This window comes from Cynocephalus volans, chromosome 7, assembly GCF_027409185.1.
Source record: "Cynocephalus volans isolate mCynVol1 chromosome 7, mCynVol1.pri, whole genome shotgun sequence".
Classification (NCBI taxonomy): Eukaryota; Metazoa; Chordata; class Mammalia; order Dermoptera; family Cynocephalidae; genus Cynocephalus; species Cynocephalus volans.
In genome coordinates, this window is record NC_084466.1 from 63,218,289 (window position 1) to 63,362,467 (window position 144,179).

Here is a 144,179-nt window from a genome sequence, read left to right on the forward strand (position 1 = left end):
ATTTTGTATGTACATGAGAGTCATGCTTCTACTTTTTCCTGAGAATTATCCTTTAACAAGGGGAGGTACAGGGTGCCACAGGAGTGTATGATAGGAGGCCAGACTTCACCCCCGGTGCAGAGAAGATCTCCCTGAGAAAGATATGCAAGTGGAGAACTGTGGGACGCTTAGCCATTTGCAGCTGTATCCAAATTGCTGGACCTCAGGCCTCTCCAGGCCCAACTCTAGCTCCACAGTCTCTTCTACCACATTTAGAGATAGAACAAGATCTTATTGCCCTCTGCACCTTGCTGGAATCTCGGTAAGGGATCTTTGTGGAGCTGCCTCCAGAATTCCTCAGGCATTTCTACCGCATTGTTCACACACTACACTAGGACTTGGGAGTACTCTGGTATTTTTCTATTCTCTCCTACCATACTTAGGAAGCAGGAAATATATTTACTGTGTCCTCAGAACTTCCATGAACCACCATGCAGACAGTCGGACACCTTCTCAAAAACACTTGCAGCAAGAAACTACCTTGCTCCCCTCTGTTGACTCCCTTTCTTCCCAAAACTACCTAGTTTCCTGAGGAGGACAAAAATGGAAGATATATTTTTCCAATATGTTTTACATCTGAGTGGCTGCTTTTAACGTATAAAAGCTGTTAATTTGGGCCAAGCCTGTGACGCTCCCGCCGCGGGTTCGGATCCTATATAGGAATGGCCGGTGCACTCACTGGCTGAGTGCCGGTCACGAAAAAGACAAAAAAAAAAAAAAAAAAGCTGTTAATTTCACATGGTTGTTTCGTTTTGCTGTGACAACTCTCCCCTCAGGTGATGGGTGCTCAAGTCTAGCTCCTTAAGGTAGACAAGGAGCTATGTGTGGGTGGGAAAATTCCTTCAGCATGCTTCTGCCAGACCATCTACCTCTGTGTTCCCCTCTCAGTGAAGGACACACCCATATGTCCAAACCAGAAACAGTGATTCCTCCCTGTCCATTTTGTTAAACCTGAAGCCCTGTGGATGTTATCTTCTGGATAACTCTTCCATACATCCTCCTCTCTCCATGTCCACTGGCACTCCTGAGTTCAGGCCATCTAGAGGACTGAAGCAGCCCCCATTCTGTGTCTCTACCTCCAGACTGGCCTCCTGTCAATGCCTGTGTCATTCTGTCTGGGACCTTTCAATAGAACAAGTGTCCTCACTGCCCACTTTCCTCAGCACAGAGGATAAACTCCTTAGCATAGCACCCAGGCTTTCACAGTCTTGTCCCTGCTTACCTCTTTGTCATTATCTCTTGTCACTTTTCCACCTCCAACTCCATATTCCAGCCATATTATCAAATTTTTGTATATTCTTACAAAATGTTCTATATTCTTACTTTTAGGTCTTAGCACATGCTGTTCCCTCTGTCTTGAGAGGGTCTCTCTTTCTCTCTGTCTTATTGCTTTTCAGATCTCAGTTCATTCAAGATATATTTATTGAGCATCTACTACAAGCCAATCACTGTGCTTAGAGGGCCCTTTCTCCAGGAGACCTACCCTCATCCTGCAGGAATGGATGAGATACTTTTCTTCTGTTTTTCCTGGAATATCATTCTATGCTTCTTCACTGATACCACAACTTGTATTGTACTTTCCAGTATTTGTCTACTTTATCAGACTATAAGCTCCTTGAAGGCAGGAAATGTTCTTATTTAGTACTGACTACTCAGAGCAGCACACAACCTGGCATATAGTAGGTACAAAATAAATGTTTAATAAGTGGATGAGTGAATGAATGTGTAATTGGTAATGTTATGAGAATTCTAATGCTGTACAATGCACATACATGCATGCGCACAACAAACATATATAGGAATAATTATGATATACATACATCATTATAAATAATACATACTCATTAAAAAATATGAAAAAAAACCCTCAGAAAATACAAGTAAAATTTAAACATAATTTAAAATGACTAATAAGCCATGAAATAAATTTACCATAGTTCTATACTTAAATTGTTTCCCAACGTGATGAGCATTAGTGTACATAAAATGAAAACTTAAAAAAATTTTTTTGAGGTTATCAATTTATAAGAAAGCCCCAGAAGAGAAAGAAAAAAAAAAAAGTGAGCATTTTAAGTTGCATGATGAATATTTCCAAAGATTTATCAATATTTATTCTCATCACCAGTGTGTGATGTTTTTATTGCCTTTGTTTTAATTTTATTGCTAGCAAAGATGCAGCTCATAGCTTTTCGAGGTTGAAATCTTGAAAGGTAATTATGTCTTCCTTCAAAATATGCCTTGATTCTAAATATTGACTAAATTCTAAAGGGGGACCATTTGTCAGAGCCAGGGCAGCAATTCCTCTGTTATCATGACATAAAGCCTTAGTGACTGTTTAAATAAATTGTCAAGCTTTAAGGTGATTTATGCAGTTCACTGATGTGGAAATGAGAAACTGATAAAGTGAGTAAGAAAAGAAATAATTTGAAAAGGGAATCAGATGTTCAAACACTTGATGAAGCTGTAGAAGCCAATACCAAGAGAAGTGGTTGTGATAATGGGCTGGAGGATTGCACATAAAGAAATTCATCAATTCCAAATGAACACACTGAAAATTCAAGAGCCAGTTGTAGAACGCGGGTGTGCATAAGGGTAATTTCTTTTAAATTATTCCATCTTGTGACTTCACTGTTTTATAAGCACTGAAGGTAAAATGGAGCATGGACTGAGAAGCCTGTGAGTTCTGATGTTGATTTAGGGTTTCGGCACTTGAACTGCTACTGCCTGTAGTGAAACGGGATGCTCGGAGGCATTTCTGCAAGCCTGCAGTGCTCACCTTGGGGACTCATGCTTGCTAAAATGCCCCATTACAAAAAAATACTACCAGGTTCAAGTGTATGTCTTCGTGTCGCTCACTTCCATTCATATTAGTGTAGAGGGAAAGAGACGTTCTTGTCCGGCGTCTTGGTTCCAATGAAACCTCTGCCCTTTACTAACTGTCATCCTGAGCAGGTCACAAACCTCCAGGGGTTTGGTTTTGTCATCATTAAGTAGGGATAATAATAATAACCACTAACTTCCTCCCTAAGTTAAAGTGAAGAGCAGATGAGAGACTCTTTGGAAACTATAACATTAGCTATTCTTGCAATATTACGTCATTAAAGGGGTCCTTTGCAGTGCTCAGGTTTTAGTCATTGAGGACTGACCAGGACGAGTCTATGAAGTACCCACTGTAAGGAGGTCTTTGCATCTCTAGCTCCATCTCTTTCCTTTTCTACCCCTTCCTTGACCTGGAACACCCCTGCCCCCGTCCCTTAGGTACTTTTCCATTTCCAGGGCCTATTCTAAGACACCAGTGGGTGAAAAGCCTTAAGAAGCAAAGGCATGGCTCTGGAATGTTGAATTTCATATATGTGTTGGAGGTAACAGGGAGGTTTCACCCATGTCTATGCCTTCAGTACAGCAGGCCGTGGGATATGGTGTGGTATTTCCCAAACTAGAGTCAGCAGGCGAATTTTTTAAATGTGTTTTCATTCCAATAAACTCTTAAAATTATATTTATACATATTCTGGATCATCAACATGACTGTTTTTGTTTATGATTACCACAATTTCAGCTTCCACCCTCCTCTTTTGTGCACATAGACTATTTTAATTAAGCTACTAAAAAGGAACAGGATTGTTTTAATATGCAAATGATATGTACAAGCCAGTTAAAGGCAGAATGATATTAGGGATCTGCTCTGAGTGAAGGCTTCCTGGTGGTTCACACGCAGGGGAATTGAGTGTGTTGCTGGTGTAACACAGGCATGGCAAGCGCCAAGCCCCTCTGCTGCAGTAGTCAGTACAGTTTGTTCAATTTTGGCATATGTGTACACTGTGAGACCATCACCACATCAAGATAACATTTCTATCACTTCCAAAGGTTTCCTAATGCCCCTAGGTAACCACTGATTATGTACTGCCTTCATGTCGGCAGCAACTTAGTTTTCCAGCAAAATAACATTCCCTTATTTCATTACAGTTAATTTGAGTGCTATTGGTTCTACCTTGTTATATTTTATACTTCTGACCCCAGGGAAGAGCAGGTAGAAGCCTCCATATCTGTCATTGGCTCAGACGGGTTGGTGGTCTCTGGCCTAAGGCAGTGATTCTTTATGGGGCACGAGGGAGGGGGGATTCATCAGAATCACGCAAGGGCTTCTCAGTCCTGCCAGTTCTCTGTCTGGAGCCCTGCCGCACTGGAGAGCCATGATGAAATAAACCCCATTGTTGGTGGGACCAAATCCCTCAGTGTGGCATGAAAAAATGGTTGGAAAGCTGTTGACATTGTCTTTGGAAACCCGATGTTTGGAAGATGCCCACAGGCAGCAGTATGGCGAGTACCAAATCCTAGAAGCTCTGGAAGATCAGCCTGGAGAATTCTGGAGGAATTAAAATCTAAACAACTTGAACCTTTCTCCTTCTACCTCTTTTTCCCCCTCCTCCTTTTCTGCACCTCCTTTTCCTTTTCTTCCTCTCCCCTTCTCCCTTCTCCTTCAGATGGCTAAAATTTACTGACCACTTACCATTTGGGGTTCTAAGATCCTTACGCATATGGTCTGTGAAAGTGGATAAAATCACTATTTGTTAGACCCAGACAAAATAGAGCGGGGAAAGGCATGGAGTAGGGGGGCTTGTGCTTACTTGTCTGAGATAAGAGCTGTTTCCAACTGTTTCTTTCTAAAAACCCATCAGAAATCCCTTCACCTCTTTCACGTCCTTCACACATCTCTTTTGACAAGGTTTTTCAGTAGACATTCTTTAGAACTGCAGTAATTCAGGTCAGATGCTCCACGGCTCAGTAACAGCATCTCAACCAAAGAAATGACAGCAAATCTGACTTTGAACCTCCAAAACCAATGAACTCTGTTTCCAAGCAGCTTACGTGCACCTCTCCCTTTCTGCCAATAAAAGCTTTCTTTTACCCTTCCCTCACTAAATGCACTGGTGGCTTGCCATGGTATGCATATATTAGATTTACTTTGTCCTTTTAATGGTTGCAAAGTATTGGATCCGTGTTAGTTTAAAAATGCCTCAAGTTCTTTGCTGCTCCTCTCAGTGAGAGGTGGAGTCCATTTCCCTCCCCTTCAATCGGGACTGCCCAAAGTGGCTTGACAGAGCCGCACAAGCGACCTTCTGTGAAGGTCAGAAGAAGCCTCTGTGAACAATCTCTTCGAGCCTGGAGCCATGTTTGAAGTCCAGATACCCTGAGGGCTCCATGCTTGAGACCAGGTGGAGAGAGCAGGTGGAGAGACTCCGAGACTTCGTGAACGGGCAGAAATGTGTCCTCTCCCCCACTGTCCAGCCTGTAGCCATGTGAGTCATTCCAGCAATGGCTCCGGACATTGTGAGCTGAGACAGGTCTGTTCTGATATACCCTCTGGGAATTCCTGACCCACAAAATCGTGAAAGGTAATAATAAAATAGTGGTTATTTTAGGACATGATTTTTGAGTTAGTTTTTTAAGCAGTAATAGATAACAAGGACAAAATTATTCCCTTATTGATAAATATTTAGGTGTGTCCATTTTTTCTCCATTACAAACCACCCTGTGCTTTTTTTGGCGCATGTAAGAATTTCTCTAGGATAAATTCCCAGAGGTGCAATTGCTGGCTCCGCGGACTATCTTTTCTCTCTTTCTCTCCATTTCTCCAGCCTCTGTTCTGGTAGGTGTTGGCAAATTTCCTCTACAAAGAGCATCAATAGCCACAGGAAAAAAAAAAAGAAAAGAAAAAAAAAGTGGCCTTTTCCCTTCACCATCCCAAAAGTCTTTGACAACTTAATTTCCCTGGGTTTCATTTGCTTATTTATCTCTAAATGAAAGATAACCCCTACTCTGCTTACTCACAGGGTTATGATCAAGAGATTAAGAGTAAAATCTAGGGCCGGCCCGTGGCTCACTCGGGAGAGTGCGGTGCTGATAACACCAAGGCCCCGGGTTCAGATCCCATATACGGATGGCCGGTTCGCTCACTGGCTGAGCGTGGTGCTGACAACACCAACTCAAGGGTTAAGATCCCCTTACCGGTCATCTTTTTAAAAAAAAAAAAAAAAAAAAAGAGTAAAATCTGAATAAGATCTTACAAACAAGACGTCATCTACTATGATACAGGGACCTTAATCATTTCAGGATGAGATCCCACTGACTTCATCTTTGCTTCTTGCTCCAAGATAGCCTATGCAGTCCTGTCTTCTCACCACCCCAACACACATATATACAATATGGATACATAGGTATACCTTGTATGTATGGATATATGCAATATGAGTGTCTATTTTATCCATTTGAATGATTTTATGGGAACAATGACCAATACGTGAATTAAATAAATAAACTGTAAGAATTGTACTAGAATATTAGAATGAGAATTGTATTTGTCATGTCTTCTAGTGCTTCTGGGAATAAGCTAATCACCACCTAGAATACAGAGTATGAATATGGATTTTCCATTATAGGAAATTTGTATTTGGGGTGGAGAGTGAGGTGGGGTGTGTACTGGTGGGGGCGGGGAGTGCAGACATGTTTCTCCACACAGAAAAGAGCACTAGATTCTGAAACAGGAGAAGGATTCAGTATGTCGTATATTACACTTTCCACTATATTTTGAAAAACACTGTATTGCTTAAATGTATATACACCTATGCTACTGTTCTACAAAATTAAAACACCCTATAAAAACTGCTGTTACTCTGTTTTTTGGCTTCCCCCTTCCCCCTGCAAAACTATCTGGTAACTGCTGAATCGTCCCTGGGCTCCCCTAGTTCCTTAGTTCAAGAATAGACCAGGCATGTTGTGTTGCATAGACACCTTCCTCTGCCCTCATCTGACCTCACAGCAGCTGACTAAACCTCCAGCCATGGCCTAAATCTTTTCCATGGGCATCATGACCTGCATTGCATCCCTTTAGCATCACGAATCACCAGTTGGTGAAAATATTTTAAGGAATTAAAAACAATTTTTAGAAGAAAGTAGAGCAATCATGGATTCAGGAAAATCTGCAATAAAAACACATTTGGGAGAGAAAATGCTTATATTTGGCTCTTGAAGGATATGTTTGTTACAGGACTGTCATCACAAAATTCAACAGAATTAATTTTATTTCTGAGATCTGTGGAACTAGAGATCAGTCTGGCCCAAGAAGGGGAAATGTGTTTAGACACTTAGACAAATAGAGCCACATGTAAGTACCTATCTACAAGATGACTTTCTTTAGGAGACAGTGGTGGATTGATGTGATGGGGAACAATGCCCTCAAGCTGCGTTGAATAATTAAAAAACAACTCAATTTTTAAAATTGTATTTTGAAAAAATTACACAAAAATGTGTAACACATCAATATGCAGCTTAATGAATTAGTGTAAAGTGACCATTTGGGTAACTACAATCTATGTAAAGAAATACATTTTCAGCACCCTAAAAGTTCCCATGGGTTTCTTCTGATCATGTTTCCCTCCCACCCCTTTTTACTTTTTACTTTTTTTTTTTGTGGCTGGCCAGTATGGGAATCCGAACCTATGACCTTGAGGTCCCACCCCCATTTTATGCTTGTGCCTTTCTTGTTTTTTCTCCAACTTATTCTTAAATGCAAAACTCATTGGAAAAACAAAAAAAGAAAAGAAAAGAAAAGGAGAAGATTATCAGTAATTCCAACCACCCTCAATGTTTTGGAAGTGTTTCCTTCAGTCAATGGAATCATACACTATTTCATTTTTCTTAATAATATCACAACCATTTTCTCTGAATAGATATTTTCTACAATATGATATTTTTAACTCTTTATTTTGAGATAATTTAGCTTCAGAAAAGTTGCAGAAGTAGTACAGGGGGTTCAGGTATGCCTTTTGCCCAGCTTCCCCTAATGTGATCATTTTACCTAACCATGTACAATAATCAAAACCAGGAAATTAACATTGGTACAATACTATTTCCTAAACTACAGGCCTTATTGAAATTTCTGTATTTTATTCTATAATTTTATTCTAGATTTCTCCACAAATACCCTTTTTCTGTCCTGGGATCCAATGCAGGATCCCACAATGCAATGAGATGTTGTGGCTCTCTAATCTCCTCCAATATGTAAGTTTGTAAGTCTTGTCTTTTATGACCTTGGCACTTTTGAAGGATACTGGTCAATTGTTTGGTAGGATGTTCCTTGATTTGAGTTTGCCTGATATTTTCTCATGATTAGTATGAAGTTTTGCATTTTTGGCAAGAATACCACAGAAGTTATATTGTGTCCTTAACCATTGTGTCAGGAGTTTTGTGATGATGATGTTGACTTCAAATACTTGGTCAAGGTGGTGTCTGCCAGGTTTCTCCACTGTAAAGTTACTATTTTCCCTTGTTATTAATAAACATCTTGAGGGAATTATTTGGGACTATGTAAATTTCTGTTTCTCCTTGAACTTTCATCCACTCATTTTAGCATTCATCCCTACATCTTGCCTGCTATAATTACTACTGTGGTGTCCTAATGATGATCTTCTATTTCCCCATTTTTTCTGTACTTTTTTTTTTTTTTTAAATAAAAAATGACTGGTAAGGGGATCTTAACCCTTGACTTGGTGTTGTCAGCATCACGCTCTCCCAAGTGAGCCACAGGCTGGCCCTTTCTCTGTACTTGTTGATTGGAATTCTTTTATAAGGTAGAAGGTTGTTTCTTCTCCTGCATTTACTTATTCAATTATTTATTTATATCAGTATAGACCTGAGTATTTTATTCTATAGGTTATGATCCAGTACCATCATTTTGTTGAAACCTACAACATGATTTAAATGACAGAATAGAATTCCAATTATATGTCTGTACCACGAATTATTATTATTCTCTTTTTTTCCTATTAATTCTTTTACAACGAATTATTGATCTAATTTTTCAGTGTTGGACATTTGGGTTGTTTTTAGTTATTTGATAATATTAATGATGTCTGATATACATACCTCTTTGAATTTTTATGTCTGTCCATAACCTAGTTTTCTAACAGGGGAATTACTAGATATTGGAAAAGTTCATGGTCCTGCTTTTGATCTAAGCGGCGGAAACTGCCAACATGTCAACATGGAAATCACACACTCCACACACTCCACCCAGACTACCCAGCTGTGAGTGGAGGCGGTAGATCCGGGAGCTCACGAAGACCCCTGCCGGCTGGGTGACTTAGCGCAGTTATCAATAACCTGAACAACATGTAACAACAAAGTTATTGATGTTGAGGAAGAGACTTCCGGTAGGGGCATTTCTATTTCCGTCAGGGCCTGCATTCTTTACCCTCTCCTTCTACAGCCCGACCGGAAGCCCGTTTTAAGCCACGTCTGTCCTGGTCTCGGTCCCACCCACACACTGTGCAAGCGTTTCCGGGGTCAGGGCTTTCCGTCCCGCCCCGCTGCCGGTGCCGAGCTGGAAGCGCTGGTCCTCCCGGAAGTGGCCCGGGTCTCTCTGTCGGGGTCCCTTCCACCCCGCTGCTGCTGAGGGCCTGGGGGAGCGGCGGGGATGGCGGAGGCGGCGCTGCTGCTGCCCGAGGCGGGGGCGGAACGGGACGTTCGGGAGAAGCTGGCTCTCTGGGATCGGAGGCCGGACACCACGGTGCCGCTGACCGATAGGCAGACGGACTCGGTGCTGGAGCTGAAGGCGGCGGCGGAGAACTTGCCCGTGCCGGCCGAGGTGAGGTGACGGGCGTGAACCGGGCTGGTGCGACTAGTCTGGGATTCTCCTGGGGCGCCCCAGCGCGACTCCGGTCTCTCCAACCTCTGCCTCGGGTGTTTCCACTCCTCCCGGTGGAAAGTGGCCACGGTGGCGGATCTGGTGGGAGGGGCCCTTCACCTCCCTGGGCCGAGAGGCCTCGTACTGCCGGGGTCCCCTACTCTGCTCCTGCCCGGGCACGGTTGCGGGGGCGTCCAGTGGCTGGTGCCCGAAGGCACCCAACTCTCCCCAGCGGCGTGGGGCGGTTGGCCCGAGCCTGGTTCCGGCGTCTTGCCCCGGGTGTCTCTGGTGTCAGCCGAGGCGTAGTCCTGGTGCCGACCGTCTCCCAGAAGGAGAGGCACCAAACCCGAGGTGCTTTGGCTGCAGGACAGTCTCCACTTGGTGCTCGTTTACCACCTTAATGAGTGACCTAGTTTCCTTTTTCCATGGGGAGACATAGGGAGACCAAAACTTGATTCTGAGTGACAGTTTCATTCATCGCACACTGCGCTGGGAGCTCTCAGTCAAGTGCAAGTGATAGGAAGTGAGAGTTATTTGGCTTATAGCAAAGCAATAAAAATGAGTTTTCCTTGAAAGCTAGGTCAGTACATTATTAAATAATGCTTTTGGTTTTAGTGTCAGCGTTTTCAATCCAAGAACTATTGGGATATTATGCATATTACTGCTTCTTGTGATTCAGTTTAATTAGTTACAATAGCAAGAAATACGTTTTATGAATTGTCAGCGTTAGACAAACATTTTCTAGTTTTGAGGGCCAGGTTTAGGAGGATTATTTTACAAGCAATAATGGTTACTTTTGATGTTAGACGTATTCTTTTTGCCTGATTTGGAATTATGTCCAAATGCAAACTGAATTTAGAGTCTTCAATTTTTTCTGCCCTCAGAGTTTAGAGGTTTGATTTGAAAGTTCTCTTTACATTTACTGTTGTATGCTCTGCCACAAAATAGGTGTTCTCTCTTGGGTTTCTCTGACCACTTCTAGATATTGTGCTGGAAGCAGGTCTGTAATAAATGAGGAAGCATGTGGAAATTTCTTTGGCTCGACTATCATAAAGTCTTTTATGCTCTGGACAATAGAAGTTGTTTGCTGTATAAAATTTCCAGTCAGTTTATGATTGACTTGGCCTGTTACTGAAGCAGGATGCTTGGATTTCATAGCATGGGGTTGGGGGTGAGGCACACACATACTGTACAAGAAAATTTGTTTTTATTGTCATGGGTCATAAACTATTATTTCTTATTGTCATTGAGCATGAAGGAGAGAGTTTGGAGTAAAGTAAATGGAATCTTTTCATTTTCACCTCATTCTTCCATGTTTAGGCAATACGATACCTACCTTTAGCTATATGTAGTCATTTAACATACGTTATGTGCCTACTCTGACCTAGGCATTGGGGAGAGAAAGATAAAGAGGAAAGATGAGATCCCTAGCCTCATGGAGCTGCCCATATTGTGGGGATCATGAGCATATAACAACAACAACAACAAAAACCCACAGCAGATAAATTCAGACAATGATCCATGATATAAGGAAAATAAAATAAACAAGAAGCCAGCCTTGCAAAGACTAAAGAAATAACATTAACATTACAGCTGGAGGAAAAAGCAGTGCAAGGTCATGGATAGAGGACAAGCTTAACAAGTTCAAGAACTCAGTGAGGGTCTTCTGGTACATGCAGCCTTGGTATTGGATTCCTGTGGGAATGAAATAGTGTGTTATTTACCTATCCTGGAATCTTTGAGGGGGAGGTTCTCATTGCTTTTTAGCTCTTCTACAGCCCTGATTTCTCTTTATAAAAGTGTTTATATGTCTGGTGGGAAGACTTTGTCAACACCACGCGCAGCCAGTGAGCCAACCATCCATCCTTATATAGGATCCGAACCCATGGCCTTGGTGTTATCAGCATCGCACTCTCCCGAGTGAGCCACGGGCCAGCCCCTGGTGGGAAGACTTTGGAAATAATTTTTTTTTTTTTTTTTTTTGGCAGCTCGCTGGTGCAGGGATTGAGCGCTGGACCTTTGTGTTATCAGCACCATGCTCTAACCACCTGAGCTAACTGGCTGGCCTGAAATTAATTTTTTATCCCTGTTGCTACTCTTTTAACATTGGTGCTGGGCCGAGCCCGTGGAGCACTCGGGAGAGTGTGGCGCTGGGAGCGCGGCGACGCTCCCGCCGCGGGTTCGGATCCTATATAGGAATGGCCGGTGCACTCACTGGCTGAGTGCCGGTCACGAAAAAGCCAAAAAAAAAAAAAAAAAAAAAAAACATTGGTGCTGAAAAAGAATGCCTCAATTTTAATTTTGTCCAACCAGTATATCTGTAAAGGATTATCTGTAGTGTTTTACAATTTTCACGAGATCAGTAACTTCCTGAACAACTGGAATTGGGCAGGTTAGTAGAATAGCAAGAGGCCAACTAATTCTCAGTAAATGTCATAAAGCTGTTATCTTCTTTAGCTTTCTCTTTGTCTTATCTTAGAAAGAAGTTATACTTTTTTTTTTTTTTTTTTTTAGGAGCTGTATCTTTTTTTTTGGTGTCAGATAAAAGAATTTGCAGTAGGTTGGTTTCTTGTAGGTAGGCCAAATTTTTTTGAGAGTGAGGGCCTTTTTCTTTCTTCGGAATTTAGTAATTCCTGATAAAATGCTAAAATAATTTATCCTGAAATTTACCTGTAACTTACTGTTATAACTGTTATTTTCTTATAGGCTCTGTGACTTTAGGAATGATATTTAATTTCTTTAAGCCTCCATTTTTTTCTTTATAAAATGAGGACTTTTCTCATGGGGAGTTGTGAGAATTAAATTTAATCATGTATGTAAAGTGCACATGGCATGCTACTTTCTAGTATTATATTATTCTTATGCTTTCTTTCAAATGATTAATTTATTAAGAAAGTAGATTAGAATCCTGTGATCCTGAGCTGGTATCATTGTCACTCAGACCAAAGGTAAGAAGAAATTAGGTGCCTTGAAGAAGGTTCTGTGTCTCTTCAATGATTTGCTCCAGAGAAAGTAACATCAAATTTCATTTAGTGAATTTATTGAACAGATTGACTGTAAAAGTGATTTTTTCCAACCCAGAATTCTGCAAGAAGTAAAGCTTGATCCAAGGGAAGGGTATGTTTAGTTTTTTCCTGGACATGCTTAGCTGGTCAGGCAAAGCTCGATAGTTTAATGTAGTTGTTGTTCAATTTCTTAGTGTCCTCATTTGCATGAACTATACAGTAGCTCTCCAGCACTGCCAACCAGGAACCTAGATCTGTGCTCTTCTCTCTCTGATGGTACCTGTCTGCTCCATCTGGAAGCCAGGACAATGTGAGTTAGAGGCAGGAGACATTTAGTCACCTCCTCCTCAGAAGTGGATGAAAGATCAGAATGGGAACGTTTGTGACACCACCACACCCCTTTCTTGACTTGTCACTCTGTGCCAGGTGTTTTGAGAAAATAAAACAGCTGGGAACATGTAGCTAATGGGGCATTTTCTCATATGCTATTAAAAAGGATCTTGTTTTGCTACTTTAAAAAATTGTTTCTCTGAAGTGTTTGCATTCTTGCTTGGTTTGAGAGAAAATGGTTTTGTATTGGGGAGAACAAGGGAACATATAAAGTTCTTATGACTGACAAGCAGTTAGTATTTGTGCTTGAAGTAATCAGATAGAATGCTTTTACATAAATTCAAATTATTATATTTACTTACAATAACTAGATTACAAGATATGTCTGGAATATCAATAGCAGCTTCTTCTTCTTCTTCTTTTTTTTTTTTATGGTGGCTGGCCAGTACAGGGATCCAAACCCTTGACCTTTACAACATTGTGCTCTAACCAGTTGAGCTAACTGAATAGCGCTATAGAAGCTTCTTAAGTATACAGAATTTTTATATGTTTTTATTTTCTAAAGTAAATTAGAGGATTAGCATTTTTTTAAATTCAGGATAGCACACTGAGCACACTTGTGACACTCCTGAATCCTTTTGAAATAACAGTAATAAATATGTGGCCCACCAAATCCAAAGAAGGTATCAATGAACCTGCAATTTTGGCCAATTTATAGAAGGCAGGAAACATCTGCATGCCTTTTTAAAAAAAATCATTAAAAAAAAATAGTCTAAATACCTAATTACGGAACAAGGTGTAGATATGATAAATTTTGACGATCTGAAAAAAGGGATGGTAATAGGTGACAATTTGAGAGTATATGTGGAAGAAAATATGGGTGTTCTAATGTTTTCATCTCACGTAGTGGGGAGTCAGTAGGGCATAAAATTGAAGAATTTGAACACAAAGCTGTAAATCTGTTTTTTGAGTTATGGAGCAACCATCAAAAATACTGAAAATGGTTAAGCTGTTTAAGGTGGGAGTGAGGGAGAATGTTACTTTTCTTTTTGACTCTTCTGATATTTGGATTTAAAAAATTATGTATTTTGAATAATTTTTATAAAAGAAAGATTGATAAAAATTGGAAATTATCTCTTTGGTTCCTCTTACTTTTTTTTTTTTAAAAAAAAAGGGTAAGGGGATCTTAACCCTTGACTTGGTGTTATCAGCACCACGCTCTCCCCAGTGAGCCACAGGCCAACCCCTGGTTCCTCTTACTTTTAAAGTTCTTCATTCTACTCTCAAATTCCATACAAATATTTCTTAAATTATAAACATTGGTATTGCCTCAGAGAAGAATTGGGAGGGGAGAGAAAAGGTGAAGAAGGGAGACTTTTTACTTAAATATCATTCTGAACTCTTGCACTTTTAAAATAATGAGCCCATTAAAATTTAATGACAATTAAAGAGTTATGAATTTAAAGTAACAGAGTTAATTTCATTGAAAAGACGAATTGAAAGTGCTTTGTTGAAGAGACAATTGAAAGTGCTGCATATTAAATGGGAAAGACAAGGTGTTTAGTATACTGTTACTTGGGTTAAATAAGGATACACTTCCTTTGTATATGTGTAAGCTGTCCCAGGAAAGATACATAAGATACTAGTAGCATTAATAGCCTGCCTCTGAGGAGGAAACTGGATGGCTGAGGAATGGGTCCAGGGGAAGGAGGTTTTTCACTGAATATCCTTTGAATTTTGTGCCGTGACAATGTATTACCTATTCAAATAAATACATTTAAAGAGAGTATTCTATATATTACAAATCATTCTGGAGCAAGAGGAATTTTACTTTTTATCTGGAATATGTTGTTTATTATGAGAGTATTAGAATTACAAGGGGAGTTCAAAAAGTTCGTGAAAAATGGAATTAAAAGATAAAAATAAAAAATATAAACTGTTTCTCAACATAAGCTCTAACAAGTTCAAGACACTTTTGTTTATGATACCAGCCATTTAGTCCATCCCTAAAGAACTGGGAGTCCTGAGAATTTAACCATGTCATCCAGTCTTTTTCCATTATTAACTGAAGAAAAATGGGTGTTAAAGATTTAAAGATTTGGAAACAAATCTTTAAGATTTTTTAAGATTTGGAAAACAAAAAGAAGTCAGAAGGAGCCAAATCAGGACTGTACGGTAGATGCCTAATGATTTCCCATTGAAACTCTGGCAAAATTGCATTTGCTGAGAGGAATAAGCAGGAGCATTGTCGTGGTGGAGAAGGACGGTCTGGTGAAGCTTTCCCAGGTGTGTTCCAGCTAAAGCTTTGGCTTACTTACTCAAACCACTCTTGTAATAAGCCAGTGTTATCATTCTTTAGCCTTCCAGAAAGTCAACAAGCAAAATGCCTTGAGCATCCCCCAAAATTGTCGCCATGACTCTTGCTCTTGCCTGATCCACTTTTGCTTTGACTGGACCATTTTCACCTCTTGGTAGCCATGGCTTTGATTGTGCTTTGTCTTCAGGATCATACTGGTAAAACCATGTTTCATCTCCTGTTACAGTTCTTCTAAGAAATGCTTCAGAATCTTAATACCACTTATTTAATATTTCCAGTGAAAATTCTGCTCTTGTCTGCACCTGATCCAGCTCTTGTCTGGGTGCAACAGTTTCGCACCCATTGAGCAGAAAGTTCGCTCAGCTTTAATTTTTCAATAACAAACGCGTAAGCTGAGCCAGTTGAGAAGTCTCTGGTGTTTGCTTTTGTTTCTGCTGTTAATTCGGTCCTCTTCATTTATGGCACAAACAAGATTAATTTTTTCCTCACAAATTGATGTGAATGGTCTGCCGCTGCGGGTTTCATCTTCCACATTGTCTTGTCACTTCTTAAAATGAGTTATTTATTTGTAAACTGCTGATTTCTTTGGGGCATTGTTCCCATAAACTTTTCGTAAAGCATCACGGGTTTCCTCATTCTTCCATCCAAGCTTTGACATAAATTTGATGTTTGTTCTTGCTTCAACTTTAGCAGAATTTATGTTGTTCTGATAGGGGCTTTTTTCAAACTGATGTCTTATCCTTCTTAGTTCCTTAAACTGGATCTTGTTCAGACATGTTATAACAAGTTAGTATGAATTTATTTTGGTGAGAAAAAAATCCATGCATAGTATTTTCATAATACGTGTTTTCCATGAACTTTTTGAAGACCTCTTGTATGTGGTATATGGTCCCATAAAATCTGATAGGAGAATATTATATTAATTTTTAAATTGAAATTTTTACTGAAACAATTTGTAGATTCACATGCAATTGCAAGAATTAGTACAAAAAGATCCCCTGTTGCTGCTAATAAGTAGGAATAATAATAACAACAGCACTAGCTCAAATTTATTGAATGTTTACTATGTGGCTCCCTTGTCTCTGGTCAGTCAGTTTATTGTTGGTGCTTGGGATGGTTCACAGAGCAAGTGCAGGTGTGGTTTAACCCAGTACAGCTTCACCCAGTATAGCTTCCTCTGTCCCCTAGAACCCCTAATGGCAGCACAGAGTTGCTGGTGACACTTTAGACTCAAGATAGATTCTCACTGGATTATACTCAGGGATTATGTTACCATTCAGGAAGAGTTTACATGAACAAGTGATGCCCTTAATAAGACATGTTTACCTGGATCCAGGACCCTCCTGGCTCTGAGCCAGACTCATTTTTGGGGACAAAGCAGATCAAGGACTTTTCTGAACGCTTTTTGTCTGCAGCTTCTCAGCATTCCAAGAAGCCAATTTTCCCATGGGTGCTTTCTTCTCTACTCTTAACAATAGCCTTATGATACAGAGACTGTATATGTATCAGATAAGAGATGAAATTGAGGATTAGAAGCATTAAGTAATTTGCCCAATGTTACACAGCTTATAAGTGAGCAGGAGCAGAATTCAAACCAGGCTGCACTGTATTATACTTTTACCATGCCATGAGTATAGTTTCATTTGAACCCATACACAAAAACCCTATATTTAAAGGACTGTGTTTCCGGCCGGCCCGTGGCTCACTCGGGAGAGTGCGGTGCTGATAACACCAAGGCCACAGGTTCGGATCCCATATAGGGATGGCCGGTTAGCTCACTGGGTGAGCGTGGTGCTGACAACACCAAGTCAAGGGTTAAGATCCCCTTACCGGTCATCTTTAAAAAAAAAAATAAAAAATAAATAAAAATAAAGGACTAAATTAGTGGTGGTGCATTTTGCATCTAGCGTATTAGCTTTGAAGAGGAAATACTGTCTTCAGGCAAAACTTCTGTGTTTAGAAACATAGACAGGGAAGCAATTTCCTAGAGCTTTGGATCGTGTCTTATATGTCGGTGGACCTTAAATGTCATGAGCTAAGGACTGAAAACTGGGAATTGAACCTAAACAATGAGACTCTTTTACTTTCCCCAGTATCTACTTTCCCTTTTAGGTCTAAAAATAGCTTGTCTGTACAGCTACAGGTAAATTAACACCTGGACTACATTTAGTAATGGAGAACTAGAAAGTATTATAAGTCTAATATGTCAAAGTGAGGCCTAGTCCATGGGGCTTTTCTGAAACTGTTGGGAAACTCTGAAATTCTTCCTTTTCAGTTGTAATTTCCAAATTGGAGCAAGAACGTGTTGGTGAGGTGTGCCAGTGGGTGGAAATGGTAGGAGAAGGTAGTGTTTATTGGTAGTTAATTCTTGGGTGTGATTTGTTAATTTTGTTGGCTGGTCAGGCTTTTGTGTTAACTACTGGGGAGGGCAAGCTACTTTCAATAGCACACAAGTTTTCCTGTTGTCTGACGGTAGTTCTCAGGAGGGTCACATGAGAAAATGTGTGTGGATTAGCACAGATTCACCACCGTTATTAGAAAGCTAACTCAAAAATCAGACCTTAATAATGGCGGGACATCAATGTTGTGTCTACATTTTGAGACTAGCATTTAGCATAGAGAAAGCCTAGTTAAGTGTTAATATTATATGGAATTTATTAACCTCATATTATTTAAAGGAAAACATTTCTTTTGCTTTCAAAACAACCTAGATGGAAACCCAGTCTTGAGTTCAGAGAATTTTCAAGTTATTTAAATACCTTTGTGGCTCTCTTTTTCAAGCTCCCAATTGAGGACTTGTGCAGTTTAACATCCCAGTCACTGCCCATTGAACTGACTTCAGTGGTGCCTGAATCTACAGAAGACATTCTCTTGAAGGGTTTTACCTCCTTAGGAATGGAAGAAGAAAGAATCGAAACTGCACAGCAGGTGAATTGTAGTATCTTTTCTAAGGATGTTTGATAATTTGAGATATCTGAAGACAAGGCTAATGAAAAAGATCCTAATTAAAAGTTTTGAACATTTGACACCATAGTTAAACATCAAATGTTTCTAAAACATTCTTGATTTTGTGTTAGTTGTGGCTATTTAAGTGTTTTAAATGAATCTATTGTACAATTACATTTGCAATTTAGATAAAAATATGTGATAGATTATTTTAGTTGTTAAGGTTTCCATATTTTATGCACTTTTAACTTCCCCCAGTGTATGTCTATATTAACCTGTCCCTTCAGTGCGTGTATGTGTACATGCTTGCTGCTAGGTAATCACTTTCTCAATAACCTATTCTCCTTAGATGAACCCTTATAGTTATTTTTTGGTAATTTAGAATGTGTAATTTTCTCTTGATTTTCACTTATTCTTAATTACAGACCCAAATGTGTACCTGTTGCTTCTGCCACTTCCCTTGTCTCTTCTTTCTGTCTTGTTAAGCATAGAAGCTGAGGCATTTATCAAGTAAAGCATAAAATAAATGTACTGAATTGCATGTGTATAAGTCAGAAGAGGTGGTGCTACAAAGTGGTGAGCTCCAGCTCTTGAGTTAGGCTGACCTGCATCTGAAAGTCATCTCCATCTCTTACCGTCTTCATGAGCTTAGGCAAATTACTTACCTTCTTAGGTTTTTAGTTTCTTAATATGTAAAACAAGAGTAATTATATACCAGTCTCAGAAGGTGTTTGTGAGAATTAAATAAGATAGTGCATGTAAATGCAGCATGAGGAAAGTTCACAATAAATGCTCTATATGATAGCCAAGGTACCGAACTGGCATACCCTTGACATTGAATCCTACTTAACAATTGTGTAAGGTAATCTTGCACTGTGTCTATGAACAGGTTTGAATTTTTCGAAAAAAAACATTCTGGGTTAAATTTGCATCTACCTATCTCTCTTTAAAATTTAAGACAATCTAATACAGATTGAGTTTTAATTGACATACAATACAATGTAGTCATTTTAAGTGTCAGTTCATTGAGTTTTGACAAGTGTATGTACCTGTATAACTATCACTATGATCAAAATTCAAAACATTTCTATCATCCCAAAAAGTTTCTTCATGCTCATTTAAGGTCAAGACTCCCCTCCCCCCCACCTCTTTTTAATACTAGATATTTTCCATGACATTGGGTGTAGGGCCAGAATTCAAACTCAGATTTTGCTGATGCCAAAGTCCGTGTTCTTAAACTACTATGTAATAGTATTTATGAGTTTATACTCTCACAGTTTTTATTGGATAACGTTAATATTGATATTTACCCAAAGCCCTGTGTCACTCACTCATTTGTCAAACAAGCAGGTAGGCATTTGTCTCTTGAAAAAAATATTTATTTTTTTACATATTGTGTCTTCAATACTCTTATTACTTAACTCTGAAAATGGCTGATGTTTTTAATATCCTTTGCTTTTCCTAGCATATAAATATATATTTAATTGAATTATCTTTCCCTGGCCTTAAACTAATTATTAATGTCTAAGCCCTAAACAATGACTTAGTGTCTACTCTTTTGACTTGCTGTAGCCTCTTTTCATTTTGTCTTTTTTAGTTTTGTTGACAATATAATACTCTTTATTTTTCCAGTTTTTCTCATGGTTTGCAAAGCTGCAAACTCAGATGGATCAGGATGAAGGGACTAAATATAGGTATGTGTGGCTCTTGCATTTGTTGGATATCCTAATCTTTAGATCACAGTCAACTGAAGCATTTCATGATCTGTGTCCTTAAACAAAATTAAGGTATAAAGAAAACTCCAACAGCCACTGTTTCTTTAAGAATAGCCAGAGATAGGATTTGGGCCATTACAACTGATACTAGAAGTTATGTTATTTAAAAAAAAAAAAAAAGACATCATAATTAATAGGTTAGGAGGGACAGACATTGGTTTTTAGATGACTCCAGAAAGGATTGTGTTCAACTGGGAGTATTACAGGAATTCTAAGAGGTGTTTGTTGCCTTTCTGTAGAAGGAGAAACACCCCCAAGAGACTTTAAGGATGGCCACCTAGATTGGCTGTAATTTTGTAGCTTTGTTTGTGTACATTGATAGCATAGGGAAAATGACAGTGTACACTTAGTTTCAAGCTGATTTGTGGGCTGTGAGTTGAGCATTCACATTCATTTAACATTTATTCATGGCTGTTATTGCTAGGCAGTGTGTTAGGCTCTTTGACATATGATCCCATTTAATCTTAATAACAACTGTGTAAGGAAAGATATTACTATTCCTATTTTACAAATGAGCAAACTGAGGCCTAGAAATATTAAATAACTTGCTCAATGTCATGCTGACTTGGGCAGAGCTGGGACTTGTACCCAGGTCGTCTAATTCCAGATCCAGAATTCTTTCCACTGCATCACACCATCTTTTAAAGGTGGAAGTGACCTGAAGGATTGACCTTACTTGATGCCTTGGGATGGCTCTGGTAAAAGCTGAGCCAGTGATTCATTGCCTTACATGTGAAAAGCCAGTGACTCTTTGAAAGCTGAGCCAGTGACTCCTTGCCTTACACGTGAAAAACCAGGTTATGGCATCAAGGCTAATTCCTCTTGTTGCTTATAGTATCAGTGATTTGCTTCTTAAGTACTAAAATAGTTTATGACATAGCTTTTGGTACATCTCTGAGTATACTGTAATCAACTTTTGTGAGTAGGTCAGACTTTCTTCCTGAAATTCAAGCATTTTGGGAAAAAAGAGACTTTGCTGTTTATTGACTATGCTTATTAGGGGAAAATATTATTGCCAATCCCCTTTTGGTTCTGTTTTCTAGACAGATGAGGGATTACTTGTCTGGGTTTCAGGAGCAGTGTGATGCTATATTGAATGATGTAAACAGTGCTCTTCAGCATCTGGAGTCATTGCAGAAACAGTATCTTTTTGTGTCCAATAAGACAGGAACCCTACATGAAGCCTGTGAGCAGCTCCTAAAAGAACAGGTAATTTGGAGTAGGAGAGGGTCAGTGATTATATGTAATATTTTATTTTTAAGTATATGAGTACAATTTGATTTTAATTTTCTTAATTTCTCCAAGTAGGTGTTGAACATTGCTCTGTATGAGGCCCTGTGTGAAGCATACAGATTGTTATCTTGACAGCCTACTTTTATTTTAAATAAGTGTGTGTGAACAGGGGCAAAGGCATGTTTTGAGCTGTTAGGTTTTAGTACAATTTCAGAGTGTAGTGGATATATTTGCTCCGTTCACTCTTTATTATTGACACTTTTCAAACAAGCATAGCGATTGTACTAATGGTGGGGTTTATGAAAAGATTAGCTGATTGAAGTTACACAAACTTGTGACTTAGAGATAGATACCATATTTCAGAATTTTCTGTATATGTATTCTTCTGTGTTTTTAAAAGGCAATCAATTATTTCATAAAAAACATTGTTTGAAATTTACTATAATAATGCCTGTTTTAGTTCATGATTGTAGAAATATTTGAGCATTATTCTGAAATCTTATGTCTGATATAAATCTGTATGTCTAACAAATTGATTTGGTGCAATGGTGAGGCTGGAGTGTTGATTCCCATATTCTTATGATAATTGGTTTTTTTCTTTTAAAAAACGCAAGTCAGAACTTGTCGATCTGGCTGAAAACATTCAACAAAAGCTTTCCTATTTTAACGAGTTGGAAACCATTAACACAGTAAGTGTTTTTTTTAAAATTTATTTTTATTTTTTGTGAAGTTATTTTTATTTGTTTCCTTTTCTTAGTATAATCTTTAAACTTATAAATTCTCATGTTTAATTTGAAGAAAAGTATAGTTCTCATAACATGTACTTGTATCCCAAAGTAATAGTCTTGATAAAGGCTTCTGTGTAAATTATGTTTCTATATGTTTCTGACTTATAAATTCATCATAATAATTATATATAAATTATGTTCTTAAAATTATTAATCGTAATTATTATAGTTTACTAAAAACATGGATGTAAAACTAATAGCCAGTTAACTGTGGAATGCAAAGGAAAACAGTTTATTGCCAAGCTATTTGTATATCAAGATAAGAAATAATTGGCAGGTAATATTTTACTTTCATCTTATGACTGCCAGTTAATCCTTTAACCCTGAGAAAACTGCTGATGCTTGAAAGTGGAAAAATTATGCATATTTTAAAGTAGTCAAAAGTGGGAAATCTAGATACTTGATGTATTATTTGAATATACCATGGTACAGTGGGGTAATGTAAAATATTTGCTAATTCATGAAGAGGCCAATTAAAGCTGATTAGGAATAAAATGAATTAAATCAGTGTTCTTTTTTATTTATGCCTTCTTTATTGGTACACAGGCTACAATTGAGGATAATTTGGTGACTTTCACAGTGTATTGTAAAGACATTAGTATATTATATCCTAAAGGGAAATATGCTAATTCTATGCATAATTTTCAACTTTTACTTATATCTTTTTTTGTGAATTAACATTGATTTTCTTTTTTCTCTTAAAGAAATTGAATTCCCCTACCTTGTCTGTGAATAGTGAAGGATTTATACCTATGCTGGCCAAGTTAGATGATTGTATAACATATATCTCATCTCATGTAAGTCATGGTATTTTTGTTTGTTTTAAAGAAGACTTAACATTCCTATTATATCACTTGTGCTGTGAAGTATTCCTTCTGAAGGGAAAAATATGTATTTGTAGCATATTGAAGAAAAGCTGTAATAAAATCTTAGTTGTTGTCAGTAGTGGTATAAAAAGTAGTTTTAGCTCCTGAGGCAACCCCTGGAGTGGAAAGGGCACTGGCTGACTCAGTTTTATCACACCAGAAGGGTGAGCCATTTTTAAGTTGTTGACAGGCTGATGTGCTAGGTATTTCTTTGGAAACAGAAAGTGTTACTAGGGGGGAAATAAAGGGACAAGCTCTTTGATTTAGTCACCCTCTATTTATGTCCCTTGAGGATTTATTGTTGAATTTATTGTAGAATTTAACTTCTGTTCTTTTCCTAGTAGGGCCTTAGCCATTAGCCTTGAAGTCCGTGGGGTACTGAAAATATATTTTGTTAATAACTGCTCATGTTTATTGAGCCTCTATTTTGCACCAGGCACAGAGGATTTAGCTGTGACTAAAACAGTCACAGTATTTGTCTTCATGAAGCTTATGATCTATATTAAACTTTTAACTTTATATATTGCTTTACCTAAAATGTTACTTTTTGTCAATGTTTGTTCCTTTGTAAATCTTTCTCTTTCCTTTACAGCCTAATTTTAAAGATTATCCTGTATATTTACTGAAGTTTAAACAATGTCTTTCTAAAGCTTTGCACCTCATGAAGACATATACTGTGAGCACACTACAGACTCTCACAAATCAGTTACTAAAAAGGGTGAGTTAACTGATCTCAATGACTGTTTTTTATTTTTGATTCACTTATCTTTCATAATCTTTGTCTGAGATTAGCACTTTGTAATTCCAAACAAATTTTACATTTTGTTAAATAGGAATTTGTATTGAAGTTTTATTTATAAAAGGGAAAAATGGACATACTATGAATGTCTATTGCAGTTTTATTTTCAAATAATATTTAACAATGTGAGAAATATCTAGTATTATATGATAAATAATAAGATACAAAGTATTTGTCACTTAAAATATTTCTTTTCTATCCTTTTCATCAAACCATTGGAAGGAAATGCACCAAAATAATGAAAAGTGGTTATGTCTGAATGGTGGAATATCATGGATAATTTGAATTTTCTTCTTTACATTTTTGGTATTTTTCATACTTTTGTGTATTTAGCAAACATTTTTATCGAGCATCTCCCAATGGTTGGTATTGTATTAGGAACATGTCCGTTTTCTAATTTTTCTGTTTTGCAAAATTTTCAATAAGGTTAGGAAACCAGTATCTAATATGTACTGGTACATACTGTGTGCTAGTGCTTTAATACTGAGCTACACAAAACCTTTATGAGTATATATTAAGGTAATTTAATAGATGCACTTAACTGAGGTAAAGTAACTTGGCCATTGCCTGTGCTCAGTAAGTGACAGTATGAATCTGAATTCAAGTCTGTTTACTGCCAAAATTCAAGTAACAAAGGGTTAATTTTAGCTATAAAGAGGAGAGAGATGACAGTTTGACTCAATTTCTCATTTGTAGCAATAATAATATTTAACCTGTCTTTGAGATTTTTCTCTCTAAACTTTTGGTTGGTATGGAGGCTATGCAATAGCTATATGAAATGGTTAGTGTCACATTTTCTGAATATTTGTTTGCTAATTATCTTCCTTCCCTATCTTCCCCTATGTTTCTTTAGGATCCTTCATCTGCACCTAATGCAGACAATGCCTTCACACTATTTTATGTGAAATTTCGAGCTGCTGCCCCCAAAGTCAGAGTAAGTCTATTGGCACAAATAGGATATTGCTATCAAATTTATTTAGCTAGCCCTTTTGAAGAAATATTGTATGTTAGTGTGTTTGCTTATACCAGGGACATGGACATGAATGAAAGGTAGGCATTGCCCTTCCCCATTACAGAAGTGTATTTTAGAGCTGCATCCTAGGTGCTTGAAGTCCGCAGAGCAGGGAACACCTAGCTCTTCCTGTGATGCTTAGGGAAGGTTTCTAGATGATAGTTGGGTTTACCTCAGATACATGGAGGACTTGAGGGGATCGATAAAGGTATCTTACACAGAGAGAACAGCATGTGTAGAGAATGTTGTAGAGACATAAAAGACATACGTTTTGGGAGAACTCCATGTAATTTGTTATGACTAGGACATGAGACATTGGTGGGGTGTGATGGGAAAGAAAACAGGAAAGCGCACAAGGGATGTCACGTGCCAGGCTAATTTTGGAAAAGTAGAGAACCAGTGAAATATTTTAATCAGCAGAGTGATGTGGTTAGATTTGCTGTTTCATGAGATTAAGGTTGCAGTATAAAGAATGGATTATGGTGAAGAGAGATTTGAGACAGGTAGGCTGATTAACAAGGAAGATTTTATAGTAATTCAGGTGAGAAATAACAGTTGAATTAAGGTGTTGGTGCTATAATCCATGAGGTTCGGTATGTGCCTTATTTACTCTCCTTAGCAGTGTCTGGTATGTAAAGGAATGCACACTGTGTTTATTTTGATTAAGTGATTGGAAATGGAGGGAGCAAAAATCGATATGTGTTATATGTGTATTTTATAACATGTGAGATACAGTTAATTGACGCTGGTACTTGTATATTTATTGTTTCTATTTATTGTGAAGTTACTAGAATGAATGTATTTGCTGATTCTACTCCCTTTCTTGTTTACTTCTTGAAAGTCAGCCAGTTGAAAGGAGTTTTTTTTTTTTGGAATGGGAGAAACTTAGTTTTAGTTTTGTTTATAGAAGATATAGGGGAAGAATGGTTAATTGATGTTGTGAGATTTAGATTGTGCCTGATTGATTGCTTTTGCTTATTAGCCAAATACCAGTGATAAATATTTGATTAGAAATAAATGAAATAGATAAGAGGGCTCAGTGTGGTGGGTGATTATAAAATGATTATTTATTTATTTATTTATTTTACTATTTTTTTTTTTTTTTGTAAAAAGATGACTGGTAAGGGGATCTTAACCCTTGACTTGGTGTTGTCAGCACCATGCTCACCCAGTGAGCTAACCGGCCATCCCTATATGGGATCTGAACCTGTGGCCTTAGTGTTATCAGCACCGCACTCTCCTGCGTGAGCCACGGGCCGGCCCTAAAATGATTATTTAATTATCAGTGGCTTTCCTATGTACCATTAGTAACCAAGTAATGTATGTGATAAGGTCCCATTTATATTAGTGACAGAAAGGTTAAAATACTCATCTAGCAATAACCTTAACAGAAATAGAAGGATGAGGAAAATGACAAAACTAGACAGAAAATAGTAAAAAAATTAAATAAATGGTAAGCCTGTCTTCTTCCTGGTTGGGGAGACTTAATTATTAAAATGTCAGTTCCTCCCAATGTAGTTTATTGATTTGAATATATATACTCCTAGCAAAAATTCAAATGGAGTTTCTTTTTGTATGATCCTAACCCATATCTGGTAAATACACAAAACTAAAGAAGAAAATTTTGAAAAACACAGTGTCATTAATTCAAGAATTCATGGACAGATAATTGGAATGGAAAATTTACAACTTAGTATATGAAGAAACATCCTAAATAAAAAAGGAAGGGCTGGAGTTTTCTATATGATTCAGGTTGAGTATCCCTTATCTGAAATGCTTGGGACCAGAAGTGATTTGGATTTTAGATTTTTGGGGGATTTTGGAGTATTTACATAAATATAATGAGATATCTCAGGAATGGGACTCAAGTCTAAGCACAGAATTCATTTATGTTTTGTACACACCTTATACCCATAGCCTGAAGGTAATTTTATACAATATTTTAAGTAATTTTGTGCATGAAACAAAGTTTTGACTGTGACCCATCACATGAGGTCAGGTGTGGAATTTTCCACTTGTGGCATCATGTTGGCACTCAAAAAGTTTTGGATTATGGTGCATTTTGGATTTTTAAAAATTTGTCTATTCATTGTTACAAATCATACTTATTCTTTATGCCTCTTATTCAATCTTCCCCCTTCCCCCATCCCTTCCCCCTTCCCCAAGCATTTTGGATTTTTGAATTAGGGATGCTCAACCTGTATTGGGAAGATTTGCTAAGTATTTGGAAAAAAAAGTAGGCTTTTCACTTTATAACATTACTGAAATAAATTTTAAGTGAACTAAAGAGTTAAATACAAAAATGATAAGCAGACCCAAAAAACCCCAAAACTAGAAAAAATTACTGGAAAAAAATTACAGAGGAAAAGATTAAGGATATGAAAGTTAAATTTTCTGTATTTTAAACAGCAAAAGCAAAGGCAGAAACTGGAGAGAATGCTTGCAACAGAGAGAAGTAAGAAGGTTAATATTTTTAATATATTATGAGTACTTATAAATCAGTAGAAGAAAGATGAATTTCTAATATGAAATGACCAAATTAGTCACAAAAAATGCAGAAAATAAATGCAAATTAAGGTTACATGGTGTTTTTTTGTCAGAAATTGACACATTAAGGTATAATAGTCATTGCTTTTGAGGATTTGGTGAGACAGGCAATACTGTTGATAGGAATGCAGATAGATTCCTTTCTATAAAACATTTGAGGAGAGTAGAGAATAGATCAAAGGCTTGTAAAATATATATATATCTCTTTTGACCCAGTGTGTTGGGGTCCCCAACTGAGAGGTGGATACTCTTATTATACATATGGTAGGAAGTTTCATATGGTAGGAAGTGGAATCTCAGAGAATTGAACCAGCTTGCCAGGGTTCTAACAGCTCCTAAAGAGTGGGCACTTAAACCCTCTAGTTTCACTCCAGGCTCTTAACCAATGGACTATATTATTCTTTGGAAACAACCTGCATGTCTAACAGTACAAGGTTGACTTATGGTATATCTACCCAATGGAATATTATGTAGTCATTTAATGTAATGTTTTAAATATTTATAATGATGATTCATTGAGTGTTTACTAGATACCAGGTACTGTGCTAATAAGGCTTTCTATATGTTTTCAGCTAATATTGAATATTGTTTAATGATAGGAAAATATTTATGAAATAATGTTAATTAAAAAAGCAGATTGTAAAGCTGAATATATAGTATAATTCCAATTTTCTTTAAAAAGAAATACATAACTATGTATACAAAGAAACAAAATACACTTGAAATATTAACTGTGATTATTTTTTGGTATTATAGTGGTTTTTATGATTTTTAACTTTCTTATATTTACAGATTTTCTAAATGAACCTGTGATACTATTAAAATCAGAAAGTAATGAAAAGTACAATTAAAATAGATGGATTTTTAATGTATTTTTTCTTATTCTGCAGACTCTTATTGAACAAATAGAACAACGATCTGAAAAAATACCTGAGTGAGTGCCTAGAAATACTTTGATTTTCAAATTGCCTTCCTCTTGTAGTGTTGTTTTTTCAAATCTGGTTATGTCCCTGATATTTTCTGAGCAATTGCCTCTAAACTTGTTCTTGAAGCACATATCTTATTTTGAGGAGCAAGGTTACAGACATGACTTAGCAAATTTACACAGCAGCAATTTTTCTCATAGCAGGATTTCCTTCTTTTTTGGGCAGATGTGAGGTCCCTATTCTTGGTAGAGAAATCTTTCTTTAAAAGATAATGCGTATGGTACCATAGTTTATTATGGTTTGTTTTTCTTTTATAGCTGTATTTCTAGTATTTAATGTGGGCAAACGAGAGGCAACCGTTATAGCTTTAGAGATTTGGCAGCCTATTCTGAGGTTTAAGATCAGAGTTAATTTATATATCCGAAATCAGAAGTTTACACTTCATTTTCATTTGCTTTGCACCAGATACCAACAACTGCTAAATGATATCCATCAGTGTTATCTTGACCAGCGGGAGCTCCTTTTGGGCCCTAGTATTTCTTGTACTGTCACAGAGTTAACCAGCCAGAATAATAGAGATCATTGTGCCTTGGTAAGTTTCTCCTTGTTTTGGTTTAATGTTAAACCTTCCTCTTAGCTATTTTGATATTCTTGAAGGTGGGTAATTAAGTTTTGATTCCCATATGAATAAACTAAAAGATGTTTTTTTTCTGTTTTGACATATCTAGTTTGATAATTAGCCTATTCAACTCTGTAAAATATTCTTATTTTTACTTACTTTTAAGATATGAAAATTTAAAATTAAGTATTGTTCCTTGAAAGATAAGGTTTCAAAGTTTGTGGATTTATATTGACAGTTTAATTTTACCTTAGCTTTTGCTGCAGAAGTGCTTTTTTGTTTAGTGCTATTTTAATTCACAGTATAGGAAAAACATAAAGGTTCTTTTTTTAAATATCCCTTTTCAATTAGAAAAGTAATTTATGTTCATTATCAAAAGTTTAGAAAATAAAGCATTAAGAAGAAAATTCAAATCACCTATATTCCCATTATGCAGTAATCCATTGAAAACCAACAAGTTTCTATTCTTCAATAAGTTGTTTTATGAATATATAAGCATACTCTCTTTGCAAATATAATGTCAGCTTTATTTCGTAAACGTTGGAAATGTTGTATGTCTTTAACTGTAGGTGATGTGTGTGTTTGTTTACTGCAGATTCGCAGTGGCTGTGCCTTTATGGTCCATGTATGCCAGGATGAGCACCAACTTTACAATGAATTTTTCACAAAACCGACATCAAAATTAGAGTAGGTGGTACATGGAATCTAACTCTTGATAAGACTTAATATGTTAATGACCATAGTGGATTAGCATGTTATAGGAGTATTCTGTAATTCTGAGTGTTTTAACTTTTATGTGTGTAAACAGAATATCATTGGGTGGGACAGTGGTTATTTTAAAAATAAATGTGCAGCTTAAAAGCCAACATGCTTTCATATTGTTTGTAATATAATTATGGAGACATTACGGTATGAAAGCAAGCATTCTATACAGGGAACTACGTATTGGGATGTAGATCTCCTTTTCTCCACTAAGTACAATAACTTGGTCTAGCTAAAAAATTCTATGATTCTAACCTAATGAAAGATAACTTAAAAACACAGACACTAGTTAATAACTTTTTCTTAATTTTTATGAAATTATCTTTCAGATCTGTTGTTAGCCACTTTGGTTTCTTCGTGTTGGCTATTTTGACTCTTAGAAAGATTCCAAGATTGTGACTCATAATGTGGAGGAGAAAAGTGTATTTTTAAGGTTTTGGTTGGGGTAATCACTTTTGATGAAATAATTATACATGGATGAGTACTATTGACAACATAAGAATGTAGACAACTTAATTTTTTCTTTTTGAATGTCTAAAATTTCTCAAAGTACTTGGTGAATGTCCAAAGTACTTTGTGTTTTGTTTATCTAAATCTATAAGTATTCAAGAATTTTAAATCTTTCTTGGGGAAAAAATACCATTTGATTTACAGTGAGGTAGAATATAAAAGATAAAGTCTACTGAAATATTTTTTATTTATTATTTTGAAATATTTTTTATTATATATGAAGGACATATATAAAATTATTGCCAAAATAAATAAAAGTGGTAATAGGTTGACCTTTGGTTGGGAGTAGCTAGTTTGAATTGACTGCTGTGGATTGCTCATTGAGTCTGAGCTTTTAAAGCAAAAGCAGTTTACAGAATTACTTTCAGCCTTTCACTTCTCATTCTGTAATGTTCCCAGATACTATTTTCCAGTACATATTTATTACTTTTATTGGCTGGAAGAAATCAATGAGGACTTTTAAACTATTAGAAAATCCTGAAAAGATTACTACTAATAACCATGTTTTATTCTTTTATTTTAGTGAGCTTTTGGAGAAACTGTGTGTGTCATTGTATGATGTCTTCAGGCCATTGATCATTCATGTTATTCACTTAGAGACTTTATCGGAACTTTGTGGGATTCTTAAAAATGAGGTGCTTGAAGATCATGTACAGAACAATGGTAAATAAGTGGTACATTTTAAAGGTCTTTTTAATTATGCCTGTAGCTCAACCAATTTGAAAAAAATTAGTCTTCCTCCCACTCCTCCAATACATAAATTTAATATTTTTGAAACTTGGATTGATGCCTTCCTGGCCCATTTTTGAATCAAGATACACCTTTTACTATGACAAAAGATACAAATTAAATAGGGAAAGAATTTTTAAAATCTGGGTAAAGCTAATAATAAAATTATGGTCACTTTTATTTCTGGCATCTGGAATCCAGAGAGAACTGACCATTGCTTTGAGTTAGGCATTTCTTCAACACTTACCAGAATACATAAAAAGTAATTGACTGTACCGCATACCTTTGATTAAAAAACAGGAACTACTTTAGCATACGTACATGGAAATGATTCTTTTTTTTTTTTTTTTTTAAGTTATAAATAAAGAAAAGCAATTCTCTGGAATAGCTCTGTTTTATTCATTTGGTACATTCTTCAGTATAGTATTTGATTGTCATAGAGAACGTGATTTTCCTTTTTTATGAAAATTTATTTTATTTATTGAATCAAAATCGATTAAACATATTTTGGGGGTTGAACATTGAGATATGTTGATCAAATCAATATTACTAGCATATGGGGCCAGCCCCGTGGCTTACTCAGGAGAGTGCGGTGCTGGTAGCACTGAGGCCGCGGGTTTGGATCGTATATAGGGATGGCTGGTGTGCTCACTGGCTGAGCATGGTGCAGACCACACTGTGCCAAGGGTTGCGATCCCCTTACCGGTCAAAAAAAAAAAAAAAAAATTACTAGCATATGTATTGTTACAAATTGTAATTATTCTTTATGCCCCTTGTCCAATCTTTCCCCTGCCCCCATTATCTCCCCCTCCCCCCTCTAATTACTCTAGATTTCTTCTTTCCTTCTGAAAGAATCATGGTTACTCTGTTAATTTGTTGCCTAGGTGATCTATCTAATGCTGACAGATGTGATTGGGTCCCCCAATATTATCATAGAGCAGATGCTGCTTCTGTCACTCTGAAATGGGCTTTGTGGAAAGAGACATCCTCTTCTTTTCTTTGACTCTGCTGGTGACTCTCCTTGTGTGAACGCACTCCAGTGGTTGGTGGACCATTTGCGTGGTGCTTGTGGTGTCTAGTCGCTTTCGCGGCAGCCATGGTTATTGTGGAAGCTGCAGTGGGCCACCTACATGGAAGTGCTGTTTCTGGTATGCTCCTTGGCACTGGTGGTATGCCTGGTTGTGGAGTGTGTCTGGTCCCCTTCTCCATGTCTCTGGTCCCTGGGCAGGCCCCAAGTCGCTGGTTCCATGTGCCAGGTTGTGGGAGGTGTATCCAATCCCCTTTTCCATGCCTCAGGTCACCAGGTGAGACCCAAGGAGCTGGCTTGGTGTGCCTGGTTGGGGTGGGGGGGTCCAGTCTCTTTCTCCATGCCCCAGGTCACTGGGCAGGCCCTGAGGTGCTGGCACGGTGTGCCTGGTTGAGGGAGGGAGGTCTGGTCTCCTTCTCCATGCCCCAGGTCTCTGGGTGGGCCATGAGGCACTGGCGTGGCATGCCTGGTTGTGTGAGGAGGGTCCAGTCCCCGTCTCCATGCCCCGGGTGAGCCCTGAGGCACTGGCATGGTGTGCCTGGTGGTGGGAGGGCGGTCTGGTCCCCTTCTCCATGCCCTGGGTCCCTAGGTGGACCCCGAAGCACTGGCACAGTGTGCCTGGTTGTGGGAGAGAGATCTGGTCCCCTTCTCCATGCTTCGGGACCCCGGGTGGGCCCTGAGGCGCTGGCGTGGTGTGCTTGGTTGTGGGAGAGAGGTCTAGTCTCCTTCTCCATGGCCTGGGTCCCTGGGCAGTCCCCGAGGTGCTGGCATGGTGTGCCTGGTTGTCGGAGGAGGGTCTGGTCCCTGGCTCCATACCTCGGGTCACTGGGCAGGACCCAAGGTGCTGGCTAGGTGTGCCTGGTTGTGGGAGAGAGGTCTGGTCCTTTTCTCCATACCTTGGGTCCTCAGGCCAGCTCTGAGGTGCTGGCATGGTGTGCCTGGTTGTAGGAGAGAGGTCCGGTCCCCTTCTCCATGCCTTGGGTCCCTAAGCAGTCCTCGAGGTGCTGGCGTGGTGTGCCTGGTTGTGGGAGGAGGGTCCAGTCCCCTTCTCTGTGCCTCGGGTCCTGTGCTGTCCCCGAGGCACTGGCACAGTTTGCCTGGAAATGGGAGTGGGGTCCGGTCCCTGGATCCAAGCCTCTGGTTCTCAGGAAGGCCCCAAGGTGCTGGTGGTGTGGCTGGGCTGGAACTGATATTTTGTCCTTTGCTTCTAACATGGGGGAACTTCCTGTGGGAACCAGTACTTGAGCTGTGCAGTTGTTTAAATTGCTACTTTGCTGCTGTTTCCCTAGGGAAGACTTTTTGTGCAGCTCGGGGTTTAATGGTCGATCTTATAGGTGCTTCTGGCTCTTCAGAGACCCGGTGGATCTGTGATCTATAGAATCTCTGATCTGGGCCTGAGTTTTTTCATCAAACTGCACCCTATGTAATTCTGCATTCCTGACCAGTCTTCTCTGAGTGGTCTTGCACTGATTGGGCGGCAGGTTGTCTGTCCTTGCTGTGTCCTGGTGTTCCCATCTCCCTCACCACCCGTGCTCCAAACACTTCTCATGGGATGGACCCTGTGCTGGTCCCTTGTGATGACTCACCGGCCTCTGAATGGCTCCCTTTTTTTCAGTTGTTCTGGCTCCTCGCTCCTATGTGGGTCCACGGGAACCCTATTAGTGGTCTTGCTGTCCTGGGGGCCACCAAGACCCTCTTCTCCCCTGCAGCCTCCAAGTAACTCCATCTGAAGGGCACAGCTGCAGCTTCTGCCGGCTCCTGCTCCATGCGCTCAGCAGCTCGAGCCTTAAAGCAGCTGTGGCCCGAAATGCTCAGAGCAGCTTTTTCTTTCTCTCATCGTAGTTTCTCTCGCCTTCATGAACTCCGTAGGTCTCTCCTCCTCTTCCCCTGAGCTCCAGCGGCCCCAGCTTGGCTGATGTTACATTTTTATAGTTGTAAATTGGTTGATTTGTGGGAGAGAGTGACGCTGCAGACTGTCTATTCCACCATCTTGACTGGAACCATCAAGAACATGATTTTCCTAGTGATACCTCCTTAGGTACCTTTAAAAAATACCCTTCAAGTAATCACTTTATTGGTAGAATTTATTGTCCTTACTTTGGCTTTGATGGGGAGACCCTGTGGGTTTGTCACTCTTCCAGAGTAATTCCACTGTATTTAGTTTGTTCTAAGATGTACATTTTTCTCACATTTTAATGCTTCTGAATTTAAGATGATTTTTTAATGAATGTGAATATTTTATGTGATTATGTAGTGTCTCCAAACCGCCAATACTTGGAAAGCTGTTACTGAATTACTGTTGTGTCTTAACATTGATGGCATCTTAGAAATGAAGAAATATTATATAAACTCATATTTCATATTTTATTTTTTACCCATTTTTTTTGGCGAAAATGTTAAAAAGTCATTTAATATTTATGAGACTCAATTTATTTGTAAAATAGGGATGATAACCCAACTAATAAGCTGCCTTAGTGTTCTATTAGGATTGATCTGAAGCTATATTAAATAACTTTTAAAGAGCACAAAGCACTCTTTAAATTCAGATTTTATTGTTCATATTAGTAACAAATAATTTTATAGAGTCCCAGGAAGGAGGATTAATATTGAGGAAATTGAAAGACACATTTATTGAAGGTTTCTAAGGTCACTGAGTCACACTGAAGTTTAATACAACCACAGTCTCTGAAGCAGAAGTGGTTCATACTGTTTCTGAACAATTTAGTAATATCTTTGCTTCTTTAAAATAAAGTATTTTTCTGAATCTAAAGGAATGGTTGATTGTACTTTTTATCAGCTGAACAACTGGGGGCATTTGCAGCTGGAGTCAAGCAGATGTTGGAAGATGTACAAGAGCGGCTTGTCTACCGAACCCATATCTACATTCAGACAGACATCACAGGCTACAAACCAGCACCTGGAGATCTGGCGTATCCTGACAAGTTAGTCATGATGGAGGTAGGTTCTCCTTACTAGATCTCCTGCCTCCCCACTACACAACTTTTAGATGTTTTCGACTAGTTAAAATAGGATTTTTCCTTTTAATACTCCCACAAAATGTAAAATCAAGGTAAACTTACTATAAGTCATAGGAAATAAAATTTTAAAAACTTGAACAGAAATAATTTGTTAGGTTGACTTTAAGTTGTGTTTTAGAAACATCCTATTCAGGGGCCGAGCCCATGGCGCACTCGGGAGAGTGCGGCTCTGGGAGCGCAGTTCGGATCCTATATGGGAATGGCCGGTGCACTCACTGGCTGAGTGCCAGTCATGAAAACGACAAAAAAGGAAAAAAAAAAAAAAAAAGAAACATCCTATTCAGTTCTCTCCGCTTTGCCAGGAAATACACGTTCTCAGTCTTTAAATTGAATTAGTGCTCCCTGTGATTTCTCTTTTTTCTTTATAAGTGGCAGAGAAGAGGGTTGATAACATAGGAATCACCATAGTTGTTGGCGATGACCCAACTCTGTGTCATGCTCTCCTAAAAACCCTGGAGGCCATCTCCTCAAAATTGTACAGTACTAGTGTCTAATTTATATAGTTTGAAGACTTAGGTTTATTTTGCCGATTTTTCAGTTCCATATGTATCTTCATTTTCTTTGAGTTCTGGACAGAGTTTAAATAAGGCCAATGATAATCAGTGTTAAAACAGAATTAGAACCTAGAGCTTTTTTAATGGAAATTTTCAATTATAAGCAAAAGTAGACACAGTAAAATGATAAATCCTTACATACTATTAACCCAGCTTCAACATGGCCACCTTGCTGCATTTATACCTCCTTACTCCCCTTCTCTCTAATTGTTTTAGAGCAAATTCCAAACTTCATTACAATCAGTAAATATTTCAGGAGGTAACACTAAAAGGTAAGGGCACTTTTATTTTTAATACAACCATAATACAGTTATCACACCTAAAAATATTGTAGTTTCTTAATATCTTCACATATCCAGTGGAGTCTAGAATTTTTTTCAGATTCACCAGTTGTCAGTGTTTTGTCATGTTAACTTTACTGTAAATATGTGTGTATGTTTTGTTGCTGAACCATTGGAAAGTAAGTTGCAGATACCATGACATGTCACTCCTAAGTACTTCAGTTCTTAATCTCCTAAGAATGAAAACATTATCCACATAACCATAATACTATTTTTACATCTAGTGAAATTAACTCTAATTCAACAATATTGTTTCTACACAGTCCATATTCAAATTTTCCCAGTTTGTCGTTCAGATACCTTTTATAACCAGACCAAAAAATAAAAATAGTGGGATCCAGTTGAGGTTACTGTATTGCAGTTGATTTTCATGTCTCATTAGTCTCTTTACATCAAATTCAAACTCCTTCCCTCCTCCACCCCACCTTTTTTTTGTTTTTATGACATTGACTTTTTTGAAGGGACCAGGCCAGTTTTATTTGTAGAATGTGCCATATCATGGATTTGTCTGATCATTTTCTCAGTTTAATTTTTTTTGGGGGGGGCAAGAATACTCCATAGCTGCTGTGTACTTCTTACTTCATTAGATCAAAGGCACATAATGTCAGGTTGTTCCACTCTTGGTTAAGGTGGTGATTGCTAGCTCTCTTCATTATAAAAGTTTATTTCCCTCTTTGTAATTAATAAGTAATTATGGGATGATACTTTGAGATTATGTGAGTTTCTCAACATCTTTTCAGCCAGTGGTTCTAGCATCATTGATGATCCTTGCCTGGGAACCATTTATTATGTTGGAAATAGCAAAAAGGTGATTTTCTCGTCTGCCATTTCTTCTACCTTTATTGTTGGCATTCTGCTGTAAAGAATTAATTTCCCTTTCTCCCTCCTTTTTCTTCTTCTCCCCACCCCTGCTAAATGCAACGCTGTACACTAGTAGATTATTTTTTAAAAGGTTAATATATTATAATCTACTGCTACATTCTTTTGATGCTCAAAATTGTCCCAAATTTGGCCAGTGGAAACTGCTTTAGGCTGGCTTCTCTTTCCTTTTGACATGTCCCTATAGTCTTTGAGTACTTCCTTGTGTTTTTTTTTTTTTAAAAACTCTTTTATTGGGGTATAGTTTGTATTACCATACAAGTCAACCATTTAAAGTTTGTAATTCCGTGGTTTTTAGTATATTCACTGATATGTGCAACCATCACCACCATCAATTTTAGAACACTTCCATCATCTCAAAAAGAAACCCCATACTCTTTAGCTATCACCCTTCTACCCCAGCCCTAGGCAAATACTAATCTACTTTCTGTCTGTCTAGATTTTTTGTTCTGGATATTTCATATGAATGAATCATATAAAATGTATTATTTTGTGACTAGCCTCTTTTACTTAGCATAATATTTTCAAGGTTCATCCATGTTTAGCATGTATTAGTACTTCATTCCTTTTTATGGCTGGATAATATTGCATCGTATGGATATGTCACATTTTGTTTATCCATTCATTCATTGATGAGCATTTCAATTGCTTCCACCTGTTGGCTGTTACCTATGTTGCTGTTATAAACGTTTGTGTACGCATTTTTGTGTGTACATGTATTTTCATTTCTCTTGGGGTTATGCCTAGGAGTAGAATTGCCAGGTCATATGGTAACTCCATGTTTAATTGTTTGAAGAACTGCCAGACTGTTTTCCAAAGTGTCTACATGACTTCACATTTCCACTAGCGTATGAGGGTTTCATTCTCCACATACCTGTCAACCTTTGTTATTATCTGACTTTCTGATTCTAACCATCTTAGAGATTCTGATTTGCATTTCCCTGGTGACTAATGATGTCAAGCATCTTTTCATGTGTTTAGTGGCCATTTGCATATCTTCTTTGATGAAATGTTCATTCAGATCCATTGCTTATTTTTTTTTTTTTTAAAGATGACTGGTAAGGCGATCTTAACCCTTGACTTGGTGTTGTCAGCACCACGCTCTCCCGAGTGAGCCGCGGGCCGGCCCCCATTGCTCATTTTTTAATTGTATTATTTTTATTATTGAGTTGTAAGGGTTCTTTGTGTATTCTGGATACAAGTCTATTATCAGATATATGATTTGCAGGCATTTTCTCCCATTCTGTTTGTTATCTTTTCTCTTTCTTGGTGGTGTCCCTTGAGGTACAAAAGTTTTCAATGTTGATGATGTCTAATTTATCTAATTTTTCTTTTGTTGCTTATACTTTTGGTGTCATATACACCCCATCATTATAGCTTTTTGTTTTGTTTTCATTTTTGAGCACTTCCTTACTTCCTGGCACTACAAGATAGTTTAGGTGCATCTTTTATATTTCCTGCTTCAGTCCTAGAATCAGCCATTTCTTCAAGAAGTCCTGATTCCTTTTATTGAAGAATGGTATTAGAAAACAAGATCTGGGTGCCAGGTGTGCTCATTGCTTCTGGGGTGTTGTTGCTTCTAAGCCCTCTCAGTTGACAGAGCAAAGAAATACAAGTGTGTATACTAACCCATTCCTACTGCTCCACATCCTCACCAGCATTTTAACTTATTTCAGTATCTAGACTGATAAATGTATAATAATAGGTATGTTTGTTTTAAAGTGAACAGGCTGGAAATATGCCGGCCTGTTTAGTTTCATGAACTTACCTGTTGTTTTAAGAATGTTCTCCTAACTTTCATCCCTTCTCCTGACTTTTGTTTAAATTTACTATATTTGGGCTAGTTCTATAAATTATTTATAGGTTACCTTTTTTATAATATGTAAAATCAGCTTTGCAGAGGAAAGATGCATGATTGGTAGGGCATGTAGTATTGGGGCTGTTTGGTTTTGGTCCAGCTTTTATTATTCTTCAGGCTCATAGCAGGAATTATCTTTCTGTGTCTGGGTATTGGTAATAATAACAGGGAGTAGATGGATTGCCCATTTGCAGGAGTTGCCTAGAATCTGAAGGCCACAAAGTAGGTATGATGAAAATAGGTCTGTTTCTCAGCCTGATCTAGGGAAGGTTCTCTCTTCTTCCTCTCCCCTCCGGGACTTCATTATAAATATCAGTTTCTATATTATAGATAGAATGCCTGTTTTAATAGTTTCGTCTGATAGGATTTTAGATGATTAAATTTACTGTGTGCCCCCCTCCCAGTGTAATTTAGTGATATATTTAGTATGTGTATTCAGTTATTACATGGCTAGTATCCTGGATGCTTCCTCATATAGCAGACCTTTTGGTTTAAGAGTACCACTTGCAGTCAATAGGCTTGCTTTGTTTTTCTTTTGGTGAGAGGCTGGGGTAGAAGAAGGGTGATCTGTCTGTGCTGTCTGTGTGCATTTAAGGATTAGCTATACTTTCCAGTTTCTGCATGCAGAATGTGTGGACTGATCTGGGTAATATGGAACCTGTCTCCTAAACAGCTCTCTGGCCTTTCTTTTTGGCAGTAACTAGGTGTTCCTCATTTTTGTGTATTTCCACCTTTATAACCAGTGTAAGTTAGTGGGATATTCATATTAATTTAGTAGTTAGTGTTCTGTATATATTATATGATATTCTCTTGGCACTGAGGAAGGGTTAAATAGTCACACTCTGTAACTTCTAAAAATCTGTGTGAAAAACAGCATACTGCAGCTATTGTCACATAATGAAAAAGCTTGTTATTTGGCCAGTTACTTAACAGAAGCATTTTTGACATTCAGAATGTATCCAATCTTTTGCTTCTAAACTTTAATTTGAAAAGTATACTTCTTATATGAGCCTTTTATATTTGACCATTTTGTATTGGTTCTGAAATAAGGTGAAAAGGCAATGTATGTGTTTATGAGAATAGAGTTACCACATACTCATTTAACTATTTCATTTCCATGTATTGTTGTGCCATAGTCCTTTTAATTAGTTCATTTAATTTACTAATTAGTATTTTTTTTACTTTGTAGAAAGAACATGTTCGTATTGCAAAACACTGCTGAAAACTACATTTTAATGTTCTTTCTGATTTCTCTATGCAGCAAATTGCACAAAGTTTAAAAGATGAACAGAAGAAGGTACCTTCTGGAGCTTCGTTTTCAGATGTTCGGTTAGAAGAAGCAGAGTCTAACAGTCTAACAAAATCTGGTAGGTTGTGATGCCTTAACTTCCAAAATTTATTTATTCAGTTAATAAACCTTTATTGACAACCTGTCATGTCCCAGGCATGAAAAAAAACTTGTGCCTTTGAGAAGCTCAAACTTTATTGGAAGAGATTGACAAGCCACAGATGTAATTCAGTGGTGAATGACATGCTAACAGTATGTACAGGGTACTCTTGGACCCATGGAAATTACGAAGGGAATGAACTCTGAGTGCAGGAAGGTGGGTTCAGTGTGAGGTGTGGTGTCTGAAAGCTGGCATGTGTTTATAAAGAGCTTGAGAGAGCCAGGTGAAGTAAAATTGTTTAAGATAGACAGACTGGCTGGTTAGAGCACAGCCTTCTAATACCAAGGTCAAGGGTTCGGTTCCTCATATTGGCCAGCCACCAAAAAAAAAAAAGGATAGCATGTAGGAGGGCATCCAGGAATAGAAAACCATGGCTGCTTTGGGGAAGACAAGCAGTTGGTGTGTTTGGGCACTGGTTGTATGTGGGGAAGGATCAGGTAAGATAAGCCAAATTGTGATAGATGTCATGTGATAGTCTCATGGACTTTGAACTTCTAGCTAGTATAGTGAATCAGGATGATTGCACCATTAGTTTGCATTTTTAAAAGGATTGAGTGGCTGGGACTGGGGTAAAATATTATTGACAGAGATGTATGGGATAGTTTGGACTAGGATACATATTATACAAGGAGCAAAATTGTCTGAGATTCACCCTGGATACTCAAGAGCAACCTAGACCATAAGCTAGACGGAAAGTAAGGCATTCCCCTCCCCACCCTGCTGTAAGGGTGACACTAAGGCTCAGCTCCCCATGGGACTGACTGGTAATAAGGGTACTGTAACTCCATGGGCTTGAAAGTTTAAAGAGCCCCAACTACCCCAGGATTATTGCCAGGTTTAGGTCATCATCCCGTATTCTAAGTCAACTCTATGAACAGTACTGGTACCCCAAATCCAGATTGCCAAGCAGCCTGGGTAGTACCCATGTGACAAAGCCATTTTATCACGCTTACCCTCTAGGGAGGGAGAATCACAGAGGGTTGAATTTCCTCCTCTGCAAAAGATCCTGTGCCATGTCCTAGTATACCTCTTGGTCCTAGTAACCCTCTTTAAGAGTTATTGGAGAGAGCAGAATATATCTCTTGTCTTGCCAGCCTTGGCCTGTGCATTTTCCCTTTCCCCAGTAAAGCCTATTTTTTAACCTGTGCCTGGTGTTACAATGAAGAGTTGTTGGCAGAACTGTAAAGATTGGTTAGGAGGTTTTTGTGTTTTTTTCATTTAAAAGATAAGTGGGGGTTGAACGAGGGCATTGGTGGAGGGATTCAAGGAAGTGTAGAGATGAACAATATGGTTAGAATTTGATGACAGTACATGTGGGAGCTAAGAAATAGTTGAGTACGGTCCATGTGGAACAACTGAGAGGATCTGTATTATATGGATCTAGAACTATGCTATCCAATGTGGTAGCCACCTGCCTTTGAGCTTGTGTTATGTGGCTAGTCTGAATGTGCTGTAAGTGTGTAAAATACACACCAGATTTCAAAGACAGTGTGAAATAAAGAATGGAAAATATCTTAGTACTTTTTATATTGGTTACTGGTTAAAATGATATTTTGGATATATTAGATTAAGTAAAATATATTAAAATTAATTCCACTTGTTTCTTTTTACTTAATGTGGCATTTTAATGTGTCACGTTTATGGTTCACATATTTTTGTTGGACAGCATTGCTCTAGAGCTATAAAGAGGAGGACTGGTGTAGAAATAAAGATTGAAGAGTAGTTGGTGCTTTGGACTTGTATAAGATCACCCTAGGACAAAGTAGAGCAATTGTAGCAGAAGTCTAGGGAGAGAAACATAGCAGATGCTGATGTTAAGGAGCAAATGGGGGTAGAGGAATGTACCGAGCTGACTGCGAACAGCCAGCGAGGTCAGAGGCAAGCAAATGAGAGGGTGTGATTGAAGACAGAGAGACAGAGGAGGAGGGGTTGCTGGTGTCGATTGAGAAAACAGAGGAGAAAGATGAAATCACAAGAACACTGTGGTTAGAGTGGGGTACTAAGTTTTAATACTTGAGAGGGAGTAGTTTGGAGTAAGAAGAAAGTCTGTAGAAAGAAATAAGAAAATCTGCCTGAGGGGTAGGGGTGTGAGGATGGAAGTGAAAGTCTTTGGAGTTGAGAAGGTCAAGGATGACCATGTGGTTGTCCATACAGTTATCAGTGTTATCAGAATGGTGATAGAATTTAAGGTGGAAGGCAAGAAAGACTCCGAATCAGGTAGGAATGGGAGCAGAAAGAAAGTATAACCACTTTTCCTGGCTCCCAGGTATGTTAGAAGTGAGAACGCGAAGCCTCTGAAAGGAGGGCTTTAAAAGACATGAAGTTTATGGGCCGACCCCGTGGCGCACTCGGGTGAGTGCGGCACTGGGAGCGCAGCGACGCTCCTGCCGCGGGTTCGGATCCTATATAGGAATGGCCAGTGTGCTCCCTGGCTGAGTACCCAGGTCACGAAAAAGACAAAAAAAAAAAAAAAAGACATGAAGTTTATGGTGTAGAATGAGGTGTCAGGGCAAATTGGCAGAGGGACCATTGTGTGAAGAGACTGTTTATCAGTACCTTCAAAAAGCGTAGGCTTTATTCTCTGTGTAGAGCAAGTGAGGAGGAGGAGAAGCCCTTGGTGGATGGTAAGGAGGACATGCAGGGGGACCCTGGGAGAAGCCCTGGTTCTGGGGTTTGCTCTGCTTTTCAGAAGAGGAAGCCAGGGGGCACTTGCCTTTTGATGAGTTGCCATGGATGTCAGCTTTTTCTAGATCAACTGTCAGTTACACAGGAAAGTGAACAAAAGCTGACTTCTGGCTTTAAACACATTTGTTTCACTAAACTTTTATTTGGGGTTACTTTTTTGGCTCTTTATTTTGAAGGGAGGATACTGAAGACACCATAATCCTTAGGAAAACTATAGATGCTTAATCTCTAAATATCTTTGATAGAATTTGTTTATTCTTTTTCTTTAAGAAATTTTAAATAAAGTAGATCTTAGTGTAAAGTAAGACCTTATGGAAGAGATTTAAAAATTTGGGCTGCTGCAGGAAGTGCTCCAAGCTCTTCTGAGCAGGGGTGGTGGGGGGCCTCAGGCCTTGGCCATCCCCTCCCACCCCCCAGACACCTGCAGCCAGTCCAGCAATGACCAAGACACCGCTGGAAGCCCCCTGGTCTCCCCTGCAGGAATGAGGGGGGTGCCATGGGCCTCAACCCCACCCCTCCTCCTCTTACCCTATTTCCTTCCCCCTTCCCCCCTCCCCCCATCTGCCCTCCAGCAACATCACAGAATGTAAAAAAATATTAATAAACTTAAAAAAAATAAAATTTACTTTCATCAAATTCATAAAAAAAATAATAAAAAAAATAAAATTAAAATTTGGGCTGGCCAGTTAGCTCAGTTGGTCAGAAGGCAGCGTATAGCACCAAGGTCAAGGGTTTGAATCCTCATACTGGCCAGCTGCACACACACACACAAAATTATACAACTATTACTTGCTTTTGAAAAAATGTTTACAAAAGTATAAAGTGAAAGCACTAAGCTTCAACACTTGTTCAGTGGAGCGGGGAGCCTGCTCTGGCCACTTGGGAATTGGATGTGCTAAGTAGACCTGTAAATGAAACAACTCAGGGCATGGAAGGCAGGCTGGCAGGCTAACCAGCTTTGATTAATTTTCCTGTTTAAAATTGCTTTGTTTTCATGTCACTCCCCTACCTCCATTGGTTCCTACTTGCTTCCATATTACTACATATAGATCTGCCTCCTTTTAAATGGCTGCATTCTATGCGTATGCTGTTCATTTATTGCATAAAGATTCTTGATCACAGTTTGGGAAAAGCAATTTGGGTTGAGCATATATATGATGCTAGAATGTATATATTCATGTGTGCTCTTACTTATTGTGTTAAATCTCACCTGTCACTGATTTAGATTTCTTATGGCATTCTTGATTAAAGTGAGCCTGTAAAAATTGATACCCTCCAGCTATTGATAGCTAATGAGAATAAACAGTTTTTATCTGTCATGTAAATTATTGTAAGATAAACATCCATATGTGTGAAATGTGTCTTCTTTTCCATTTGGGTTTTAGGTTCAACAGAATTCCTCAGTCCTAGACCACAGACCACAATTTCTCCAGCGGATCTTCATGGAATGTGGTATCCTACAGTTCGAAGAACTCTTGTCTGTCTCTCCAAGTTATACAGATGCATAGATGTATGTGTGTAAATTCTTGTATTTTTACTGTGAATTGCTTGCCCTTTTCCTTGGATTCATTTTTATTTTACTTTAAGATCTTGGTATGGTGTTTTTGCTTGATATTCTTATTTATTAAAATCTTTATTTTTTGGCAGCTGGTTGGTATGGGGATCTGAACCCTTGACCTTGGTGTTACCAGCACCACACTTGAGCTAACTGGCCAGCCCTGTTTGATATTCTTAGAGTCATGATTTTTAGATATGGTGGTAACTTGAAGGTCAGTCTAATTTAGGGATTACTAATCTGAGCATTCTATAGGCCCTTAGAATCTACTAATGGGCTTCGGGTAGTCTGAATGCATTGAAATTGTGGGTAAAATTTTGTATGTGTGTTTGCGTCTGTGTCTTTCTGAGGAGGGCTATACCTTTGATTGATTCTCAGAAGAGTCCATGACTGCAAATAAGTTTAAAACTGCTAATTAATGTATCTGCCTTAGTTTGTAGATGAGAAAAAGAGAGGTAGAAAGCTCAAGTGATTCATCCAGTGTCACACAGGTGTAATATATGTTTAGTATTAAGTTTAGTATTAAATGCAACTACTGTAATGTAGTTTGGCACTCAGTTTGAATCAATGTCCTTAACTAGTATGATTACATGTGTTTCTAACCATGGACTAAGTTTAGTTTCTTGCTGAAGTTATCAGTACCCTTCTTAAAAGCACCGACTTAGACTGTGAGTTGATTTCAGGGGATAGTGTTATTTTACACACTCAGTTTAATAATATGGTTATAATTCCCTGCAACATCAGATTTGTCCACAATTATTTGCTGTCAGTGGTTTGTTGCTGAACCAAAATAGTTTATAAAATTTGATGGCTTTAATTTACTTTTTTTATTTATTAATTTGATTGCTAACAACTGCATTTAAAGAGAGAAATGATTAAATATAATAATCATGTAATGAATTGTCCAGATGTACTATTTTTTAAGAATATGGGTCAACAGGAGTATGCATATTACTCTCACACTACAGAGATATTACGTACCCCAGAGTCCTAGGACTGAACAAGGTTGCACAGTTGTTTCTTAGAGTCATAAACACAACTCTGTATCCAATTTAAATGGTATAGTTGTTGGTATTTGTGCTTGGAGATTTTGAAATGCAACCAGAAGTGCCTTTTGCCCAGTTCTGGGACTTTTAGAGGTGAAGCCAGATCACCTCTACAGAGTTAGATATCCTAGCCTTTTTGTCCCACTGAAGAGATCTCATCCAGAGGGAGGTTTGGACATTTGTCATCTCTTCTTCACCAGATTCCTCATTAGGTGTATCGAATGATGGCATTAGGCTGGGATTCAGAACCTTCTAACAGTGGAGCCTGGATCCCAAGGCAGATATGCAGGAGGCATATTCCACATCGAACCTGTTGTCCTCACAGACTCTAAGGGAGTAAAGCCTCTTAGGCCGTTTCACAGAGATTTCAGCCAAACAGTAGGTAGGCCAGAGGAGGTCACTCAGCCTTAGGCTTGCCTATTCTTGTTTCAGCTAGCTCACATCCAAATCTTAACTGTCTCAGTCTTACTGGTCAAAGGTGAGGAAAGAAAATCCAATGACAAACACATGAAGGCTGAGCAGGGGAAGAAGAGGGTCTTGGTCTAGGCTGCCCTCATCTCTCCTTCCTACAGGAGCCTCATGGGAAAGGACAAAAAGAGAATAATGTCAAGTAGGAGACCAGGGCCCTGGACTATGGCTTCTAAATAAATATCTTGCTCGGATCCATCCATATTCGTTCCATTACAGGTAGAATGAAGACAGGGAAGCAAGGGGACTGATAGGAGTCCTGGCCCAACCAACATGTCACATCTCTGGGAAGATAAAGAAAGGGCAGAATTAAACAAGAACCATACTTCACATATCATTTTGTAACCTGGGTTTTTTTTTCACTTAATTATATTTTATAAGAATTTCACCACCTCCTTCAGCATTCTTTGATTTCATGCACAGTATTCTATAATTTAGATTTACTATTATTTTATTTGTCAATTTCCCACCGTTGAACATTTAGGTGATTTCCAGTTTTTGCTGTTTAAAATAATAGTGTGATGAAGAGCCATATGCATGAATCTTAAAATACATTACTGATTAATTACTTGGGATAGATTTTCAGTTTACTGAGGTTTTGTTTCACAGTTGGCTTTAAAGCTTTTAGAAAGCAGCGCAACAACATAAGATTATGTTGGAGTGAGGGCTCCATGAGGTCAGAACCATGCCTGCCTGTTGATCACTGTACTTCCTAGCATCTAGCACAGTGCCTGGCATTCAGTAGGTTGTAGTAAATATTTATTGAAGGATCACATCAGTGAAAGTTTCCAGAGATGAGTGCACATTACAAACTGGGTCTAGAAAGGTTGCATGGGAATAGAAAATTCCAGAAGGAATAATACCGGTAATAAATTAATCCCATGATAAGGGCAAGAAAGCATTGTTTGCTGCACTCACAGCCTAGAATTTTCTTTTTTTTTTGTTTTGTGAAGTGCAACAGGCTGATGTTTCTCTTTTATTCCACCAGAGGGCAGTGTTCCAAGGATTATCACAGGAAGCATTGTCTGCCTGCATTCAGTCCTTACTTGGAGCATCAGAGTCTATCAGCAAAAACAAGGTTTGATGAAGTGTTAGGTGAAATCTTATTACCTATAATAATGTTGAGGAATATAGATAGCATTTATTTATAGGCACAGAAATTAAAGGCCGTTTAGCAGTGAGCTTTTCGTTTAATATAATTGAATTTTGAGGCCCTTTGAGAGAAGCAAGTACTAAATAAAGCCTGCACTATAAGAGAGTTCAGCTTTGCTAAGGTATCAGAAATGGCACTTAGGTTGTAAATTCTGTGGGGTGAAGGTTTCTTGTTACAGCTTTAGCAACTGGGGAAGTGGTACTGCTGGAATTCCAAGCAAGTATTTTCAAGGAAACATAGCAATTTATGATCATCCATACAATGATGTTTTAAATAGTTGAATGGCCTCACTCAACTGAAGGAAATCAGCCAGTCAGTTTGAAGACAGGAAGTTGTAGCCCTTGAGATGTGTGACTAGAAGTCATTGCCATGACTACATGGCTTACAGTTTCTAATCAAGAAGGGATCTGGAGCTGAAAGCTGCTGCATGTGCTTCTCCCATGGCCCCTGAGATTTTTTGTCAGAGAGTAGAGCATGGTCAAAAGTGTTGCTCTGCTTAACTGTCCACTTAAAATACTTGTTGCCTACAAGGAGGAATCCATGGGGGCTGTTTCCAGCCAAAATTTCATTGCTGCTTGGAGTGTTCAAAACCTGTGAATATTTCTTGACTCCCACATTTACAAACTTGATTTCTGACTTCAAGACTTTAGATAAGTTAAAAAAAAAAAAAAATCTCCCTACAAAAGAATTTGGGATCTTGTTGCTAGAAAAGCTCTCCTTTTGTTTATGACCACTGTATTCTCCCGTTCATGGAATGGAGAGTTGAAATGAAAGTTTGACGTGGGGACTAGAAGAGGATGTAAATAGAGTTATAGACAATCAGATTTAAGTTTTAAAAAGTATTTCCAAGTCTGAGCTCTCACATTTTTTACAAGAGGTGAAATTAGGAAACACATGTCTAATATTAGGGAAATGGTTAATTGTAGCATACTCCATATAGTGGAATATTACATGGCTATTAAATTTTTTAAAATGAAACAATAAAATTAAATATGTTAAGGCAGAAAGAAAAGTAGTATAAATCAGATACACATTATGGCTTTAACTATGTAAAAATGCATCGAAGGACATGTGTATCAGTGAAAGCTTTTGGGTGACTATGGATGATTTTCCCCCCTGTTCCCTACACATTTCTTTACTTTCCAGATTTTCTACAGTGAGCATGTATTTCTTAGATCATCAGGAGGAAAAAAAAACGACCTAAGTAAAAAGAGTTTATATGCTAATGTCCTCTTGTACCACTGTCCTCTCTTTAAGGGAGGAGTGAAAAGCCTTTTGCTCACTCAGTTTTTTGCCCTCATTATCTATAGTCCATCTTCTTTTATCTAATTCTGTTTCCTACATATTATAAGGGCTTTAAGTATATGTGAGGAAGCCCTCAATTTGGTAAGATTAGGTTATTTATTTTCAGGGCTGAGTATATATGTACTTTTGACTTTTTTTTTTAAACCTTTTTTTAAAGCTTTTTGAAAGTGATCAATGAAAATAGCTTAATGTGTTAGAGAGTTTTCCAAGATTTTTAAGACAGGAAATTGTTCTTACATACTTAAATTGAGCACCTGGTCTGTCAGCAAATGATTCTATTTCCTGGATTATAACAGCTTTAGTAAAGTGAATAAAATCTATATGACACTATTTTTAGCATTGGTGTTGTTAGCTCTTTTAAAACATGTAGCATTTCCTACTTATCTGATGCTCTGTGTCCCAGAATGCAAAGTGAATTTCCATCACATAAGTCATACTTACATTGATTGTGTTTATTAGGAATGGGAGAGAAACTAAGGAGGAGTCACATTGTTTAATAATCTCTTTAAAATTTATATTGCTTACTGAAGGGTAACTATCATTTTCTAATGTAGTATAAAATATTTCATTAGAAATATCTTCAAAATAAGATTCTGCCTTAAGTAGTAGCAAGAAGGAGCAAATACAGCCTTGCTCTTATTAATGTACAGACTCTTTCCTGAAATGAGAGCTATGATTATTCACTATTTGGGATTGGGTCAGAGCTAGAATCACAAGGCTCTTGTGGACAGGTCCTAAAAAGGCAAAAGGACATGTAGGACCCTCAGGGTATAGACAGTTGGTGCTCTGTTGGTGGCAGGAGAATCCAAAATGGTAACCTCAAAACATTTTACATTTGGAGGCTCCTTTTGCACTTTTTTATGAAAATGAGTATGTCTGATGTTCTGGATATTGAAATGTCTGTGACCAAATAGTGGAAGCCATTTTCCTGAAAAGAAACTGGAAAGCCAAGAGAGGTCAGCATGCTCATACTTTGAGCTTTTCTTTACCTCCTGCTCGTTTTGACATTAGGCTGTGTCATCTTGTTTGCCTCTGCATCAAGATAAAATAGATTTGGTTTCTTTTTCTGAATGTGCTGCTTTATAGCCTTTTGTCTGACTTTCTTGGATTTCCTAAGTAGAGCAGGTGACATTGTTAATGAGAGTTTGAAGTAAGATTTTTATCAGATAACTCTAACATGGGTAATATGGGGAGAGTTTATTGCGTAACACAAAAGTGTTGGCACTGTAAGATTGTAAACCTAGGTAGATTAATGTTGATTAATAACATATGTGTTTTTTATGCTCCTATTTTGATTTAATCTGTGATGATATTCATTTTTCTTTCTTACAACTTAGACTCAGATTGATGGACAACTTTTCTTAATTAAGCACCTTTTGATTCTTCGTGAACAAATTGCTCCATTTCACACTGAATTCACCATTAAGGAAATTTCCCTGGACCTCAAGAAAACTAGAGGTACTTCGTTATCCTAGTTGGCACAGTTGGGCATGTTTGACCTGTCCATATGTGTCAGCACAGGTTATAGGTTTATTTTATGTTCATCTGCAATTATTTTGCATGCTTTGCTTGCTAAATATGTTACTTGTTCATACTAAGCTGAACTGTCAACATCCTAATTACTTCTGACTTGCTGTATTTTTTTTATGAAGGGTTAGTTCAGTTTGTAATATAGTATTACCTCTCTTAGATTCTGCCACATATTACTATAACCAGTTAAAAAATGAAAAATAGTGTAAACTAAGTAAATAGTAAGTGTTAGTTAATTAGGATGATTTAAAATACTGAGTTGAATTTGTCAGTTTTTGAAAATTCAGGAAGCCATCTGAGTAAAATGGGAAGAGAACTTATCTAACAGTCTGAAAGAGTCAAGTTTTGCTTCTGGCCCATCATTTCCTAGCTCTTGTGTGATCTTGGGTGGGTGTTTTGGCTGCTGCTTCTTCACTGTCCTCCTAGGTAAAATGAGCATAACCAACTTGTCATGATACCTTCACCAGGTTATCAACATCATTGAGAATGAAAATGAATGGAAGTGTATGTTAAAATACTTTGTAAGTTTCAGGTGCTTAAATAAACTTAAGTGGTATTGTTTAAATCAGTTGGTTGTTTAGTGATCATGTAGGTAGGGTCTTTGAGTTGGTAATAGACGTTGAATCATCTTGGGAAGGATTTGTCTCTGACTGAATTAACAGTAGATGATTTCTAAAAGATCAAAGTACAATTGGCCCTCTGTATTCATGGGTTTTGCATTCGTGTATAGAAAATATTTGGGAAAAAAAAATTCCACAAAGTTCCAAAAAGCAAAACTTGAATTTGCTGTGTGCTGAATACTATGTTGAATCCATGTGAATGAAGTGATGTGCAGACATTTTATTAGGTATTACAAGTAATCTAGAGATGATTTAAAGTATATGGGAGGATGTGCATAGGTTATATGCAAATACTGCACTATTTTATGTCAGGGACTTCAGCATCCCTGGATTTTGGTATTGGGGGTAGGGGGTGTCCTGGAACCAATCCTGCACGATGCTGAGGGAAGACTGTAGTTACTTTCTAAGATGTTGATCTTAAGCAGTTAAGGATATACAATAAACATTTCTCATTTCCCTTAATTACTTACAAATTTATATAAACTTTATCTTTCTTAACCATTTCTAAGAGATATAAGCTCTGAGTAATGAATTAACTTCTGTCATGTATTGGGGCAATTGAGAAAATAGTTAAATTATTTTCTGTTTTCTGTAGTTCAGAGGAACCCCAAATATAGGATTTCCAAGGGTAGCAGCTTTTTAGTTCCTGAATTGCTGTGCTTATCTGATAGTGGACTTGATTTAACTCAACTGAGAGTCAGCATGGCCTCATGATGAGTCATATTAAAACAGTTTGCTCTTTTTCTTTTCCTAATGCTCTCTCCTGTTTACCACAGAGAATACCTTTTGGTTCTGTAAAGCCTGTTCGTTGCTCATATACTTTGTGTGTGTGTATTTTTTGATTTGTTTTGTTTAAACAGGAGTCACATTTCCTGGCTTTTGCCTTTACAGGATACATAATTTTTTTAAAGCTTATTCTCATTAGAGGATTCTGTCTTTCAACCATTCTGGTTGATTTTTTCTTTCCTTGCAGTGTGAGGTGTGGGAATGGTGCTTCTACCTTGAAGAATTCCTGGCTTCTGATAGTCCTTTACATAGTTTAAGTGATGGGATTAGAGCAGGGTTTATTTACTTTGTTTCTTTTTTTTCTAATTCATAATTTGTTGCTGCTTCCTTCTAGTGTAGATTCACTGAAGTGTCAGAAAATGAAATTTCTTAAGAGTTTGGCAAAATTTTGTTTAAAATATGTTTTCCCCCAAATATCATGAAACGTATATAACCCTATCATATGATGATTTGATTCTATTTATTGCAGACAGAATCTTTCAGGTATCTTGTAGAAAAGACTGCAGACACAAAGAGCCATTTACTAAAGCTTTACTTTGAATACTGAATCTCACAGAGGCTTTTTTTTGTTAAGACCAGGGTCAAGGCAGTAAGTATTATTTGTGGTATGTGCTTGCAAAACCAGGGTTGGAAGCATTTCACGCTTTGCTTTCTTCAGTCCAGCAAAGCAAAGCAAAGAAATGGTCTTTTCTTACTATCACTTAATAATACTTGCTATCTTTACATTTAAGCCTCTAACCTCTCACGACTAATGTTATATCTTATTGCATTTGAACATCAATGAGACCTCAGTTAATTCTTTTCATAGATTCTAGTTAGTCTGGAGGTTAAGTGGTAAATATGTCCTTTTGGTGTTTTCTTCCTGGCTGACACATTAGTTTATTCACTCTGCTTCTACCGAATAAATTTCTGTGCCAGCCAGGTGCTTAACAGAGAAGCTGGGTAAGTATGTGAATATTTCTTAAAACCCTGTTTAACATCCTAAAAGTTAAGCAGTGAAATTTTAAGGTATTGCTTACCATTTATTATTTTTCTTTTTTTCTATAAATGAATACTTGAGATTAACAGTCATTTTGCAATTCCGACATGTAGAGAGGATAACTCTGTGTGGGTAGTAGCCATCACTGGCACTCAGCTCACCCTCATCCTTCCATGGGGGTGAGTTGGTGAAGATGAAGTGGCTTTTTGCTTTGCGGTGGTAGAGAACTAGTGTATGCTACACATGGCTTCTCTGTTGAAACTGTACATGTTCACTGGATGAGTAATTTTGTTTCACAGATGCAGCATTTAAAATCCTGAACCCTATGACTGTTCCAAGATTTTTTAGGCTGAATAGCAACAATGCCTTGATAGAGTTCTTGTTGGAGGTGAGAAGGAGTCTGTTTCATTGGTGGTGGGAGATAAACGACATTCTTTACATGTCTGGTAATTTCTAGGCACACAAAAACAGGAGGAAATTGTCATCTTCTTTTTAAGGGTACTCCTGAGATAAGAGAACATTATCTTGACTCTAAAAAAGATGTAGACCGTCATCTGAAGTCGGCCTGTGAGAAGTTTATTCAGGAGCAGACCAAGCTGTTTGTAGAGCAGCTGGAGGAGTTCATGACAAAGGTATAGACCTTGGTGCCTGTTTGGTAAAGTCATTTTGCATTCTTCCCTAGATTTCCTGTTGAATTACCCTCTTGTGAAAACACTAGCAGAAAAAGATAGTAAGCCCAAGTCTTAATGATTTTATCTGGGAAATCACCATGTTTCCTATTATGGAAGCCTTTTGGTTTGCATACTTTTAGATATGCTTGCAGAATTTTTAGTTTTTAAGAAGAAGAGTGCAAATATTGTAAAGCTAGTTATAGCTGACCCCTGGGTAGTTCTGTTCTGGTTATCCACCTTGTAAGTTATCTGCATGTGGGTTGGAATTCTCACTTTCTCCTGAACCTGCATGGCAGTAATCATGGTCCTGTGTTTCAAGATTTCCTATTACTTAAAATGGGTGTTTCATTTTTCTCCTTGTTTTCCATGTTATTTCTCCCTTTTATTTTGCATGGATAATAGAGAAGTGAAGATTTTATATCATTGCGTTGTTAATAGCCAGATAGTTGGATTTATGGCAATATGTCTATTTCTCTGTCTCCCAAAGTAAAGTCTATCAATTGGCCAATGCTAGCAAAGAAAAAATCAGATTGTGGTTATTTTGACATTCTTGTTTTAAATTATTATTATTATTTTTTTGAATTTAAGTGTCAGTCTACGGCCATACCACCCTGAACGCGCCCGATCTCGTCTGAATTTAAGTGTCATTACTAAGGACTTTCTTACATAATAAAGATGTTTAAAAAGTCTTGAAATTAATTTTTACTTATTAAGCCTTTCACTATTTATCCCAGACTTGTATTAGAGGATATCATAAAAAGAATAAAAATATGACAACCTTTTCTCTCAAATTTAACTTATCTTAACCGGGGAGACAAGATATATCTATCAAATGACCAGGAGACAGATAAGCAGATTGTTCATTAGTAACTTGTTGCTGGATCTGCTAACATTAATATGCCTGAAGCCTGTGATAAAGACAGAGATATTAGTTTTAAAAAATAATGAAAAAGACCAGAAAGCCAAATATAGAAATGTTAAAACAATCTACTCTTTTATTTATCATTGGTGTGTTTTACTTGTTTATAGTCCATTAAAGGATTGTTCTAGAACAGCACTGTTTTTCTAGAAATCAAAAGAATCACAATTTACTGATATAGTCCAACTTGACTTTAGTATAAATTTGGTAAATCTGATATAACTCTGCAGTTATGTATTTTGGAAGACTCTGTATACTCTAAACATTTCAAAAGGAGATAGAGGTTTATGTAAAAAAATATTCGAAGTCGAATTATATAATGGTTCTACGTGGATGTGCTACATGTATATAGGGGAAATCCCTGTATAGCTGTTCATGACCTCTTCTTTTACTCCTTCACTGTAGGATGGGAAGGGAAGGGCTTGCCTCTCATCCTCCTGGAGAGGCCAGTTTCATCCCACCCTAATCAGTCTGTGATGCCTCTGCTCAGATCACTTGCAGTTGTCTCGTGTTTACTCTTTGAGCCCTGGACCTTCACTGCTGCTCACTGAGTTTCTAGTCACAATATTTCAAGGATACCATGGCTTTGAGGATTGAACATCCCTTTTATGTTATTCCAAATTCAGGCCCCTTCCTGTCCAGTTGGCATAGAGTGACTCAGACGAAGATACACACACCCTCTCCTGATGCCCTAGACAAATATAAGCCCTAGAGTTCACACAGATATATGAGATCATCTAAAATACTGCATCTTAGAATTTGTGGACCAAGCATTTTTCACATTCTATCTGTAACTGTTACTAGCATTCTGAATAGCAGAGAAAGAATAAAAGATTTTATAACTTTAAAATGATTTTCTTTAAAGGTAAGCCTCAGCGTTGTTACCTGTAATTGCAGAATCTCATGCCTCTTTTATTTAGTCAGCATTTTATATAAGGCAGTACTAGTGCTTGTACCTTGCCCTGATAAATGATTACAAGAAAAACAACATCCATAGGTACAGAAAGAAAACAATAATCTTTCATTTGAATGTATGTTTGTAGGTCTCAGTATTTACTATTTGTATATAAGCCTTATTAACAAAGTGTCCTCAGCTTGCTTCTAAGTTTGGTCTGATTTTTAAAAATATGTATATGAGTTGGCATAGTAAAACAAACCATGTTAATGTGTAGAGAACATTTTTAGGCTGTCGGAAAACTTGCTTTTGAACTTAAAGACTCAAGGTGTGATTCTGATCCTCTTTCACCTGCTATAAATTGACCTTTGTCTGTTTAGCTCCTTCCATGGCTCTCCTTGTTGGGCTGTTTCACTTTCATTAATTCTCACTGCATCCCTGGTACCTGGAATAAGGGGAGCATCTTCATTTCACAGGTTGAGAAACTAAAGTTTGCACAGTGACCGAATGTGCATAATATAAACATTTCTTTTTTTTCAGTTTTTTTTTGGTTGGCCAGTATGGGGATCCAAACCCTTGACCTTAGTGTTATAACACCTTGCTCTAACCAACTGAGCTAACTGGCCAGCTCCAAGACAAACATTTCTACCACATCTTCATCAACTGATTCCTTCCTGATTATTGGTAAAATTAATGGTCTTTCCTGAGAAAAATAAGTATTAGAAAAACATATATGCTCAGTTACCTCATTTCCTGCCCCTGGAAAAATAACCTTTTCTCTCAATATTTGAATGCTCTGAGGGAATGTAATACTGTTTTAAGTGTTGGGGGTAGAGGTACATAGGAAAATGTTTGGGTCAGATTATTTTCTATCAACCTTCAAAAACTGTTGATACATTTTTGTTGTTCTAGAATTCCATCATACTGAATATTGCTTGAAACGAACTCTTAGGTAGGTCTTGGAGTGGTAGTAGGTGTAGTAGAAAGAGCATAGAACTTCGCATCAGGAAAGCTGGGCCTTGGCCCCCCCGTCTGCCACCTACATCTCTGGAATTATTGGGAAATTCGTTTCTCCAAGCCTCAGTTTTCCAATCGCTGTGGCGGAGAGAGATAGTTATAGCATCCGTCCTTCCTACTTAAGGGTATTATGAAGAACAACCAAACAACATTATATGTATGAAAGCACTTTGTAACTGTAGTGCTGCAGATTTGTCATAGTTTGCCATAAATAACGTTTCTGCATGGTAAACTATGATGAATTTGAGGTGAAGACTTTGCTTTAGCAAAAAGTCTAAATAAAGGTGTTTTAAATGAAGTGTAATTTCAGATTTCTAGCTAAGCTGAAAGTGTGTTTCCTTCTGGAGAAATCAGTTTATGCTAAAAACACACATATGTAGAAAATATTTTCTTTCAAGCAACTTGATAAAGTATTATAAGTTTATTTTTAATATTCCCTCTGAAGTGTTATTAATTTCCTCGGTAACACTGTAAATTAAAATTTTTTCTTGAGGTAGTGCATATAATAGACTGTGACCTGTAAATTTAATTTCCGCTTTCAAAGAGTTATAACATAATGGAAAATCAAGATAGAAAAACAAGCATTAAAATATATACAGGGATGTCATGAGACAATGGGTCTTTGTTTATCTTGTAGGATTTTTTAAAAAGGTAGGGCTAATTGGGGAAAACTTTTGAAGAAAATGTTCCTTGAGGTTTGACTTAAAGATGAATAAGTTATCTGGATAGTAAATAGAGATGAATATACAAGTATGTATTTGTTTTTAATATAAAAATAAACAGCCTAAATATATGTTATTATGAAATTAGTTAAATTCTGCAGTAGTCAATGGAATAGTAAGCAGCTATCACTATTAAAACTGTCAGACACGGAAAGATGTCCAAAATATAGACTTAAGTGCGGGAAAAAGTTTACATAGAACGTTGTGCTTCTCATTTTTGTAAAAGTCTGCACATTAGTGTATTTTTACATTGGAAAATATTTGGGATAATATAACACTAAAGTGTGAAGGTATTTTCTTTCAATATTGTGTAATCATATGTATGATTTGTTTTAAAAAGCTGCATCTCACACACACACAAAAAAATACGTGAATTGAATGAGAGGAGGAAAAGGGTGATTTATACTTGTGGACAGGATGTGCAAAGTCCTAGAGTGGTGCAGGAGTAGAAATAGAAACTAGAAAGAGAAGACCAGAGAGATCTGAGTTAACAGCATACCCCTGTCTCTGCCCATCCTCTGTCTAAATATGTTTGGCCTTTTTTTAAATGAGAAATCTAAAATCTTGGTGCCCTAGTTTTTCTAATGATACTTTCTAGTGAAGCCAAGGCTCTGGCTGGACCTTTGGCACAAGATTATCCATTTAAAAAAAAGGCTTTATGCAATTTCTGTCTCATCCTCCCCTGCCATCCCTTATCCCCAGTACAATTGCTGTCTTAGTTTGTCCAGAAGCTAAATGTACTTTTTTGGATTTGCTTTTCTATACTGCTGCTGAGGAATGCAAAGAGATGAATGGAAGACGGCATCCAAGTCTGTGTCTTTTAGCACTGGTTGGTCAATTGTGCCTTTTGATGGTATTTGAAAATCTTGTTTGTTTTAATAACATTTTCTCTGCCTATATGATATGATAAGAAAAAGGATCATCTTGGTATGGGAAGGAGATTTTGTCCTGCTGGGGTGACATTTTTGTAATAACATTCGATAATAACTTCATGTTAACATAATGGTCCACTTAAGAGAGACGTGTTTTGTGTTGACATTTCTCTAGGGCTTAATTTTTGTCTTCCTACCCTGAAATGTGTCAGTCAGAATGCCTCAGGACTTTGGTGTGGTTTTTTGCAAGATAACATATGCTTTAAAATCACAAGAGAGGTTTTGCTAAAAAATTTTATTAGCTGTAAAGGATTATGAGATGCAATACATTTTTGTTAGGGTTGCACATTTGACTATCATTACGTTTTAATGGATTTAAATAGTCTGTGTATCCTTTGAGAGCAGTACTGGTTTAATTTGTCAGCAGTGAAATGAAACATTTTTCTTTTTGTCTCCTCTACCAGGTTTCAGCACTAAAAACAATGGCCAGTCAGGGAGGCCCCAAATATACTCTCTCACAGCAGCCTTGGGCACAACCAGGTATTGAGATTGTACTATTTTGGATTTTTTAAAAATGTTTTTATTGAAACGTATCGATTGTACATATTTATGAGGTACAAGGTTATATTCCAATATATGTGTACAATGTATGATGATCTATTTAGGGTAATTAGCATATTCATCATTGCAAAACTTAATCATTTCTTTGTGATATGCACATTTCACCTCCTCTCTTCTAGTCATTTGGAAACATGCTTTAAGTTATTGTTAATTATGGATTCCTGGGTCAACTGTACACTATCAGCACTTATTTTTCCCATCTAGGTGTAATTTTGTGTTCATTAACCAGCCTCTCACTATCCTTCCTTCCCTCTCCCCTTTCTTGCCTCTAGTAACCATCATTATTCTCCTTTTAATAGTTCAATGTATTATTATTGTTATTTATTTGTGGTTTTGTTTTGTTCTCTTTTTTAGCTCCCATATCTGAGTGCGAACATGTGGTATTTCTCTTTCTGTGCCTGGCTTGTTTCACTTACCATAATTTTCTCCAGGCTTATCTGTATTGCTGCGAATGGCAGAATTTCATTCTTTTTTATGGCTGAATAGTATTCCAGTGTTGTATATGTACCACATTTTCTTTTTTTTCCCTTATTTGTTTATTGAAACATAATTGATTACACATATTTGTGGGGTGTAGAATTGATTATTTATACCTGTGTACAATGTGTGATGATTAAATTAGGATAAACCAGCATGTTCATTATTACAAAACATAATTGTTCCTTGTGTCCATTAACCAATTTCTCACTAGCCCCCCTTCCCCTCTCCCTTTTCCACATTTAGTCACCACAGTTCTGTTCCCTCCTTCTGAAAGTTCATGTATTATTATTTTGCCTTCCTTCTTTCCTTCCTCCCGCCCTCCCATCCCTCCCAGTTATAAGTGAGTACATGTCGTATTTTCTTTCTGTGCCTGGGTCTTTAAAAAAATATTTTGTTTTATTTATTTATTTTTTTGAAACATAATCGATTGTATGTATGTGTGGGGTACAGCATTGAGTATCGATACCTGTGTGCGTTATGTGATGCTCAAATCAGGATAATTAGTATATTCAACATTATACAATGTAATCATTTTTTGTGGGCTTTTACCAATTTCTTGCTAACCCCTCTTCCTCCTCCCCCTTTCCCACCTCTGGTAGCCTCAGTTCTGATCTCTCCTTTTGAAAGTTTAGTGAATTATTGTGATTGCTGTATCTTTCTTTCTTTATTTTTTAACAACTTCTTACGAGTGAGGACATGTGGTATTTCTCTTTCTGTGCCTGACTTATTTCACTTAACATAATTTTCTCTAAGTTCATCCATGTTGCTGTGAATGGCAGAATTTCTTTTTTTACAACAGAGTAGTATTCCATTGTGTATATATACCATATTTTCCTTATCTAGTCATCCGTTGATGGACATTTAGGTTGGTTCCAACTCTTGGCTATTGTAAATAGAGCTGCTATAAACAGGGGAGTGCAGGTATCCCTTCGAAATGATGCTTTCCATTCCTTTGGGTATATACCCAGTAGTGGAATTGCTGGGTCGTGTGGTAGTTCTATCTGTAGTTGTTTGAGAAACCTCCATACTATTTTCCAAAATGGCAAAATTTTATTAGCTGTAAAGGATTATGAGATGTTATACATTTTTGGCTGTACAGTCTCATCAACAGTGTATAAGGATCTTCTTTCTCTACATCCTCACCAGCATTTGTTAGTTTCTGTCTTTTTGATAATAGCCAGCCTAACTGGATTGAGAAGATATTTCAATGTGGTTTTGATTTGCATTTCCCTGATGATAGTGATGTTGAGAATTTTTTCATATACCTGTTGGCCATTTGTATGGGTTTTTTGAGAAATGTTTATTCAGCTCTCTTGCCCATTTTTTAATTGTGTTATTTGTCTTTTTACTATTGAGTTGTTTGAATTTCTTGTATATTCTAGCTATTAACCCCTTGTCAGATGTGTAGTTTGTGAATGTGTTCTTCCATTCTGCAGGTTGTCTCTTTGCTCCTTTGATTGTTTCCTTTGCTGTGCTGAAGCTTTTTAGTTTGATAAAATCCCATTTGTTTATTTTTACCATTGTTGCATGAGCTTTTGAGGTCTTATTCATAAAATCTTTGCCTAGTTATGTCCTGGATCACTTCCCCTGTGTTTTTTCCTAGAAGTTTTATAGTTTCAGGTCTTTACATTTAAGACTTACATTTAAGTCTTTAATCCATTTTGAGTTAATTTTTGTATATGGTGAGAGATAGGGGTCTTGTTTAATTTTTCTACATGTGGATATCGAGTTTTCTCAGCACCATTTATTGAAGAGGCTGTCCTTTCCCCAATGTATGTTTTTAGTGCCTTTGTCAAAGATCAGATGGCTGTAAGTATGTGGGTTTATTTCTGGGCTTCCTATTCTGCTCTTGGTTCAAGTGTCTGTTTTTTGCTAGTACCATGCTGTTTCAGTCACTGTAGCTTTGCAGTATGATTTGAAGTCAGGTAGTGTAATGCCTCATGCTTTACTCCTTTTGCTCAGGATTGCTTTGGCTATTTGAGGTCTTTTGTTTTCCATACAAATGTTAGGATTGCTTTTTCTACTTCTGTGAAGAATGTCATTGGTATTTTGATAGGGATTGCATTGAATCTGTAGATTGCCTTGGGTAATATGGCCGTTTTCACAATTTTAATTCTACCAGTCCATGAATGTGGAATGTCTTCCATCTTTTTGTGTCCTCTATTTTTCTTTCATCAGTGTTTTGTAGTTTTCATTTTAGAGATCTTTCACCTCCTTGGTTAGATTTATTCCTAGGTATTTTATTTTTTTGGTAGCTGTTGTAACTGGGATTGCTTTCTTGATTCCTTTTTCTGCTAATTTGCTGTTGGCATGTAGAAATGCCACTGGCTCTTGTATATTGATTTTGTATCCTGCAACTTTACTGAATTTATCAGCTCTAAGAGTTTTTTGGAGAAGACTTTAGGTTTTTGTATATATAAGATCATGTAGTTTGCAAAAGGACAATTTGACTTCCTCTTTTGCAATTTGGTTGCCCTTTATTCCTTTCTCTTGCCTAATTGCTCTGGCTGGAACTTCTAGCACTGTGTTAAATAGGAGGGGTGAGAGTGGGCATCCTTGTCTTGTTCCTGTTCTTAGAAGAAAATTCTGCTTTCAACTTTTCCCCATTCAGGATGATGTTAGTTGTGGGTTTGCTTTATATGGTTTTTTTTTTTTTTTTTTTTTTTTTTTAAATCTTGGCTTTTCCACTTCTTTTTTTGTTTGTTTTTTTGGCAGTTGGTGGGGATGGGGATCTGAACCCTTGACCTTGGTGTTACAAGGCTGTGCTCTAACCAGCTGAGCTAACTGGCCAGCCCTATCTATGGTTTTTATTGTGTTGGGATACTCCTACTCCTTCTATATCTAATTTATTGAGAGTTTTTATCATAAAGAGATGTCAACTATTTTTAAATGATTTTTCTGCATATATTGAGATGATCATATGGTTTTTGTCTTTCCTTTTAGTTGGTGTGATGTATCACATTTATTGATTTGCATGTGTTGAACCATCCTTGCTTCCTTAGGATGAATCTCACTTGATCACGGTGTGTAATCTTTTTGATGTGCTGTTGGATTCTGTTTGCTAATACTTTGTTGAGAATTTTTGCATTTAAGTTCATTAAGAATATTGGCCTGTAGTTTTCTTTTTTTGTTGTGTCTTTGTCTGGTTTTGGTATCAGGGTGATGCTGGCCTCATAGAATGAGTTTGGGAGAAGGCCGGCCCATGGCTCACTTGGGAGAGTGTGGTGCTGACAGCACCAAGGTGACAGGTTCGGATCATTATATAGGGATGGCTGGTTGGCTCACTTGGGAGAGCCTGGTTCTGACAATACCAAGTCAAGGGTTAGGATCCCCTTACTGGTCATCTTTTTTTAAAAAAAAAGAAGAATGAGTTTGGGAGAACATTCTCTGCTTTGATTTTGGGGGGGATAGTTTGAGAAGAATTGGTATAAATCTTCTTCAAAAATTTGATAGAATTAAGCAGTGAAACCATCTGGTCCTGGGCTTTTCTTTGCTGGGAGACTTGATTACTGATTCAATCTCATTGCTTGTTATTTGTCTGTTCAGGTTTTCTATTTCTTCATAATTCAGTCGGTAGGTTGTGCGTGTCCAGAATTTATCCATTTCCTCTAGATTTTTAAATTTGTTGGCATGTGGTTGTTCACAACAGTCTCTAATGATTTTTTGTATTTCTGTGGAATCAGTTGTAGTATCTCCTTTTTCATTTCTGATTTTTGATATTTAGGTCTTCTCTCTTCTTGGTTAGTCTAGCTAATGATTTGTCAATTTTGTTTATTTTCTCAAAAAACCAGGTTTTTGTTTCATTGATCTTTTGTATCTATTCTATTTCATTTAGTTCTGCTCTGATCTTTATTATTTCTTTCTGTCTACTAATTTTGGGGTTGGATTGTTCTTGATTTTCTAGTTCCTTGAGGTGTAACATTAAATTGTTTATTTGGTATCTTTCAAGTACTACTTTTGCATCATCCAATAGGTTTTGGTATTTTGTGTTTGTATTTTCATTTGTTTCAAGGAATTTTTAATTTCCTGCTTTATTTTTTCTTTGCCCCATCTTTGGTTATTCAAGAGGACATTATTGAATTTCCACATATTTGTATATCTTCCAAAGTTTCGCTTGTTATATATTTCTAGTTTTATTCCACTGTGGTCTGAAAAAATATACTTGATATGATTTTAATCTTTTGAAATTTGTTGAGACTTGATTTGTGGTCTAACATGTGGTCTGTCCTGGAGAATGATCTGTGTGCTGATGAGAAGAATGTTTATTCTTCATTTGTTGAATGAAATGTTCTGTAAGTGACTGTCAAATACACTTGGTTAAAGTGCAGTTAAATCCAATATTTCTGTGCTAATTTTTTGTCTAGATGATCTGTCCAATTCAGAGAGTGGTGTTGAAGTCCCCAACTATTATTGTATTAGAGTCTATCTCTCTTTAGATCCAATAAATTTGCTTTATAAATCTGGGTGCTCTGATGTTGGTGCATATATATTAATAATTGTTATACCTTCTTGGTGCATTGATCCCTTTATCATTATATAATATCCTTCTTTGTCTCTTTATAGTTTGTGGTTTAAAGTCTGTTTTATCTGGTATAAGTATAGCAACTCATTCTTATTTTTGGTTTCTATTTGCATGGAATATCTTTTTCCATCTCTTCACTATTAATCTATGGGTGTCTTTACTGTTGAAATGAGTTTCTTGCATGCAGCATACAGTTGAGTCTAGTTTTTTAATCCATTCAGCCATTCTGTATCTTTTAAGTAGAGAATTTAATCCATTTACATTCAGGGTTGTTATTGAAAGGTATTTACTCTTGCCATTTTATTAATTTTTTTATGTTTGTGTTATGTTTCTTTTCTTCCTTTCTTTCCTTTTTATTGTTTGTCTTTGCTGTTTGGCATTTTTATGTAGTGATAAGATGCAGTTACTTTCTCTTTCTCATTTGCTTATCTGCTCTACTAGTGAGTTTTATGTTTTCTTGTGTATTCATGATGATAGTTATTGCTCTGTTGATTTCAGATGTAGGACTCCCTTGTGGATTTCTTATAGGGCTGGTGTTGTGGTGGTAAATACCTGCAGTTTTCACTTGTCTGGGAAAAACAATATTTCTCCTTCATTTCTGAAGGAGAGTTTTGATGGCTACAGTATTCTTGGCTGGCAGTTTTTTCTTTTAGCACTTTGAATATATCATCCCACTCTCTCCTGGCCTGTGAAGTTTCTGTTGAGAATTCTGCTGTTAGTCTGATGGGGATTTCCTTATAGGTGACTTGATGCTTTTTTTTCTTGCTGTTTTTAGAATTCTTTCTTTGTCTTTGACTTTTGACAATTGGCTATAACGTGTCTTGGGGAGGACCTTTTTGGGTTGAATCTGTTTAGGGATTTTTGAGCTTCTTGGATCTAGGAAACCGTATCTCTCCCAATACTTGGGAAGTTTTCAGCTATTATTTCATTAAGTATAGGCTTTTAATATCCTTTTCTTTCTCTTTCTCTTCCCGTACACTTATAATACTAATGTTTATGCACATAAGGTTGTCTGATAGATATTGTAGGCTTTCTTTATTTTTTTAAATTGTTTTCTCTTTCTTTTTGGTCCAACTGGGTTAATTCAAAAAGCTTGTCTTCACATTCAGAAATTCTTTCTTCCACTTGTTCTAGCCTGTTGCTTAAGCTCTCAATTATATTTTTTATTTCATTGAATGAATTCTTCAGTTCCAGAATTTCTGCTTGTTTCTTTTTTATGATTTCTCTCTCTTTGTCTAATTTCATATTCATGTCCTGGATCATTTTTCTGACTTCATTGTGATTTCTATTTTTTTCTTGCATCATGTCAAGTTTTCTTAAGATTACTGTTTGGAATTCCTCTTCAAACATTTCACAACATTCCTGTCGTTTAGGGTCTGGTATTGCAGAATTATTGCCTTCTTTCAGGGATGTCATGTTTCCCTGTTTTTTCACACTTCTTGTATCTCTATGTTGATTTCTGGGCATCTGGTGGTATAGTCAATACTTTTAATTTTTGGAGTAGTTTTTGAAGGGAGAAACTCTTACCTGTAGACGTGTTCTATATTAATAGTTGAGTTGGGCATTTTAAGTTTGGTTCTGGGTGAGCATAGTGGTATAGAATTTGTGTGACTTCTTCAACTGTATTCAGTCTTGGAGTTGTCTGTGGGTGCCTTTGTGGTCTAGGCAGTGGGGCCCTCAGCAGTTTCTTGTTGGGGTAGTTGACACTGGGCAGGGTTGTTGTGGCTGTAAGTAGGGCCTTGAGTACCTTGGGGGTATGCTAGTGCACTCAGTGTTTCCTAAGCTGAGCTGAATAACCCTGTATGGGGTTGCTAGGGTCACTATTGCGGCTTCAATATCTGGGGTAGGTGTTATGGCAATCGAATGTTCTTCCACTAACATGGGCAGAGTTGCCGGGATACTGAGCAGGTTATACACCTTGCAAGAAATGTTGGGGCAGTTCTCTGAATCCCTGTGTGAGGTAGGCAGGCTCTCTGGAGCTTCCCTGCCACAGTATGTGGATCCAGGCAGGTTTACCAGAGATATGGGACTGCATGTGTCTAGGGGTGGCCAGCATGCTCCCCATACCCTCCCCACTGGGGTGGTGGGCTTGCTTAGTTGGGTAGGACTCTGAGTTCCTAGTGGGGAAGGGAACATGTGTGTGGATCTAGGCAAGTTTGCCAGAGACGCACAGGGCTGCTTGTATCCAGGAGGTACTGGTTCATTCCCTGTACTGTCTCTGCTGGGATTGGACCCTCTGGCAGGCTTGCTGAGTCAGGTAGGACTCTTGAGTTCCTGGGGGAAGGTGGGCATGGATCTGGATAAGTTTCCCAGAGTCTCACGGAACTGTGTGTACCCAGAAGGGATCAGCTCACTTCCTACACTCTTTCCTCTGGGACAGGTGAGCTTGCTGGGTTGGTTGGGTCTCTGAGTTCCCAGGGGAAAGTGGGTGTGGATCTAGGCAATTTCACTAGAGGTGCATGGAGCTGTGCACACTCAGGAGGGGCCAGTACACTCCCTGCACCCTCTCTACCAGGGTAGGAGGCTATCACCGTGTCCTAGCTCCTATCCCAAAATGGCGACATCCAGCAACAGCCTGGGACTGAGGTGGGTGGGAAGACTCAGCGTGTACTTCCCCTCTGGAAAAATGCAGTTGTGTGGGCTCCCAGCAGCTCCTCACCCTGAGTTCACTGCCCACAAGGACCACGCACTTACCTTGTAGCTTGAATTGCAGGTGTCTGTGGTGAGAGTGCCAACTGCAGACCTCCACACCTACCTTGCCCTAGCAGTGTAGGGTCTCTCCAGTCTCCATGCTGATCTCAACTGGATGTTTCCCTTGTCTTTCTATGTTGCTGTCTGAAGTTTCCAGATTTTGGGGGATTTTCCTTACTGTTTTGCTGGATTCCATTGTTCTCTTCTAGACACTGTTCTCCAGGTGACTATCTACTTGTTGCTCTGGACTTTCTTTGCATTAGAAGCAAGGGCTGATTGCCTCTAGTAAGCCTTCCTGCTGGGAAAAAACTGGATTATTTTAGGATGTTATTAATTTGCATTTATATAGTCCTTGCTGTGACAGCTTGGAGTTGGTTTTCTACTCATTCTGAGGTACTACGAACTGAGTTAATGCAAGATTCAATTTGGAGCTGACAGGTCTTAATTGGCCAGCCCTACTTGCATTTCAACAAGCACTCCAAGGCAGGAAGAATTAAAAAAATAAATAAAATTTACCCAGTTGAAAATAAAATGTGGCTTAGATGGAAAAATGTTGAGTCTATTGATTTTTGTATACCTGCTATTCTTTGTGTTAGAGCTTTGGTGAAAATACTGTATTTGAGAGGATGAAATTATAGAGAGTACATTTACTTCCATGTATATGAAGAAATGTTGGGCCACTGTTTTGGTCCACATTTTATCCACGTTAAATTCTCTCGAGGTTTTAGAGTGTTTGGAAAAAAAATTGTAAAAATTGAGGTGTCAGTTGGGAGTTGGCAGGCAATATCATTGTCTGATTGGCAGATATATTTGAAATGTTTCCAGTTTTGTTTTTTTTTTTTTTTTTTTTTTTTGGTCTATGTGGCATTAGATTTTAGACATTTAAAATCACGACTAACTTAGTGGGTTATTTTTGGCATACTTTGTGGCATTTTAAGTTGCCATTAAACTAGAATAAATCATTTTAAGTTGATATTTCTGGCCATCCTGTGGCCCATATTGTGCTAGAGATTCTTCGAAACAAAAAAGAGCAAAATGGTGAAAGAATCAGTGTTTTAATTATGAGTAAGCTGTATCCAAATTGGAGGGCAGCTTTTCGCTCATAATGAGAGAGATCCAAAAAACGATTCTGGCTTTGCATCCATGAGAAATTGGCTGCCTACAGGCACCTAATCTGGATCAACTTTTTAATATGATTGGGTTTTCTATATTGAAAGAATGTTATGTCTGTTAGGCATTCATTTCCTTTGGGAGAAAGGATTGAAACCATTCTAAGCTTCCAAAATTTTCAGTTATTATTAATGCCTCAGGTTAATTTTAAGTTGAACCAAGAAGTTAGAATAATAGCTATTTTTGAGCATGGTGTATATTTAAAAAATAAAAGAAAGGAAAAGAAAAAAAGAGTTGCTATGTATTTCTTAGAAACATTTGTAAATGTAGAGGATTATCAATTGTCCTTGAAAGGAAGACAGGATTTTATTTCAAAAGTTCCTCTTGTGAAATTTGATGATGTCAGTATACCTTTGCATTGATTTGTTTTATTGCAAATAAACTTCCTGACATGCTTTAGGTTTCTTGTTTACTGTGATGGAGACAGTGAATATTCTACTGCCTTTATTATGTTAAACATTTGTATTGTGTGTGAGATTGAAATCTTTGACATCTTTACTGAAAGACAGAGCATACTTGAGGCAGTAATACATTCTGTTAGAAGACAGAAATTCAGATTCATTTCCTGACAGTACTGGAAATTATAATCATAGTCTGCCTCATTGTTAACTGCCTATTCTGATTCCTCACAGTCAAGAAGCAGACTTTTCAGTCTATAACTCAGTATAGCTCTGAAAGGAATTCTGATGATCTTTGGATTAATTGGAGCCTTTGGCTCAAAGCTTCAGTCACTTACAGGGCTTATTTAGAAATAGGAGCTGATTTTTATTTTGAACATTTATGTAAATGAAACTCTTGGGTACAATACATTTTTCTTAAAATAGGTAGAAACCAGCAAACAGGCACAGGTACAGCTAAGCCCAGAGGTTGGAGGCATAATTGTGTCTTGTTCTTTTCCCTTTGGAAAGATCCTTTCTCTCAGAATAGGGACTTCCATTTTCTCAAGTGGACTCCTAATAGAATTCACAGTGTTAGGTGAATTGTGCTCTTAAGCATTACTTGAATTGTCCTTAGTAAAGCAGTAGATAAAGGGAAGCTGACAAAAGGACAGATTGAAATAGGGCTTGCTGTTTTGTCACTTAACCCACTTTGTTTCTTTCTAAATGAGGGGATCTTAGTGATTGTAGCAGTGGCAGTTCGGTTTATCTTGTAGTGGTATCTCTATTCCATTTAGCCACAGCATTGTGGAGCTGGTTTTCTTGATCTGTAATACATGAACCCCACACTTAAAACGTAAAAGAGAGATTTATGGGCTTCTCAGGGTGTGATCATCGAGGACATCTAGGGACTGTCTTGGGCCACTCTGCTGTAGAAGCCAGGGTTCCTGGTTCATGCAGGCTTGGTTAGGGTCTGGGGGATTATTTCATGATAAACAGACTCACAGTAAGGTGAATTATAGATTCAGAAGGCAATTTGTTAACTTACTCTGGGGAATATACCTTTTTACGAATTAGAGGACAATTTACTCATTAGCCTGTGTACCCATTTTCTGGTTATCAAGGGCTCTGCAAACTGATTTAGGGATTCCTGAAGTGTGTTAGTAGTGACGATAGAACGAGAAGCCACGCAAGTAAGTGTCTTCAAGGACCTTCCGTCTATTTTATGAAAAGTGAGCAATTTCTGGATTGTTCAGTAGTTCTTCTTGAGCTTTCCTACACTTTCTTATACTGCTTTACCAAAAATCCTCCTCAATTAAAACATGTTTTTTTTTTTACATGGTTTAAAATTTGAACTATGAAAAGGTATAAAACGAAAAGTAATTCTATTCTCCACCTCCAAACTAATCCTTCTCTCAAAGGTAACCACTATTACATTTTCTTTCCCAAAATTGTTTATGTATATACTAGCATATATGGGCTTAAAAAAATGTTGCCCAAATGAGATTGTACTATGTACCCCTTGTTTTTGTCACTTATGTATTTTGGAGCCATTTCTGTACCAGCATATCCCGCCCTATCTATTCTATTGAATGCTGTGTAGAATGCATCTACTATAGCATGATTTCTTGAGTAATTCTATTAATGGATATTAAAATTATTTTCAGTTTTTGTTTTTCTGTATACTCTTTAATAAATGTTTCTGCACACACGTATCTTGGTGTCTTATGAGTATATCCATGTGGTAAATTTCTTTTCTTTCCTTTCTTTTTTTGGCTGCTGGCTGGTTCTGGGATCTGAACCCTTGACCTTGGTGTTATAACACCGAACTCTAACCAACTGAGCTAACCAGCCAGCACCTTTTAGGGTAGATTTTTAACAGTGGAAATGTTAAGTGAAAGAGTATGTATATTTTCAGTTTTGCTAGCTATTGCCTAATATCCTTCCATATAGGTTGGACCATTTTATATTCCCATTGGCAGTAGACGAAGATACCTGTTTCCCAAACCTTGTCAAATGTGGATATCCACAGTCTTAGTAATTTTTTGCCAATTTGTAAATATCTTTCTGCTCTAATTTGCGTTTATTTAATTACGAGTGAGGTTGAGCTCTTTGGAGTTCTTAATCATCTGTTCCTTTGTGGCTTTCTAAGTAATTTCATCCTTTAAATACTTCATATAAGTTACTACCCTTCTTTTCCAGGTAGCTCCTTCAGACAGTACATCTGTGTTACATAGTTATTTTAGTTACAGTTTTCTGGAATTCTGTTTCCTTTTTGATAATACACTATAAGAATGTAACAAATAGATATTTAGTTCTCCTTAAATATGTGTGGATATTTTCTGAATGATCTGAGCAAGACAGACCATTAGAGAGCATCTCTTACTGTGAGTCAGATCTGCAAATGAATAAGCTCATTCACTATGAAGTAATTCTTACTAGTGTCTCTCCAAAAATGACTCCCCCCCCCACCTTATCTCTTATCTCCACATTTCAGAGGCACATATTACAGCCCCTATAAATGTCCTGAAGCATGCTGGGGGAGTTCCTTTGCTCCTTTAGCCTTCAGGATTAGAATTTTGTATATAGCACATACTTAATCAGTATTCATAGAGCTTGTGATTAAACTTGATAAATAAATAAGAAAAGTGAAATAAATTCTTTGGGGAAATAGTCTTTTATTTTGCTATTTTTCTCTCCCTTCATTCCCCCCTGAATTAAAATGGAAATGTTTTTTCTCTTTGTCTTCATGACACTAACAAGGTTAATTTCTTTCCAGCAAAGGTCAGTGACCTTGTGGCATCTGCCTATAAGACAATAAAAGCAAAGCTGCCTCTGACGTTGAGAAGTATGTCCTTGTACCTATCCAATAAAGATACTGAGTTCATCTTGTTTAAACCTGTTAGGGTGAGTATCACGATAATTTATTTGAATATTGGCCAGTGACTTCAAGTGTTCTTGCTTGATCTACCATTTTCCTCTTTCTGTAGACATTTAAAAATGTTGGTGTACTATTCCAATAAAGTTGATTAATAAATCTCTGTGATTCTTGAAAGGCTGCCAAAGCCTACATCTAATTATATCTGTTTTTTTCCCCACTCTCACTTTGTCTTAAGTTTTTAATGTTACCTTTGAAAGTAGAAATTAGTAAATAAAAAAAATCAGACCCTCACAGTGTATGTGGCCCATCACTTGGGACAGCAGCATTTCAGGAATTGTGCCCCATTTTACTGGTGAGTAGTGGAAATAAAGAGCTTGTAGCAGCCACCAAGAGATTAAATGTCAGAGCAAATTCAGGACTCATAACTTCCAGTAAAGATATGTAGAGTTCACATCTTTAACCAAGGCGTTGGTTGATTTTTAAGGTACATTTTATGATGTCTGGGAACTTTATTATCTTTTGTGTAAGAAATTGCTGCTGGAGACTCTTATTATTCTCTGGGGGACAGGGCTTGCTAGAGTTTAATTTTCCCCGGAAGTGTTATTTGATAAGTCTTTGTTTGGTTGTGCTAGCATGTGAAATATTAAGTACAAATTATATGTCTTTGGCAATCTTGTGAAAGACACATTTCCTCCACTCATTTTGACAAATCTCATTACAATTTAACATTCTTAGTGCTTCGTATTTAAGACGCTGGTGTACATTTTCTGTGGCTCTCTTTCTTTCTAAGAATAATATTCAGCAAGTCTTCCAGAAGTTCCATGCTCTGTTAAAGGAAGAGTTCAGCCCTGAAGACATCCAGATCATTGCTTGTCCTTCTATGGAACAGGTAATCCATACACTGAAGATCCTTGTTACTTTTATACTTCTTTGGTTATTTTACTTGAGTAGATAATGTCTTTGAGCAAACATATTTTTAGTTTTAGTTTTTAAAATTGTACATTATTTTATTCAGACAAGTAAGAATTCACACTTTGAATTGCTCTCTCAAACTTTAGGAGGATAGCTTTAAAATATCCAATTCTTTTTAATCCTTTCTAATATTGAATATTGCTGTGTAAATGTAAATGACAGATAAATGAGCTGTTTATGAAAAACTCAAATAGTGACGTTTAGCTTGCTGAATAATTTTGTTTGAAATATGCATAATAAGAGAGCCGAATTTAAAATGAAAAAAATGGATATTATTTTAGGAATTAGAATAGATATTAGAAGTGTTTCTGTTTTTTCTCTCCTTCCTAAATTAAAAAAAAAAAAAAAAAACCTGAATGTAGAGCATAGTCTATGTTTACTATTATTCATTTACTCAGTTTAGTCAGCAAAGTTTTTTTGGTCAGCAAATTTTTATTGAGTACCTATTGTGTGTTAGGAGTAGCCTGATGTTGTGGAGCATATTTCATTTCTGGTCTTTAGTTTAGAGATTTAACATATGGTGAAGACCGGAGAATTTTGGGGAGAGTGGTAAGGCTGGTGAGAGCTGACGCGGAGTGGGTCGAGCTGGGGGAGAGGGACTGGAGATGGTGAGTGTGGATCAGTCTTTTGAGGAGTGTTACTATAATGGAGAGGAGAAAGATGGAGTGCTAGCTGGAGGGAGAAACGGGGTCCTTTTTATTGAGATGTAATTTATATACCAAAAAATTCATTCTTTTATAGTGTAGAGTTCAGTAGTTTTTAGTATATTCACAAAGTTGTGCAACCATCACCACTATCTAATTTGAGAACATTTTTATTACTCCTAAGAGAAACCCCTTACCCATTAACAGATTCTCCAGTCCTCCCTCTTCTACTAGTCTACTTTTTATCTCTATGGATTTGCCTATTCTAGATATTTCACTCAATGGAATGATACAGTCTGTGGCCTTTTGTAACTGGCTTCTTTAAGTTAGTATGTCTTCAAGGCTCATCCATGTCGTAGCACGTGTCAGGACTTTATTCTTTTTTATGGCTGTTTATATTCCTTTGTGTGGTTAGAGGGTCATGTTTTAAAAAGATATCTATGTATACGGTTCTAGGGTTGTACAGTCAGAATACTTTCTTATAAGTCATTTGAAGTAATTATTTTCTGTATGATTATAGCACTAACTTGATATATAGTTAGGTTTGTTTTCAGATTTAGAGATTTTGTTTTTTAATTATGTAAAATAGTTACAGGGTTCCCAAATCAGAATGATGGAAATTTTTTTTTTTTTTTAAAGATGACCGGTAAGGGGATCTTAACCCTTGACCTGGTGCTGTCAGCACCACACTCAGCCAGTGAGTGAACCGGCCATCCGTATATGGGATCCGAACCCGGGGCCTTGGTGTTATCAGCACCGCACTCTCCCGAGTGAGCCACTGGCCGGCCCATGATGGAAAATTTTGAGAAGTGTTACTTCCCTTTCCAGTCCCCTCCAGTCTTTTCTTTCCCTCTCCTGTAGATAACTATTTTTATTAGTTATTGGATTACCCTTCCATTGTTTGTTTTTTAAACCATGTTTATGTGTTTATGGGGAAGATCCAAAGGGAAGGAAAAGGATCTTGAATAGGGAATGTGGGATGGGATCTCAGGAACAGTCAGGGCGAGCCTTTGTTAGGCACCTGGGGTCAGTCACGGTAGGAGGAGAAGGCCAAGTGTGTGGGCACAGACGGGGCTCATGGCAGCTCTCATCTGAGTGCTTTAGGCTTCTGAGCGAAATAAGAAGCAAGGTTATCGCTGAGAGTAAGGAGAGGGCGGAGGTGCTGGAGGTTTGAGGAGGAAGGCTCAGTTGACTTTAGTGGTTATGATTCCAAGAGAGACTGTTCAAGTTAGTTGTCCAGTTTTCTTTTTTCTCCAGTCATAGTCAGTTGCATGAATGTACATGTGGGCTTGCTGGATCATAACATCCAATATATGGCAATACAAATTTTTTGTGAGTTTATTTTGTTGTAATTTCAAACTTACAGAAAAGATGCAAGAATGATATAAGGAGCTCCTGCATCCTTTACCTGTTATGTTTTGCCGCATTTGCCTTCTTGTTCTCACTTCTCCCTTTCCCCTCCCTCCCGCCCTCCTTTTAAATCATTTGAGAGGAAGTTAGGAGATGTTATGCTCCTTTACTCCTAAATACCTCAGAGTGTATTTCCTGAGAACAAGAAAATTCTCCTACACCACTCCCGTACAGTATTATTAAAACAGGAAATTTAATGTTGATACTATTATCTAATCCACAGTTCATATTCAGATTTCATCAGTGTCCCAATAATGCCCTTAACAGGTGTTTTCCCCCAGTCCAGGTCCAGTCCCAGATCATGCCTTGTTAGGTGTTGTATCTCCGAGTTTCTTTTAACCTGGAGCAGTTCCACGACCTTTCTTGACCTCAGCAGGCAGTTATTTTGTAGATTGTCCCTCAGTTTGATGTTGTTTCTTTCCTCATGATCACATGCAGGTTTTGTATTTTTGGCAAGAAAAACACAGAAGTGATTTTGTATCCTTCTGGCAGCACACATTTATAAAAGAGCCTGGGGGTGATGAGCTTGATTCTCAAAGCAGTTGTACCGTAGAGAAGAGTTCCCGGCAGGGCTTGGGTGACAGACGCTCGGTGTGCAGACTGCCATTCTCCTCCTGTCACTGAGGTGACCCGGCCCTCCATTGCAGAGAGGGCAGGTTGCTGCTCCAATTCATCAGCGTTAATGTGTGAGCTGAAATTGACTTGTCATGCCTGTTCTTGTGCATTTTAACGAGTCATTTAAAGAGTTCAACTTACATACAACTCTTCCCACACAACACATTCTGCATAGAAAAAGGTGCAGTTGATTATGCAGGTGTATTTCTGTCACTCATCAGTGTTCGTATATAGGTTTTGCTGTCATCCCCAATGGACTTTAAGTGACTGGAGGGCCTAGATTTGGTGATGGAGTGTAACTCCCCACAGAGCCTCCAGATGCTCAGTGCCCAGTGGCTGCTTCAGAGATAGACCAGCACTGTGGGTCAGTTTGTACTTATTTTTTTACGTGTTTGCTGGTCTTGTAAAAATCTTGGTCTTTTTCACTTGCTCTGTCTTTGAGGCTCTAAACAACTTTTCTTGAGGACAGTATTCCATAGCAGAACTAACATAGCTCTTCACTTTGCTTTTCAGCTGAACCTCCTGCTGTCGGTTTCTAAATAAGCAGGCTGGCCAGGCTGTGCATGTAAATGGTCTGTCTGAGGAATGGGCTGAGAAGTCTTGCAGCCTGCAGAACACCAAGGAATCAGATGTGAGAATGTCCCCAAGAACCACGCAAGTGTGCTGCTTAGTGCTCACCGAAGAATGAAATATAAGCAGTGTTAAAAGATTGGTGTTTCCCTTTTCAAAATGCCAAAGATTAATCTGTGAGCAGTGATAACTGCCTCATTTAAATGGTCACAAGACATGTAAGTTTTTAAGAGGTATGGCTATGGCAGGCACGCAGTGAAATGGTTCTTCCAAAAGTTGCACAATGAAAATAGGTTACAGTAAGTAGTGCAAAGAACTCTGCGGAAATACAGCTAATTAGAAAGCTTCTAAGAGTAAGGTTTGCTAAAGCGTGAAACACTGCAGCACTTTTAACCACTGAGCATTCCACGGTGACTATTTTTTTTACTTCCAGAAATGTTATTTCTTCACTCTATTTAATGTAATGTTTCGCCTATCGTTTTGAAGTTGAGTTTGGAGTAGATTGGTTGCTTCCGAGAACACATTCTGCTTTCCTGGGAAATCAGGGTGTTATCTTTCTCTGTGTTTGATGTGAGGTAGTTTAAAGATGCAAGGACCTCGTGTAAGGCCCCAGTATCTGTACTCCTTGAATTACTTAGGTGCTGAACATTCAAAAGTGGGGAGCTGCAGCCTCCTCTTGATAGATACGTGGGGTATCTTTAATGAGCATCTTCATGTACAAAAGTCAGTGTTTGTGAGTGGGAAGTTCCAATTAAAGTGTCTTAAGTCCAGCACATAACAGGGAGAAGGAAAGCTGATCAATAGTGTATCTCATGAACGAAGGTTAGGGTTACCAGCCTGCTGTACTCTGCTTTCGATTTTAGCGGTTCTTTGAAAAGTGAACACTTTCATGTCCTATCTGTTCATTCAGCTGGCTGTGCTGTGAACCAGCCTTGCAGATCTTCAACCCGCTGCAGCAGAATACATTATACCAACAAACATGGGGATGACAAACAGTGCCCACACCTTGAAACTACCACGCCATATCAGGGGTCATAAAATAAATTCTGCACATCTATGAATTTTCCTCCAAATTCCTATTTCCTGATTGGATTGGCCTCCGATGTTGTAGTAAACATAGCCTGCTTCTTGGTTTAAAAGGACTTCTGAATTATTCAAACACTAGTCTAGAGGTGGGATGCTGCCGAGGGATCTGGAGAGGGGCCAGCGGACCTTGTGGTGTGGTCGGTGCTGGTAACTCGTGTTACGCGACTGTAACAGCCTTTCTTCATACCCTAAAAACAGGCTCTCCCACAGTGCCCAGATGGGTGATGTGTCTTGATGTCTGTCATTTGTAACTGGTCACTTGTTTTTTATTCAGCTTAAACTGGTGATGGACACTGCTTGATAGAGCATATTACTCTGTATTTTGGGAATGTAGGAGATAAGAGGGTCCATATTCATTCTTTGCTGTGAAATGAGTGAATTAGGAAGACTGTATTTTCCACTTACTGTTTTAAATACATGTTTAATGAAATAAACTGTAAGATACACAGTTTTGTATATTATATGTACATTTGATTTTTAATAGCCTTTCCAAAGAAATGAGGGCATGATTATTGTACAATAAATACTGTGACTGATTTAATTTGCTGTACAGAGCAGAGTGCATTCTTAACGATGAAAATATTTAACGGCACTTGTTCTTCTGTTTTGATCTTTTATTTCTGAAACACTCAAAACACCTTACAAAGTGCTGAGTAGGGGATAGTGATCCACCTTGTCTGCTAACTGAATATTTGTTTAAATCTGTACAGTTTCAAGTGTTTACTTATATAAGAGTGTACATACTTTCAAATAATTAATTTAAAATGCTTTATATTATTTGGCTAGAAATTACTGTTTTTAATAAATGTGAATTTTTTAAAAAATAAAGATTTTTGCTTCCTACTTTGTCCTCATGTGGCTGGTGTGTGGATTCTTTTAATTTTTTTTAATTGAAATTTTTGTTAAGTTGTAGATTCACATGCAGTTGTAAGAACTAATACAGAGAGATCCTGTGTACTCTCTACCCAGTTTCCCCCAATGATAACATCTTGCAAAACTATATAGCACAGTATCACAACCAGGATATTGACATTAATCCACTCCAGCAATCTTACTCAGATAGCCCATTTTACTTTTACTGTGTGAATTCCTTTGGCAAGATAATTATTGTGAAATGACATTTTTGGAGCATCTTAATGCTTCATTAGCTAAAAGACAATTTAATTTTTTCTTTGTTTGCAAAACTGTCAATTTGCTCTGTACTGTCAGCACAGATAATTGGATTGAAATTTAGTGTGATTGTAGTAGCAATAAAAACAAATTTTTATTTTTTTCCCTGGTTTAACAACCCCATATCTTTAAATTCTGTTCTGCTATTACCTTATTAGTAAGACAGAATAGTCAACTTTAGTTTTTAAAAAGGGACCATTAAAGGAATCCTGGGGATATTGATGAGAGATTCTACTTCTCAGAAAAGAAGGGACTTTATTGCTTCCTTTTTGGAGCACTTTTCTACTGTGGTGGTTCTTTTACTAGCTTCCTTTTAAAAGTAAAAGTTTTTTAAAAATCATTTTTTTTCTGATTATACAAATATGCTCACTATTAGACATTTCTGTACTGTTTGCATTTTAATGTAAAATGTGAAACTCATAAGTGAGCCCTCAAAAGTAAACTGCTATTAAATGTTTGGCACATAGCTTCCAGATTTTTTTCTGTGTATATTCTAAAATAACTTTTAAAAATGAGATTGGACTCTTAACACATTGTTAGTGAAATCAAGTGGGTTTTAATTATCAGTTTATACAGACATACATACACACATTCTTTTGATGAACTATTTGAAAGTAAGTTGCAGACATCATGATATTTTACTCCTAAATTTAACCCCTAAATCGTTCAGCATTTATTTCTAAATAAGGACATTCTCCTATATAACCTGAATACCATTATACCTAAAAAAAAACAAACAAACAAACAAAAAAAACGAATATGTAGTCTATATTTTAAGTTTCCCCAATTGTCCCTCCAAAATGTGCCATAGCTTTTTAAAATTATTTGGGTTCACACATTTTACTTGGTTGTCACATCTCTTCAGAGCACTTTTTAGACCACTCCTCTTAAGGTTTTTGGTTTTTTAAGGAGTCTAAGGCCACTGTCTTATAGAATGAACCACAGTCTGAATATTTCTGAGTTTCCCCATCAGTAAATTCAGAATACTTTAAAATTGCAGGAGACAGAGTTTTTTTTTCAAATATAGTACATGGAACATTTGTCAAGATAGACATGTGCTGGGGCCGGCCCGTGGCTCACTTGGGAGAGTGCGGTGCTGATAACACCAAGGCCCCGGGTTCGGATCCCATATACGGATGGCCGGTTCGCTCACTGGCTGAGCGTGGTGCAGACAACACCAAGTCAAGGGTTAAGATCCCCTTACCGGTCATCTTTAAAAAAAAAAAAAAAAAAAAAAAAGAAAGACGTGCTGGGCCATAAAAACAAAACAGTAAAACACAAACAGGATATATAGCAGAGGTTCTCAGCAAGTGATGATCTCTGCCCACCGCCCTGGGGGACATGTGGCAATGTCTGAGGACATTTTTGGTTGTCATGACTGGTATGTGTGGGGGGTGCACTGGCATCTAGTGAGTAGAGACCAGGGATGCTGCTAAACATCCTACAATGCGCAGGACGGCCTATAACAATTATCTGGCCCCAAATGTCAGTGCAGAGGTTGCAAAACCCTGCTACATACAATGACAACCCCCCAATCCCCAGCTCTTTCTGTTCCCCTCGTGTGGCTTAGTTGTCTTCTCTTCACACATGACACATGGTATATTTTGCTTGCTTGTTTTTTGTCTCTCTGCCTGCACCCACCCGCCGTCCCATTCCCCGATTGTAAGCTCCGTGGGAAAGGAACTTTGTTTTGTTCACTGTTGTATACCCAGTGCCTACAACAGGGCCTGCAGTAGATACTGAAGAAGTATTTGTTAAATGACTGTTGCCCAAGTCATGCAGCCTTCCCCACACCATCCCATTCCTACTGATTCCTGCCCATTCTCTATCCCAAACAGCTCTTTAATCCCTCCCCTCCGCTCTATTTCCAATGCCATTGCCCTGGGTCAAGGCCCTCATGTTCCATGTTCCTTGCTTAAATATTGAAATATTTTTACTACAAGAGAACAGCCTTATTAACGCCTCCCATCCCTCTTGGTCATGGAAGCTAAAGCATTGGACTCCTGATGGTCGCAGGGTCTCAGGCCCCTGCTCGTCTCTCAGGCTCGTCTCCTCGCTGCTTATTCTCTATTGATCACGGCCCTTGAGTGCAAGCAATAGAAGGTGTCACTGTCTGTGGCAGGAAGGGGCTTTATTGCAAAGATAGAGGGGAGCGGGGAATAAACTGGAGGCTGGAGAACCAGAGGGATAAGAGCAGGAAGCTTCACAGATGCATTTTTGTTTCAAAGCAGAAAGTGTTTCTGTCTCCAGTGCTGTGGTAGGGCCTGGACTGGCCTTCTCTGCAGCTGCTTTCATCGTGGCCAAGCTAACTCCCCATGCCGTGCGTGCGCGCGTGCGTGTGTGTGTGTGTGTGTCAGCTGGTGCAATGTTAGGCTTTGTAGGATGCTGGAGAAACACTGCAAGGCATAGAGGAGGGGGTCTCTTTCTGTTTCTGGGGGTGTCTGTTTTTCCTTTTACATTACGACTGCTAGCATAGTGTGGGAGGTCTGGCGCAGTCCCTCTTCAGTGAGTTTTTCTGGCATCCCAGCGAGAAGCTTCCTGTAAACCAGCTTCTGCACCCTAGCAGCACTTCCTCACTTCCTGTGTGCCCGCACCAACCACTGGGGGCCGGGGGGGGGGGAGAGAGGGAGCGTGCCACACTTTGCATTTGCTGTTCTTTTATTTCTTCGAGTTCTCTTTTACCCCTTTTAGTATTAACTTGTTAATACTTTACATTACATTTTCCCTGTTTGAATTACCAGTGTGGTTTCTGACTGGACCCTGGCTGTTGGCTGATACAACCTTTTGATAGTTTCTATAGTTGGAGGCAGGGGCTTGGGCAGCCAGAAAAAGGTACGTGTCCAACACACCTACAAATGCCATAACCCTGTCTCTTCTGGACGTTGGCTCTCTGACTCTGCACCTCCATTGCCTCTCCCTGCGATGCCCAGTGTACACGGTGCCCCCAACTCCTCTTCCTTCTGCAGCCTCCTCAGAGGCTCCTGCCACTGCTCCTCGCCCCAGGTGCCTCCATCAGACAACAGTGTGGATGGCTTTGCTGTGGTTGCTTCTCTGTGGCCCCAGATGGTAGCCCCACCAGCGCAGACAGCCTGTTCTTTTCTCTTGTCTCTGCAGCATGTGGTGTGTGCTCAGTGTGCATTTTTTCACAGCTCAGTTAATTAGTAAGGAAACACTCTTTCTGAGAGCACTGGAAGAGGCTGTGTTTACCTTGGAGCTTCACCGATTAAAGTCCCATCAGAAAATCCTTGTGTGTAACCTACCATGTTGGTGTTGATGAACAGCCCAACACAGTTCATCTTCATTTCTTTCTCTCTTTTTTTTTTTTTTGACAGCTGGCTGGTAAGGGGATCTGAACCCATGACCTTGGTTTTACAACACTGCGCTCTAACTCTAACCAACTGAGCTAACCGGCCAGCTTGTATTTGTTTCTAGAAGTGTCTTCTGCCAAGTCATTGCAGATAAAATAGAGAGAATCTGTTCCCTCAGGAATATGGGGAACTAGGAAGGACCAGGGGTATGAGGTGGAGAGGATTGAATTGTGTCCCCCCAAATTCTAACTCCTAGTGCTTTGGAATGTGGCCTTATTTGGAAATAGGGTTGTTGGAGATGTAATTAGTTAAGATGAGGTTGTACTCAAGTGGGTTGGGCTCTAGTCCAATATGATTGGTGTCCTTATAAAAAGAGGAAATTTGACACACACACAGGCAGATTGCTATGTGATTGGGGTTATGCTGCCACAGGCCAAGGAACTACCAGAAGCTGGGGAGAGGCCTGGATCAGATCCTTTCCCAGCACCTTCATAGGGAACATGGCCCCACCGACACCTTGATCTTGGACTTCTAGCTTCCAGACTGTGAGACAGTAAATTTCTGTTTGAGCCAAACCAGGTTGAGGTCGGAATTAAGGTCATCCTGGAAAGTTTGAGAGTGTCCCAGGGATGTACAAAAGGCACCCTGTGGGGAGCTGCCCAGCTCGAGTCCCCTTTTCTAGAAATTCTTGCCCCTCCCCATGCTCAGGCATCAGCCGGGAGCCGTGCTTATAAGCCATTTTCCCACCCTCTCTTACCATGCTGGCCAACCAGAGACCACTGGGGGCTTTTGAGAGTGATCGGGAGAAAAAGCCGTGTGAACTGAGATGCATAGAAAGCATGTCTCCAGCATAAGATGAGTGTCGCCGAGATGAGGGACAGAAAGTCCTCCCGAGTCCTGCAGGGCTCCCAGGCTCCAGTCGTTTCTGAGGCCCATGGCAGCTTCTATCTGGATCAGTGTTCTTCTGTCCAGAAATGACACATTTCCCATTTTGCTTTAGCTGCTTGAGTTGGTAACTGTTACCAGTGACCCAAAGTGTCTAACTGTTGGAAGGAGCTCTCCTTTCTGGCTCCTGGTTTGGGGACGGGTGCAGGTAGGTGTGGGTTTGCTGTCTGTGTTTCCCTCTACCTTGGCAGGGGTGGACAACGGAGTGTTTGCGATGAGGTCAGGATTGGTGAGAGCCTTCTGGGGGCAGTGCAGAAAATGCGGTGGACCCTGGAGCGGAGTCATTTCTACTGTCCACTCCCTTAGCCTTAGGGCAAGGCGCTGTGTTCTGGGGGCATTACCCAGCGCTTCAAAGCCAGGAGGAGCAGCTGGACTTCTGGAGGCTGATGCACGCTTTGTGCCAAGTCAGCAGCAGCTGGGTGGCTAGGCCTGGCCTCCAGAGATCCCTGCGGCAGGGTGACGTGGGTGGAGGCCATGCTCCAAGGTGGAATGGGGCAGTAGCATTTGGGGAGCCTTGAGCCTTTGAGATGCTCTGCAGTGGGGAGTCACAAAAAACCCATGCTGTCACCAGTGATGTCACTTTGTAGTTGGGTAGGTGGGAAGGCCAATCATCACTGCCACTCACTAGTGTGTGATGCTGGGTAAGTCATTTAACCTCTCTGAGCCACAGTGTCCTCGAAAAAATACTCTCCATGTCACAGAGCTGCATGAGGTAGAACCTGCGTGGTGCTAACTCAGCACAGGGCCCGCGTGGCTCGTGGTAGAGACTCAGTAAAACTAGCGAGTGTCATGAGGAGAAAGGCCTGAGAAAGCTGAACGGGGCTGTGTCTCTGTGAGCCGAGCAAAGCGCAGACACCCACCCTCGCCTAAGAGATAACGCTTAACAAACGCTTCCCTGGAGCTGCCCAGATATGAAGGGAAAGGCTGAGCTTAAAACCACTGGAGTGATACTTCCTGAGTGGTTCCCATGGGCCACACACTGTTCTAGGAACTCTTCATGCATTAGCTAATTCAATACTCAGAGCTCGGTGGTGGTACGTACTATTTTGGGGCCCATTTTATGGATGAGGAAACTGAGGCACAGCCAACAGGGGCAGAGCGAGGATCTGAGCACAGACAGTCTGTGTCCTGAATCAAAGCAAGTACTGAGTCGCGAAAGAGCTCCTGCATGGCAAGTGACAGTAGGAGCCGGCAGAACAGGTGTTGGCATGTATTGCCTATGAAATGACAACTCCCAGTGCTATCAGATCAGGGCTGACGATTATATCTTTTCTGTGCCCAGGCACAGATTCTGTCAGTCCCCCCCAAAAACTTACTTTTTTTTTTTTTTTTAAATCAAGGAGCTATGACAGGTCCCAAATTACAAACCAACTCTCAGAAGACATAAACAGGGCTTTGGGGTACTCCCTGGAGCTCCTGATGACACCCCCCTTCCCAAGATACTCAGTGGATGCTGGAGGAGCCCTGGGACAATTTGGGGACTGCCCTAAAACCAGACGTGAGAGTTCTTCTTTGGGTATGTGTTGCCCACTGGCAACATATAGCCGGCCTCTATGAAGTTTTCCAAATCAGGGACGGTCAGGAAATTCAGGATCCTACTCATTTTTCCCAGAAGGATCTGGATCTTCCGAGCCGCCGGGCCGGGTTCCACCTGCAGGATTGCTTTCTTCCTCATCGCACTCAGCACCTCCGGGGTTACGAACTGCGGGGGTTCACAGAAGGCTAGGTGAGGGTCCCCGCTGCCTGGGTGCTATGCCTCTCTACCCCCAGGATGAGGCCCCCTGTGGCCATGACGAGTCTTCCCTGGAAACTTCACCCTCGAGGGCAAATCTGTTTTGCCAGCACTGCCCCGGGACCTTTCTGCTGCTTCCCGAGGTACACTCACGTGGCCTGTGCCTGTGGTCACATGGACTGTGGTGGTGTAGCTGAGGCCACACCCCAGTCTGACCTCAAACCTTAGGAGGCCAGCTGCTGTGCCCTGGCCTGGCACAGGGCTGTGCTCTCCTGGGGGCATTGGGTTCTCGCCCACGGGCTCTCACCATGGAGCTGGGAGGCCCCTTGCTGTCTGCCTGTGACCCCCACTCCCTCTCAGGCTCCCTTGGAGCAGATCTGGGTTTTGCTGGGATGAGGCCCTGCCCCGGTGAGGCCACCAGTATGTCAACTTCTGCCTTGGTTTGTAGCTTCCAGAAGACAGGAAGAAGTCTTCTGGAAGGGAAATAATGAAGGATAATACCAACACGTTCTCTTTCTATGAGGCAGCCTATGAAATGTCTCCACATGAACTATCTTATTTAAGCCACACAACAACCTGTATCCACCTTACAGAAGACAACGGGTCACCTCACCAGGAGGTGGAGGGGCCGGGCCTGGAGGGCATGTTGCTCCCAGGGCACCCTGGCCAACCAGTCCTGGCTGTCCCTGCTTCTGCTGAGCCTCAGCCCTGTTGCCTTCCGCTGACACTGACGTCTGTGCTGCTTTGCTTCACGTGGGACCCCCTGTGCTAGCACAGCCCCCATCAGCCTCTGCCCATGTGGCCCGTACTTGCCCTCTCTGGGTGTGGTCTCCCTTCCCGGCCCTTCTCCCTTGGGGAACCCATCACCCTTCAGCCACCAGCCCTCCAGCTACCCGCCCTCACACTGCCCAGCCCAGCTGCCTCTCTTGAGCTTGTCACTGCTGTGGCAAGAGTGCCAATGGGTGGCTCAGGGGCAGGAGCACTGGTCACCTCTTTCCTGGGCCGGCTGCTCTGAGAAATCCAGGGTAGCAACGATGTTTGCAACTCCCACCTGCTCGGGAGCTTGGTTTGGGTCCTGAGAGCACCTGGCTCCTGATTTGCACAACCCAATATACTCCTTTCTGTTAGAGGCTCAGATCGCTGTCTTTGTGTTTCTATTTGCATACACAATAGACAAGGACCCTGCGGTGCTTACCCTCCAGGACAAACCCAGATGTAATTAAGGATCTCAGGATGAGATCATCCTGGATTGAGGGTGGGCCCTAAATCCAATGACTGGTGTCCCTTTAAGAGAAAGGAAAAGGGACACGTGAAAGAGAAGGCCATGTGAAGATGGAGGCAGACAATGGAGTGATGCGGCCACAAGCCAAGGAATGCCTGGAGCCACCAGAAGCTGGGAGAGGCCAGGAAGGACCCTCCATCAGCGTCTTGGAAGGATGGTGGCCCGTGGACACCTGGATTTCAGACTTTTGGCCTCCAGCACTGTTAGAGAATAAGATTCTGTTGTTTTAAGGCTTCCAGTTTGTGGTAACTTGCTACGGCAGTCCCAGGAAATGAACACACCATTGCTACTTTCCTGTCCAGCCTGGGCGGCATACTTCAAACGTCCAGGTGACCGTTCGTTAGTTTGAGATGTGTGTGTTGGGGAGGAGAGAAGAGGACACCAGTGGCATGGCTGGGGACACACGTCCCCCTTGTTCCTGGGCCTGCCTTCTGACAGGGCTGTCACGAGTGTCAGGTGAGATAGTGCATGTTCACACCTTTGCTCTTTGTCAGGCTCAAAGCCTAAGGCCGATCTCATGGCACTGGAAGGTGACAGGAGTGTGTTTGTATGTGGTCAAACACCAGCTAAAGGAAGGTGGCATGATACAGAATGTGGCCTGGAGGCCTGTGGCATGGACCAGTCCAACCAGCAGCGGCCTGTGTACAGGTGCAACCTGCCCAGCCGAGGAGGTGGGAGGTTGAGACCTTACCTTGAACCTGGTGCCCAGGTTTAAACAAATCCGCTTCTGTTGGTGCGTGAAGCAGAAGATGATCTTATCCTGGCTCCTGACATGCACCTGGATGTACTGGTTGATTTTCACATAGATGGGCTGCACAGGGGGCGCGTGCACGTGGATGTCCAGGTTCCACCAGTTCCAGGCCTTCGGGCCTCTGTCTCTGGCGAAGTAGTAGCCCAGGTTGAGGCTCAGGCTCAGCCTGGAGCGGGAGAAGGCGCGTCAGGCGGCCACACGCCTCCTCCCACCTTCCCTCCTTTCCCTCTTTGGCCACAGAAAGGCCCACAGGGTCTTGGTAGGTTTCTCCAACAAGGAAGGCCGGTCAAGCCCTTCAGGCCGGGCCAAGGCCACACTCAGCCTTGCGGCGGGCGTGCCCAGCCCCTCACGCCCTCTCTCCGTTCCGTTCCTGCATCCGCCTGCTCCTCCCGCCTCGCGGCTTTGCCACACTATTCCCTCCGCCTGGAAAGCTCTCCCGCCCGAGTGGCATGGCTGGTGCCCGCTTATCCTTCAGATCTCAGCTTAAATGTCACCTGCTCCAGAGGGCCCCTCCTGACCAGCCCTCTAGTTCCATTTCCACCCCTTGTGAGTTCACTTCATACAATAGATAGTCAATTCTTGTGATTCATGGTAGCTCTACTCTATAAAGTCACTGATTTAGTGAATCCTGAACCCATAGGTCCTAGGAGAAACACGCTATACATATGTACATATACACATGTACACACGCATACACATATATATATCTCATATAGATTACAGTCTTAAATCCTAACAACGACCCATCGTGGTAGATTTGATTTTCCTTATTTTATAAAAGAGAAAATGAGGTTCAGAGCTGTCAAGTGACTTGCCCGAGGCCACCCCACTAACAGGTGCCAGAGCTGGGATTCAAACCCGTCCAGTGGGCCCCAGAGCCCGAACTTCCCGTGCTGCACTGCCCTGCACCACTGTCTCTGTCCTCTGGTCATCTCTGTGTGAGAGCTGAAACCAGAAGGCAGAATGTCACCTTGTCCAGCCTCAGCTGGGGACGTGCACATTGGGTGACTCACATTTTTGCACACATCCATGACTCTGTGAGAAATGTGTACATACAGGACCAGTGGGCTCAGTACTGGCTCATTTAGTGTCCTTGGTGACTTGACAGACAGTAACTACCAGTAATAGTGAGAATCGATTGTCCTTGTCTGTCGTCTGTTCTCTCCCCAAATGTACGCTCCTGGAGGGAGGAACCATGTCTGCCTGGTGACTGCTAAGTCCTGCCGCCCAGCTCCGCACCAGGCACCCATGTAAACAGGTGTCCAGTGAGTGGAGAGAGATGGGTTTCTCCCTCAGTCACCCTAGGCTTTGCCCTCTAGGGGCTCGCCTGCCCTTTGAGCATTTCAAACCCACCATATCCCGCTGGCCCTGGCATCTGCTTTTCGAATCCCACAAGGGCTGCCCCTAGAATTAGTGGCTTCAGGGCAGCAGCATCTCCGGGGAATCAAATAAAGAAGAGAAGTGATGCTGAGACCTGGGTTAGCCAGGAGAAGGTAGGCTTTGGGGGAGCCTGGATTACTCAGACAGTCAGCCAGGTCTTGTCTGGGCTGTGCAGGGGCCTCATAGGTCAGCTCAGAGGTCTGTTATGGGCAGCCTTGCTCACCTCCAGCAGGGAGGACTCCTAGTCACTGCCCACTGCCAAATCCTCCTGCTGCTTCCCTTGCAAAGTGCAGACTCCTGCATCACTTCCCCATGGGGCTCCAGCCTCATTCCTCTTTACCTAAATAAGAGGCTGTATGTACAGTGATGAATTCAAAACCTGGGCTCTTGCACCAGGCTGCCCCCACACCCCAGGGGTGCCAGGCTCTGGGCTAAGGCTCCCTTAGGAAGATGGGATTCAGAACTCCCAGAAATGGTCGGAATCTGGAGGCTCCTGCTCAAGGGGCATGAAGACCCTGAATGGTGGAGTGGGTAGAACCCATCCACCAGGGACCCTGAGTTAGGGCAGGCGTGAAGTCCCTCATTGTGTGGGCCCCCTGAACCCTGGTGACCAGCCTGCTCTGAGACTCCTTGGGCAGGGGCTAGGGGCGGTGCTGGGCCTCAGTTTCCTCACACCCGGCAAACGATGTTCGTGCCTTCTGCCTTCTCTGAGGAAGCAGAAAGCAAACAGTAACCCAAGCGGCGTTCAGTCCTTGCAAAGCGAGGCTGTAGACCCTCCCCAGTGCCCAAGGCACCACGGACTGCAGAGACAGCTGGAACCAGAGGAGCAGCTGTGGAAATTTCTAGCAGTCAGGGTCAGGGACCCTGGTAGAGCAGCATGTGTTCCCAAGGACTTGGAGGATCTTCTCCACAAAATCTCCCAGTGGTGACAGGACCGAAGTTCTGGTGATGAGTCCCCTCAGGGACCGAGTCCTACTGCTGAGGGCCACAGTTTTCTCTGGTGCAGCTGCCCCTGGGAAGGACCCAGCTTGGGGATGGGGGTGCCCATTCAGGGAGAGGTCTGGCTCTGTGTTATGGCTTTTTGGGGATGACAGGTGTGGTGGGGGCATCACAGGGACAGTCTGTCTCTCACCCAGATGCCCGTGTGCTCAAGGGCCAGGACCTGCCAAAGAGACTGAGCAGTGGGAGCTTGTCCCTCCCCCACTTGGCCTGCTTGATGGTCTGTCCGGCACCAAGAAGGGCAAGAAAGATGACGGTGACACCATGGGGTGGGGGTGGGGGGTTGCTGTCCTTCTGTGGGGACAAGAGGGAGCAAGAAAGGAGTGGCGGGGCTTCCTGGAGGTGTGCAGAGAGGCCAGGCGGGGCTGGGTAAGAGCAGAGGCCCCTCGTGGGTGTCCTGGGCTCTGGCTTATACCCTGTGGGTGGGACACTGCACCGGCCATTTGCCAAGATTTGTGAGGCCCACTCCAAGGCTGACTGGTTAGCTTTGAACGCCAGGGAGCCTTTAAATTCTAAGCCTCCCCATTTTCTCTGTCAGAGGAGGAATGTAGGTTAGAAAGGAAAGCCGCTGGTATTTCTTCCACTTTTGAAATCGCAGGAGTCATACTTAGCATGATTTCTGAAAATCTTCCAAGGGCAGAAAGGCAGCAGGTCCCATGGAAAGAGATGAGATATGAGAAGTTAGGGACCCGTGGACCACGGACTGGCTATGAGGCTAGTGCCTGAGGCCTAGAAACAAGGCTATTAATGGGGAGGAGCAACTTTAAGTTACTGGTCACTGCTGTCCCCCAGGACAGGACATCTGGGCCATTTCCTCATGAGGTTGAGGCTTTCCCAGAGTCCCAGCAACTGTCTGTGGTGTCAGCACACGGGGCCACCCACTCCCGACCCGAGGGAAGGGCTGAGGGGTGACTCCCTGTGGATTGTAATGAGAGGATGCGGTGGAGTCTCTTGTCTTTATCTTACAGCCTTGAGTGGCGCCATAGCCCTGGGAGACAAGGGCAGTGGTGTGCAGTTGCTGCCACTTGTGGGCATTGGCCACTTTCTGCAGCCTTAAAGGCAGAGTGGAGGGCATTCTGGCCCGGGCGCCCACATCGAGCTGACCTGCAGAATCACCTGGAAATCATGCAGATCTCCAGGACCTACCCCAGGCCTACAGAATCAGGGGCAGCCCTTACTCCAGCTCTGAGCATCTCCTTCGCCTTGGGTTTTAACGGGCTGAGATTCAGGGACAAGATGTGGCATCTCTTATGTACCTTATTTGATCATATTAAATATGATCAAATTTAGGCTGAGTCAAAATGTTCTAAAACTTTTTGCCTATAATTTTAAGTATGACTCATGGCAAGTGACATATTCTCTGAACCTAAGTTTTCTCATCTATAAAGTAAAGTAGTTCCTAGATTTCATCAAGATCTCTCCTGGCCCTAAAATTTGAGTATCTTTAGGAGAAGAGGCCCTACTGTGCGTCACCAGATGCTATTTGAAATAATTACCTGAGTTTCTTGCCCCTACTCCCTGGTGCTCCCTGTACCCAGGACCTTGGTCCACTTTTCAGACAGCATTTTCTATGTAAAGGGCCCTCAGGGGAGAGCAGGTGCCTCTGAGAACAAACAAGTTAATCAGGAAACTATTTTTAAAAAGTCCTGGCAGAGAAAATATTCTTAAAAACCAAGGCCTGGAGAGTAAGAACACTGTTTTGGAATTTAAAAAATATGTTTGGCTTTGCCTATCAAAAAGAAAGTAGAAAGTCGATCCATGATAACATGCATCTTCCACCATGACCACTTAGAAGGGAAGGGAAGGGGAAATCCTGAAAAGAGAATACTTACCCCAAAGAGATGGAGAAACATTTTGAAGTGGCTGAGTTGCCTTGAATTGATAAGATGAACTTTTCCACCATTACTAGAAATGGGTGCTTAGGAACTAAGTTCAGTTATAATAAAATATTTGCAAGTTGCCTTTTTGTTCATGGAGTCTGTATACAATACAGATGCTCCTCGACTTACGATGGGGGTTACGTCCTGATAGGTTCATTGTAGATAAAAACACCAATAAGTCTAAAATGCATTAATAGCACCTGATGTACCGAGCATGATAGCCTAGACTCCCCTAAATGTGCTTAGAACACTTCCCTTAGCCTGCAGTTGGGCCAAATCATCTAACACAAAGTTCATTTTATAACAAGGCATTGAATTTTTCATGTAACTTATTGAAGACTGTACTGAAGTATGATTTCTACTGAATGAATATCACTTTTGCACTACCATAAAGTGGAAAAATCTAAGTCCAGCCATCGTTAGTTGGGGACCATCAGTGCATGTGACTTCAAAGCCCTTACGAAACCCTCCTCTCTGAGGCACCCAGAGCAGGGAGGCACTGGGTCTTTCTAAGGTAATTCTTACATCTCAAGAGGTGTTTAGGAGAGGAAGCCAGTAGGATGTGGTCACTGTGTGAGCCTGTGGCTGCTGTTTCTGAGTGGGGGGCAGCAGTGCAGTAAGGATGGCGTGTCTCCCCCAAGGCAGGGACCTGCCATGCGATGCACCACGTACCCACCCTCCCATCTCCAACAGGTGTGAGTCAGAGAGACGGGGCAGGAGGAAGGCCGTGCAGACTCTCCCCACACTGCTTCTCCATGGGTGGGTGGGGGGTGTTTGGCACTCATGACCCGATCTTACCAGATATCCTGGTTTTCATCATAGAAGGTGGCATGGCCGGAGTTGTCAATAAGGGCCCGGATCCACCCTTCCTCACTGTCTTCCAGAATGATGTATGTGAACTTTTTATCCTTCGTACAGAAGATGAGCATAGCCAGGTTTCCTGATGGATAACTGGGACATGGTTAAGGCACAAGCCGTCCCTTGGGATCCCCTGGATAAGGTAGGGCCCTGCAGAGGATATAGGCCTCAGTCAAACCCCACACCCCAGTCCCAAATCACAGACTTTTTAGGTGCCGATATGTGTCGATATGGGCATCTCTGTGCTCAGTGGATACTGTATCTGGCCTGTCCCATCAGGAAAGAGAATTTGGAAGACATTCTCATTGGGGTAGAGAATTAATTTTCCATCTCCTTGATGTTCCTGGGAAGAAAAGACAAGCTTATGAAAAGTGTGTGGGTGCCAACTGTCCTACTGCAGAGCATGGTAGGGTTACAAGAACACTTGGGCCCTGTTCACCTGCTCTCTGAGGCCCACATGCTACCCCACCCATGACTCCCACCAACTGGCTGGTTGTATTAGTTTCCTAGGGTTGCAGTAACACAGTACCACAAACTGGACAGCTTAAAACTACAGGAATTTATTCTCTCCTCATTGTGAGGCCAGAAGTGTGAAATCAAGGTGTTGACAGAGTTAGTTGCTTCTGGAGCCTCTGAGGAAGAATCTCTTCCATTCCACTCTTAGCTTTTGGAGATAGACCGTGATATATGATGTTCCTTGTCTTGTAAATACATACCCCAATCTCTGCCTCCATCTTCACGTGGTGATCTCTGTGTTTTCACATGGCCATCTGCTCATAATTCATATCGGATTAGGGAGACGGCCTACTCCAGGAGGACCTAATCTTAATTAATTACATCCCCAAAGACTGTTTTTTCACATAAGGTCACAATCTGAGGCACAGGGGATTAGGACTTCAACATATCTTCATTCTTTTTATATTATTTATACCTTCTCTTTTCTTTTCTGGATCAACCTTGTAATAAAATTTGCCTGTGGTTTTTTGGTTTTTTTTTTTTTAATTTTTATTGAATCAAAATTGATTATACATATTTTTGGGGTTCAACGTTGAGATATGTTGATCAAATCAATATTACTAGCATATATATTGTTACAAATCATAATTATTTTTTATGCCCTTTGTCCAATCTCTCCCCATCCCCCACTGCCTCCCCCCTCTAATTACCCTAGATTTCCTCTCTCCCTCTGAAAGAGTAATGGTTACTCTGTTGATTTGTTGCCTTGATGATCTGTCCAATGCTGCGAGGTGTGATCAGGTCCCCCAATATTATCATAGAGCAGATGCGTCTTCTGTCACTCTGAAATGAGCTTCGTGGAGAGAGACATCCTCTTCTTTTTTTTTTTTTCTTTTAAAAGATGACCGGTAAGGGGATCTTAACCCTTGACCTTGTGTTGTCAGCACCACGCTCTCCCAAGTGAGCCACAGGCTGACCCTCTCTTCTTTTCTTTATCTCTGCTGGCGACTCTCCTTGTGTCAATGCACTGCAGTGGCTGGCAGACCATCTGCATGGTGGTTGTGGCATCTAGCCACTTTCATGATGGGCCACCCACCTGAAGGTGATGATTTTGGCATGCTCCTTTGTGCTGGTGCAGTGTGCCTGGTTGTGGGAGGGGGTTCCGGTCCCCTTCTCCATGCCTCGGGTCCCCGGGTGGGCCCTGAGGCACTGAAAATTTGCCAATTTTCTTCATCTTTTCAAAGAACCAGTTTTGATTTGTTTATTCTGTCATTTCTTTGTTTTCTGTTGTACTGATTTCTGTTCTTATTATCATTTACATCCTCCTGCTTCCCGTGGGTTTTCTATCTTATTCTATTTTATTTTTTTAATTCCTTGAATTGAATGCTGAGCTCATTGGTTTTTGTCTTTCTTCTTCATGATCCTCCTCCTCCTCCTCCTTTAATAAGTGTTTAAAGCTATAACGTTCCTCTCAAAATACTGTTTTAGCTCTTTCCCATGAGTGTACTTACCTTTCATTTTTACTCCATTCTCAGTATTTTCAAATCTCCAATATGATTTCTTCTTTGATTAGAGTTATTTACAAGTGTGTTCTTAAATTTTCCAATGTATAAAGTGCTTTTGGGTGTGTTTTTATTATTAATAATTAAAATGCTTTGGGGCAGGAGAACATAGTCTGTGTGATGTCATCTCTTTAGTGTTTGCTGAGACCTGTTTTGTGGCCTAGTGTGTGTGTGATCAGTTACTGTAGATGTTTCACATGCACTTGGAAAGAATGTGTGTCCTCCAATTGTCTCCTGTCCCAATGCTGGTGTTAAAACCCAAGCCCCTGGATTGTCAAGACACATCCTTCTCCTGCTTCCCCAGCACACACGCCCATCTCCCAACCTCTGGATCACACGCCCACTCTGCTAGTTTTATAGTTTTTTTTCTATTTCTGGCATTGGTTATTTCCCTTACTTTCTTACAGTCTCCACTCTGCATTTAAAAGGATGCTTCTTATGTTTTATTTCAATTCCCAGGTATTTGTAGCAGGAAGGCTTTTCAGGCCATCTAGTATCCCCCATTAATCTAACTAGAAGTCAGATCAGTGATTTTCAAACTATGACTTAATTTTTTTGGAAGAAGCAATGGTTTGTTTTTCTAATCAAATGACTGAGCTGCTAAATCAAGGCCTCAACAAATGTTGCATCTTATTATTTTAGTTGAACAACAAGACCTTCTATTTTAATCATTCTTGGTAAATAGTAATTTTGTTTCTCCAGTGGTTTTCATTTGCCAGTCATGACAGACAGTTTACTGTGGTGGTTACTGTGTTCAGTGGCTACTGCTACCACACGAATCTTCATTTCCAGTGCAACAGCTATTGGCAATCTTTCACTGAAAGTTCATCCATCAGGACTTCTCTATAGTAGTTGGCCAAGGAGTTCTGCTATGGTTGCCAGAGCTTCATTCTGCTGAATATGATATTCCTGAAATCTCATGAGTATTCTTTGCATCATTAAGAAATATTTCTATAAGCAGTGTTCTGAGCAGGCAGTCTCTCTCCAGGTTTTACTTCTCTTATTGTGAAGTCTTTAACACAGTCCAAAAAGCACATTTCTGTAAGCTGGTGGTAGGTTCCAAGAAACTCCTTAAACTATTTTATCTGATCAGATTCTGGTATTTGTGCAAGATGTTCTTTTGGCACGTTTATTAGTCACCTTTTCTGATGTCCAGCTTTTGCTTGAATGTCTCCAGTGAGGTGAGGCTCCAGTAAGCACTGGCTCTTGCATCCAACAACAGCATGAAGTGGGGGGCTGTGCTGTCAGCTGAGTCTGGGAGTGGACAGTTAGGGTCAGGATGGGCACCATGGCCACTAGATGGGCTCAGACTTTTTTTGTGTGTGGCTGAACGGTACCCTTGGCCTTAGAGTTCTATCACCGTACTCTAACCAACTGAGCTAACTGACCAGCCTATTATTTTTTAGCAGTTGAAGAATCCTTCGTTCAAAGAAAGCTTACTGCAGAATGCTGAAATCTAATTTTTCTTTGTTTTTTTTTGCAGCTGGCCAGTAAGGGTGTCTGAACCCTTGACCTTGGTGTTATCAGCAGCACAATCTAAACAAGTGAGCTAACCAGCCAGCCCCCACAATACAAGAGGATAAGAGAGAGAGATGCAGCTCTGTTGGAGGAGAAGCTGCCTGGGGGTTGGGGTGGCGGGTCCCCAGGGCACTGCCTATAAATGCCCAGGACCTTGGGCACCGGGGCAGAAACCACTCCTAGAGGTGATGGTGATGGCATAGCTAAGACACGGCGAGCCCTTTCCCTACATGCAGCACTGCACTAAACACTTTACTTCCACAATACAATGACCCTACAATTAGGGTCATGACCATTATCCCTGTTTAAGATTGGCCAAATCACTTCCACAAAGTTATCCAATAAGAAAGGAGCCACATGCTAGCAATCTGCCCACCGAGTTGCAGGTTTGTTCATGACACTGCCTTCGACCATTAGAATTCCAGCCACCTTGAACATTTAGTCTACAAATCATTGCTCTTTTTTTAAACCTAAAGAAGTGCCTTAAAATTTTTTTTTAATTGACGAATAAGAATTGTATATATTTATGGTACACAACATAATGTTTTGATGTATGTACACACTGTGGAATGGCTAAATCAAGCTATTGAACATTTGGATTACTTCATATACTTATTTTTTTGTGATGAGATCACTTAAAATTTACTCTCTGCAGTGGATTGAATTGTGAGTCACCCAAAGTTTAATGTGTTGGAGGCTTGGTCCCCACTATGACTGTTAAGAGGGTTGGAAATCCTATTATGGTAATTGAAAGGTGAAGCCTTGAAGAGGTGATTGGATTGTAGGACCATGCTGTAGTGAATGGACTAAAAATGGTGGTCAGGGGCGTGGTTCTGAGGGCTTTATAAGGAGAGCACATGAGGAGGTTAGCCTCTCTCTGCTCCATTTCTGACATGTGAGACTCCTGGGTCACTGTCACCACCACCAAGACCCTCACCAGATATGTTCCCTGGACTTTCCAGGGAACATATCTGGTGAGGCAATATTTCTTGTGGCAATTTTCAAGTACACAATATATATTGTTATTGACTATAGTCACCAGGGTGTACAACAGATCTCTTGAACTTACTCCTTCTATCTAACTAAAATTTTATATCTCATGGTCAACATCTACCCATTTCCCCTGCTCCGCAATCCCTGGCTACTTCCTGCTTCTATGAGTTCAACTTTTTAATTTGATTTAATCTTATTCAATTTTATTTTATTTTTTGAGTTCAACTTTTTCAGATTCCTCATTTGAATGAGATCACGTGGTATTTGTCTTTCTGTGCCTGGTTTATTTCACTTCACATAATGTCCTCCAGGTCTATCCATGTTGTCACAATGACAGGATTTCCTTCTTTTTTAAGGCTGAATAGTATTCCAGTGTGTATATATATTACATTTTCTTTATCCATTCCTCCTCTGATGGACTGACCAGCTTGGAGGAAAGCCACTCAAAAGAGCTACAAGGCTCAAAATAGACATGACGTGAGCAAGAAATACACATCTGTTTATTAGTTTTGGGAAACATTTGTTTCAGCAGCTAATGAGTGTTGTCCTAACTAATAAAGGTTTTGTGTCCTTGAGATGGTTGCTCTGCCTAATCTGGGCACCCGAGCTAATTCCCTATCCCTTCCTCACTTGCTCACAGCTCTCCTCGAGGCCTTTGCACTTGGGTCTGCCTAGAATGCCCTTCCCCCAGGAATCTACATGGCTCACTCCCTCATTTCATACATGCCTAGGCTCAAATGGCACTTGGCCCAGCCAGCCATCCCTATAGCCCTACAAATATGATGGCAACTCCTCTCTCAACACAACAACTAGAGAGCCCCTTATGCTGCTTTTCCTGTGTGGCCACCTTACAATAGCTGACATTGCACCGAGTAGTATATTTGTATATTGGCTCTTTTCCCAACTGGAAAATTAGCTCAATGGAGCAGTGGCTTTGTTTTGTTGAACCCTCTGTCCGCAGCACCTAGAAGATTCTGGTGAAGGGCATAGTATGTTCTCAACATATTTACTGAAGACAAAAAAATTTATCATATCTAGAAAGAGTCCCCACTTTAATGCCTCTTTTTTGAATTTCAGAACTGATTATTAGCTCACTCTCAATAACTCTAACATTTTGAGACTAGTTTTCACTTATGACTTTATAGTATTAATCTTCATAAATATGAGGGGTCTTCAAAAAGTTAATGGAAAATGTGTACTATGAAAAAACTATGCATGAATTGAAAAACTTTTTTGCACCAAAATAAACTAGTACCAACTCATTATAACAGGTCTGAACAGCACCTAGTTTGAAGCACTAAGAAGAATAAGACATCAGTTTAACACGAGTCCCTACCAGAGCAACATGAATTCTGCTAAAATTAAAGCAAGAACAAACATCAAATTTATGGTGAGTCTTGGGTGGAAGAATGATGAGATCACTGATGCTTTATCAAAAGTGTATAATGACGATGCCCCAAAGAAATCAGCAGTTCACAAATGGATAACTCGTTTTAAGAAGAAATGAGACGATACGGAAGATGAAGTCCACAGCAGCAGATCACCCACATCAATTTGTGAAGAAAAAATTGATCTTGTTTGTGCTCTAATTGATGAGGGCTGATGATATACAGCAGAACAATAGCCAACCCCATAGACATCTCTATTGGTTCAGCTCACACAATTCTGATGAAAGTTATAGTTGAGCAAACTCTCCACTTGAAGGGTGTCAGAACTGTTGCACCCAGATCAGCTGCAGACAGGAGAAATGCTTTACATGGAAATTTTAAGCAAGTGGGATCAAGATCCTGAAGCATTTCTTAGAAGAACAGTAACAGGAGATGAAACATGGCTTTACCAGTATGATCCTGAAGACAGAGCACAATCAAAGCCATGGCCACCAAGAGGTGGACGTGGTCCAGTCAAAGCAAAAGCAGATGGTCAAGAGCAAAGGCCATGGCAGCGATTTTCGGGGGATGCTCACGGCATTTTGCTTGTTGACCAAAGAATGATAACATGTGTTTATGATGAGAGTGCTTTGAGAAAGTAAGCCAACACTTTAGCAGAAAAATGCCCAGGAAGCTTTGCTAGGGAACCCTTCTCCACCGCGACAGTGCTCCTGCTCATTCTCCTCATCAAACAAGGGCAGTTTTGTGGGAGTTTTGATGGGGCATCATTAGACATCCACCTTAAAATCCTGATTTGGCTCCTTCTGACTTCTTTCTGTTTGCCAATCTTAAAAAATTTTTAAAGGGCACTAATTTTTCTTAGTTAATAATGTAAAAAAAAAAAGGACTGTATTGACTTGGTTAAATTCCCAGGACCCTCAGTTCTTTAGGGATGGACCAAATGGCTAGTATCATCACTTGTAAAATTGTCTTAAACTTGATGGAGCTTATGCTGAGAAATAAGTTTGTATTTAAAATTTTTTATCTTTTAATTCCATTTTTCCCTAAACTTTTTTGAAGTCTCCTCATATACCATGTCATTGGTTTTTTAAAAATAGGCTTCACTTTTTAGAGCAGATCACAGCAAAATTGGGTGGAAAGTACAGAGATTCCCATATTCCCCCTGACCCACCCTCACAGGCATAGCCTTCCCCACTAGCAACATCCCTCACCGGAGTGGTGCATTTGTTACAATTAATGAGTCCACGTGGGTACATCGTTATCACCCGAAGTCCATAGTTTACATGAGGGTTCACTCCTGGTGTTGTATATTCTGTGGGCTTGGACAAGTGTTTAATGACATGTAAGCACTATAGTATGAACAGTTTTACTGCCCTAAAAATCCTCTGTGCTCTGCCTTTTCATCCCTTCTTCCCTCCAACTCCTGGCAACCCCTGATCTTTTTATTGTCTCTGTAAGTTTTGCCTTTTCCAGAACATCATACAGTTGGGATCATACCATATGTAGCCTTTCCAGATTGGCTTCTTTCACTTGGTCATGGGTGTCTAAGATTCCTCCATGTCTTTTCATGGCTTGATAGCTCATTTCTTTTTAGTGCTGAATAATATTCCATTATATGGCTGTACTACAGTTTATCCATTCACTGTGTGATTTATTTTGATATGGATTTTAATTTATTAGGGAGGGACCTATATATTATATATTTCCTTTATTCCATTCCACCCCTATCCAATTGCCTGATACAGGCCCTGCAGGCAGAAGAATCTCAATGAATCCTAGTAAAAATTCTAGTCAATTTGCCAATAATCCACACACTCAGCTGTACCTCTCTGTACTGGATACATTTTTCTTGTGTGTGTTCACGTTGTGTATTGGTCCTGACAGCTTTCTGAGGGTGTGTGTATGCCTGACACACACACAAAACACCTGTGCAAAGTAAAAACACCAGTGCACTGCCACACTTACCTTTGTCTTCCCCATTATCCATTCTGTATCTAGTTGTAACTTCTTTTTAGGACGAACAATACGACGTTTTTTGATTCTTTCTTTCTCAGGCTCCTCAAATTGTGGTGGTTGAGTTAATAAATGAAATGTAAGAGTGGACAACTCTGTCAACTTTTGACCTGCTTTTGGTGGAAAAGAGAAAGAAAACTTGATTCTGTATCTCTTAAGGTGTCGAAAGGAGTTTGAGAGATCAACCATTGACCTCCAAGCAAGGAAAGCTGCCAGGCAGTAGGCAGAGCAAGGCCTTTGAAACGCAGGGGTTGAAATTCCAGCTCTTTCTGTTTTTTCATTCATTCATTCATTCAACACACATTTATCAAGGACCTAATGCGTGCCAGCCCAGCGCTAGGTGCTGGGTACAATGGTGACGACCACCCAGTGCAGACGTGGCGGTGGGGGTGACACAGCAATATGGCAACCACAGTGTCATGAGGGGAGTACTCCTCACCCAGCAGAAAATGTGGCTACTAACTGAAAAAATAGGCTAACGTGAGGAGTTGTTAAAAGAGGAAACGTACCTTAAACGTGTTATTTTACCTTAAATCAGAAATGTATATTAACATGTCACTTAAAATATGGGGCAAGGTCTCTCCTTTGAGTGCGGAAGGGATGACTGGGGCTCTGTGATCATTTTTGCTCAAACCACGCCCATAATTTATTATTGATCATCTTCAGTTTTGGCAGTTTCTAAATAGTCTGAGTACAGAATCATAGAGTTTAAAAAAATGTCTATACATTTCCCAATCTTTTGGGCATGTTTGGTCCACATCTAATTCAAAGCAGTTTTTTTAAAAAACCATTTTCTTATTGAATTTTTAAAAAGCATTCAATCTAGTGTTCATAGCAACAAATTTCTTTTTATATTCATTTTTGTCCATTTTTGTAACAATTGAGTTTTGGAACTAAACTAGTGAGGACCACTGAGGGACAACCGCTGCTCCCAGTGCCTCTTGGTAAGGGTGGAACACAGCAGTGGCAGCTGAGGAGCCATGGAGAGGAGCTTCCAGCTGTGGGACCAGCCGGGATGCTCTCGGTGGGAACAAGGGGCCCCTGGCTTGCTCACCAGCTCGCTTAGGCTGACTTAACTGACAGCCCTGGGCCTCCCACCGCTGGGGCCGACAAAGGGTGCCATGAGTGCTCATGGGAGGGAACTTAGCCAGGCTTTGAAGCTGGGGAGACTTCTGGTGAGAGGCGAGTCTCTGCATGCCAGTGGGAGTCCTGGCATAAGTTCTGGGTGGGGAAGGCCAGAGTGGGAGCCGGCCAGTGGGGGCAGATGATTCAGGACAGGCAAGCAGGGCTAGATCACTCGCTCATGCTCATTCGCTCACTCAATAAACATCTATTGTGTGCCTCTGTGTTGGCAACTGTCTTAGGTATCAGGGATGCTATAGTCCCTGCTGTCTCAGGGGAGACAGATGCTAAACAAGTGAATAGATAAGAATATAATATGCCAGATGGCTATGTGTGCTCTGAAAAAAAATTAAGCAGGGCAGGGAGGATGGAAAGAGATACGTGTGTGCACACGCACGCGCATGTGTGTGTGTACGTGTGTGTGTGTGTGTGTGAGCACTGGCTCATAAAGGGTAGCCAAGAAAAGTATTTGTGAGAAGGTAACGTTTAACATCCCAGAGTGAAGTGAGGGAGCGAGCCACAGGGACGCTGGAGCCGAGAGAGTTCTAGGCAGAAGGAGCAGTAGGTACAAAGGCCCTGCGGCAAGAGATGCTTGGCCCATTTGATGAATGACAAAAAAGCCAGCATGTCTGGAAAGGAAAAGTCGAGAGCCTTCTAAGCTGTATGAGGAATGTGGACATTTTCTTGAAGGCAGTGGAGGGCCAATGATGAGCTTTTAGAAGATTGTGCTGGAAACAAAAAGAGACAAAAAGATGGGAGTCAGGAAGTCTAGAATTTCGGGGGGGAGATGAAGGTGTCTGAACCCGAGATTCCTTAAAATGGGATAATGCTGCCTATAGTTACCTGTGGAGTTACTGTGAAATAATGCGTGTGTGGTGCCTGCTACATAGTAGGAGGTCAATATTTCTGTGTCTTCAAAAAAGAGCTTTGTATTTTGAAGGTTCATGATACAAGCTGTGCAACGTTCTCCTGCTTCTTTTCACCAGACCGGATGGTTCTGAACAGGAAGGCCTCCATAATTTGAGAGGCCCGGTGCAAAATAAAAATTCAGGGACCCTTGTTCTAAAATTAACAAGAATTTCAAGACAGTGACAGCAGAGTTTTAAACCAAGCACAGGGCCCTTCCAAATGAGGAGCCCTGTGTGACCTCACAGGTCACATGCCCATGAAGTTAGCCTTGGTTTGGAAATTGGAGTGTTCAGAGACATGGGGTTGTGTATCTGGAATATGGAAGAATGGGTTGGATACTGGAAGTAAATGAGTTTGCATCTCAGAGGTGGCTAGAAGATTCCTTTGGCAGTGGCCACAGCAGGAACGTGGAGGAGATGCCTCTTATCAATTAGAAATGTTGATTTTTGTACAAAAAGCTCAAACTTTCTAGGCTTCAATTGTCCAAAGAAGCAGGGATTGGAAAGGGGTGGTGGTGGTGGGGGGGGGGCGTTCAGAGGAATCTGGCCATTCGTATTATATCAAATTTCATGTCCTACCCTTGGCATATGACAGTGGAGTGTCCTGCAAGGACTATATTCCCCCAAAAGGAGCAAAAGATCATGCATGCATGCATCCACTCAAGAAGCACTTACTGAGTGCCTACTGTATGCCTTGTTAAGGTGCTGAGGAATGACACAGGTGGCTATGGCTAAGGAGGAACAGAAACTATACAGGTATGACACAATTAGTGTAATAGATATTTGTTGTTGTGTTTTTGGCTGCTGAGAATCTGAAACCCCTTCTTGTTTTTGGGGTACCCCATTGTGTGAGTCTTAGTGGGCGGCAGGGCCCTCCCACCTTGGTAACTACAGGTGGGAATTCCTCTTTCTCCCTGCCCTTAACTCCAGTGAGGACATGAGGCCCAGGCTTAGATGGCCTCCCACGTTTTCTTCTCCAGACACACTGGCCTTTTGTTGTTCACTGAGTATGCCAAGGGCACGAGCCTTGCATTTGCCCTGAGAGGTATTGGGCATAGCATGGCTTTTCCATTTAATTCCTGGGTTATCTACGCCAGTCACTCAGCCTCTCTTAGCCGTAGTTTCTTTATCCTACTTCACGTGGTTAGGAAGATCAGTTTGAATCAGATAGTGTATATGAAAGTATCTAGCCCACAGCAATTATTCTTTAACAGTTAGGTCAGGGATGTAAATTGGTATGGAGGGGGGTGCGGGGTGGGCAGGAGTGCACTCTTGAGAGGGAATCTGGGGCTGTGACCTGGCTCAAAGTACCATGATTGATTAGCTATGTCTCCTACGGGTGCTGTCATTTCACATTAGTTGGATCTCGTTATCTGAAAGATATTCCATATAGTGGTTTTGAGTTTCTGAATTAAGTAGCCCAATAGCTTAGCCCCTTGACCCAAGCTTTCCATGATTAGATTGAAAAAACTGGTAACCTGCATGACTGGCAAATCTTGACAGCTGGACACCAAATGTCTTCAGTCTCCTGGCAAAGGGGCTTCCCAAATTTTGCATTAATATTGCATTCTTGGATCCCTCCTTCCCCCCAAATCTGGGCTAGATCCCCTTCTCTGTAGTCTCATGGCATCCCCTTTCCATGGTAGGACTTAACCTTCTATATGGTAATTCCCTACCTTTTTTATCTATCCTCCCCCCTTCCCCACGCACACCAAGGGACAAGCCCATGAGGTCCTAAACTGTGTCTGTCCCACTCAGTGTTTCATCCCCTGCAGCTAGGATCTCCCTGCCCAGCAGGTGCACCAGGGAGTCCCGCCTCCTTTATGCACACAGTAGAAGGGGCGAGGCTGTGAGTGGCAGACAGGAGAACCAGTCACAGGGAAGAGAAGAGCATCACTGACCTTCACGTCGCCGCTTCAAAATCCACAGGATTGCTTTCTTATACGTCTCAAAGTTTTTCTTCAACCTAAAGGGAAGGTGAATCGTCTTTAAAAGCCAAGCCTAAATTCATGTTTACATGTCATGATCCAGAGTCAGGCGGTGCTAGAGCTGGCTGAGCTGCTCACACAGGTGGAAAGCTGGGACCACACTCTGCTTTCTGACCCTCCGGTTAACACTCAGGAATAAAGGCATGACATATGGTATTGACTCCCGGCTTCCCTCCTGGTCGGCAGCTGTCAGCCAGGGCACATGGGCTGGACCCTAAGCCCTTCCAAATGAAAGCAATTAGGATCATCTTGGGGATCAGGAACAGGACAGGAAGGACCAAGAGGTCCCCCAGGCAAGTGTGACTCTCTGAGCTAAACTCGTGCAGCTTGATTTTCTGTGCTTGTCCCTGTCCCAGTGAGGGCTGCATCAGGAAACAGCTTGGAAAAACAGCATTGTCTGTGAACTGGACAGTGTACTGGAAACTCCTTTGCCTTTAATAGGAAAAGTTCAAATAGGCTCACTCACAATAACTTATCGTGAAAGACACGCAAGGCACAGCCTTTCAAAATGATCAAGCCCTTTACCACCCTCCTGTGACTATACAATGCGAGTCGTCCTGGAATTTCAATGGCTTCAACTGTTTCACTTCGCAGTAAGCATGGTCTCCTGGGCAGCTGTGTTTCCTGGTTCTCAGCTCATGCCCCTTTGAAAGGGAATGTGCTAGAAAGGGTGAGCTTCTCGGGCTTAATTGGATCTGGGAAGGAGGACTTTGACACAACAGGTTTGTTTGTTTGTTTGTTTGTTTTGTTTTTGTTTTGCTGGCTGGTACAGGGATGGAACTCTGGACCTTGGTGTTATCAGTACAACTCTCTAACCACTGAGGGACCCGGCCAGTGACTTGACAGGTTTCAAGTTCTTGGTTCAGATTCTCGAAGAGAGAGTAATAATTTAACCCCAAGCAACCTCAGGAAGCAAACATCCTTTGCTAGGAAGGGCTGTGCTAGATGCTAGGTGCTAGGTGCAAACCTAGCGGAGAGTCGAGGATTTGCTATTTGCAGAGAAGCAATAGGGGAACTTGAGAATGAGATCCTTGTGGCCCATTTGTACCAAACACTATTCATTTTATTTGCAAGCACTTTCAATGGAACAGGTTACTTAGCCTACTGGTACTGGTGAAAAAATAAGGACCAAGGAGTGGGGTGGGGCGGAGGCCTGTCCTTCACTGAGAACAGGATGTCAAATGCAGACAAGAGTTAGACTCTGGTAAGGGGATCCAGCCAGAGGCACCCAGTGCCCTTTTGGGAAGGGCTGGGTGTTGCTTCCTTGGCTTTTTTGCCCACCTTTGCAAGCAAGTGGAATCCCCACCAGACAGCACCTCAACAGCAGATTCTGGGGTACACACTACTGCATCCTTAGAGCCTAGATCAGCACACAGTAGGTTCTCAGGAAATATGTGTTGAGGGCAGTCAGGTGAGAACGATCCTCCGTTACAGGCTTAAACAGGAAGAAAGGCGAGATGGCATTTGCTGTTTGTTTTTGCCGATCCGAAAGCTTGGGAGTTCTTTGTGTTTTGCTCTGTGTCTTTTGCCTTCCCCATTCCTAGAGAATCCTCAGGGACCTCTTGCCCCACAACTCTACTGAGCCCACAGCAGAAGTTGCTGGCAGTCGATCTCCTCCTGGCTTTTGTGAATGCCTGAACTCTCCGGAGCAATGAGGTCGGGCACCCCGTCCCCCACAGCCTGTTTCTGGTGCCCCTGCTGGGAGTCTGCAAAAGACCACAGGGGCCTGACCCACACCTTGCTCTCTCAGATTTCTAGCAACACGTAAGGAAAACCCAGACTTCCATGCTGAGAGCATGTCCTGCACCACAGGCTGGATGTACAAATGGGATTCTGGAGCATTTTTTAAAAAACTTTTATTTTGTCGATATACATTGTGGTTGATTATTGTTGCCCATCACCAAAACCTCCCTCCCTCCTCCCTCTCCTCCCTCCCCCTCAACAATGTCCTTTCTGTTTGCTTGTCGTATCAACTTCAAGTAATTGTGGTTGATATCTTCTTCCCCCCCACCGGGTTTTTTTTTTTGTGTGTGTGTGTGTGTGTGTGAATTTATATATTAATTTTTAGCTCCCACCAATAAGTGAGAACATGTGGTATTTCTCTTTCTGTGCCTGACTCGTTTCACTTAATATAATTCTCTCAAGGTCCATCCATGTTGTTGCAAATGGCAGTATTTCATTTGTTTTTATAGCTGAGTAGTATTTCTGGAGCATTTTTTGACCTGGAGCCTTGTCAGCTAGAAAGACCTGGTGCCAACAAAAGGTGTGCAATAACCTTAGCATTCACCCCTCCAGATAGGGGCCTTGGCCTTGACCCCGAGGTCAGTGAAGCTCAGGGCTCTCCTCCTCCAGGAAGCACGGGAAAGCATTAGCCAGCCTGGGATGAAGCTAGGGAAATCACTGGGCAGATGACCAGGGTCTGGATGCCACATTTCCTCCTCTCTTAGAGGCCCAGGGGTCTGAGCCTTGCTCCCTAGACTTCTGTACAAGTTCATAGTCCCTCCAAGTCTTTTCTTGTCCTGTATTTCCAACTTCTACCACTGCCAGCCTTTGATCCTATCCATGCTTAGGATGGATACTTAGCATGCTTAGGATTTCCTTGCTCTTACAACCAACAGAGTGGGAGAAAATATTTGTAAAATATACATCTGACAAAGGATTAATATCCAGAATATACAAGGAACTCAAACGACTTTACAGCAAAAAAACCCCAAAGAACCCAATTAAAAAATGGGCAAAGGAGCTGAATAGGCATTTCTCAAAGGAAGGTATACAAATGGCCAATAGACACATGAAAAAATGCTCAACTTCACGCAGAATCTGGGAAATGCAAATCAAGACCACTTTGAGATACTATCTCACCCCAGTTAGGATGGCTAACATCCAAAAGACAGAATGATAAATGCTGGAGAGGTTGCGGAGAAAATGAACTCTCATACACTGTTGGTGGGACTGCAAAATGGTGCAGCCTTTATGGAAAATGGTATGGAGGTTCCTCAAACAATTGCAGATAGATCTACCATATGACCCAGCAATTTCACTGTTGGGTATATACCCAGAGGAATGGAAATAACCATGTCAAAGGGATAACTGTACTCCAGTGTTTACTGCAGCTCTATTTACAATAGCCATGAGTTGAAACCAGCCCAAATGTCCATCATCAGATGAGTGGATAAGGAAACTGTGTTATATCTGCACAGTGGAGTACTACTCTGTTATAAAAAAGAATGAAATACTGCCATGCAACAACATGGGCGGACTTAGAGAAAATTATATTAAGTGAAACAAGTCAGGCACAGAACGAGAAATACCACATGTTCTCACTTATTTGTGGGAGCTAAAAATAAATAAATAAATAAATAAATAAACACACAAACAAATAAAGGGTATGTGTGTGGGGGAAGAATACAACAATCACAAAAATTCCTTGAAATTTTTAAGTCAAGTGAACAGATATGATGTGGGGGAGGGAGAGGGGGTGGAGAGGAATGGGTAAAGGGCATGAAAATCAACTACAGTGTATATTGAGAAGTAAAATAAAATTAAAACAAACAAACAAACAAACAAAAACTCCCCAAATGATGCTTTCAATGAATTGATAACATTGGCCTAGGATTCAGGAGAACTGTCTTATGCTATTTTAAAAATAAGATTCAAAATAAGAAAAAAACATATATTAGGGTTCTGGGCTTGAGAAGTCCATATCTAATGCCATGGCATTAAAGCCAGCTTTCAGCACACACTCAAGATCTATGTATCCAATAAAAAGAAATGAGGACCTCTTAAAAAAAAAAAAAGGATTTCCTTGCTCTTGAGTTTTGATCTTGGTCTGGCAGCCGGAGCATTCTGTCCACCTAATCCGGACCTTACCTTTGCCCTTGTGCCTGGCCTGGACTTGCTTCCTGACTCAGAGGGCCTGCCTGGCCCTGGTTTTGCTTTTTTCCCTGGTGGCCCAATTTACCTCTCCCTGCTGCTACCTCTGGCCTTCCCAAACCCACTGACCAATAGCTTGATCTCTCCAGACACTTACAGAATTCCCAGTTTCCTTCTGTTTTCACTTTCCAGCAGCTCAGCCAGGGGAATGTCAAAATCCTCTTCCAGTTCATTGCGAGCAGCCATTTCTTCGATTATCTTCCTAAACACTCTCTGGTAGGAGCTGTTAAAAAACTGCAAAAGGACCACAGAATAAAATATCCAGAAAATGAGAATTAGTGATTTATTAGTTAATCATTTCTCTGACTTTCAAAGGTACCAGGTGGCATTTCAAAATCTTATTCAAAAAGAACCAATGGAAAAGTAGGGTGGGTAGCATGAATTCTTTGAAAGAGTATTTCCTTTACCATTGTACCTACTTCTTGCTCCCCAAATCCCTCAAGAGTTTTTTTTTTTTTTTACATTAGTATGCCAAGAAATCTTTTAAGAACATAAAATAAGCCTCTTTTTCCAAACACGGAGATGGCTATAGAACATGAAACTGTTTCCATGCTTTAAGAGCAAAGCAGGCTTTCTGTGTCCCACAAGTGGCCAAGGTCCTAGTATAGTTTGTTTATTCAATGAGAGGAAGGGGTCTTCGGGGAAGCGATACAGCATCTAGCACATCACTGTGTTGAGCAGCTCTGCGTTCAAAGATTCTTCCAAAGTAAAGTGAGAAGCTGCCCTTTTATTTTGTAAATTTGATCGTTCTATCCCATGTCTGTCTGTTCACCTGGACTGACCCATAGATGGGTCCTCACAAGAGCTTCTTTTTTGGATCCCTTTTGATAGAAGCTAAGAGTTGGCTTTCTAGAGAAGAAAGCTAGGGATCCGTCACATTGCCTGGTTCCTGTTTACCTACAGGGTTGAGGTGTTATTGTTCAATATGTGATAATGGATACTACCCCATTAACTCATTAGCCTCCTGTAATAAGTGAAAGACCAACACTTCTAAAGCTGCATGTGACCTGGCACAGATACAAGAAGATGGCTTATGATTGGCTGGTGTTTCTAGGTTGGGGGAATGCTGGGGCGCCTTAGGTCTGGCTTGTCTGATTTCTAGACTCTGAACCCCACTTCTCCCTATTGCTTGAATTAGTGCTTCAGCACAGGTCAAGGTTAAGGGCCTTGCTGCCAGTAAATTCCTCATTATTGACAATCCTTCCCTTGGGATGGAGTGACTTCCTATTTGCCTAGGCCAGTAGATCTGTCACCATCCCCACTGCATTCTATGTTCTGTTCACCAGAAAATACCGTGTCCATTGGAGTCTACCAGACAGCAGACCCAACTGGGGGGGTACGGTAGAGGTTCTCATCCTATCTAGGTTGTGCCACCCCATTCCATTTAGCCAGCACATGTGATATCTTACGGGATTTGTCCCATTTGCTTACCCTGCCTATAGAGTATGATTATCTTCATTGTCATGGTGGGTGTATTGGGCATCTCAGGGATGAGGTCTCCCATGCCCAGAGACCCTTCCTGGGTAAATCTCTGGTTCTTGCAAACAAAATAATTTGCATGTCAAGATTTGGGATGCAGGAGTATGTCATAGAAATAAAAACGAGCGTGTGATAGTGAAGTAAAAATAGCAAAAGAGTTGTGTTGTCAGAATAAGCAAAGGGTAGGTTGATAGCCCCCATCCAAATAGGAGGGCTTTAGCTTCCACTCCCTAGTTTGTACCCCGGGGGTTTCTGGTCCTCCTTCAAAAGGTGCCTGAGGAGTTAACACAGACAAGTACTGCAGCTGCAGGTCCCATGTGGCATTCACTCCGTTATTCTTCTCTGGCTCTGGCCCTGCTTGTCCACATCTGTCGCCTATCAGGTTGCTTGGAGAAGTGCTGCTTTGCCAAGCTGTGTTGCTACATTTTATGAGAATGCCAGTGTCTGTGCCATAGCTGCTGCCTCAGTGTACCGAGCGTCCAATCACTGCGGGACAGAGTGGTATAGACATCAGGGGAAAGAACCCGCCGACTCTGTGCCACACTTTGTCACCTGGACCCTAGAGCAGCTCTGCTTGTGTCCAGAGTTTCATGCTGTGTATCATGATTAGTTTTCATAAATGACTGACCTCGTCACCCTAACCTTTGGGGCGCAATTCCCGTCTGTGGCATTTAGATAAGAATTAAGACATGGTACCATCCCCTCCCACCATTTTTTTCTGGATCCCCCCTCACCCACCAAAAACCTTTCTCTTCACTAAGTGCAAACCAAAAGCTCCTAGGCTCACACATGAATCCAAGTAACACTTGTGCTTTTATGTGTTTGGCAAGTTTTATGTGTTTTAGGAGGAAGGGGGTATTATCTAACTGCAGTAGTTAGACAAAAATGCCCTATGATCACCTGCATTTCCAAGGCTTAAACATATGATAAGGATTCTACGTATGGGTTAAATTGTGTCCCCCTCAAATCCACACATCAAAGTTCTAATCTTTAGTATTTTAGACTGTGACCTTGTTTGGAGATAGGTTCTTTGCAGAGGTGATCAAGTTGAAAAGAGGTCATTCAGGTGGGCCTAATCCAATATGACTGGTATCCTTATAAAAAGGGGAAATTTGGATGCAGAGACATGCATAGAAAGGAGATGACATGAATAGACACAGGGAGAAGACAGCCATCTACAAGCTAAGGAGAGAGACCTGGACCAGATCCTTCTCTCACAGCCCTCAGAAGGAACCAATCCCACCAACACCTTGACTTCAGACTTTTTGCCTCCAGAACCATGAGACAATAAATTTCTGTTGTTTAAGCCACTCAGTTTGTGGCACTTTATTTCAGCAGCCTTAGTGAACGAATACAGATTCCAAATTAAAATCCTCAGCCAAGAATTTTCTCCTGGGACTTAGATTGCTTATTTCAAGTTTTCAACTGGACTTCATCTGGGTGTCTTACAGGTACTTAAAACTCAATGTGTCCCCAACTAAACTTTTTACCTTCCTACAAATGTACCCTTCTTCTCTTCTCCTCTTCAGCTCCCCAGACTGTAGAGTAGAAATATGTGCCATGTCATGGCAGGGACACTGAGCACTGCCCTATGTAACCAGACTTTTATCATGTGTCCATTCATACTTCTAGTGTAGTGTTACACATCTTCCTTCCTGCAATCTTCCCCACTTCAATCCGTCATCCACAAAGCCACCAAAGTGGCCTTTAAAAATGCAGATTTGATTCTATTGGTGGCGAAAGAACTCAATCAATATTGTTGGGGACTATGGCTAGATCCCCTATGCCATGTTATTGTCCCCCAATAAATTCCAGATTATATTTTTTAAAAGATCCCTTAGAGACTTAGAAGAAAACATGAATAAATTATCCAATTTTTTTCTGAGAGTAGAAAGACCTTTCTAAAAGTGAAACAATATTCAGTAGTCATAAGGGAAAATGTTGATAAATAAAACTACCTAAATATTAAAAATAACCATGTCATGGAAAATACCAAGAAGGTTGGAATACACGCAAAAACTGGAAAAAAATTTACAACATGCATGTCAGAAAAAGGACTGAGTTCTTTAATATATAAAAAGCCCTTACAAATCAGAAGGAAAAAGAAATAAGCAATGTAATACAAGAGTGGACAAAGGACACAAACTGGCCGGTCACAGAAAGACACACAAGACCAACAAATGTGAAAAATGCCCAACACCTTTCATAATGAAGGAGATGCAAAAGACAACAGTGAGATATTATTTTTGCCCTCCCTATCAGATGGGCCAGAATTATGATCCTTGGTGGGTGACGAAGTGATGGGGAGGCATTCTCTATGCTCTCTTGGTGGCAACAGGAAAATGGCAGCTTATTTTGGGGGAAGTTGGTCAATACCTTTTCAGTTAAAGATGCAGATACCTTTGGACCCAGCATTCGACTGCTAGGAATTTATTCTTTAGATACACTTGCATTTGTATGTAATAACAAAGGTGTAGTTCATTGCAATATATATATATATACATAAATATACAAATATATAAATTTTTATACACACAAATAAGAACTAGAAACAAACATCCATTGATAGAGTGCTAGTTAACTTATGGGGTAAGATGTAATGGAATACCAAAGATTCCCAAAATGTTATTAAGGGAAAAGCAAGCTATAGAACAGAATCTATATTACAATCTCATTTGTGGATCTGCATTTGTTTTAAAAGACGTGTATGTTTATATATTCATTAAAATTTCCAGAAGGATACATAAGAAGCAGTATACAGTAGTTATTTCTGGGAGGTAAGGAGGTGAAGACTTGAAATATTTATTTTACAGCTTCCGTTAGTATTTCAGTATTTTGAAATCATGTGCACATATTAGCTCTACAATTCAAAAGTTAATTTGAGTCAAAATACCTAACAAAAAATAAAACAAATCTGATTGTATCACATCACTGCCTACAATCCTTTAGCAAAGCCCTGGGATGGCAAAGTGCTTCTGAGGGGAGCTCTCCTGCTTAGGCTGCTTGTCTTGTGGAACACTTTAGAACTCTCTGGAATGTCCTGGAATGCTCCCAGAAGTGCCATGTTCTTTCAGAGCCTCACGCAGCTACACAGTGGATGTGTCGCCAGTGAATGCAGTGCCACCTGACACAGCGAAATCTCTACGAACAGGAGTCCCGAAGGTTTCTGAATAATTTAAATGTTTAATTAAGACAATTCCTGTAGGTTTCAACTCTAGTTGAAAAATATTTCTAAAATGCTTGGGTTTACTTTCCCATCTTAGTAAATCCAGTGTGATAAATCTACGTTCAAGTTATCTATTTTTTCCTCTTTAATGTAATATTTCAGTATTTGAAAAGCAAATCTTGTTGATACAATGTATAAGCAAGATGGAAAGTAAGGAGTTTAGGACTAAATATAAATTGAGACCAAAAAATTTCCCAATTAAATTAAAAAAAACTCCCAAATATCTAGTTTTTGCCTTTTCTTTTGTAAGTTTAGAAAAATATGTCTACTTAATTTTGGGTTCTAGGGACACAACGTTTCACTCTTATGATTGTAGTTAGATCCTATGATTGTGAGTTTTCTTAGCAGTAGAGGAGAGGATGGGTAACAGTGCTTTCACCTAAATTAACACTGGTTATAAATCTTAGAGGTAAGTTGACACCAGAAATTAGAGCCACCAGGCTGCCCCAACAGGCAAACCATTCATGTGGCATATTTGTAAAGTCATAACAAAGAGGGGTTATTGCCTAAAGCTCTCTGTCTTGCAAGGTTGCCCCATATAGAGAGAGCTGGCTCTTCATGGGGCTTTGCCTGTGCTTGTTGACTTTTCTGGGTTGCTGTCTCTAGCATCCATTCTGGGATATATGAGGCAAAACAAAACAAAACACCCAGGGAAATCACTGCCACTCACTCCTTGTATTCTGAGGTCCCAGACGGCCTACCTTCTTTTCTCCACCTTTCAGTCTTCCTATGAGTGCTTATATGTTATGTCTGGGGTTTTAAATTATACTTAGTGGGAAGGATAAGAAAAAGTACATCTACTCTATCTTTCCAGAATCTAAGCTTATTTTTACATAAGATTTCTGCAAAGCATGATTTGCCTTGACACCTAGATAATATTGCGTGTTTTATTTTTTGCTTTGCTGTCTTTAAAAGCAATCTTGGGGGTACTTGTTCATATTACAAGTAGGGCACTCTGAAAGTAGGGGCTTGGAATGCCACTTTTGGCTTACTTCTGACCCTTTTTGATTTAACTGCACCATGTAATGTAATGTCTGTTTTAATGAAAAGCTCATTCAGACTCTGCTTTGACTTACTTGCTCATCAAAGTCGTCTTCCAGCATCTGAATGGGCTCCTCTGTCACATCAGGCCAAAAGTTCCCTTCAGAAACAAAATCCATGTTTTCAGTTTTGGAAGGTGCATCAAAAGGAAGGGCATATGAAAAGGAAACAACAAAAAATTAATTTAAAAAAAGAAATAGATTTATGGCTCTTACCCTTGCCCACTAAAAAAATGCACACATCATCAATGAGACTTTAAACAAATTCATCAGATTACCTAAAATTCACCTTGGGGTACTAATAAAACAGGAATAAGGTGGCTGACTTAAGAAAGGGGGTGTGTGTTCCTGGTGGCTGGCGAAGGTCAGTCTGACAAAGTGACATGTGGATGAGTGTTGAATGCAGTAAGGGAGTGAGCAGGCAATAGCTGGGGAACAGCATTCCTGGCAGGGGACTAGGAGGTGCAAAGGCACTGAGGTCAGGGTGGGTGGGGTCTGACATATTTGACAAACTCCAAGGGGCACAGTATGCCTGCAGCAGAGGGAGTGTAAACGAGGTGGGGAGACCAGAGAGGAGTGTGAGGGGGTGGTGGTGGAGGGGGGAGGGGATCTTGTAAACTATGGGAAGGACTTTAGATTTTCTTAGGAGGGAGATTTATTCTTTTTTTTTTTTTTTTTTTTTTTTTTTTGTCTTTTTCGCGACCATCACTCAGCCAGTGAGTGCACTGGCCATTCCTGTATAGGATCCGAACCCGCGGCGGGGAGTGTCGCTGCGCTCCCAGCGCTGCACTCTCCCAAGTGCGCCACGGGCTCGGCCCAGGAGGGAGATTTATTCTGAGTGCAATTTTGTCTCAGAAATCCCCCCAAATATATCTATCTCCCACCAGTGTTGTCAAAAATTGCCAATTTTCAGAATTGTATATGGTTCATAATTGCTAATCAAAGCATAAGAGATGAATCCCCAGGCCACTGAGCTAAAGAAAGTACCAGAGACAGTGAGTGTTTTTGTTCCTAAAGGTCAGCCATAGCCTGCCCGCCCGCCCGTGACTCTCCTGGCCGGCAGAGGGGCTTAAAGCCTCCAGTATGATGGGGTGCTAATTGAACTGTGGAATTGATGATTACAGCTTGGGCCTCTCTTCCCTGCTCTGGGAAGGTGTGGATTCTGAGGCAGGAGTTCAGAGGAAGTGGCTCTCACACGATAATTGGGTCCCCAGGGACATCACGGTGGCCTGCTGTCTCAGCTTCAGGATGGCACCAGCCCCGTCAACCTGGGCCATCCAGAGAGCCTTGAAAATCCACCAGGTTGTCACAGGGCTGACTTACTTTGTTTGATTTTGTCCATATTATGCCTTTAGGGGTGGAGAGGGGACTTTTTTTTGTGATCTCCATACATGCTACTTTTGTATTCCTTCCTAATTTCAGCTCTGTAATGAAAACCTGGACTCCTTTAGGCTCCTGACAGGATGGAGAATTCCACTGAACTGAAACTACCTTTACCGACCCAAAGCTCAGGGCCTTTTCTGCCTGCAAACCTCTGACTGCCGTCTCGGTTTGTGCGTGACAGAAGCTTGCCGTGACAGAGGTGGACCCCAGGCTACGGGAATTCCTGCAATTTTTTCCCCCTGGTCACTTCCCACAGGGGCACACACACCATCCCCCTGGGGTACTCAACATGGCAAAGGTAAGCTTGTCTCCAAGAACACTGTGTGTTCCCATACAGTCTGCCATAGCAATGACCAGGGAAGTTTTGAAAAGCCATTTAGGAAAACCCAACAGGAATCCGTGGGAATTCAAGCAAGCACTCGGGAAGCTCCTTGAGGGTGGCACTGAGAGGAGGAATGAACGACTTGCTAGAAAAGGTCTGTAGAGGAGGAGAAATGGGCTGCGTCCCACAGTTCCTGCCCAGGTGCAGAGTGTCTGCCTGGCCCCTGAGAGCTCAGCATATCCCTGTCGCCTGTGATTGCTGCATTTTAATAGGCTTCACTGCATAATATGCAATTAACTTGGTGGGGCGGGGGGGTGTTTATCACGGGAAGAAGGTGAACTTGGCAGCCCTGAGTAACTGAACAGTGGCACTCAGAAGCATTCGATTCAATGTAATGATGAAGCGTATTAACATCAATGGGCGCTGTCGACCTGTCGCGTGAAGTTCAGTGAAGAGCAGCCAAATGAGATGGCGAAGCTCTGTTTCTAATAAACTTGTCCTTTGGGGACTTCCATCAACCTCTGCCTCTGTTCTAGTGAGATCATTATCTCCTCCTGAGGTCGCTCCAGGTGAGGATGGGAGGGCCAGGGGAGTGTCAGGCCAGGTTCCAGTGGTGGCCCTGTTAGCCGGGGTCTGGTCTGCTTCCGACATGTCCCTCGCCCCTTTGTGCCCCAGTCCACTCATCTGTGCAATGGGGACAGTAAGAGTCCTCCTCAGGGTGGCTCAGAGGACCAGTGCTAATGTAGGTCAGTGGCTGACACACCTCTCTTAGCGAGGATAGCTGACCCTTGTACCCAGATAACCTATTGTTTGTTCCCAGGTGGAGTGTGTCTTCCTCTGGTCTGATTAAGGACAAATCTTAATACATCCTCATCCAAGAGCCTCTCATCTAGCTTTTTAAAGACAGAATCACAGTTTCTGAATTTGGAATAGATGTTTGAGCCGTGTGTATCTGCCCTGTAGGGCAGATACAATAATCCCCATGTTTAGTGAAAAGAACTTTTGCTTGACCAAATTTTAGTCAGGCTCCTGAGCCTTCTCCTAGGCCCATCTATATTCCTCCTTATAAAATCCAGTTTTAGTGAGAACCCTGCTGTCAATCTAGCCAGAACTGCCCTTACCCCCAATCTCTGATCTCCCTGGATATTTAATGGGGTTCCTCATCCTCTACCATCCCGGGTGATGTCTGATCACCTGGCCTGTCTTCTGCAAGAATCCTGGTAGGTCAGTTTAGCCAGAACTCCCCTTACCCCTGATGTCTTCTCCTAGTAATTTTCCATCTGCTGACCCCACCCTGCTCCTTGGTTATAAATTCACACTGGCCCATGCTGTATTCAGAGCTGAGCACAACCTCTCTCCCCCGCTGTAAGACCCCGTTGCAGGGGTCCCTATACCTATCACGATGGTTCTGAATAACGTCTTCCTTACCACGCTTTAACAAGTATCACTGAGTAAGTTTTTCTTTGACAGTAGATGAGGAAAGGTGGGGGAGAAGCAGTAAGTGACTAGCTCAGGGGCCAGCTACCCGAAAGGAGCAACTCAGTTCCACTGGTTAAGGAGCTCACATGAAACTCAGTCCTGTTTTCACCTTCTCTACCCTTCACACAGTGAATCCATGATATGCTAGGCAGGTGGGCCAAGGGCTGGGCTATGGGCACAAATCCGTAAGCTGTTCTAAAACCTGGCTCCTCAAAGGGTGGTCCGTGAATCAGCGGCAGCTGCTGGGATCTTGTTAGAAATGCAGAATCTCAGACCTACTTTTAAACAAGACCACATTTAAACAAGATCCCCGAGTTTCTGCAGAATTCTCAGACCACATTTAAACAAGATCCCCGAGTGACTGCACTGCACATTGAAGTTTGCACAGCTTTAAAACACCCAGGGAAATGGGATAAGATGGAGAAAACTGTATTTACCAGCACCCTTCTGCAGGGGTGATGGGGTGGGTGGGATGCAGAGTCCAGAGTCTGAGTTTGTTTGATAAGCTGCAGGGTGGGGGATGGGGGTAGAAAGGGGTGTGTGTGTGTACAACTGATTCCCCCCGCCCCCACCCCATGATTAAGTACAACAAACTGTAGTCCCTATATTGTTTTCTAATGAGAACAGATCTGGTTAATTTCAGGATTTTTGTTCTGTGGAGAGCTGGGATTCTGCCATTATAAGGATTCTCCTTTGTTTTACCCCCTCGTAGGATTCCCTCCTAATAAACGTTTAATAAATCTTTAAGGGCACCATTTGTAGGTGCTCCAATTTACTCACTACCCAGGTGTGATTGGATGAGTCTATCGGTGGGGAGAGGGGCATGCATCCCAGTCAAGCCCTGCTTCCCAGGCCTCAGGGACCCCAGCATCTGACTGGACCCTTTTTAAATGTGGGAGTCCTTATACTAGAGCTTTTGAGAAGGGAGATGGATTTCTGGTCCTTTTTCTTCTGAGACCATCTCTCTGTTTCTTGTTTCATCCTCCTTCTTCAGGAAGTTCTGGAGCTGTGTGCCTAGCATGTCTCTAGGCCTCCCCTAGGACTTGGTGCAAGCTGGGCTAGCAAGGGCCCCACCACCCGGGGCACCTCCCCAGCCCAGGACACTGCAGAAAGTAGCGATCATTGGATATATTATGTTGAACTCTCACCGGTTTCTTCCTCTTGCTTTGTGTCACTGAGAACATACGCTGAAAAAGAATAGGAAGAATTATTAATAGGATGTAGTAGGGTGAATTAGTTGGACCTTTTAATCTCTGATGAAATCAATTTAAAAATCACCTCCTCAATACCTGAGAAGACTCAGGGTGGAGATCACGTGTTTGGGGATACAAGGTTTCCTTGATCTCCAGCACTGTGAGGTCTTGTAGCATGTGCTCAACAAATATTGATTCCTCTCCCTCCTTTCATATTCCATCTTACCCACTAGAGTTTAAGTTCTGAGAGGGTGAGATGGATTTTGTCCATCTTTATATCCTGCCCTGTATACAGTAGGCGTACAGCAAATGTTACTGGATATACTAAGTATGGATAATCCATTATCTTCCCTCCCAACCCCAGTGGTAAATGTTTCCTTCCCTTTCAAAATGCCAGAGCACTTCACTCTTTGGTTCAGTGTCTTACCTGAGCCTTGAGCCTTGACACTAAATTCCAGAAATAATACCTTGGCCATTGAACTTTATTAAGGCTGCCCTAGTCTACAGTGGTCAAAAGAGGGCTCTCCTTGGCCAGGGGCATGCTAATTCTGTGCTTCTTACCTTCTTGTGGATGGATTAGTAACTTCTACAGGTCATTTAAAACCATCATGAATTATACCTTCCAAATCAGACTGTATCCTGGTTAGCACTGAAGTCTCTTCCTCTGTTTTTAATTTCGATTTTAAAGGTGTTCCTGTTAAAAGGCAGAAGAGGGTGGCCATTAATGATTTTAACCTTACACTTTCCAGTGGGTTCATATTGGACATTTGGGGTCTGAGATTTTTCTTGGCACCCAAGGCTCGTCATTGGAGGGGAAGAACTGAGGTTGGGGGCATGGCTGGAGTAAATTGAACACTCCCTCTGCCCCTCTTCCTCCTCCTTGGCTTTGGTAACTTACTCCAGGACTGCAATAAATCAGTGGTCAAAAAATGTAGCCCCTCCATGGCCTTCTCCTCTGTTCACCATGGGGCTAGTTTGGGTCCTCAGGATAGCTGGGATGGCTGGTGTTGGGTAAACCTTAGAGATATTCCTTCTGCTGTAGGAGCCATAGAGCCAAGTGGTAGACACACAGCGGGGTATCTCTGTCCCTGCAACTAGTGGATTCTGTCGCCAAGAGGTCCTTCAGGGCTGCATGATGAGGGCTGACTAGGATCATGGGGGCTGTCTGGCATAGATCCACTGAGATTTTCAATGGGAGGGAGGCTACTGTGATTTTTTAGAACATCTGTAGGTTCTTGCTTACCCTTGTTTTATGTCTTCTGGAATTTTGTGATCCTTGCTCCTTTTTGCCTGCCCACCCCCACCTCTTATTTTTCCTTCTCCTAAACATATGTGTGCACACATGCGTGCATAAACACACATGTGCACACGCACACACTCTACATTTCATTCTTAATAGCTGAGAGGGGCAGGCCCATGATGAAAAATGAAAGCAAACTGTTCCATCAGCTTATGGAAGTGCCAGCAGTTGAGACTGGCCTGTGGCATGGGGATGAGAGGCCTGCTGGACACTTGCAATATCAGTGCCTACTAGTTCTTCAGGGTGAGACAGAGCACCTCTACAGTCAAGGAACTCTCCAGTGTCAAGGCAACTCATTCCACCGTGGCATAGTTCTCACTGTTAAGAATAATTTCCTTTTCTTAAAATGTTTCCCTGATATTCTATTAGTGGCCCTATTCCAGCCCCCCAGTCCAGATGGGAAGAGTCAGGTCTCAGTTTTGTGTGGCAAATCATCAAGTGCAGCTATGCAGGGCAGAGCAGGACTGATCCCCTTTCATACAGGTTGAGTGTCCCTTATCTGAAATGCTTGGGACCAGAAGTGTTTTGGGTTTTGAGTTTTTTCAGATTTTAGAATATTTGCAGGATGCATACCAGTTGAGCATCCCTAATCCAAAAATCCGAAATCCAAAATGCACCAATGAGCATTTCCTTCGTACATCAAATTAGATTCAAAAAGTTTCCGATTTCGAAGCATTTCCGATTTTGGACTTTTGGATTAGAAATGAGTTATATCTGGCTATGTTAACTTTTCTGGGAGTCACATCATTTGTGCCATTGACATACTGAGCTTGTGGTTGAGTCAAGCACCTGACAAGAAACAGGACTTCCCCACGTGTAGTTTTCCATCTTATTGTTTTGGAGGACGTAACAGCAGGATCTAAAGTAAATTACTAACATATCACTTTATCTAGCTAATTCCAGTTCAATGTTTCTGCCTCTCAAAATCATTTAGAATCTGATTACGTTATCCCCATCATCCAACAACTTCAGGTCATCTACAAATATAAATATTCTTTCTACATCTACACTGTATTCCTGCATCCAGGTCTATTATAGAAATGTACTGGACAGAGCCCCGCGGCTCTCCGCTGGAAACAGGATTCACCTTCTCCATTAAACGGTGTCTCTGGGCAGTGTTCATTCAGTTGTTGCCCCGTCATCTTCATTAGCATCCACCTAATATTTCTCTTTCTTGTCCAGGAAGCCTTGGGAAATGAAATGCCTATGGAATGTGGCCCTATGGGGCAACCACAGTTCCCCAATCAAGTAACCTTGTCACTAAGTGACCTGAAAGCTAGTATTACATGATTCGCTCTTACTGATCCTATGTGGTTTCTTATGGTCGTTTTGCTCTCAACATTTGCCCCCAGATGGTCACTGACTCATTTCCTGATTTACCACAATTCCTCAAAAACCAGAAATGATTAAGCTCTTCTCTCTTTCTATTTATTCTAAGTGTATTTTATCCAGTTCAAAAGACAGCAGTTCCCCTTCTCTTCTGAGAATCTTTGGTTTCTGCTATTTCTTCCCTAATTTTGCTGCATCTTTTACAACCTGAAGATGACTTTCTTTCACAGCGAAGTCAAAATTAAACAGCAGTTGAACAACTTGACCTTCTCTGAATCATTCATCAATACCCTGCTCAACAGTAGCCTTTCTGCCTTGATCTTTTTACCCCAGTTAAATTTGAAAAGGACCCCTATCTTTTGTTGCTGCCTGTATTATCATTATCATTTTTATTATTTTTTGGTAAGAATGTTTATCCTGGGATTCAGTTTTCCTGACACTATTCTTAAAATTCAGAGCCATTTTCCTACATTCATTGTCGGGAACATCTGCATCTTTTTAATCTCTGCATGTGATCTTCCAAACTCTGAGTCCACTGAAGAAAAATTTGTGCAAGTTACACACTCATTTGCACTTTTGGGAGCTTTCCAACCCTTTTCTCCATCTGGCCAGGTGGCTTGAAGTATCACTCCCCCGCCCTCTGTTTATCCTTACCCATATTTCTATACATATAGTGTTCTCTCTACAGCCCTCTTTCTACCAACACTGTTTCTTTGGGGTAGGATGTACCTTTGTATCACCACGATCTGATCTTGAATCAGATGAGGGTTCAACAAAAATTTCAAAAGTATTCAACAAATATTTATTGCTGCTTACTATGGGCCAGGCATTACATCTCGAGGATTGCTGCAAGCATGGATGTAATGCTCTGTGTTGGAATTTCTGGTCTACTTTGTTTATGACCCTGCTCTGTGCTTGGATGGATAGACATGTGAGGCTATAAATAGTCTTTCTGGTCCTCCTGAACACCTCCTCATATGGATCAGGAAGTATTTCCTGTGCCTTTAGCATTCTTTTCATGTCAGACCTGCCACCCTCTGGAGTAATAGGTTTCAAAGATTTATCTGGGTTCTTCCCCTCCATATTTGGTTCAAAGTCCTATTTGTTGAGGAAGGGCCGTGTCATGTAAAATGCCATTTCTGATCCTCTGGGGTTGAGCAATCCCATAAAAAAATGCTTTAGAAACAGAAGTCTAGCACCCACAAAATTCATCCTAAGCTAGATGTCTGTGGTTCTCCATTGTTCATGTGTCCGATAATCCTCTGGGGATCTTGTTAAGAATGCAGATGTCAGGCCGTCTTGGGCAGGGATTCTGCTAAGAGCTGTGAATCCACTTCTTTACAAGCACCCAGCCACAGGGATGTGCGGTCCTGGGCCCCAGGAGCAGTGGTGCCCACGCCTGGCCTCACCTCTGTGGGCTCATGCTGGCCCTCGGCCCCATGCTACCAGCTCTTTGGAGAGCATTTGCTGTGGTTGCATGTGTTTCTCCAACAAGTGGATGGGTGGCTTCTGCCCTGGCTTAAAGCAGATTCTTTTCTGCATATACCACACTTGGGAATCCTTAGTAATCTGTACTCTAACTGCAGGACTGGCTTTCCCCTCCTACACTACTCTCTTCCCTGTGTCCCTTTCCTCTGCCTCCTCTTGACTCAGTTTTGAGCTCCTCTGCCTTCCTGGGGCTCCCCACTTGCTGGCTTCCTCCTGCCCCCTTCCTTCACTCACAGCCCGGCGCGCTCATGGGGAAGTGTCATGCTCTTTCACCTCCTCTGCAAGCATGTGTCCAGCCTGTGTTTGATAACAAGTGCGGGAATGAGGAAGAGCCTCCTGAGTGCTCCCTGGGTCATTTGGGACTTTGGTCAGCATATGGGCTCTGGCAGAGCTGAGAACTGGAAATATCTCAAAGTCGGTACACAGGACAGCTTGGCAGGAAGCACGACCAGCTTCCCTGCTGCCTTCTCTCTCTCTTAGCCTGAGTCACAGGAACATGGCTTCCCCGACACTAGGCGGCTGCCACTGGAGATGGACTATTCCTTTCTGTGGCTGTATTGGTAGCCAACTTGGCTGTCTAGCCCATGAATATATGCTTGACATTTAGTGATGGCCCTAGCCCCGAGAGCCGCTCAGTCTACCCATTCTTTGTCCCTCTTTGTCAGACTTGCTTTATTCCATTGGCCAGACACAAACATGAACCTATTACCACCAATGCTCCCCAGAACGATAAGCTGTAAACCATAGGCCGAAAGGGAAAGAAAAACTTCCTTGAATTTTAGCAAATTGCTTGCTTTTCCTTGTGTTTCAATCTCTGCTGCAATGACCATCCCCCCATGTAACTGCAGGAATCTGGGGTGTGTCACTGGACCTGGTTGAGGGACTCCCACATAATCCACACATCTGGCTCAGGCTACCAGTGTCACAGCATTTAATTAGATCAGTAGACATTTACTGTGGGTGGACAGTAGACTTTTGCTAAACACTCAGCATATGTAGGCTTTAAGGAGCTCAGTACCGGAAAGACACACAGCTGTAAAACAGGCCCATATAGACCAAATATGCATGGTGCTTACAACTAAATGAAATACAGACGTGACTAGCTCTATTTGTTAAGCTTGAAGACCAAAAGGATCATGGGTGAACAGTGCAAATCAAACAATGCTTTCTGTGGGGCCCCTCTCTGGGGGTGAGCCCACCATGGGATGAACAGGCTCAAGCCCCTTCCCTCCCCTACTCCAGCTTTTCCTATCTCCTTACTCCTCTCCCACATCCTTTCAAGCTTAGCATTGGCACTTTACTGGCGATTACCTGGTAAATGACTTTCAGAATCATGCTTATGAACATTTAGATAAATGCTCAGATTTTTCCCTGCTGTCGTGCTGACTGACTTTGGAATGGTTCCAGTTCTCAGGGCCCCAGGAGAACACACATGCTGACACAAATCCCAAATGAACCAGCTTAGCCTGTGAAACACTCCTCGTCAGGTGCTGGCTCATGCAGGCCCAGCCTCTGCCTCTCTGTCCTCCCTTAGAGGACTGTGGCTCCTCATTTCGTTTAACCACATTTCAGCTACATCATTTAGCAGGCACAGATAGGGGCAGGGAGGTGAAGTGGTGAGGAATCTAATTTACTGCTGCCATGACTCCAGATGTGAAATAAATCTGTGAATCAGAGATGGATCGATCCAACTAAGGCTGGATTTAAATGATTAATAATGGTGGGAAATGCTGTTCAGTCTTCCATCCCCAGGACCCTGGAGTGACAGATCTTTGGGCTTAATTGGGTAGAGAATTAAGACCCTCAGTGCAATCTTGCCAAACTCTCTCCTGTGTGTCTCCCAGTTGTGGCAAAGAAAGTTCACTACATGGATGGTTTTTGGCTGGTTCTGTATCGGGGCTGGCTTTGACTGCATGCTGAGAAAGAGTCTGAGCTGGGCCCATGTGCTGTTCTCCATGTGGTTAGCTGGATATGGCCTATACCCCAGGGAGCCAGTCTGTAATCTGGGAAGGAAATGGTGTGTGTCCCTGAGGGAAATAGTGCCTGTGTTCACGCAGAACAAGAACAGTAAGACTGATGCAGGAACAGGGGAGCAGACAGGGAGAGACTGAGAAGATATTTGCTTCAGAATTTTGCCAATGTTCTTTCTCGGGTGGGGGTCTGGGATGGAGGAAAGGGGTGGCAGGGCTAGCAGAGGGGTCGACTTCTTACCCCAAACATGCCTTTGGATGGCACAGAAAACAGCAAATATCACTAGCATGAGAGACAAGACCCGAAGCACAGTATTTTACACAAACGAAAGGCTGCAAGACCACAGAGCACCCGGCTGAGTGCAGACCTGCAGGCTGCTCTTCCCTTACCCAGGTTGCTGTCGTAGGTCCAGTCCGTCTGACTGGCCCGGTCTCTTGTGTAGGATTTAGGCAACGTCGTGCACATGTCAGGACACTCAGCGGCAGGTTCGGGTTCAGAGACTGGAGGAGAGGCAGCCGAGGTAGGTGAGACAGCCAGGACGGTGGTCTCCTGAGAGGTACCAGCGGCCATGCTCCTGTCAGAGGGGAGCACAGGAGCTGCTCAACTTCCAGACTGGGACTGGGATCAGAACCCAGTTCTGTGACAGGCTGGGAGGCTGGGGTGGCAGCGGCTGCTCTCCAGCACCTGCAGTTTTCTGCCAGCCCCAGATGGCGGATGTCACAAGGTTAGAAGGGACCAGCTTGCAGATCATGGAAAACGGGCCTGTGTGCCATTCTGGGCAGCAGAGCCACATGTCGCCAACTGCTGCTTTACTAGAGAAAGAAAGGATCTGTGGGTGCCTTCAAGGGCCACTGAGCCACACTGCCATAACTGTTGAATGTTCCAGAACATTTCCCCTCCTGCCTGGCTCACAACCCTACTCATTCTAGTGGCCTTCTTGCCTCACGGTTGCCTCAGGCAGAGTAGAAAAAATATCAAAGTAGATGTCACCACAGTTGAAAATCAAGCACTGAGGTCTGTCCCCGTAGTTGGCTCACCACAAGCACTACCACCGTCAAGAACGTTTTCCAGAGGGCCTGATGGCAGCACGTTGTGTGTGGGGAGCAGGCCTGTTATCTGGCAGCTCAGGATAAAGAGGGATGATCCCAACACACCAACCCACACTGTGTCTTTTCTCAGAAATCTGGCTTTTAACTGGGGGCAAGAAATTGCAATTCAAAGGAATGAGAGGGTACTTTGGGGTGTTTTGGTTCTGGAGTTCTTTCATGTAAGCTGTCCCAACTGGCAGAGACAGGTGCAAGGGAAAATGCCCAACATAGAAATGGCGGTGACTATGTTTGGTAGGAAAAACATAGACTGGTGTCAGATGACCTGAGCTTAAATGCTGGCTCTTGCATTACAGCAGAGTCACATTGGGTATAAGTTACCTGTTTGCTGTTGTTCATCAGGGGAAGAAAGGTGGGCCCGGTACCTGTTTGGGTCAGGGTTCCCGATGCAGAGCCAGGTAGGGGGATGGGGGCTGGAGTCTGAGGCTCGAGGTGAGGTTGAGGAGAGAGGAGAAGGCTGCTTGTTCTAGCTGGCAGGCACCCTCAGTGTCTGTAGGCTTTATAGGCAGGTCCTGCAGGCTCCCCCGGGAACCAGTGGGAGGGACTGGGTCTGCACTGGCCCTGCCGGCTGGGGCAGGGCAGCTGTGCTGTCAGGACACAGCACTGAAAAGGGACCCTAGGGCAGGTGGCAAGATGGATCTCAGGTCAGGTGACTGCAGGGGTCAAGAACAAGTGGACACAGGTGAGCTCCTTAGGCAAGTGTCAACCTTTGCCCCCCTCCGGGCCTCCAGGCCAGATCAGGAGACTCCCCTGGGCCCCTGTTTCTTTATGCTTCTAAGAAGATAATGCCTATCCTGCCTTACTCACCAGGTGCCCACGGGGACCCAAGGAGATAGTGCAAGTCCCCAGGTGAGGACTTCAAAAAGTCAAATCTGCCACATAGGTGGTTATACCCGAGATAATGTTGGCCAGTCTGGTCATTCCCTGGTACCCTTTCTGCCATGCTTGCCCCAGGCTGGGACGCTGCAGGGTCTTCTGGGGTGCCAGCCAGGGCTCTGCTGCGGCCTCAGCTCCCAGGAAGCAGGACTGGGGTTCCAGCCTACTGGGTTTAGAACTAGCTCCAGGGTCTGTGCTCAGTGGAGATGGTGCAAGCAGAAGCTGTTGGTTCCTCGATCAGGGGGAGCCTTGACTGCTGGAGGTCTGCTTCTGCAGCTGCTTTAGACTGGGATAGGCACCTGGCGGGTGCCCGGCAGACCTCCAGCATGCGCAGGGTGGTGGGAGAGGGACAGGCCTGGGGCGGCTGGCGGCCTTCCTGTTTATCAGGGACCTATGAAATGCTTGACCTGTCTGTAACTGCTCCCCTATCCCAACCCCTGCCTTCACACACACACGTGCGCACACACACACATACACATGTGCACACACATGCACGCACATGCACATACACACGCAGGCATGAATGCAATGCTTCTTGCCCAAACGGGTTTGTGGAGGGTTCAGCTCCCTTGTGTGAGGAAAATCCAGGGCCTTTGTGAGCACTCTGAGGGCCAGATCTGTCTCCTGGGGACCAAGCCAAAGAGCATATGGACAGCAGTGAGGCCCCCAGGGTCTTTTGGATCCTCACAGCTTTCCCTGGGGCCCTGGAACAGAAAACCCCCTCAGCTGGAATATGAATAAAGGATCGGACAGGTGTGTGTGTGTGGAGTAAAGCTGACCAGTATTCTCGAATCGTGCCCCAGATGTGCTTCGTTTCTGCCTGCTGGTTCACGGAGAGCTGCAGCACTCACCGAGCACGCCCTGCCCACGGGCTGGTGCTCACTCGCTGCTCACTGCAGCCCCGTGAGGCCCACACTCTTCCTCTCCCATTTCACAGATGATATTGAGGTACAGGAGAGTACGCACCACCCTATGACACCCAGCTGATTCACACCCAGGCATGCTGGCTCTAGCGCCCCTGTTCCCCATCACCTTGAAGGTGCTCACTTCACTGTTAGGCCCCACCGCTTCACTTGCCTTGGGTGTCAGTAACTGAGGTTAAGGGGGCTGTGGAGAAGCCACTCCCCTACGTGCACATCGCCTTTAGTGGGGGTGTCACCTGTCAGCTGCCCTGAGGGCCTCTGGAGGCTGCAGCATGGAAGCAGGGCTGGTGCTGAGCAAAAGCGGCCAGCAACCCCGCATGGAGCCCTGTGCCCAACCTGGAACCGTGGTTCCGTTTCATTCCTGCTGCTCACCATCACCAAACCCGCCTTGTGCTTTTTCAGATTTAGTGTCAACCCACTTCACCCGTAGAGACAAATGACCTCCCTCCTGCCACTGCGATTATCCCTTGGGGAAGGATTGTAGAGTAGGAGACCCGAGGACAAGGACTGAGGATTGGAAGTCTTGTGTACCCCACAGCCTGGTTTCTCTACAGCTAGGCACAGCAAGGACATTTACTCACTTATTCCGTAGATATTTTATTGACAGTTGAGCTTGTGCCAAGCCCTTTGGCAGGATTTTGATGACTGTTTACTGAATGATAATTTAAACCTTGGAAACATGCCTGGGCTTATTTTCTTCCTGGATAAACTGCAACTTCCTTGGGGGCATTCATCACCTGTTGTCTTGAGAGCACTGACCCCAGCCCTTTCCTGTCTCTCCCAGGTTGAGACCCTCTCCCCAGACTCAACAGTCTCTTCCCTTTCATCTCTTGTAGTTCTGGGCACCCAGGACTCTGATCTTGGTACCCGTCCCTCCCCTATGAGTGCCCGAGCAGCAGGGGTGAGCAGTGTGGCTTCCGGGACAGACTCCACTAAGCCCCCCCACCTCAGGGACCTGCTCCCTCACCCTACCCCACCCAGCTCCTTGTCTTTGGGTCGCCAGAGGCTCCTGAGACATCACCCCTAAGTGTGATTACACCTGATTTATCCCCAAAGAAAACTATTACCTTGCTCTAGGATTAGGCGTGGTTTGTGATGGAAAAGCTGCCTTGAATTCTATTGGAGAAAAGAACAGAAAAAACAATATTGGCAAAAAAGTGCATCTTTCTATTTAAAAATGTGTTGCTAAGCATGTGATGCTGAGATTGAGGTACAGAGGGCCTGAATTATAGACATTTTTTGTTTTTTACTTTTTCTCAGGGTTGTTTCTCTCTCTCTCTCGTGGGGAGGGGCTTTCTGGTATGGGGATCTGAACCCTTGACCTTGGTGTTATAACACCGTGCTCTAACCAACTGAGATAACTGGCCAGACCAGTGTTGTTTCTCTTAATGGTTTCCTTTAAAAATTATGAGGTTGAAATATTATAAAATTAGAGAGAACTCAAGAAGATAATTTTCAAGAAATGATGGATTTTTGGAAATTCGAGTTTGCTTTGCTGATCTCTTTGGTTCTTACAGAAACTTCCTTCTGTCACGGCATGAAGGATATCTGTTCAGCAGAGGTGATAGGAAGATCTAAATATTTTAAGAATTATTTTTAATTTTAAAGAAGCTGCTTGTGTCATTTAATTACGACTGTCTTGAATGATAAGATGTCAAGAATTTCATGCACAGGTGGGATAAAAAAATGCCATCAATTTAAGTAATACAGAATAGCAGAGTGGCTGCAGTAAAGAAATGAGGATCAGAAATTTGAATTTGAAACTTAAATATTTAACATTTACACTTATCTATAGTTTACCCATGTGACAAAATATTATTGAGGAATATTACTTGGCTATTAAAATGATATCTACAAAAATTAAACAATATGGGCAAATGGTGAAATTACAATGCTAAGTTACAAAAGTAAAATGCAAACTTGTGTACACTACATGTTTAAAACAGTAGAAACAAAACCACAAAGCAGGGACCACCACTACCAAATATGCAAAAGTAAGGGCAGAGGGACAGAATAAAAATCACTAAAATGTGAATTAGCTTTATTGATATTTGGATGTTATAGGTTGAGTGATGTTTTGCTACTTTTTTTCAAATGTTCCATTGTTAAGAAATGAACAAGAATAGATTTTGTTTCTTTTGTCACTCTTCTAAACTTAAAATATGCACATAACTGATTAAAAAGCAGAAACACAAGAGGAAAGGAGGAAGGAATAGAGCAGGACAGAGAAGTGACTATAAGAGAAGAGAAAGCTTGGGAGCCCTTCCTGGCTCTCCTAATTATTTTCTGTGGTCTTAGACCAGTCACGTGCCCTCTCTCTAACTCCAGGTTCCTCCCTATGAAATGGGTTGGGGGGGAGAGACTAGTTGGTGGGAGAATTAAAGGAGATGGAGATTGTGAAATATGCAAGATAAGAGGGTACTTCAAACAGTTCATGGAAAGGCTTGTATTATCTGTCAATTCTACTTTTCCACAAACATTTTGAAGTACCCTCCCACACCCTATGCCATTGCACTGTGCTCCCTGACCTCCTCTGGACAAGACGTGTGCAGAAAATGCTGCTGTTTGTAGCATCGTGGAGGCTGCAGGTGACCAGCCTCGGCTCAGCATTTTGCCCTCTCAAGACAATGAACTGTGAACCTATCTGCATGAAAAGTTGGCTGACTACCCCATCCCTGCCTCATCGGTATCTCCTCCACCTTTCTTTTTAAATACCCACAACTGCCAGGTTCCCTGTTGGAAGTGGTAGTCAGGACACCAACTCTCAACTGGAAATGGCAACCGAACTATAGCATTTAGGCCAAACAGCATCTGGAGATGCTGAGGAAGAGCAAGGGTAAAAAAAAATCAAATCCAACCCATTGTGTGTATCTAAATACTATTAAACATTATGAATCAAAATCAATGTACCGTGACATCTCTATAGCACTATTTGTCACAGAGCAGAATTAATCATTAGGAAAGCCTTGGGTTATAAAAAACAAAATAAAAGCAGCCTCATTATGGGGCAGTTTCACGCTACAGCATGTTCTATGGCAGCGGGAGAGCAACGAGGTTGTTCTCTTTACTTCTAGCACCTTCCTTCTTGTGAGATAAGAACAGTATTTTTATACCTTACAACTGTGTAGTGGGGGAGAGTTTTCAAAGCATTCAGATATGTTACTTCATTTAATTACAACCACACTGTGAAGAAAGGTGTTTTTGCACACGGAGAAACTGAAACCTGGAGAAGGCAAGTGACATGACTAGGGTCATAGGCCCCACCAAGTGCTGGATCTTGCGACTGACCCCAGGGCGTTCTACAACCAATATTTGGAATCTCCCTGGGAGGTCAGTAAAATGTGACTATTGATTGTTCAGTGGCAATTGGTGCTGCATTTATATTCAAGTTGCCTATCTGGTGTTATTGGATTTCTCCACAAACAATGGGGGAAATCACCCCTTTAAGGAAGAGTGGGAGTTGGGGTTGTTAGTCTGACCTAATCTTGTTTGTCTAGGGTGGTGGAATCTCTGAAGTTGACCTGCCTGCAGAGTAGATTCATAGGGGGTGCACATCCTTCCCACGGCCTAGTTCATTGCATCTTCTCTTCTTGTCTTTTGGTTATGTCCATTTCACAAGGTGGGAAAATGTGGTCAGGGGAGTGTGGCCATTCACAAGTCAATGGCAGGGGAATAATAATACATAATATAATAAAATATGACATAATATAGTAATAGCTAACACTTATATAGGCCTAAAATGCTATGTGCCTGGCATAGCTCTTAATGCTTTATATAATTTAAACCCTTAATTTTCGCCAACATCCTGTAAGGTAGGTCTATTGCTATTCGTAATTTACAGTAAAGAAACCCACGACATAGGTTTAGTGACTTGCCCACGCTCATGCAACTAGTAAGTGGGAGAGAGCTGGCATTCAAACCTAGGCAGTCAAGCTCCTGAGAGAAAGAAAAATGTGTTCTTTGTGGCAGACTCCTATCTGCCATCACACAGGCAAATAAATGGCATCGCTCTCCCCACTCACTGCCTGATCCTACGGCAGACATTGCTAGTCGATCACAGCACTCTCTCCTGCTGAGCCCCGATGAGGTTTCAGAATCCTTTTCAACATAGTGCTTCATCACTAACCTCTAGTAATTAACTCATCGACGTGAGGGATTGAAGGCCACTTGACATCTCTAGGGCTCGTTTTATAGATGGCAATTAATTCATAAAATTGTTTTTACAATAATGTGTGTGTACATGCATGTGTGTGGGCACACACCTGGCTTTATGAAATGAATGTGATCACCTGATTAAATTTGCATGTACTGAGCATCTGCTGTGGGTCAGGAAGGCACTCTGGTTAGGCACTGAGGTTCAACATAAAGGCTAAACAAAGTTGTATCTTAAAGGTATTAGGAGAATGTTCTACATAAAGAAATCTTGATATAAAGTCTTTTGAGAAGTTAAAAATTTTCTTGTAAACCCCTTCTTAACCTTTTTATACAATCTGGATTGATACCCTGAGTTTTCATAGACCAAGACATTCTTCCATGCGCCTTTAAGGGTGTTTTAACACTCTCCTGCAGTTTTTTCAGTGCCTCTTCAATTTTTGCAGGTAGGGCATTTATTTTCAAAGCTTTTGCTTTATATACAGCTCCTTGCTTGACAGCATTATATTTGTCCTACTCTAGTGGGTACTATATTTACAAAGATCCAGCACATAGAGGAGACATGTTAAGAATGCTTGATTCATACTGTGCAAGAGAAAAGCCCTGAATGCTATTTTTCAGTATTAAAATTACACTTGGTACTTGAACAGCAGGGATATTAGGATTCCAAGAGGCAGCTTAATGGTAGAAGTACACAGAAAAGAGAGTTTCCCAGCGACAGAAGAATTACCTCTCCAGTGCAACAACTAAACTTCCATGAGGGTAGTGGGAACCAAGGGTGAAACATCTGATTTGACAGAGAGGGATGTAAAGGTAAATGCCTGTATGGCTACTGAGAACACACAGCTTTTAGAATGTAAGTTGTGTGTGATCAGATTTTTAGGGATTTAAAAATTTAAGCTGCTTGGGATGCTTACAGTTGGTAGCAGAATTGGATCCAGAAAAGAAGTTTAGTTCTACTTCTAGGTTAAAGTTAAGTTGATGCAGATGATGTGGATTTTAAAATTTTTGTACTTAGTTGGATACAGCTATGCAATCGTAACATCAAGGGAAGATACCACATGGGCCTATGAGTGAATGCACACTAGCCACTGCTAGCAAACAGCACAAAGAGGCTGCTGTAGAAAACTTATGAAATTAAATTTATGAAATGTGAAATGGTATTATATAAGTACATAATATTTATATGTAATGTCTAGATATATAAGTAAATGAACCTTAAGAAGCAGATTACAAACATTATATAAAGTCTGATCCATATATATACACACATATATGCTTTATATATGTGTGTGTGTATATACCAGGCTGGCTGGTTAGCTCAGTTTGTCAGAGCACAATGTTATAACACCAAGGTCAAGGATTTGGATCCTTGCACTGCCAGATGCCAAAACAAAACCAGGTGCTTTATATTCACAACGTCTCCCTCTCTGCTCTGTTGGCACAGTGCTTTGGGGCACGGCTATTGCAGTCGTGAGTTGAACTTGGTCAGTAATGAGGCTTCCTACCTGTCAGCATGGATAGGATGTGTTATTTGAGCTTTGGCTACATCTCAGGTTTGTTCTTTCTTTCATGGGCATTGTGGTGAACTAGAGCTACCATCCTTTGGGAGGTCCTCATCCAGATACCCACCCTCTTCTAGACACTTTTTCTCTTCCAGATACTTTTCCTCCTCTAGATACTCTCCCTCCTCCAGGTACTCACCCTCTTCCAGAAAGTTTTCATACAGGTATTCTTTTTTCCCCAGATACTCTCCTTCCTCCAGATACTCTTCCTCCTCTGTATACTCTTCCTGCTCTAGATACTCTTCCTCGTTCAGATACTCTTCTTCCTCTGGATACTCTTCCTCCCTTGGATACTCTTCCTCGTCCAGATACTCTTCTTCCTCTGGATACTCTTCCTCCCTTGGATACTCTTCCTTGTCCAGATACTCTTCTTCCTCCCTTGGATACTCTTCCTCGTCCAGATACTCTTCTTCCTCTGGATACTCTTCCTCCTTCAGAGTCTCTTCCTCTTCAGGAGGTAGAGATTCATCCTGCAGAGTCTCCTCATCCAGTTCTGCTTCGGTATCTTCTCCCTCTGAAGGTAGGGTCTGTGTGGAGCATTGGGAAGTTGTGGGATGGCGAGGACGTGATGCTCCTGATGACCCATTATTTTCAGCAGACATGCCGGGGAAGCGTTAAGCAGATGAACCCCTTCAATAGCAGGCAAAGTCACTTCATCATCCTGGTAACCAAGAAAGGAATAAAATCTCACTAGTCAGTGGTAGCCAACGGCCTAGTGATTTAAATCCATTTTTGTTCACTCATTTTATTCAATAGTCTTTGGAGGGCCCTGCAAGTTTGCAGATCAGTACATCGTGGCCCATGAAAAGGCACAAAAGGAGGGAACAGAGGCTTTCCCTCAATGAGCTAGTTGGGGAGACCACACCTCAAGGCAAAGCCTTTGAAATTGTGGCTCAATATGAAGTGGACAAGGGGGGCTGGAAAGTGCCTTCCATGGCCTGCCTGTCCCTCCGACCTTCTCTCTTCGCATCCCTCCTGTCCATCGCCCTACCCTGTTATTGTCTCCTGCAGCCCTTACCAATGTGTCTAATTATGTATCTATTTTTGGGTTTTCTTGCTCAGTCTTTCTTTTCCACTAGGCAGTAAGGGTCTCAATGACAGTGACCTTATATGACCTGTCCCCCACTGTACCTCCAATGGTCAGTCTGGAGCCTGGTGCATAACAGATGTCCAGTAAACATAAGGCCAGTGACTGAATGAAGGACCTAGATGAGGATGCTCTAAAGCAGCGCATCCCAAAGCTTTCAAATGATATTTATTCTGCACAGTAAGATAAGTTGAAGAGGCTGCTTATTGTGGAGGCACCCAGTCCAAGAGATAAATATCTTGGTCTACCTTTTTCTGGCTCCCTGATTGGGAGGCACTGTTTAGGAAACCAGCCAGATGAGACCACCAGGGTCCCTGTTGGCTTATGCAGCATGATGCCCAAGATGAGCAGTGTGATGGGCAAGGACAAACACAGTGGGCAAATGGCATATTCATCCACTCGCAGGGTTGCTGGAGCCCTTGGGTTATTGGGTTCTGATAGGCTTAGCCTGGGCAGCATGGTGGGCACAGAGGTGCACTGCCAGACCCCTTTTCAAAAAGGGACTTGCTGCCCAGCTGTGGGGAGTGCAGTGGATAGACAGCCTCAGGCTTCCAGCTCCTTCCACATCTGCCTCTGCTGCAGAGGCTCCTCCCAGTAGTCATGCCCTTAAGCAAGGAGGGGGTAGAAAAGCCCAGCCAACCACAGGCAGAACACCTCTGAGAGGCAATATTCACCCCGGAGCTCTCCAGCAGGCTGGCCAAGGCTTGCTGAGCCTGTCCCATAAGTGTCATGTCCCTCTGCCCAGCCCTGCTTCCTCTCCCTTCTTCCTCTCCCTTCTTTCTCAGGGGTTGATTCTTAGAAACATTTTGCATCTCAACACGTTGCATCTCAGCAGTTTGCATCTTAAAGTCCATTTCCAGAGAACCCACTCTGTGATAGGAAGCTTTACAAAACATAAATGTGGAAAAGAATTGACTGCAAGAGTTAGTATGGAATAGGGAGAGGCCTTGCAGGAAGCTTGACGATTCAGGAGGTTGGGAGTAGGGCTGGAAGACCTGCCAGGGGCAGGGAAAACTGGCCCCGCAGAGAGCTGAGGTGGAGGACCGTAAAAGTAAGGGGGAGCTAGCGGTGGAGAGCTTTAAAATCCATTATGAAGCATTTTAGTGGTGTCAAAAGAGAATTACAAACAATTTATTTATAGATCAAACTGGATTTTATATGCGATTCATGAATTCGGGCAGCCTCCGGTCTACAAAATAGAATGACAGCTGGCACTGGGCAGTGGCAGAGCAGTGGGTTTTGCAAGTGGAAACAAGAAAACAGAACAACAGAAAAAACTGGTTGACATCAGGTTACTTTTCTGTAAGTGTTAAAGCAGAGGGGACTTCCTTATTATGCTGATTCAGGTAGACTGGAATCTCCAGTTTTCAGGAAAGACTGGTCTGTTTTGAGATCTATCTGCTTCCTTTGTAAGAAAAATATAACTTTAACATGCGCAATTTGCTTCTGTACAAATGCTTGCTAAAAATGAGAAAACATAACTAATGCCATTTTAAGTAAGGCAGCTCCTAAGGGGATATGCAGAGGCCAGGCAAGTCAAGGCAGGCCCAGGCACGCTAAATTCCAGGAAGGGAGTAATCACCACCCGGTTCCAGGAACTGACCAGTTCCTTATCTAGAGGCCACCTGGCCACAAGGAAGATAAACGATTGGGAAATACACTATTCCTTATCAGTGTGCCAGCCCGCTAAAGCCCACCAATAAATCCAAAGGTCACCTCTGATAACCTGTAAACAGTAAACAACTCATCCTGTTGCCAAAGTCTGTCTAAAAAACTGTATAAAAAGTGCTTGTGTTAAGAGCTCGGGGTCGCTCCTGTCCAGGAGACTGAGTGACCCCAGCATGCTGGAATAAACTCCTCTTGCTTGATTGCAGCGGTCTCTGTCTCGTGGTCTTTGTGAGGTGAGCCATCCCGACGTGTGGGATTTGTGCACGGTGCACAAGTCTTACACCTTAAAGTTTCAGTTTGATTATGTAGCATTTAGCATGAGTAACTCCAGCCTGGTTTGGTCTCATCTGTTGGGGCCTAATGCAGGAACTCAGTCCAAAACAATGGCTTCCTATAATTTTTGTTTAACAGTGGTGACCAGGATTATAATTAGAACATCTCTGGAGCAAGAAGATTCTTGTGGCCATTTGCTAGACAGTTAAGAAATAGCAGAGACTGGGAGCTTTGCCTGCAGTTGACTTGCTCTTTTATCGGTCACTTTATGGCTCTGCGGTCTGTAGGTGTCTTTTCATGTAGGCTGCCTCAGATGTATTTTGGAGGAGGTGAGTGTAAATAATATATGAGATGATGGTAGAAGAAAGTGCCTTGGGGGCAAAGAGTGACCTACAGAAAGCTGTGAGACCTATCCCTCTGTCTACAGAAGCCTCTTGCATTTTAAAGGAAGCCCCTCCAGCTTTATTTGACTTAAAACCTAAACACACCACCTACTACTGCTGTTCACTCTAACACCCACTGGCTCCTCATGGCTTCCCCATCAAACTCAGCCATTAAAATGATTTGTAGAAAATGTAATAACATTAAATTTATGAAATATGAAAAGATATTATATAAGTACATAAATTTATATATAATTGCAAAGAATAAATGTATAAACAAATGTAAATGAAAAGTGGCGACAACGATCCTTTGCTTGACCAAAATTTAGTCAGGCTCCTGAACCTTCTCCCAAGCCTGTCTGTGCACTTCCTTGTAAAATCCAGTTTTAGCAAGAACCCTACTAATTCAGTTTAGCAAGAACCAACCCCACCCCCTCATCCTCCACCGTCCCAGGTGATGTCTGATTATCCTGACCTGTTTTCTGCAAGAATCTGGTAGGTTGGTTGTAAGGTAAATGCAGGACATAGACCTATCCACCCTCTCTGTGCATGCCAGAGCTCCCCCCCCCCACCCCAGGAAACTACCCCTGGCCAAGGTAGTTTACCCCAGGAAAGGCATATCTGCTCTAAGATAAATGTAAGACAGTAGGAAGCAGGAGACCTGAGTAAATTAATTAGCATGTAAATGGAGTTGGAACACTCATACTAACTACTCTGGAGCCAGGAGGGTAACAGGTAAGTTAACTTATCTACTCAGCCAGATCTCTGTGAGCTCTGAGTTGGGTGAGGGGCACATAGGCATGCAAATGATTTACACCTCTACTTTGATCTGTTCACTATATAACTGCTGTATGTACCCTGAGGCAGTGTGGATTTCTAGCTGACTGGCAGCCATCAGCACCTCCTGTAAGTCTAAAACTGAAGTCTCTACCTATTGCAATATTGGGTGAGTTTCTTTGAAACAGGTGAACACTATGTGAGTGTGCCTTCAGATCTGGGGCTCCTGTGACACATCGGCTTAGCCAGAATTCCCCTTACCCCTCGTATTTCTTCTTAGTTAATTTTCCATCCACCCTGATGACATCTTGATGTCTACTCTTAGCTAATTTTCTATCCTCTTCTCCCCACTCTATTCCTTGGCTATAAATTCCCCCTCACCCTTGCTGTATTCAGAATTGAGCCCAGTTCCACACTGAGGTCCCTATTCTCCTATTGCAATAGTCTTGAATAAAATCTGTTTTTACCGCTTTAACAGCTGTCCAGATCTGATTTCCTCTGACAGTGGGTCTGACTAGCCCTACCTTGGGAAGGGTAAGGAGCACACATAGACACCTAGACACCGGCCACTCCATCAAAGGCTTTCACTTCAGGGCTCCCTTTCAGATTTTTGAGCTGCTTAAGAGATCAAAATCAGCTGGGCGCCTGGACAGCCCAGATGGCATTTATCAATGCAAGCTGTCATTCAGGGGATGAGGCTTTTCTTCCCACTTTCTCATCAGGCCTTGTAAAAAGGGTCCAGTTAGCTGCATTCTTGTGTCAAAGATCAGAAAAGAAACTGCATCCTAGACACGCTCCCTTTAACTCCCCTAGAAATTTGTAAGAAAAGCCTACAGAAATAAATAGTAATGGCAACCTGATAGCCAGCATCTGAGGCAAACATCCTGGCTCTGACCTGTGATTCAGATCTTGACTTATTTTGATTGTCGTTTCTGACAAGTTGCAGGTTAATTTCTGTGGTCACAGCAAGAAAAGCATCTTTATGTAGTTGATTGTAGCTCACTGATCTCTAGATTAGCTTCACAAGATGACTGTCCCCATCAGATGTATTTTATTCAGTTTCAAGAGTTTTTTTAAAAAAATTAGTGGAGATATTTAGAATTGGAAAGATTCACAAACAATAGAGGGGTCTGGCTTCTTTTAGGAGTAGGAGCCACTGCTGGGCTGATTTTCCCATGTGGAAATACTGAGGCTGAGCTGAGGCTCCCCTCTTTGAGTGAATGTCCATTTCTGCCTCTGTCCCCACCACTGCCTGTGGTTGCTTGACTCTCAGGCACATGTCCTGTTGTGTTTCTTACCATATAGCATAGTTGTCTGGACCCATGTCTCTACTAAATTTGGGAAAACAAAACACATGCTACAAGGTCTGATTTTTCTCTCACTTTGCCTACTCATGTATGGGCTCTATCATTCTGGCCCCTGCCGAGAGGGGGAGCCTTGGCTCCAGGCTCTTTGTCTGGTGGTGGCAGCGCCGCATTTACACAGTTCACCACCACTACCTGCACCTAGCACCATGCTGTGTAAGACTGGCCCGAAAGCGCGAATCTTACTTGTTGGGAAGGCTCATCTCGCAAAGACCAGGAGACAGAGATTGCTGCAATCAAGCAAGAGGTTTTTTATTTCCAGCATGCTGGGGTCGCTCCGTCTTCAGGACAGAAACGGCCCCGATCTCTTAACTCAAGCATCTTTTATGCAGTTTGGTAGGCAGGCTTTGGCAACCGGATGGGTTGTACACCGTTTATTGGCCACTTTAAGCAATTTTGAAAACCACTGGGCTTTTAGCTTTTGGCGGGCAAAGGAAGGACTGAGGTATTGACCAACGGTCTACTCCTCCCTTCCCCCCTCTTTCCTCCCTTGGTGTCCAAAGATAAGGAACTGGTCATGCTGTTCCGGGAATCAGGTGAGCATACTCCCTTCCTGGAACTGGGTGTACTTTGGGCGGTTTGGGAAGTCCCACCTGCAGGGGCTTGTAAAACCTTGCGCAAGCTAATTACAGAAGCAGAAAAGCTAGTCAGTTAATATTCAAGGGTGGGGGAAGGGGTTCAGGTCCACAGTTGCTCCTGTAACAGGCACTCGGTAATACCTGCTGAATGAATAAATGAACAAATAAAGGAAAGTGTTATTAGTCACGTTCTACATGCTTTGTCAAATTTGCTTACTAATTATGTGCATACACTTATTTAGTGAAGAGGGGTAAAGGAGTGAAACTTTACATGAGGGTCAACATACCACCACAGTCTTGTGGATAAAGATCTGTGTAACCCCTTCTGCACAACACAGAAAATGAGAGGCTCACTGATTTTCCTATGAAGAGGTTTTTTGGATCCCACGTTTAATTCCAAGGTGAACATTCTTATTTGAAATAAATGAGAAGGACACAAATAGCTAACAAACAAACAACCCTCCCCCCCTCAAAAAAACAGAACAGGGCACCCCCTCTATCAATGGCTGATTTTATGACTAGACTGGAGAGAAAAGAAGAATAGTTTCTGGTCTCCAGCTTAATGACCTAAAGAAGGGCTCCATGTTCTGGCTGTGGTGTTCTTGGGTAAAGGGTGGACAGGGTGTCTCTTCTGCTTTCTGTGAACAGGTGGCACTGCTGCTCCTGAGCTGTTCTTTGTACCTTTCCTGGGGCCATGGCCCTCCTGACTGGAAGTCTTCCTGCTTTGGGAACCAAAAAAATACAGAGGGACTTGTGGTTGGGTGGGAACAAAGTCCTTGGGGTAAGAGAAAGGGACAAAGCAGGCTGCTCCATCAGAAGGAGCAGGTTAGCTTTGTCCAACTCCTGTGGCTCTATGTGGTGGCCCTGGGCTGAGACTGACAGAGAGACAGACATGGGTTGCCAGCCCGGCCCACACAGCCGTCCTCCCTCATGCCTCCTCCCGGACCCTCCCTAACCCTCCCCACCACCAGAACTGATGTGTTTCTGGGGAAGAAGCCCAAGAATTTCGTTTGACCCTGGTCACTTGGCAACAAAAGGCAGTTCTTTGTCACTGCTCTGTTCCGCCTTTACATTCTCAAAAAAAAAAAAAAAAAAAAAACAAAAAAACAGAGCTCTGGCTCCTTCCTGAACAGGAGGGCAGATGAAGTTCCCGCTCCAACAAGCTCTGAGTGCCGTCTGGTCCCTGTGCATGACCCACCTCACCCGGCTCCCTTCCCTAACCTTCCCTCACCGAGGTCCAGCGCACACTCGCTGATGGACCCTTCCAGACCCAGCCCTGCCAACAACCCACAGGGGTCGCCACTCTTTAGACTGGCCAAGTTCCTGGTCAATACCTCTTCAACAATACCCCTGACACAACTGCTTTGGGTCATCAGTAGAAGAGGGTCTGTGTGAAAATGGAAAGGGGGAATAGAAGCAGGAATGAGATGTAACTGCAGAAAGAGCAGATCAGCAGCTCTGTGACTTAGGAGCTGTATGGTTTTGGGTGAGTTTCTTAACTCTCCTGTGACTTAATTTTCTGATCTGTAAAATGGGCAGAGCAATAGGACCAACCTCCTGTGAGGATTCAGTGAGGCAATATGTACAAGCGTAAGTAGTGCCAGACACAAACATGAGCTATGTTGTCACCAATGCATGCTTATTTCCAACCAGCTCTGAAGGTGAGCATGTGTATGTGTGTGTGTGTGTGTGTGTGTGTGTGTGTGTGCTGTGGGTCTTTCTGATGCCTTAATTAGCTCATGGCACAGACAGAAAAAAAATAGACTGCTTTCTACCACCCAGCTCCAGGTACTGCCCACGGCCCAGTTGAGAGGTTTAGAGATTAGGGCCCATCTGTCCATCAGTGAGGGTCCTTGTGGCTGGGCCCCCAGGGAAATGATGATCCGCAGGTAGTGCCAGAGTTGAGCCCCTTATCCTCAGAAGGCTGCTGCCTGGCCCAGGGGAATTTCACGGTGATGTTTTGTTTGCTGGGACAGAACGTCTCTCGTCATGGGTCAGCACGTTTTCTGACTCTCAGCCGTGACTTCAGGAAGTTATCTATAAACGTGAGACAGCCTGTCCTTTGTGAGGCCGCCCATTCAGTGTTCAGACAGCTGTGGTTCAGAAGTCCTTGGACTGAATCAGAGTCTTTCTCACTTTAACTTCCACCCCTTCACTGGCCCGTTCCAGTCCCGGGGGAACCACAATGAAGATTTCTAACTCCTCCTCCACTTGGCAGCCTGTTAGGTGTTTGCAGACAGCATTCGGACCTTTCTCCAACTGCCTTCAAAGCCTCTCCACTCGGACGATTAATAGATGTCCAAACTCACTATTCCCAAACTGAGATCCTAGTCTTCCTCCCAGACCTCTCAGTTGATGACAAAGCCCTTGGGGTCATAGACTCTTCTCTTTTGTTCTCACCCTACATCAAATCCACAGAGAAGTCAGGCTGCCTCCTCCTTCCAAGCATTGTTTCTCTTCCCGTGTCCTCCACATTCCCACCTTGGTCTGATCCACATCCCATCTTGCCTGGATTACTGCAGGATTACTGGATTACTGTTTTAGTCAGGCTTCTCTAGAGAAAAAAACCAATAGATGTAGATAGATATATGAGAGGGGGGTTGTTATGGGGATTAGGTCACACAGTTGTGGAGGCTGAGAAGTCCCACAATCTGCCATCTGCAAGCTGGAGAGTAAGCAAAGCCAGTGGTATAATTCAGTCCAAGGCCAACATCCTGAGAAGTGCTAGAGCCCCCTGCTGGTGAGCCCCGGAGTCTGAAGTCCTGAGAACTAAAGGACTCTTGAGGTCTGAGGGCAGGAGAACATAGACGTCTCAGCTCAAGAGGAGAGAGAGAAAATTTCCCTTCCTCTGCTTTTTGTTCTATGGGGGCCGTCAACAGGTTGGATGATGCCTGTCCACATTGGTGAGGGTGGTCTTCTTTACTCATCCTACTGATTCAAATGCTAATCTCTTCCAGAAACATTCTCACGGACACACCCAGAAATAATGTTTTACCAGCCATCTGGACATCCCTTGGTCCAGTCAAGTTGACACATAAAATTAACCATCATACCTCCTAACAGGTCTATTCACATAGCGGCCAGCTTTTAAGATGTAAGTCAGATCAACCCACTTCCCTGTGCCAAACCCTGCAATGCTCCCATTCCCTAGATTAAAATTCAAAGCCCTTTCAGTGCCTGCAATGTGTCCTACTACTCTTCCCCTCCCAGTCTCCCTCCTGCCATGCTGGCCTCAGTGCTGTTCATAACATGCCAGGCACCATCCCACCTGAGGGTCTTTGCTCTACCTGTCCCTTGGGATTGCTCCCCCAGTCTCTGCCTGGCTCACTCCCTCACCTTCCTCACGCCACCATCTCAATGTGGCGTGCCCCTACTGCCCTGCCTACTGTCACTGCCCAACTGCACTCCTCTGATACCCCTTAACCAGCTCTACTCTCTCCTTTTTTCCCAGAGCACTTCTCACCCTCTAAGAAACTAAGTACTTCATTTATTATGATATATGTTGTCTGTCTCCTGTCATTAGAAAATGCCCTGAGGGCAGGGATCTTTGCTTTATTTACTCAGGTAGCCCAAGTGCCTAGACCCCTGCCCAGCACATAGTAGGTAATACTATTTATTGAACGAATGTGTGACCCCTCCTTCCACAGTCCTTAGTCCAGTCAGTGATGGTGTGATTTCTAGGATTTTCTCCACCATGTAGGCCACCCTCTGGATGCACTGTGGGGTGCCAAGGGCTCTCTAATATGCACGGCCTAGAAAAGAACCAGAGCCCAAGCCCAGGCTGATGTAGAGACACGGCGCACAGTCACTATCTCCCCACGTCTCCTGGTGGGTCTGAGAACAGTGGACTCTGTCAACTCTGTTAATGTGTTGGGTGTACCTACTCCAAAAGGGCAAGTGGCTCCCTTTCCCGTCTAATTGAGACATTGCATTTTCTCGGGCTTGGACTACAAGACATCTCCTGTGTCCTCATCCAAATCATTGGCACAGTGTCAAACCAGAGAGCCCTGAGGATGCGGCTGAAGACCCCTGTCTGGCTGATGTCCATCCATCAGTCGGGAGAGGCTGTGGGGAAGGGAACTAATATTTTTTTCTGTTTTGGCGGCTGGCTGGTAAGAGGATCGGAACCCTTGACCTTGTGAGCTTGTGTTATAACACCCTGCGCTAACCATCTGAGCTAACCGGCCAGCCTGGAAACTCACATTTCTACTTCAGCTTCCGTGCTGGGTCCCCTTAACCCTCCCAGCAAGCCCTGATGTAGGCATCATTGCAACTGCTTCATAGACGAGGCAATGGGGCTCAGTATTTGAGGGAAACCGAAGAGTTTACAGTTTTTATTTACAAGTGTCGAAAACAGTAGTTCGAGAAAAAAATATGGTTGCTTCCAGAGCATCAGAAATGAACTGAAGCGGGGAGTAAGAGAATCTTACTACAAACATTTTTTTGCTGAAAAAACAAAGACCCCCTCTGCCTCTGCTCTGTAGGGTTCTTCCCCAGGGCTCCCGGAGGAGGCTTCTCCCCTGGAACCTCCGAGGACCCCCGTCTCCACCCTCCGAGGCCCTCCCCCTCTGCTCCCGAAGGCCCCTCCTCCTCTTCTGAGGCCCCTCCCTCTTGAACCTTGGAAGCCCCTCCCCCTCGACTTTCCGAGGCCCCTCCTCTTTGGCTCCCGGAGACTCCACCCCCTTCTCTAAGGGGCGCTCGGAGAGGTCCGGTCCGCCATGACTTGCTCTGCGGGAGTTCCTGCTGCCTGTCCCAAGTGTTCCCAAGCCACCACACTGAGGTGCTCTAGAATTCTGCCCAGCATCAACATCGCACTGACCGGGCTGTAATTTGCCACCTCTGCCTTCTCTTCTCCTTTTGTTTAAGTCAGGCAAAGGTTCTCCTGTCTCCAGATTTGGAGTACTGCTCCCATTGTCTGCGCTTGAACTGCTCGTAAGGTGCTTTTGGTTGCGAAACGCTTCCGAGTGCCCAATTCAATTTATTCATCAGCCCGTGCAGTCAACACTATCGTCTCCGTTTTACAGATGACAGTACTAAGGTTCAGAAAAATCAGATGACTCGACCAAGGTAAGATAAACAATAAGCGGCCAGACTAGGATTTGTACCACGTCTGTTGGCGCAGAGTAGCGTGTTCTTTCCCGACGCCAGCTGTCGCGTGGGCTGAGGGCCTGTCCTGCGGAGCAAAGCACTCAGGGAACCTTCTTAGCGTTCCCTCCCGGCACTGGCTTTAATTCTCCCACAGCCTCTTCCACGTGCTCTAGTGAAGAGAGAACTTTCCTTGATAATGACAGTAGGGAAGGTGAGAAGAGGGAAGAGGGAGAAGTTGGGCTTCGTCATTTACTGAGCACTTATTATGTGCCGCGAGCAGAATAAGGTATTTTGCTTTTCTTTTTCATTTGAAAATCACAACGCTCTGGTAAAGTATAATTGCCCTATTAAGAAAACTAAGGCTCACAGAAGTTAGGAAGCTGGCCTTAGGCCATGGCTACTAAGCACCATATGTGTGATTCCATGCTATGTCTATCTAGTTCCAAAGTGAAACAAACCAAACTGCAAAAGAGATGTGCAAGACGTGTTTTCTTTTCAATCTTTACAGCTCAAGTTCTTAGGGGTTCCTTCAAATATTTGGACGCTTTCATGGAAATTATGTAAAAGAACAAAGCAATAATAGAGTTTGAACTGTTTACTAAAAGGAAATTCATTTAGATGAAAAGACATCCTCAGTTAAAAGTTTACTGAACTAATTTTCAAGAGTCGTATAGAGGGCCTTTCAATTAACCTTCCCCAAATATTCAAAACTATCAGCAACAAGGCAGGATTATTATATTATTCTATTCTATTCTATTCTATTCTATCCTATCCTATCCTATCCTATCCTATCCTATCCTATCCTATCCTATCCTATCCTATCACTGTTATAGAAGATAGCATATTTAATTTCAGACTGCTCAACTTAGGATCTCAGTAGAAGGGTATTTTTGGGGTGTGTGCTGTCTGCTAACAGGATGTGGAAATGCTGGTGTCCTTAATATGCATGAGCACATGTACAGGCCACCTCAGGGGTGGTGGGCAGCCAGTGGCAGGAGAAACAGCACTGTCTTGGCTGAGCTCCAAGCCATATATGTGATTCTGAACACGTTCCCTGCTCCTGTCACACATGGGGTTTCTTTTCTCATTTATAATATTAATGGATTGACATAGAAGATCTCTAGGTTTCTTCCCACCCTATGTTTCTAAGACTAACTATCCCTTGTTCAAAACCCTTGGGGCTCGTTGTGTTGTGGAATTCTGATATATCAGATATATTGTAAATATATAACAACCCTAGAGGGGTCTGGGGCAGCACTCTGTGGTGAATCTTATTAGTATTTCTGCAGCAAACATGTAAATTTTCACAATAAGTGGGATAAAGAAAAACTCTAAATAGTCTATGTCAATTTAAGTTGGATTTTGCTTTCAATTGAGTTCTAAAAAATCAGGTTTTGTGGCCAAATGAGTTTGCTCAGACTTATAAAGAAGACTTTCAGTTTTCAGAACTTTTTAAATTTCAGAATTTGCAGATAAGGGATTTTAATCCAGAATGAACCTTTCTTTGGATGCCCTATTGGTAACATCTAAGATGTATTTAATGCCTTGTTCTTGATGGGAAACGCAATGTATTTAAAATGCTGTTTTAAAAATAAAATAAAATTCACTTCAAGGAGATCCATTTTGACATGCTATTTCTGAGATTACAGTGTGGCTAACAGGAAGGACAATAAGAATTATTTTAAATCATGACTGTGTGGTCTTCAAGACCGAGAACACCAGAGCCCAGGTGGGCTGATGGCTCAGTACTTACAATGTCAGAGAGAGAAGCAAGTCCAAGCCAAGAGATTTTTCAACAATGACAGCTGAAAGAAAAACGTTCTTTGGTTAGCAATTAGTTACCTAGAAAATTAACCAGACAACAATGTATTCCCTAAGAATACCAAATAATAGATATTTTTTCCGCACTACTATTGGGTAAGGTTTATTTTTGTAGTATGTTTCTTCCTTAACCTTCCTTGCTAAGCATCTCTCCTTGAATGTGCAACATGCAAATCAGCCCTGAACAGCCCTCACTTACAGTGCTTCCCTGCCACCCCCTGTCCCCCATCACTGAATGGTACAACTGATCCTGTGCACCAAGGTGCCCTGGGCACTGCTCAGAACTCATGGAGATGCCACTGTGTAGTGTCAATTTTTGAGGGAAACAGCAGTACTCGACATCTGTTGGACATTGTGTGAACTACTAACTTTAGATTACACTCCATTCCTTTCATCAGTGGCATGTTTTGCAAAGCTAGGTTTTTGGTAGTTGTTGAGATAAAAGGCAGGTACCATCAGGTACCATGAAAAAAATCAATGTGGAACAGGAAATGAGGGTGGCCGTGTTCAATTTGATTTGAAGATTTGAGAAGTTGTGCCGTGCCCAGTGGGCACACGTTCCATTAGTCAGTCATTGTGGCTATTTAAGAATGAAATAAAAGCATTATTTTTCCTTAAATTTCTGTGTATTAAATTGTGACAAATATGTGACACTAGGATGAGACAAATATTTATTAAGTTGTTTGGATATAATTATTTAATAAATGAAACCGTGTGAGATTTTTTCTGGCCTAGAGGCACAGTGAAAAATTCACTGAGACACTAGGGGTGCCCTGAGCTGAGAAAGTTTGGGAAGCTGGTGTGATTCACTCAGTGCTCAGGGAACTTG

General features: G+C 41.5%; 2 protein-coding genes and 1 pseudogene across 2 annotated transcripts; 1 reads left to right on the plus strand and 2 right to left on the minus strand.

Annotated features, from left to right (window-relative positions):
- Positions 1-9,431: 9,431 nt before the first annotated feature.
- On the plus strand, positions 9,432-76,070 carry COG3 (component of oligomeric golgi complex 3). Its single transcript, XM_063102223.1, has 23 exons — positions 9,432-9,683; positions 18,156-18,302; positions 19,953-20,014; positions 21,139-21,304; positions 21,943-22,017; positions 22,821-22,913; positions 23,575-23,700; positions 24,635-24,715; positions 28,231-28,274; positions 28,732-28,858; positions 29,481-29,572; positions 30,681-30,820; positions 34,711-34,871; positions 39,845-39,950; positions 44,102-44,226; positions 46,774-46,863; positions 49,581-49,701; positions 52,458-52,546; positions 52,656-52,790; positions 57,719-57,794; positions 69,895-70,022; positions 70,787-70,885; positions 74,151-76,070. The coding sequence occupies exons 1-23, from the start codon at positions 9,513-9,515 to the stop codon at positions 74,178-74,180; spliced, it is 2,484 nt and encodes an 827-aa protein (XP_062958293.1). The 5' UTR covers positions 9,432-9,512; the 3' UTR covers positions 74,181-76,070.
- Positions 76,071-82,202: 6,132 nt separating this feature from the next.
- On the minus strand, positions 82,203-130,913 carry ERICH6B (glutamate rich 6B). The gene is made up of 10 exons (XM_063101535.1): positions 130,375-130,913; positions 122,079-122,263; positions 111,261-111,373; positions 105,577-105,713; positions 101,460-101,524; positions 97,481-97,638; positions 89,856-89,941; positions 89,539-89,691; positions 84,422-84,647; positions 82,203-82,418 (listed from the first exon to the last, which is right to left on the minus strand). The coding sequence occupies exons 1-10, from the start codon at positions 130,911-130,913 to the stop codon at positions 82,203-82,205; spliced, it is 1,878 nt and encodes a 625-aa protein (XP_062957605.1).
- LOC134382389 (mitochondrial import inner membrane translocase subunit Tim9-like) lies at positions 92,460-96,771 on the minus strand (annotated as a pseudogene).
- Positions 130,914-144,179: the final 13,266 nt, after the last annotated feature.

What these genes read in the sequence shown, in the direction of transcription:
- COG3 (XM_063102223.1), top strand. Translation starts at nt 9,513, where the DNA reads ATGGCGGAGGCGGCGCTGCTGCTGCCCGAGGCGGGGGCGGAACGGGAC. An exon ending in CAAATCAGTTACTAAAAAGG is followed by an intron (nt 23,701 to 24,634) that starts GTGAGTTAACTG and finishes ATGTTTCTTTAG; the next exon opens with GATCCTTCATCTGCACCTAA. An exon ending in TGGAGGAGTTCATGACAAAG is followed by an intron (nt 52,791 to 57,718) that starts GTATAGACCTTG and finishes CTCCTCTACCAG; the next exon opens with GTTTCAGCACTAAAAACAAT.
- ERICH6B (XM_063101535.1), bottom strand. Translation starts at nt 130,913, where the DNA reads ATGTCTGCTGAAAATAATGGGTCATCAGGAGCATCACGTCCTCGCCAT. An exon ending in AAGTGTCTAGAAGAGGGTGG is followed by an intron (nt 122,264 to 130,374) that starts GTATCTGGATGA and finishes CCCCTCTGACAG; the next exon opens with GAGCATGGCCGCTGGTACCT. An exon ending in AAGACGACTTTGATGAGCAA is followed by an intron (nt 105,714 to 111,260) that starts GTAAGTCAAAGC and finishes GTCCTTTTGCAG; the next exon opens with TTTTTTAACAGCTCCTACCA.